The following is a 144,179-nucleotide window of genomic DNA, read 5'->3' as shown; positions in this document are numbered from 1 at the left end:
CAAAATCTAGAGAATTATATTCAATCAAATTACAAAGATCATTATATGGATTGAAACAATCAAGACGAATGTGGTACAATCGCTTAAGTGAATATTTATTGAAAGAAGGTTATCAAAATAACCAAATTTGTCCATGTGTTTTTATTAAGAAATCATAGTCAGGATTTACTATTATATCTGTATATGTTGATGATTTAAATATAATTGGAACTTCTGAAGAGCTTTCAAAGTCAATAAAATATCTCAAAAAGAAATTCGAGATGAAAGATCTTGGCAAAACAAAATTTTTCCTTGGCTTGCAAATCGAGCATTTAGCCGATGAAATTTTTATTCATCAATTCTACATGGACAAAGCACACCCATTGAATAGTCCATTGGTGGTTCGATCACTAGATGTGAAAAAAGGAAGGACATCTTTCGACCTCGAGAAGATAATGAAGAATTACTTGGTCCTGAAGTACCATACCTTAGTGCAATAGGTGCACTAATGTATCTTGCTAATAACACAAGACCAGATATAGCATTTTCAGTAAATTTATTAGCAAGATATAGTTCTTCTCCAACGAAAAGACATTGGAATGAAGTTAAGCATGTACTTCATTATCTTCGAGGGACGATTAATATGAGTTTGTTTTATTCAAACAAATCAAACATTGATTTAGTTGATTATGCAGATGCTGGATATTTATCTGACCCACATAAAACAAGATCTCAAACAGGTTATCTGTTTACATGTGGAGGAACTGCTATATCTTGGCGATCTGTAAAGCAAACTATTACGACCACTTCATCGAATCATGCAGAAATTCTTGCAATTCATGAAGCTAGTAGAGAATGTGTATGGTTGAGGTCAATGACTCATCATATTCAAGAAACATGTGGTTTGTTTTTCAATAAAAACCTACTAACATTGTTATTTGAGGACAATACTGCATGTATAGCACAAATTAAAGGAGGGTATATAAAAGAAGATAGAACAAAACATATATCACCAAAACTCTTCTATGCACATGACCTTGAAGAAAATGATGACATCAGTGTTCAACAAATTTCTTCAAAGAACAACTTGGCAGACTTATTCACAAAGACATTACCCACATCAACATTTAAAAAGTTAGTGCATAATATTGGAATGCGATAACTCAAAGAACTCAAGTGATTTATTCATAAGGGGAAGTAGAAATATTGACTTAAAAGAATAGAAAAATTGCACTCTTTTTCCCTTGACTATGGGTTTTCCTATTGGATTTTTCTAATAAGGTTTTTAATGAGGAAATTATTAATATATAAAATGACGTACTCTTTTTCCTTCATTAGGATTTTTTCTATTGGGTTTTTCCCTAGTAAGGTTTTAACCATTTATTTTATATAATATTGATATCTAAGGGGGAGTATTATGAATGAAATTACGTAGATATCCATAACCTACAAGATGTTACCAATATTCATATAACTCTCCCTTATTCCATGTTATAACTTTCCATTGAATTTCATGATGTAACTCATACCATGACATGTCCTCTAAATAGACGCATGTGGTGTATTGGTAAGACATACCACAATTGAGTTCAATTGTTCCCTACTTCCTCCATTCCCTATTTCTTCTCTTTGATGGTTTCATTTTCTTATATAGTTTCTTTATTCTTGTTTTATAACAAAAACAAAGTTTTAGCTATTTTTTCTAACTAGATGAACACATGCATGCACGTGAAAATAAAATGTATTTCACGATCTAAAGAATAAACTCAAAATGTAAATACATGGTATGACAAATATAAATGTTTTTTTTTTTTTATCTCAAACCATGCATGATAATTCAATGTACGAAATATAAATAATTAGTTTTTTTTATTAATATACATACATCTCACTTGTGAAACAAAACCACAGTTCAACATACAACCATCTCTAACTAAATAGTCCCCAACTGATTGATATCATTGTGTATGTTGACCTCAATAAAACATCCATTTGAATAATCATGTTCCAACGTGAAGATTTGTATTCCATTGATATCAATTGCATCTATTGAACTTAGCAACTACACCTATTAGAATCAAACAGTAAAATATAAATTTATTAAAAAAGTAGAGGCAAAATAGAAACATAAAAGATTCTTCCTAGACTGGTCTCACATTAGATTTATAGATTTATAGATTTATAGATTTATAGAAAAATTCTAAATAGAATGGGTGTGCGATGGAATTCCATCGGACTACACAACAGCGTAGCACGTCGTTTTACGCAAATGGCCATGTAAGGTCACCCAATATAGTAAAGAAAACAAAACAAAGTTGAATTTAGGAATATTTACCAATTCAGCGGCTTCACCATCTCCTAAAAATGTCATTAACCATCTTCCAAAAAAAGAACAACGTTATGTGAGTATAAAAAACCTTTGTATGACTTCTAAACCTTTGCCCATCCACACCAATTACAATCTCAAAATCTCTTCTTTCTCTTCTTCCAAATCTTTCTCTCCTTAACGGGAGGGAAAGAAAACTTAATCGGTTGTTTTTCATACATATAGATAATGGGTGCCTGCGCTACCAAGCCTAAAGTCAAGGCCGATGATTTGGCTGCAATCCCTGCACCCGAACCTATTGATCATGACATTGTGAAGAACAACGAGGAAGTCAAATTCGTGGAAGAGGAAAAGAAGAGTGATCAGACCGATGAAAAAAAGAAGGAAAACAACGAGAAAGTTGTCGTCAAGGAGAAGAAGCCCCCGTCTCTCGCCTCCTTGCTCGTTGAGGTATACTTTATCTAATTTAATAGATTGAATATTTGAAGGCTTTCAAACAAAGTAGGAGATCTTGTTTTGAAAATTGTTTATGTAATTTATTTATTATGATTAGAAACCCACAAACTATGGAAGATAACTTGGGAGTAAATAAAGAACAAAGGTAAGTGTAACTTAGTGATTAGATATTTAGGTAAACGATACAAATATAGTTTGAGATGCTATAATAAATAAACATAGAATAATCATCTATGAAAATATAATTCCACTTGATAGAATATCTGGGATGTAACATTGCATATTGCATATTTGAAAGTAATTTTCAAATTATCAAAATCTAAAACATGCATTTAGGGTTCTTTTTATGAGTTTTTGAGTTCTTGATAAGGAAATTATTAAGCATGTGAATAAAATAGAAAAAAAATTGCACCTTCTTTTATAGAAGGAAGCCGCTCCGGCGGTAGAAGTTTCCGGCATACCGAAGGCCGAGGAAAAGCCGAAGGCGAAAGAAGTGGCAGCGCCAACTATTGAAGCAGAACTGAAGAAAAGCGAAGAGAAACCAAAAGAAAAGGATGAGAAAAGCGTATGATGATTTGAAAGAAGAAAATAAGGCGAAGCGCTCTTTATTTGAAATATAATTTTCTCTTCTGAAAAGCTATTCATTATTCAGTATGTTGTGCAAAGATTGGTAATCATTTCTAAGGTGTGGAGGGGTCTATGTTTCCTTTATCTATTAATATTCACTTTAATGAAATATTTAAAACTTCTTTTAGTGTTTCATTTGTGGGTTTGGATTTTGGAACACTTTTTCATTACTCTCTAATTCTAAGTTAAAAATAATAATGAATTGAAAAATTGTTTTAAATGAAAATATTAGTTACAATTATATATGACAAAGTTTCATATAGTCTATTAGTGGTAGACCATAGACAATGATAGACGTTTATCAACGTATATTAGTATCTATTCGTGAGATTTTAATAGTCTTATCAACATTTATTAGTAATATTTGTTATATTTATAAATAATTTTTTTTGTTCGTTTACACTATATTTAAAAACAACCCTAGAAAATACACTTTGACATGAATGATGGAACTTGTATGATAGATGTGCATGACTCTACTCAGGACTTTTTTCAAGAACTTAATGCTATGATACCAACTTGTCATGCAAAAAGTATGAGACATTCTCGTCGCATAGGTACAAAAGATCATCAATCTCAATTCATCATTACAAGTTTATATAAATTAGGCATTTCTCAATTACACATCATCTTATTACATTATGTTAGTTCATGTGTAAGTCGAATTTATTTATAAATCATATGTATTTTAAGATTTGGAAAGTATAAGAGAAATCATGTATATTCATAGTTTCAATAGAATTATAGTAAGGATATTTAAATACACTTTATAAATATTTTTTGGTTTCAGAAAACATTTCGTAAGAAGAACCACTCACAATCACAATAGCTAGTTATTACCCACGAGCTCCCTTCCACTTTCGAGTTCAGGCTTGATTAGGATCTTCAGAAGACATTGGAAGTTCTCTCTAATTTCTCTTAAGTAAGCATAGGGTAAAAGCAGCTTTATAAGAATTGGAATTCACCTATTTATAGAATTTTTCATTGAAGTTTCCTATGTTAGAATGATTACATCTGTCGATGACGAGAATTGGTCTAGTGTTAGAACACCACGTTTTTCTACCATATCCTTACCTTGAATTTGGATTGGACAGCAAAGTCAAAACAAAAGTCGACTTCCTTACGTGAGAACGACATTACTAGTTCCTAGTGACATAGACTTAAAACACATCAATACTCTCCACGTTGTCACTTTTCACCGTGTAGTAGTTCTCATCGCATAAGTCACTTCGTCATATGAAGTCTTTTCACGTGGGATAGATTGTGAGCAGGGCCTCACATTTAAAATAAGTTGGTGCTCACCCTTATTTAATCAGATGAGAATGCTGCCTCTTCCATTTTACATATACCTTGGATTCTTTGCCAAATGCTAAGTTGCCACTTCCTGATTCGTCAACCTTTACAAGCATGCTTTTTACTCATACATATGGTTAGTTGAAAAGTGTCCAGGAACCATGTTTTATCTTTGCTCACATTCTATATTTGTGCAAGCCATCAACAAGGTGGCAAATTCTTGACTCTATCTTCAATGTAGTTTTCTTTCTCTTCAACTCTGTTGTTTCTAAGAGCTCTACCTTCGGACGCAAAATGACCAAAACTTATAACAAATATAACATTTAATGTTTGATTTATCATACCTTGATCTCTAGTTTCCTTGTCCATAACTTTTTGTTGAGTCTTTTGGTCCTCTTTTGTAGTTATGTTGTTATCTTCATTGGGCCTCCAACCACATCCTTGTCCTTGATGTCCACCACATTCTCGTCCTTGTTTACTTCTATTATTAGAACTATCACCTTCACTAGTAGAATCAACTGGTAACTTAAGCAATTGATCCTCAGTTCCTTCCTTTTTCTTTTTTTCTCTTCATATGCTTGTAACGAATCCATGAATTGCTCAATATTCATGACCTCTAAACCTTTTGTTTCTTCGTTTAGGGCAACAATATAATCAAACTTTGAATCTAACAATTCTTAGTATTTTCTCCATGGTTTGAACATCATCAATTTTTCACCATTTCTTTTAAGCTGATTGGTGAAGTTAAACTCTAAAAAAAATACTCTGAGATGGTTGTAGTATATAAAAAAAAAAACTTGCTCGATAATAATATGCAACTTGCTTGATAATCAAAATCGGCTTGAATTGGCAATACTAAAAGGGCTTCATAATTCACCCTAATAATCGAATCCAAGAAGCGAAATAACTCCCATTTGGAATAGAAAAGTCACGCTTCAATAAAGGAAAATATTGAACGAAAATATTCCAGCTGAATATTTCTAGATAAGGAAAATATTCTCTAGGAAAATCTTATGATCTCAGCAGTGGATGTTAATTAAGACTTTGTTTGAGACAATTGTAGAACCACTACCTTTTACTTAACAAAAGCCAACGCCTCAAATCTCTCCAATACCAAGAAATCAAATATCACCAACAAATTAAAGACACTTGTATATACTGAAGTTAATCTTCTCTATCTTCATTAGATCCTGTCTAGCCAACGTCTAACAAGCATTCAATATTAGCATGACCATAATGTTTAAATGATAATCCAAGCCGAAAAACAACCTTTAAATAACACATAATTTATTCTGATGCAATCCAATGATCAACTGTAGGACATGCATGTGTATTGATACACAACCTACTCTATCTTTTAAGATTCTTTAGCAGTTCTCCTTTTGTAACTTGTAAGTTGCATATCATTGTGGTATCACGTTACTTATCTCTTAAGTTTCCTATCTCAAGCAAGAAGTCCACATTTTCTTTGTGAAAGCAGTATTCCTTTTTTGCTTCTTATTAACTTAACTCTAAAGGAGGATTTATCCACATGCCCAAATCTTTCATATTGAATTGGCTATGGAAAAAGGTTTTTTTGGGATTGAATACTTAAAACGTCATCATCAATAATCACAAAATGATGTTGTTCTTAGATCTCTTGAAAAAGGTCGAGATATTTGGGTGCTCTTTTGCGTTCTAAAGTAATCAATCACTTGACTAAAGTTTCCAAAACAAAACTAGTGGACTCTACCTTAATCAATACAAATTTTTTTGAATGTCATACTAAACAAAAAATAAATACAGATTAAAATATAAATGAAATATGTATTAAAGAAAACCCTAATATTTCAAAAAGGCTTTGCTTTAACCAATCGCAATTATTGAGAGAATATACAACCAAACACAATCAAACCAATGGATGGAGGAGAGGATTTCGATCACCCCACAGAAGATGAATCTGTTAGGTTTTGTATCCTAAAACCTCACAATTGATTGATTTATTAATTAAATTATTGAATGTGCGATACTAAATTATATCCATTAACAGTGAAAAAACACAGTGAATTATTATCCACCGAATTTGAAATACAAAACTGGCAAGAAATTTAGAGCCAATAGAAATGGAAAGAATAACATAAAATCTACTACCAAAAACGAAAGATAATATGATCACCCAACCTCACCCAACCTCACAATATGCCATAAACCAAAATCATAACAAAGGGGTAAGAGGTTTTATCTAGACTAGCTAGACTGAGAAAGAGTCGTGTTCTTTCATTGAGTTTTTGAGAGTGTTTAAGCGTTATGTTTTACTTATTTATTTTTTTAATGTATTACTGTGTTAGAATGGCTACCTGTTTTAAAATTTGATTAATTAGATAGTGGAGAATGCAAAATATAATATTGAAATAGGTAATAAACGTTCTCCTCGATCGTTTCTCTCTATCTCAACTTGCTTACTTTTCTTTGAGTTATCTATCTGTTGGTACTTCCAATTATTCTTATTATTGTTGTGGTGTTTTCACGTAAACTTAGAATAACAACACTCTTAGACATGACTGAAGGTAGTTCCATTAAAACAACATTCGGCTAACAATAAATAGCAACGTCATGATATTCTACAAGGATATAATAACAATATTTCAAGTTTTCAACAACAAAATAAATCTGATCACACTAAGGAAGGATTAAAAATATAGAAAAGAAAAAAGGTTTCTAAGCTATAAAAGCCCATGTCAACTTTCAAACCCCTTGCTGACATACAGTTTCGTTTTATTCATTACACATAACATATAAAATCGATAAACTTTTTGGCAAATACGATGTTATATATCATTCATCACCATCAGCCCTAGTTCTCTTGAACCGCCTTGTAGGGTTTCAACATTCGATTGAGATCTCCACTAAGATGAAGAGACATCAGTTCATTGGTTGACCCGACGAGGTCTCCGGCAATGAAGACAGCGGGAACAGGTGGCGTGTTGCAGCCTTGAAGCCTTACAAGAGCCTTCTCCATGTCTCTTCCTTCAGGGTCTTGATCAAGCTCGTACACCATGGGACTAACTCCAAGATCCCTTAGAAGAACACTCACAGCATAACAAAGGCAGCAAGAACTCTTGCTTATTATTAGCACTTCATTTTCAGCTGCTAATCTATTCACCTTTTCCATTCACTAACTCTAAAATATTAAGAAAAAAAAAACTCCTTTTTCCCCCCTTTATTGCCCTTCAAAAGTGTGTACTGCACTTTGAAAGTCTCTCACACTATTTGGTGGTGGGTTGAGATGAATATATATCTCAAACCAACAATATTACTATCTACGGAAGGGTTTTATATGTTTAGATTTTCTTTTTTTTCAATAAAAGAGGTGCGTTTTGGTTTTTATATAGAGGGGATGATGTATAAAAGGGCTGCTATTTACTGAATTTGAAAATGACGGATCGTTGAAAAAGATGATGCTTTTTCTTTTTGTTTCTTTTTCAGAATCTAAACTTATAAAGTATCTTGCAAGTAGAAGAGGGGTTTTGTTGGGTTTCCAGAAATATTCAAAGTTTTATAATTTGTTGTTGAAAAATATTTAACCAAGGCCCCTCCAGTTGGTGTATTTTTAGGTTCATTCTTGATTGGACCCGAGTATCCGTTTCAGCATTATGAATTCTAATACCATATTTGATAGTATATATTTTTCTCAAAGTTATAATTGACAAGGAGAGAAGTAATTTTAAGGAGTGTTACGATGTAAATCTCTCCCTACATGGGTTGTATTATATAACTTTGTTTTTGTATTTATTTTTTGTCTTTCTAAATTGAATTCTCAGTTCCTATCGCGTTATGATGAGGGCTGCAAGCCAAATATTTAAAATCAAATAAATATATAAAAATTTAACTTTGAATATTCCTTTAACAATTGTTTTTATCCAAAGTTTTTAATTATATTTTGTCTTAGTTTCATCAAGATTGATAGAATAAGATCTATTTCAGGTACCCAATATAGATATGGGGGTAGGGTGTTCGCGGTTCGATTTTGAAGCTAAAACTGCACCGAACCGTAAAATGAAAAAAAAATCTTATTTGAAATCGAACCAAACCACTCATTTGTGCCTAACTGAATGGAAATTGAACCATATATGCATAAATAAAATCGAATCAAAACTGAACCACTTATGCAAAGTTACAAATATAGAAATTTCAAAATTACAGACATAGATGTTTCAAACATTGAAATTTGAAAGTTCATCAAAGTATAGAAGCTTCAAAATCCACCTAAGATAAATAAAAGTTCTACATTCATACAAACTTCGTCAAGGCAACTTGTTCTTTACTTTTTGATTATGTCATTCTTCTCCTTCTCGTTCCTCTCATTGATTTTTGTCTCTATACCCGCTTTGAAGTCTAAAAAAAATCTTATTATTAACATATTATTTATATATCTTATTATTAACATATTATTTATATATCTTATTCAAAAATCTTATTATTAACATATTATTTATATATTGCAATGGTTTTCCAAAATTTGTAAAATATAAAATTATATTTTCGTTTTTCATTATTCCAAGTTTACACTTATTGGTGTATCAACATGTATGTATATCAGTAGTATATTTGGTATACCAACATCGGAGGATGGATATATGCTTTATATTGGGTACATCGGTTGACTAATATATCGAGAACACAGAGTATATAAGTTGTTCTAGAGATATATTCAATTTATCGTTCATAAATCAAGTTTATCAGTCAAGATCGAGAGTATTGGCTCATTTACTACTATCATTCATGGACTTAATTTCAATTCTTATCAGTCTATTATAGAATAATATTACTTTTCTAGTAGATTATAATTAGGTTATAGATGTTTTTAATTTGCTATGTTAGCAACCATTTTGAAGGAGTAGTTTTGATAAACGGTTGGTACATAAATATTACACTTTCTATTGTCAAAGTCGTTTCACTTGTCTTGATATATAATTGACATATAGTTGAACAAATGTACCTCTAAGAAGTATATGTATTGATATATGGACGATTTGTACTTAAAATAAAATTTGAATTAATGTTGATATTGATAATAATACACCAATCAAATACTTAAAATATTATTTATAAAAAATGTTGATATAGTACTACCCCAATTGATAAGAAGGTTCTGAATGTTGAACTACCGGTTGAAGGAACCATTAGGCGAGAGAAGAAAGTCGAAAGCAGATGAGGAAAGAGTTGGGACAAGTATTTATTGTGAGCGTGATAGAAATATGATTTATAAGTAATATGTCGTGAGTGATAGAATCTATTTTATGAACATATGTTTGATTATAAGTTATGAAAAAACAGATGAGATGATAGACAATATTCTCCGACCATGAATAAAGTGATTAACTTCAGAAATAGCTAATATGATGACAATTAAATGTCCTTTAGCCATTTCACAAGCATTTAACTATAGAAATAGCTAGAGTACACGAAAGACAGAACATATATATATATAAAGGTTAAACACAGAGTTTTGCCTCACCCTCTACCAAATTTAGACACAAAGAAGGTGGAAGGGAGCTAAACCAAGAAATAAAAGTCCCGTGAAGCATGAGGTTGGCCTTGATCACATTGGAGGTATAGGCTCCCCTTGGCCTCTAAAGGCACACCGGGCATTGGTTGGCAAAATTATCATCTATTTTCTAGAGACTTTCTTGGGAACATGGTACGTACTTTAAGCCTCTCGTGTCCACATCCTACACGTTATTTGAGTTTGGGTAGGTTTTGATTATACTTTGTTCCAATTTTACCCAATGTGTTAGGAATTTAGGTAATAAACAAGAGAGGTTAAGAAAAACCAAGTCTGTTTTCTCAAAAAAGGAAGAAAGAACAAAAAGATTAGGAAACATATGGTGAAGAAGAAAAGGAGGGAAAGTAGATATAGAACAAGTTGGAAGAGTTTGAATACTTTTGTCCCATGAAGAAGAGAGAAGGAGAGATATAAAGGAGGAGTATCTTTTGAGAATTAATGAGATTGGTTTTACTTTAGAAGGGATCTTGTGGAATTACATGATAAAAAAAACATATGAAGATTCAACAAAAGCAATGGATTCTACAAAAACCTCTGTCAATTTATTCCACATATCCTTGAAATCCTAACCTTTTTGAATCTCTATGTTGGATTTCATGGCTGCGATTCTTTTCCTAGGACCACCTCTTGATCCATACCTAGTCCTTAGGCTTTTCTATGTATTTCTCTAAGATATTCTTCTTTGACATTCTACTTTCGTTTCATAACCGTTTAAGTTCTATTTAGTTATAACCATTTAAGTCATATTTGATAGGAAAATTTTCAAAAATAGCAAACTTTTACAAAATATTTACAACTTATAGTAAATTCTATTACTAATAGTCATTGATATGCTATAGCGATAGAAAACTATCATTGATAAAATAAAATTTTTTGTTATAACTTGCAAATATTTTAATTTATTTTGCTTTTTTTTAAAAGAGATAGTTGCAAATTTAGCCAATAGGTTCAAAATAATTAAGTATATAGCAACATTTAAAAAAAGTGTAAATATAGCAAAATTTGTCAAATTCTATCAGCGATACAAATCTATCAACGATACAAGTCTATCAACGATAGTTTTGCTATATTTGTAATTTTTTTTAAAATGTTACTACATTCTTAATTATTATTCCTAATATGACCATCAATAACAATTTAAAATTCCCCTGTTTGATAGCTCACTTTTATAAAAAATTATGTTTTCTTTCTAGGTTTTCACTTTTCTCAAAGAAACTTTAGATTTTAATTAGTTATATTCTAAAAACAAAAAATATTTTCAAAAACTAATTTTCCAAGGCTTTAGATTTTATTGTAATCATTTTATTTAAGAGTTAAATTATAATAGAAATATAAAAGAGAAAAAGAAGAAAAAATTAAACATTAGTTTGTTAACCTTTTATTTTTTAAAATTAAACATAATTTTCATAAATAAAGATTAAATGATTATTTACTATTTTTCTTGGGTAGAAAGAAGATTAGAAAAACAATAAAATATCATTGAATAATCCCCTTCCCCTTCTTTTTTGTAGAGTTCTTAGACTTAGAATAAGTTAGAAAGAATCAAAATAGATTCAACCTCAGTCAAACTCAAACCGGGCGTCGGGTTCAAATTGAATTAATAAAAGAGTGAGAACGAAAAATGAAAATGTGATGGCTAGGGCAACAATATCATACAAAATACTTAAATGAAAAACTGTACTGCGATTCTAAATTTAGAAATCATTGTATTACTATATTTTAATATTTGATTGTAACGAAATCTTTCATAATTTTATTTCGAGTTACCAATTTTTGAGTTATATTCTTAACCAAATTCCAAAAACAAAAAATGTTTTAAAACTAATAGTAATTTTATATTTTCAAATGTAACTTAGATTTAATCACATTTTGAAAACATTAGTAAAAATTATACAACGGTGAAAAATAATTTAAAACCAAAAGTTTTAAGAAGTGAAATAGGTACTTTAATTTTAATTTACTGAAGAATTATAAAAAATAATAAATTTGACAAAATATTTACAATATATAACAATTTTTTTAAATATTCTCAATAATAGATATTGATAGACACTGATATACGGTGAAAAAAGATATGCTAGAAACTGATAGAAACATATCAGTACCTATCATTAATAAAAATGGATAGAATCTAAAATTTTAGTATAACCTGTAAATATTTTAATTTATTTTACTAATTCAAAAGATGTATCCGCCTTATAAGATTATTTTTTAAAAAAATTTAAAAGAGAAAGAGAAAATGATTATGAGGGGAGTGCTCAATAATTTAATTATTGAATGAGATATGAGTAATTAGTTTACTATGTGTTGGTAGTTCTCAAAATATTGCATTTTGTAAGATTAATTTGGTAAGAGATTCTCTTCTTTATGTATTATTGGTTTGTTTTATGAATTCTTCATGGGGGGTATGAATAAATATTTTCATCGATTAAAAAATATCTCTTGTAACTCAGTGATTTCTTTTAGATTTTTTTTTTCTCTATAATATTTTCTGAGAATTAAAAAGTAATTCCCAACTTCTTGGAGTATATTGCCTTTATGCAACAAAGTTTGACATTTAACAACTAGTTTGAATTATAGGCAAATGTGTACAGATTTGAAAAGTTCTAATATGTTCTATTTCTTTACAAAATTTTGTAAAAGAAGTTCAAATATATATTTTTTACTTACAATAAAATGAAAATGTGGGATGCAGATATGTGAACGAGTAAAAATACAAACTCTATGTTAGTTGAGCTTATTCGAATAAACTAGATCGATATTGCTATTGACGAATAAGCATAAACATAACAACAAATTTAAAAGAGAAACAATAAAAATATAAACATAAGAATTCACGTGAAAAAACTCTAAACAAAAGAAAAAACAACAAACTAGAAAATTTAACTAACTATATAAAAAATTATTACAATTATATAGAAATCTTTCTTCGACATTTTCAGTTATAGCAAAACTCTCTCTCAAAGTTTTTGACTACTCACGTACATTTTTCCACTTTAAAACTTGAGAAAATATAATGTGAATTGTACTATAGTTAGTACAACTAAGTTTAAAGTATTTTTAACTGGAACTATTTGAAACAAAATACTTAGAATTTCTTTTATAAAGCTTGGAGTTCATGACTTCCCTCCATTCTTGTAACGTAGGATAACTATACTTCTTATATTTTCTCAATACTCTAGAAAGTTTTACTTGACAAGTTATTTTAATTTTAATAGTACTATACACAACTTCTACTATGATTTACTATCTTCATTAGTATTCATTATCCCTTTCAACCTATATTTTACAAACACATACTTGACTTGCACTTGCCTACAAGCTCCAAGTTGATTCTTTCATCAAATTTCTCCACTTCAAATTTATTGAACACATAAAACTTGACACATCTCTGCTTCACTCCTAGCAAATAAAAAAATATTGAACAATTCACACTATTTACAATAAGGCAACCCATTTCCAGAATTCATTTATGACAGTGGAAACTAAGTTTATACAATATGTTGCAAACACGTAGCATAGTCAAAAAAGTAAAGAATCTTTTAAAAGTTTTGATACCACTTGTTGGGAAAAGTCTCACTCCTACCATGTCAAGAATAAAAAGAAGAACAATAAAGAAATAAAAGAAAAGGTTATAAAACTCAATCTAGTGGAAAAACTCAAAATCAAAAAAAAAAAAAAAAAAAAAAAAAAAAAAACTAGAAATCTACTCTGTGAAAATTATTACCATCATACATGAATCTCTCATCGATCCAAATTACAAGAAAATTCTGACCGAAAGCATCTCAATATTAATACCATTTTTGTAGACTCCAGACTAGAGAATAGAAGAAAAAATTTAATTAAAATTAACACAACCAAACTAAATTTAGAGTGTTTGTGTATACGTTACAATTTAAGACAAAGATGACATAGGCTATTTTAATTACTGCTTTGAATTCATTCATTGTGAGTCGACTCATAAGAGTTCTTTAAACCATTTTTATATGAGACAATTATACTTCTAATATTTAGTCAATAGTTAACGATACAATGTTGATGTTGACATACTCATATATATATACGAAATAAACTGAAATTAATATTTGTATATATGTTATATAACTGATTAGGTTAGATTCTGAATTGAACTTAAGTTTTCCAGTTTAACTAGCTTAGGTCATGACAATTATTTATGAACAACCTAGAATTGATTTAAAAACAATGCGCCTTCACCAGGAGAATATCTACTTTATTTTGGGTAGCTTTATTTTGGAAAAAATGTATTCGAACAACTTTTAGTGGGAGCTCTTGTTCCGTAGAACATGTGTTTCTCCTTACAGCATGTGTTTGCTTGAGGATCGAATCGGTGCAACTAATGAATCAGTGACGTAAGAAGATTGTGAGCAATATTCCCAAGCCATAGAGATGTTTTGTTTTTCTTTTCTTTTTTATTATTCTAATTTGAAATTAATATATTATATTTGATAGTACTACATATATATATATATATATATATATTTGATAATTAGTATGTCAATGTATTTTACTTTTCTTTTCTTTTTTTAATCTCAGCATCCGTTACTTTACATAGAGTTTTCATATTTACGCAACTGATACATCATAATTTTAACAGTATCTTAGTTGGAAGCGTTTTTGTTTTTGTTTTTTTTCTTAGGTTTTCTATGAAGTTGTATTCACTCAATCACTTGGATATCAATGGTCTAGTTTAGGTTTTGACATTTGTAATCTAGTTTTCATATGAATTATTATTTGTTGAAATATATAGTAGTTTGTAATTTTAAAATTACAATAAAATTTAATATTACGATCTTGAACCCAATAAACTAAGGTTTTGAGACTATCTTGAATAAAATTGAATTTTATGTAAAAACATAACAATGGATCAAGTTTGAGTATATAGCTTAAACGGTTAATACTATATGAAAAAAGTTGAGTGTCTTATTCTGGAGACATAGGATATGGTCTGTTGTGTAGTTAGATGAAACGATTTGATCTTTGTTGGAGTTGATGCCTTAAATATCGTGGTTTTATAGTTTTGTAATTATATTATATACAAGCATTTTATTTATCTAATAAAATAAAATTGTTTATTTTATTAGACATTTAGTTGCATTAACTCACAAAAATAATAAACTAACATCTAAGGTTATCTTCTGTAACCTAAACATATATGTGGAGACATACAAGTGGATTATGTTTAGGTGATAGCCTAAATGGATAACCTTATTCTGGTAACACTACTAATACGACATGCGTGCTTTGTAGCTATTACAATTGTTCTAAAGTGCTACAAATGATTTGATCATAATCATTCACATGTCTAGACATTAGAGCAAAGGTATTGTATACAAAGAGTTTGTATAAGATCGGACCATGAATGACGTCTCTCTTATTAACACTATTACTAGTTGAGACTACATTACACCATAATTATTATAGTTCACTTGACTTGAATCTTGAGTGAGTTGTGAACTCCTACCTATGATGTCGATCGTTTGATCTACATAGTTAAGAGTGACATATGTTGTTGATTCAATATGTCTACCATTTTAAAGATTTGTATTGATTGGAGAGCTGAAAACACAGCTACACAAGAAGGAATTCACTCCTTCTCTATAGATAGAGTAAGTAGAGAAATTGTTCTCTTAAGGACTGACTCCAAAGCTTGAATAATGTGGCGCCACACCCTCTATTGACTCGGGAGGAGTTCAATTATAGTGAGACTATAACTTATATTTTTTATTAGAGGAATCAATGGTACTTAAAGAATTATATGTAACTACAAGGGAAAAATGATAATTCTTTATCTAACTATACTTAAGAGCAATTTGTGAAGGATCATTGTACTCTTGATTGATTATATCTAATGGACACAAAAATATATCTACAATCAGAATAAGAAGAGTAAGAGTGCGACTGTTAGTTTTTAGTGGAATGACTAATAGTTAATAAATGAAAATTAATTTATTATAGCTTTTAACTAGAATATCTTAAATAGGGATCTTTATTTACATGTTGGACACAATATTGTCATAATTTTCACAAAAGTCTTAATGGACTACAAATTTACACAAATATTAAGCTCAAATGACAAAACTACTCATATTTAATATTAATATTAATTAGAGAAAAAAAATACAGAAAGTGGAGAGATCCGTGTTTCAAAAATATATATAATCTATTACCATAAATAGTTTATTTCACATTTATTATTTATATTAAACCTTACCTATTTAGTCTATTAATTATTTAATATATTTATTTTTATTTAATTTTAAGATTTTTATTTATTAGATATCTTACGTAAATTTGATATATAATTAATTCTATTATGGTAAGATGCTAATAAAAATTTCCTCCAATTATTTTTCTTCTGGTTATTTTAGTCAAAATTTCTTTCAACATACTCCATCTGACTGATCTCTCTCTCATTTTCTGATCTCTCTTTGTTCATTCTTTCTTATTTCTTTCATCTCCTTCAAGTTTTTTGGTGAGTGCATATTTGTTTCATATTATTAATTTTGTTTATGAAATTTTGAATTATACTATTATAGTATGCTGGTGAAATTTTCTGGTGAAGTTTTTCGATTAAGAAAATTTACAGTGAATGAAGTATATAAGCCACATATTTTCTTTCCATTTTGCATTGTTTTTCATATATTCCATGTACTATAATTTCTTATTTATAATCATTATATTACATTCATTTTGCATTGTTTTTCATATATTGAAAGTTAATTTGACACATTTTTACAATGTCAGGATAACTTATTTCAATTTAAATATAACAGTATATACCCATATATTTTAATCAATATTGTACAGTGTAATACCATGTATCTTTTATCTCATTTGCTTGCTAAGTGTTGAAATTAAGCAAAGAGTTTTTCCAAGAGTCTTGCTTGTCATTATGTATGTGTTCTGTTATGCACATGCGTTATGGTCATGGATGTGGCATGTTGGGCACTAATTGAGCGACTGTTAGGCGACTAAATAGATTAGACGTTAAAAGGTGCACTCATATTCATGTGTTGGTAAATTGCTTAAGATAAACATTATCGTGCAATTTTTCCTCTTTATCACCCAAGTATAAGTGAAGAGAGGTTTCCTGATAAGTCTAGGGTCGAACACAGGAAATTTAAGATCTTACTTTATCCTATTATGTTTCTAAAGTATCTGGTATAATCTATACAACATGTCATATGAACAGTATATTTTCTATTCTACTATCTACACTATGGTGCTTTGGCGGTGTAAGATGACATGGCGAAATGAGGAAAAATGAACAATGAACTCATTATAGACATGGCGATGAATGAGTCTTCTAATTATCTAAATGCAATAAACTGTGATTAATTATTCACGGCGATACAAAGCATTCTTTAACTATGAATTAGGGAAAGCTGCCTCCCGACGCCTTCGTCATACTTGCTCGCCTTTAAGGATCCAAATACATAAAGTTCAAATATGATTTCTATCTAATCATTATATGAGCATTCTGAGTTTTTTCTTCTTAATTAAGGCTGAAAACCTCTTGGTGCTTTCGCCACACACATTGTCATGTTTGCAATTATGTAAAGGATAAACTTGGCGATAAGATTGCATTACTACGATCTTCTCGCAAATCGTGTAGTTAGTTGTGTGTTCTCACTTGTCAGATGATTATAATCAATACCATTGTTCTTCTTTCGAATATACAATGTTCTTGACATCCACACTTAACTCAACAAAACTTAAAATACAAACGTCATGATTCTCTAAGCATTAAAACATATTTTATTGCTAGCAAGATAATTAGACATACCAAAGAAGGTAAGAAACAAGAATATGGGAGAATAAAATCAAAAGTGTAATGTATTGAATAAAATAACTTTAGGCCTTTTGGCCATGGAGTACATATTACAACATAGTATAATGTAAACACAAAATGAAAGATAGAAGAATGAACTTGCCTCAGGGTATGATTTATCATCCTCTTTGGCTCTAATTTTTGCCTATTGATGAAGGGAAAGAACTCTCTCTATTTTTTGTGTTGGGCTCTCACTTAGAAACTCATGGAAAGGGAGGGTGGATGATGATAGAGCTTGCTTTTCGATAAAAAAAAAAATGCACATTGTGTTATGAAGTGAGAGATTTCATTTATAGGCAAGAGTTGATGTTGACAGGAGACCGCGCGCCCACCATTAATGCTTATGAAAAGTTGCATCGTCGCTGCTCAAACTGTCATTTTGTCTTTTTTCAGACTTTTGCGTCAACCAATTTTATTTGCTAGCACCCTAAACTCCTAGCTTGATTCTTTGTTGAATGCCTTGGTTGAACATGTCTTGTTGCATAGATGTTATTTCGTCAAGCTTTACTTTTTTTGCCTATAATCCTGCGATAACAACACTAAAACATAGTAAAACAGGGATAAAGCTCTTTCATGTTATGTTATTCGAAAGTTAACCAAATCGCCTATTTTTTCCTTTGTTTTCTTATATTTTTACGCGTTTAGACCTCATTATTTTACATAAAAGGCTACAATAACTTGTATTTCTACAAGTTCTCAAGTTTCAAATTAAGCCAAGTATCATGGGACAACATCACAAAGTAAGCGAAACAAGTGCTCAAAGGAGAAATCTAAAATCTTAGAGCTGAGGCAACAACATCTCAATGCTTGCCGAGGAAGTTGAAAGATTCCAAAAGGTTTGGATATGTGTTCTCGAGCCATCTCAGGGCCTTGTTTTGTCACACCTCATACCATCGTTCTCGGCCCGAGAGACTGTGTAAAGTCAATCAATATTGCTTCCTTCTCATCGACACCAGTTGACCTTTACCCTCTAACCTATACATAAAAAGCACACGGAAGCAAATACCAAAACTTATAAACAAAACTGCAATGCAACCCAACTAATTACAAAACTTCAACATAAGTCTTAGATAGACATATAACAGACATTTAACACAACTTGTAATTACACGGAAACTAACTCCACCCATAATCAACTCTAACTTAAGTCTAGCATAATTATAAGGTCAAATCTATATAAGTTCAATACAACTAGGCACGTATGAAAAGAAGACAGAACCCTTCGGCAGAAAGACAACAACGAATCAGGCTCCCAAAACACGATCTCTACCTTGAAAGTGGAAAACATTTTGGAAAATATAAGTTAAAAGAGCCCAATGAGTGACTAGGTTTTAAACAACTTTTCATAAACATTTAATCAACAACCATTACAAATATCTTTCAACACATTAACTTGGCAAATAACTTAGGAAAACAATTACTCAAATCATGGTTTTTCCTCATCAAGAACCTAAGTATCTACTCCTCAAGAGATGACAGAGCAAACTCAATACCAAGTCCAAGCCTCAAAGATGGGCATACTCAACCTTATTCTTTAATGATAGGCATCTCTAACTCTGTTCCTAGAGATAAGTGTCCTTACCTCAAATTTCTCGATGATAACTGATAACTTGTAGAAATACAAGTTATTATAGTCTTTTAGGTAGAATAATGAACCTTAATGCATAAGTTTGGAAGAAAACGTGTAGAAAGATAAAGAAATTAGTCAAGTTGTGCATTGTGAAATACAAAGGAGCTTTATCCCTATTTATCGTGTTTTGATTATATTCTTGCATGATAAATTGTGTTTTCCCCTTTTCTTGTTAGCATTGAGGGATGAGGCAAAAAGATAGAAAAACTCTCTAGAACATGGGAAAGTTACGACTTGGGAAGATCTAATTGAGAAATTTATGAAGAAATTCTTTACACTCCATAAGATTAATGCCAAAAGAAGAAGGGACATAATGCTCTTTGAACAAAAAGATAGTGAGAATTTTCAAGACGCGTGGAGCAAGTTCAAATGCATGGTGAAGTATCAAAATGGCATTCCCGAATGTGTTTTTATGGAGGTATTTTACTTTAGGCTCAACAAGGAAGCACAACAAATTGTTGATGTTGTGTTAGTAGGGAGAATGTCGAGGAGCTCCTACAACCATATCAAGGAAACACTGGACTTTATGGCTGAACTGTTTAAGAAACTTGGTTGTTTTTATTTTTGGTTTGGATTTAGTAACTTCTCATATATGTGGAGCAATTCTAATCTAGGCAATTCGTCACAAAGCATGATCTTCGCATGTAAGATGCTCACTATATCGTTCTGTATTACGTGATTAATTTTATATGTCCAGTCATGGGCCATGATCATAGCATGTGAGATGCTCATTATGTATCTCTTTATCGCGTAATAACTAAGTCCTCGTTATGTACAAGTTTTCCTACTGCTTGGCCAAGTGCAAATGAAACAGTAGATTTACCTGGATGATCTAGGATTGAACACAGAGAATTGATTCAAGACAGTAGTTCTAGGAATAACTTATCATCCAGGCGGTATAAAAGAATTAATTAAATAGAGTATAAAAGAATCAGAACTAAGAAGAAAACTACTTGTGTACGCTGAGAGAATCTGTAAAGAGGAATGAATGGATGTAAGATGGAATTGCAGACTAACTTGTATGCGAGAAAAATGTGAAGGAAGGTCTACGCATTATTAGGTGATTAAGAAATGTGAGAGCTTCGATGTGATATAACTTGCGTAATCAACTCATGATTAAGGCGAGCTTCTCTCAATGTGTTTAGTCGCCACACTTGCTCACCTTTCAAGATGCAAATGAATGTGCTTGATTAGACGAGATATATCTAGAAGAATTCACTTATAATACTTATAGAACTTCTCTATTAAGGACAACAACCTCCCATCGCCTAATGTCCATACTTGTTCGCCTTTTGGGATACAAATGTTGGAAGTTATCTCGGTAAGGTGGAGTTTGTTGCCAAATTTCTCCTTTCGTACATTAACCTTATCCTTGTTACTTGCCCTCTCGGGTAGTTGGCGATTGACATTGGTCAATCAATGAATATAGCTCAATTAATGTGATAGGAATTATAATTAGCTAGACTCCTTATCAAGAACTTATCACAAACCTAACCACTAATAACACATTGACAAGCGAGAAGTCAAGAAATGATGGATTGAAACGGTATAAACATGTAATATATATAAACAATGTAGGCCTTAGACCATTGTGCAATATGAACAACATATGTTACAAAGAAGTGCAAAAAATTGAGAGATATGAGAGTTGAAAAATATTATAAGTTAGGGGAAAAATAAAAGTATGAATTATTCACAACTCAGGAGTCAAGTTATCACTTTTATAACTGACAGGAGAAGAAGAAGAAAATGTTACAGACGACAGAAAGACTACTCCTTTCTACCACTCTTTTTCTCTCAGGATTGACCGATTTAGGCCTTTATCCCATAAAGGCGTCCAGTTGGCCCATGCAGGCCCCCTTGCTTTTGGTGGGGGTGAAGTCTTTTTATAGACAATTTTTTATTGGAAACTTCTATTCTTTTGAGATTGTCAGCATCGATTGCAGCCTTATGAAGTCACATCAACTCAAACTACCATTCTTGTCCTCCAGTGAGTCTTCCTCGCGTGATGACATGGTTCCTCACTTGGAAATGTTATTCGCTACGTGAGTTCCCATCACGTGGCCTTTGCGTGAGATGTCTCCTGCGATCCAGTAGCTTCTTCCTTCCTACTAATCTTGCGTCTAGACATTGTAATCTCGTAAAACATGCATGATGCTTATGTAAGATGTATTTCTAAATGCTTATGTTTGGTGTCTTGCTCAACCTTCATCGCATGCTCCCTTGGTCGGGCACCCATTGCGTGTAGATCGTGCATCTAACACCAGCCTAAACGTAATGCTAACTTTCTTTAACCTAAAATGCACGTCCATCTAGCCTAGCAACTCCTGACACTCGACTTAGAATCTCTATTGCCCAGAAACTCATAATTAGGCCAAAACCTTACTTCTACTTTAGAGCTTCATTTCTTAAAATCCATAACTCAAATGAAAATACTTTCTTCTAAAAACTTGTTCTAAATTATCTTAACGTTTTTATCTTAAATTTTCGAAGAAAATTCCATGAAACGAGTTTCGTAGCCCTCTGGAAGTGCACCTTACTCAGAATCACCAAATTTCTGACATCCCTCCCTTTCTTCAACTCAAACTCAACTCTACCTTACTGAAATAAAACTGGAAGCACTAGTATAGAAAATATACTCAAATTTTTTATCTTTTGAAACTAATTGCAGCCAAAACGCACGGGTAGTTTGTGAGAAATGTTTATCCAAAGTGACCTATTTATTCTGAAGCCTGCATGAAACTTTATTGACACCTCCTTCAGCCAAAATTTAAGTTAAGCATGCAAGGACACCAGGAATCCACTTGACCGAGTCCACCTCTTTGTCTTCTCGTCGAACCAAATGCTTAATATCCAAAGACATGCCAAAACGCCAAGTTAAAGCCAAACTAACCTCTCTTGTCATGTCGCTAGCCTCATCTCGTATACCTATGCTCTTCACGCTAGCTAACCTCTAAGGATTCTCTCTCGCCAAGCTTAACACATAGATGACCTCTCAAGGTATCCTTCTTGCCCAGTCTTCAATCGTACGCCCATGCTTAGAGGTTTTACTTGATCTTTTCGACCATACATCAAAACATAAGATAACCTCTATCTTATCCTCTCTTGCCACCTAGCAAGCATCTTCCATGCCCATATAAACCACTTTAGAGGTCTTCTTCTTCTCTTGATCGCTCAACAAAATCTCTAAACGCGCAAGCCAAAGCCAAGACGCCAAAATTTCTCTTCTTTTTCAAACTAACCTCTTTAACTTTTAAATCTTAACAACTTGGCCTTCCCTTTTTCTACCTACTATGACACACAAAACTAGCACTTCCTTGTATTAACATCACTTAAAATCAAACCCTATCAAGCTCTTAAAAAGATCTAAGTTCCTTAAGGTTCGAGGTTTACACTTTATATGTTTATTTTCTACATGTTCATAGTCTATATTTAATGTATTCTATTAATATATTGCAGTCACCATGCTCGCTGAAAGTTTGTTTGAAGGAAAGAAGATGACTGTTAATAATCTTTCACCGAACATTTGTTTAAAAGAAGAAGATGCTCTTCGAACATTTGTTTGTAGTCGGTGCTGATGCTCGCCAAATGTTTGAAAGATTTGAATGGTTTAAGGGTTTGAAGAAAGTTTCAAATGATTTGAAGCATGTTGTACAAACCTGAGGAAGACGATTGTTTCGCCGTATGTTTGAAGGGTTTCGTCGTACACTTGAAGAATGCTTGTCGTTCGTTTAAATTTTTTTTGATGTTCGTCGTACGCTTGAAGAATGCTCACCGATGTTGTTGATTCCCTGAAGGGTTTGAACCTATAGTTGATGCTCGTTGTTCGTTTAAAAATTTGTGATGCTATTTGTGTTTTGAAGCGCACATAAGAGACAACTGGTTGCCCCATTTTTTTGTCTTGAAATTGGATTTTGATAAGATGAAACTGTGCTTTTTGAGAAAATTGGGGTTTTGATTGATTTTATTGTTTTGGTAGAAAAAATTAGGGGATAGTTGTACTCATTGTCTTTGGGGAGATTGAGTCAATTACAAGGTATTTGTAGTTTTAGAATAATTATATTTGGAATGTTAGTTTTTTCACTAGAATAGGGACATTTACGACATTTTTGCAGTAGTTTTTTTTTTTTTCATTTTTTTATGATTTTACTATTTATCCAAAGTAAATCTTTTCATTTTTTATGATTTTAAGTAAATCTTCAATTTTACTATTTTTCTGGTCAATCCTTTAAAAAATGGAATGATAGCATCTTAGGTCTTGCTTGTCTTTTTTGAAATATAACCAACAATTTATTAGAGAATTTTTGTACCAACTTTTCAAGTGCATAAAATATTATTTTGCACCTAGAAACACTTGAATACTAAAAAAAACTCATCGTCTTATTTAAAATATCATGAACGGCTTATCAAAGCATGTTTGTACTTAGCTTTTTAAGCGTGAAGAAAAAAATTGCTCTTAAAAGATACTTTCTTAAATGTTTAAAAAGTCAATTCAAATGAGATATCAAATCCTTTTTTGTTATCTTCACTCTAAGATCTTCAATTATTGTTATCTTCACTCTAAGATCTTCCATTCGGCCATATCCAAAATCCTTAACATCCTAACTATCTACTCCTTAAACAATTTCCACTTTATTATTGTCTTATTAATGTCTGTCTACTGTCTACTGGTATCGATATCTACGTTTGTTGTGTTGAATTATCCTAACTATCTACTCCTTAAACAATTTCCACTTTATTATTGTCTCATTAATGTCTGTCTACTGGTATCGGTATCTACGTTTGTTGTGTTGAATTATCCTAACTATCTACTCCTTAAACAATTTCCACTTTATTATTGTCTCATTAATGTCTGTCTACTGGTATCGGTATCTACGTTTGTTGTGTTGGAACACTTTAATTATTTACTAATACTTGCTGCCACATTAATTAAATATGAGAGTACCTTAACATTTCTTGTGTGTTTAATTAAGTACCACAGTTAATCATTCAATCTTATCAAGTAGATTGCCTAAATGTGTTAAACAATTTTATAACTTTAATTCATAACTCATAATTTATCATCTTTTTAAACTTTTGTTGCAGATTCTCAACATTCATGCACTCGACCGTGCCTAGAAGACAACCATTAAAAAATTCTTAAACAGAAAGAAGAAAGATTAATGGAGAAGAGAAGTGATGTCCTTAAGATAAAAAAAAAAAAAAAAAAAAAAAAAAAAAAAAAAAAAAAAAAAAAAAAAAAAAAAACTTCATTTCATACGTTAACAATAAATTTGATCTTTGACAATCAAGAAACTAGATATTATTGGTGTACAATGCCAGGAAGAGTAAACAAAAAAACCAATCTTTAATGTTGGTTTTTGACTATCGATATGCATTTGATGAGGCGTCAAAGCTCAAACTCCCTTTCTGTCCGCTGTTGCTATTAGGCACTTGTCCATTTCCACATTTTCTCACATCTTTCCTGCAGTCTAACGCCCATGAGCTCCGCTGTTGCTATTAGGCACTTGTCCATTTCCACATTTTTTCTCACATCTTCCCTGCAGTCTCACGCCCATGAGCAATGTTGTCGACTGCTGTGCTCCGCCCCGCTGGTGGTTGGGCTTTTCTAGCTCAACCACCAGAAGATTTGTGCTCCCCCCTGCTAGCAAAAAACTTATGATTCCAATTTTCTTCTTTTCGATCCTCCCAGGTATAATTTCTCCATTGTCGGCCTATCTGTCTCTTTCTCCTATCTGTCCTGTCTCTTTCTCTCTCTCCTTCCATGAAATGAAATGATGTGTTGTTCCTTCTCAAAACTGATTAGAAATTTCCAAGACATAATAGCTTCTAATAAGTCTATCAATAGGTATCTTATTATCAAGATGGATGCTTTTGGACAGGAAACCTTTGAAGTATGTCTAGCCATTCTCGACATTTTTCATCTTTGGAAACCATGTCTTCAACTATAGTGTAAATGCTAGCAGCTAGTGACACATCCTTTTGAATCATCTTATGGAGGAGTTTAACCACCTCCTCTAATTTATTATTTTTGTAGAAACCATGCAACAAGGCGCTATAAGTAAGTAAGTTAGGAGTACAACCATTTTCTTCCATCATTTGAAATAAAATATTTGCATTATCTACTTGTCCGTTTTTACAAAATCCATTGATCATAATGCAATATGTCACAACATCTGGTTGAAGCCCTTCCTGAGATAGTTTTTCAAATAGCTCCCAAGCAGTTTCAAGTTTCCTTGCTTTGCATAGGCCGTCAATTAGACAGTTGAAGCTTTCAATGTCCAATTTCATGTTGTATGATTTGAGCTCATTGAAAAGTTCCATTGCTTCAAATAAACAGCCATTCTTACACAACCCATCTAAGAAAACACTACATATATATAAATTTTTGGGAACAGCATGAGGTTTAACGACACCAAATAGTTTCTTTGCATCACCAACCTTGCCCGCAAGAAAAAGCCCTTTTAACAGTACACAAAAAGTTTTCATATCTGGCCACTTTCCCACACGAAGCATTTCATTGTAAAGCTTCATTGCTTCTTCCACGTTAAAGGTTTTACAATACCCATAGATTAGCACAGTGTAACTAATCACATCAGGTTCATATCCCTTACTTGGCATACTAAGGAACAACTCCTTAGCACTATCCAGATCACCAACCAAACAAAACCCCTCAATAAGTGAAGTAAAAGTAAACAAATCAGGAACGATACCCCTTAGCATCATCGTCTCTAGAAACTTCTTAGCTTCGATAACCATTCCTTCCTTGCAAAGCGTATCAATCAATGCACTAAATGTAACCACGTCTGGTCTAACACCTTGATCCACCATCTCATTGAACAAACGTTTAGCCTCTTTCCACTTTCCAATCTTACAAAGTTCATCTATGATGATATTATATGAAAAAATATTAGGCTTACAATTAATCGCATATGGACTAGTGCCATTGAGCATTTCTTGGTGCAACTTAAGTGCAAGGTTAATATTCCCTGTTCGACATAGGCCCTTTATTAAAGTCCCATACGTAACAACATTAGGCCAACAACCTAACTTTTGCATTCTGATAAATAGCCTTGTGGCTTCACTAATCCTATGCTCCATACACAGGCCCTTAATCAAGGAAGTATATGTCACTACATCAGGAATGTAACCTCTCCTCATAATACCCGCCATGGCCGAAAGACCTTCCCTAACCCGATTCACATTACAAAGGCAATTAATCAATATATTCAGTGTGAAGAAATTAGGCGAAAGTCCAGCAAGGTGCATTTTTTTATAGAGAGAAAACACTTGAGAGTAATGCTTAATCTTAGCAAGTGCACCAAGTAAAAGATTGAAAGAAATAATTGAACGCATCATTAGATCAAAGAATTGGAGTGCTTGAGTTGAAGTAATGTTACCTTTCTTGCAATTGTGTATGAACATTGGAAGGCCGTGTTGAAGCGAAATCCGTTCCGACAATGCATGTAGGGATTTAGGATGATTTGCAGAGGAAATTTGGGGATTTGATGATGGAATAGTTGGAGAGTGAGTAAATAGAGAGGAAAATAGCTTAGCTTTGGAAGAAATTGCAACAATAGAAGAAGCGGAAGCAACGGAGTTGGCCTTGAAAGTCATGTGTTGATGAGAAAATTTTGGACAGTAATCCTAATCGGAATGGTTGAACGCTGAAGCTGCCATCTCCAATTGCGTGACGGACTTAAGTTAAAACCCTAAATTTATTTTCACCGCAGATTTTAAGTTCTTGCTTCTCACACATGTTAGCCCAAAATAAATAAGGCCCAAACTTCTTTTTTTTAGTTTACAAAAGAATACATCAAAATCGGTCATTATAATATTAATTTTCACATATTCAAAAAGTTTATAAAATTTATTATTTCCTATAAGAAAAAAAGTTCATGTTTGCCCCCCTCCTTCTCATTCTTTTTCTCTTTTCTTCTGCCATCCTTTTCTTTTATATGTTTTTTTTCTTATCATCTTTTTCTCCCGCAGTTTTTTTTTAATATTTCCATTTTTCTTTTATTTTCATACTCTTTCTTCTACAAATTTTCTTTTCATCCATCCTCGTTCTCTAATTATTTTTATATCTTTTTCAAATAGGTATTTAGTCCATGGTATAAAAGATTGTAGGGATATTGGATTGGTAAATGTATATGATTGTGTCTAAATCTAAATGGTAAATGTATATGATTGTGTCTAAATCTAAACGACTGTATACCAAAACAAATTTAATCTTAGAAAAAAAATTGTTAGAGATTTGGATGTCAAATCTAAACACACAAAAATCTTCAAAAAAAAAAAAAAATTGTTTACATTCACGTACCAAAAAATTCTTGAAAAAAATCGTTTCAAATCTAAACGATTATATATGAAAGAATATTCAAATTTAAACTATCGTTTTTCAAATATATTAAGCGATGGATACCAATTAACATTTTTGAAATTTTCTATTATGGGTGTGTAGGCTTTTTTCATTTTCGAAATTGTTTAGGTATAAATATTTTGTCACTTTATTCTATTTTTTAAAAGACCCCTGATTATAATGGAGAGCAATTTTAGAAAAATAATTAAGTATTTTTTTAAAAAAATATAAATATAGCAAAATCTAAGCATGATAAACTTTCATCACTGATAAACTATGTTGCAAATATTGGTCTATTGCTTATAAACTTTTATGATATTTAAAGATTTTGTTATAATTGCAATTTTTTAAAAACATTGGTGTGTACATATTTGAATCTAATTACTATGTTTGTAACTATCATTTTCTTTTACTCAAATTTTATCCTTTTGTTTAATTTTAGTTATGAGAAATTGTTATGGATGGCAGAGAAAAAAAACCTATTTATAATATATATATATATATATATATATATATAAATTTAAATGAGTTTGATGAATTTTGTTAAACCGGATGAATAGTTTCAATATTTTGCTATTTTTAAAAATGTTCATTTAATTATTGCACTTTTCGTTGTTTAATTTTAATCCTTGTATTTTAGTAAATTTAATGTATCAAGATTAAATTTTATTATAATTGATTAAATATTCATAATAACTATAAAATAATCTATTGAAATTGATTAAATAATCATATCAAGTCTAAAATACAGTATACGAATATATTTTAAATTTTTTAAAAGTTTACAAACTAAAATTGAACCTTGGAAAGTACAAAGACTAAAATTGAACAATCTCTTTGAAGCTTCAACTACTCACGCCCTTTTTACCACACTCAAGCTAGAGAACGCCAACAAAATAATTTAATTAGAGTCTATACACATACGTTTTATTGCATAGGAGTAATCCCTTCATAAAAGTTATCGATGTGGAAATTTATTCACATTTTGCCAACCCAACCAATACCACCTTCCCAAGATGTTAGAAAAATCCACATCTCTAGATCATCTAGTGTGTTCACTAACAATCATAATTCTCAACTTAAAAGAACTATAAAATACTATGACATAAGAGTAGACCACTTGGAATATCATCTTCCAATAATTTCCTTTTTGGTCAGATGTTAATAAACCTTACTAATATTTATGGTGCAACTTCCATCCACGTAACTTCCACCACACACCTTACATAACCGCCATGTCAATGTTTCGTATACAAATCTATGCAACCACTAATATTACATTCTCTATCATGGTAAAGCGAGCATACCACGAAGATGAATTTCGTCTTCTTCAAAGGTGGTCACTGCGCTCCCGACGAGAAAGGCAATGCTAGCATCTAACTCAAAGCATTTTAGCGTTCATACTCTGTTAGAACAATCTTTGATGTAGTAGGAATAAGATATCATGGTCAAATAATCATTACTCTATTTGAAATTAAGATTTGTTTTCATTTCAATTATAGATAGAGCACTTGTCTTCATATAATTACAACTTTTAAATATTAATAAAATTCTCTTAATTGGTATACATCAATTTTCATTTCAAATCAGCTCTCTGGGCCAATATTAAGTATCATTGGTTAGAAACTCTTCGGGACCATGATCACAAGAGGGGGCTTTGTGAGTTGTGCTCGTCGCTGGATAACACGCATCGAACAAGGAAAACACTTAAAATTGCAAAAGACAAATATATATATCAAGAATTTGCAAGAATGAAATTTTATAAAACTAGAAGTACAATTTGGGACATAAATTATTACTTTTGTTAGGGTAAACAACCAAGAAAGAGTAAAAAATATACACCACAACAATTATGATCAAGAAGCTTATTCAAGAACACTCAAATTGTACATCAATCGTGAAGTTTTTGAAGAAATGAGGAAGGATGTCAAGAAAATCCAACGTTTGTTGGGAGGGATAACTCAAAAGGTGGAGCAAGAAAATCCAAAGTTTGTTGGGAGAGAGAACTCCAAAAGTAAAGCAATTTTCACTACGAGGAAGAAAATGATGAAAAAGATCGAGGAGTTCACACAATTTCTAAAACAAAAGAAAATACCCATGGACAAACTAATTTGAAGAAACTTGAAAACCTAATTACAGTGAAGTACAAAACAATAGGGGAGATGACATGTCTCGATTCAAAATTTTTTTAGTATTTCGTTGGCAAGACAGGGTGACCAAACCAGAAGATGAAAGGCAAATCGTTTATGGAAAAGAAAGAAGAAAACCGTGTGGTTGATGAAGAAGAACCTCAAAAGTGTGTTGGCAACTCATTTGCATGTGTACACAAAGGAAAAGAAGGTGACACAACTTTTTGGTAACCCATTTGGTGTCCCAAAATGTTTACCCTTTGTTCAGACCCATGACCCATATTCTGCCTCTACCTAAAACACAAACCCTAATAGGGTTCAAATTTGGACCTCATTCCCTTTTATTGAAGTCTATTGATCGACCCATAAATTTAGTGAAGTGCAAGAACACATCCCCAATTGAATTTCCTTCCCTCTTACAAAATGGATTTTTCCTCATTTTCTGAAAATTCTACACATTCTTTTTACAATAGAGTATATTTTGAACAAATTAATTCTTGGGTTCATTGGGTTGATCATGAAGATTGGATATCTTTTATGTTGAATGTTTTAAGATGTTTCTGTTCGGATGACTTACTTTTTTATTTTTAACTTCATTTTTCGTTTTAAAACTCAATGGCAAGTTCTTTTAGGGGTAGAATGATGTAACAGAAATAGGGTATTATGGTCAACCATTTACCACTTTACAGAATAAGCCCAAGAGAATATAAAGAATTTGTGAAAGTTGCCAACAAAGTCGGAAAAACCTCTTATGGGGTGCATTTGACTTTGTGGATGTTCATCCTGTCATTCATGTGAGGAATTTCAAATTCTATCATCTCGACTATACTAGAAAACAATACAATGTTACGAAGTGCCCGTCTACAATGTTGAAGAGAGACATCAAGAACAAAGTCACCATAAGGCTCCCAACAATTGGCAACCATGTTAGAACACTGAGCCAACATATGCATGAGGCAACAGATGGGAGTTTCCCAAGAGAAGTGAAAGAGCCCCTAAGACAGAGAAGTCAAGTAGAAAATATGCAAAACTCCTCAAGGCAACTGCTCAAGAGTTTGAGCAGAGTCGATTGGTGAGGTCGTCAACCATTTGAGTAGAGGACAATGTTATAGTTATGCTTGTTCAAAGCCTATTGCTTGTAGTCGCATGCCCGCTCCCACTTCATTTTATCATGCTTTCATCCTATGTATTTCATTTTGTTAGTTAGTTTGCTTTACATGTAATTTTTAGATTGTATCACTTGCCACCCACCACTTTTGCATGTTCAAAGATGGCAAATTGTCTTGTCCAAAATGTACTATCCGAGGGTAACACTTATCATCATACCTTCAAATTTCATGAGATAAGAAATTAAGTTGTTGGGTCCCTTGTAACTTATAGCCTTATGACCCACTTTATTTTCTCAAACATGCTTTTAAACATTTACAAAAACCTTTTCCTTTAAAACTCTCTAAAACATTTATTCCATTCATTTTCTCGAATGGAACGAATGTTGCACAATCGCGTTGAGACATTTACGAAAGTGCAGTTGTAACCGCTAGCGTGTTTTGGTGTCAGACACGAACACTCCATCAAAAGTAATGTGTCAGTGCTTCCTTGAAAATCACTTTCAATAAATAAATTTTTTATAGAAATAACAATTTAGTCTCTAAACTTACATTTATAACAATTTAGTCCTTGAACTTTATTATGTAACAATTTAGTCTTTACAGTTTAAATTTTTTAACGATTTAGTTCCCATCATAAAATTTACTGTGAAAATCTAGTAAGGTTTCCTACCATGCATAACTAAACCGATAAACTAATTAAAGACTCAAGAATTTTATAAAATACAAGGTCTCTATCATAAAATAATAAAAATTTATATTAAATTTTGATGAATTTTTTTGACTTTAGGACTAAATTGGTACAAAATTGAAAATACATAGACTAAACTATTACATACCAAAGTTCATAGTCTAAATTAATATAAAATTGAAAGTATATAGACTAAATCGATACAAACCAAAGTTAAACTAAAACGTTACTTTTCTGAATTCTAACAACCAAAACTATTTCTTAACCAAAGGAACAAATACAAATTTGGATGGATAATATTTTATTCTAAACATTCAAAACTGAATACAACCACCGATTTATAAATGCTTTTAATTAATCTACCTATCAAACAAAAAGTCGAGGAAGATTTTACCTACTATCTATTTTAAATTTGGAACGGTAGCAAATATAAAAATTAGGCCCAAAATATTACCAACATAGTGCAAAAAATTTGCCAATGCAACAAATTTTAGATCCAACTATTAAAGTATGACTATATCACCAATAGGAGCCTATTAGCAATGTAACATACTACTGATAGGTTTTTCTTATACATGCAATTCATTAAAAATGTTATTGTCCAATTGATTCTAGGCCTAAAAATGTTACTCATGTCAATTACCCTTTATAAAAAAGTTATTTTAGAGTACTACTGAAATATCCAACTCCAATGAGCTTAATTTATGTATTAAAAAAACCAAAAACAAAATAGAGAGGACTTTATTAGTTAATTAAAATCCTAATTTTTGGTTTAGATTAAAGGTATAGCATTACCTGCTAGTGTGATCTCAATGTTAGGTCTCACTTCGCAACAAAGCCACCGTGATTTTGGCAAAAGTATATCAATAACCTACAACTTGAATCCAATGACATAATGAGAATATAATTAATTAATCCTTAAACTATAATAAAAATGTTTCAAGTATACCTCATGCTCTTGATTGTGGAAGCCTGTGACATTCACTTTTGAGCACTAAAATAAAAGAAATTAAAACGACTTTTAAGTATACAAATAAGTTTTTTCAGGCAATAATTAATGAAGTGGGGATGATAAAAGAAACTAACTTGTGTTCTCCGAAAAATGCATTTTGCAATGAAATTTTGTACTGCATTGATTACAATCCGACGAAAGGGTGAGCTGAGGATGATATAGAATTGTCGACACAAATAGAACAGGTTAGTATTAGAGTCTCATATTATAATACATTCACATATAAAAGAAGATGAGGAAGAAATCTTGAGATTCATAATTTTTTGGTACCTTGCTAAGTAATTTGGTTGGTAGCTCATCCAAACATCTCTTTTGATCTAGACAGTTGAATTCCTAGAATACTCGGAAGAATGTTTAAAAGTTTAGAGATCCAAATAGAATAAACATGAAAGTTAAAATATCAAAATATGATTTATATTTATTTGTGCAATTGCAATTCTATGGGACAAAATGAGACTCACCTTGGCGATAGGTGTTCCATCTTTACAATTCACAAAGACATCACATTCTTCATTATTTGAGAGTGTCTGTATGAAGGAGCTTAGAACTCAAAACAGGCAAATTATTCAGAAAATAACAGGTTCAAATACTATGAGTTTTACAACCTTATCAAGCGGTCGTGCTTTACATTTTTCGGCTTTTACACATTTCTCTTGCTTCATATCGTGAGGAGGACTTGGTCTGTTGGATGTGAGAATAGCTTTTGTAAGATAGCAACAATATTAGAATATATGATAAACATGAGTAACACCTGCTGGCAAATTAAAAAGATAAAAGATGAAAATAAAAATAATTGTATATTCACAAGTCTACAGGCAGTCAATTGCAGTTGCAACGGAGAATCACAAAACATTGTTAAATAATACAAACTCAAACGAGCAAACTATGTGGACAATAGACAGAAAACGGGTGCGGTAACTGTTACTATAAACACCATGAAACAAGAATCTTGGTGCCAAGAGAAATAGGGATCTTTGAGTGCTTTTATTCATCAATGGAAATGTGGCCAGTGGTGAAGTTAATTTAAAATTTTAAAACTTAACTAACCTTACTACTAAATACTACCGCTAGGGGTGTTCATGGTCCAATCTTGGATGGAACTGTAGACTGAACTGAGCATATTGATTTCTAGTCTTGTTGAACCAATAAAAACCGAGGTACCACGGTTTTAATTCGAAAATTGAGCCATTTTGCATCTGCTTAGATCAATTTTGCTCGGTTACAACTGATTTTTTTTTTTTTTTTTTTTTTTTGTTAGGAGAGCAAAATGAGGTATAAAAAAGATGGGGGTTGGGGATTAATATGGACTAATAGGTCTCCTCTGTTGTCCTCGTAAGGGCCAAAAATTTATGGGACAACTTCTTGCTTGTAAACCTGCTCCAGTATGTCTATCTATACAAAGACTCAATCCCCAACTTGGAACGAAATCAGCAAATTCCTTCAAACTATCCTTCAAAACTAATAAGGCAATATCTCATTCACGAAGTTGCTGATCTTAAGTCAAACTAGACATCCCTATAGTAGACTAATGGTGGGGCATATGACCATAAACAACTCGAAACGAGGGTAAGTCGGGTAGAAGCATGGTATGTTTTGTTATACCAATATTCACCCCAAGGAAGCCAAGTAGCCCACTCCTGCGGTCTTTCATCTCAAAAACATCTCAGATAAGCTTCCACACAGAGATTGACTACTTCGGCTTAGCCATCAGACTGTGACGATAAGCCATACTTCTACATAGTTGAGTCCCAAGCCCACCAAACAACTCTTGCCAAAAGTGGCTCAAGTAGACCTTTTCACTATTAGCAATGAACATGGGATATCCATATAGACGGACTATCTCCTTAACAAAGGCTTCAACTACTAATTGCGTAGTGAATGGATGTTTCAATTCGACAAAATGTGCATACTTATTCAGTTTCATACCCCTTGCCTTCGGTAATCCCTCTATGAAATCTACAGAGATGTGTTCCCAACTTGCATCTGGAATACTCGAGGGAAATAACAAACCAGCAGGACTCATAGCCAAGGACTTACTCTTTTGACAAGTCAAAAATTCCTTTACATACTTCTCCCTTCATGCCTTCCCAATAAAGTCTGCCAATCAACCTTTCACATGTTCATAAGAAACCCAAACGTCCTTCAAATACTGAGTCACGAATTGATAGGTATGTATAATTGTAAGAAGCAGTGAAGATGATTTAGACAATATTAACCTTCCCTTTTATTTGAGTACTCCTTGTTGCAATATATACTGGGACACACTACTGTTGTCATTCTTTAGTTGGCTAACAATACTTACCAATTTTGGGTCCTTTTTCCATCTCATTTCTTATCATTTGAACATCCGAAAGTGCTGTAACCAAGCGATGAGGGCGTTGCACATTGAAAGTACTCTAGACGAATTGTAGCCTACCTTATTCTGAGAACTATATTTATATTTCACCTCAAAGTCACAGTCTTATTATTACACCCCTCCCAATTTACCTACTTAAACCGAGAGGAGATGCGATGGGTGAGAGAAGTATCAACATCCCTTGGTGAGGTGACACTCGACACCTAGCACAATTCCCATGACTCGTTCCCTTGGCGCCTAATACACACTCAATTGCTCTTAACATCCTTAAAACCTAACTCAAATGGAAACCTAAAGCGAACAACGTGAAGAAGCTGGAGAGAATGATCACTCTTATTAAATTAAATGCTTATTACAGTTTACAACTTTTCCTCCACGTACAACTGAACACATTGTAATCAATGCACCTTTTACTGACCAGCTATGAAGAGGAAGACATACAAAATGAGGAACTATGGGATGAGGATGCAAGACTTCTACACAGCATAGACAACAACAGCTTTTGTAAGACACTTGAAACTTTTAGCTACCAAAGGGAAAAAAAGAATACACTTTTGAAAGAACATTTGGAAGAAAATAGAAGTTTTACAATAAAAAATCGCTTTTAAAATTCACTTTCTTCCCTGGCACTCATCTAGCCCTTTACTAAAGACACCGTGTGCCGAAAGCTCATCAAACCCGTACCTGTACACCACTGGGCCGAGCATACCGAGGTCCTGAATGTGGACAAAACCTCAACACTTCCAGCCACTAAGGTGGACAACACTCAACACACTCAAGCAGTAAGGTGAACAACTCGACACATTCAATTTGCCACGGCAGACGCATCTTAACGCCTAGCGGTTAGTCATACGTGCACGCAAAGCTCGACTGATCGTTCTGATTATCAAATCCAATGGTTTGAAACTCCTTTAAAAACATTATTTTCTGGAAAAACATTTCATCATTTAAAAACATTACGCTCGAATACGTTTCAACACATTTTGAGTTTAAACATCATTTTAAATTAATTTTGGTTCAAAGGGTCAACTCATCTCTTACTCATGTTCTCTTCCCAACTTTCTTCTTCTAATGCCAACGCCTTCTTTAGCACTTCAATGTTTCCTTGATCTCTACTTTCTGTTCCTTAAAATGATCCCTACCTTCTCTATATACTTTCTTCAAAAATCTTAGTGAACACTTAACTCTTATCTTACCGTCACCTCCTACTCAACCCCGACAAATGTCACCTCATTGGTTTATACTTAATTTAGCTCCTTAATCTCGCCACCTCATATCCAAGATTTTAGCTACACGACACCTGTCCCTTTTCCATTCTTCCCTCCAAGCAGCCACTTCTCTACTGCATATTCTCACTGCGTTCAGGACTTCAACGTCTGACTCCTCAACAACCCTTCTCGACACCAACCTGAACTCCCATTTCAAAACGTAGTTTCCTCTTTCTTTCAAAAGTGCCTTCCTCGCCTTACCCTTACTGCACCGCCTCATCCTCGGTGCCAACTATCACCACAAGATGGATGTTACACTAATAACTTGTAAATCCCTTTTTTATGATGTGACTGAACAACACTTTGGTCTAAGAGAAATGACAGGGTATGCTGATCGGTTTTCCCCACAAACTTTTCTCTAAGTAAATAAAATTATCACCTCTGTGCAGCTAGGAAAACTACCATAAACTCCCTCTCGTACACAGGCTTCACTTAATGGGAAAACCATACGCCCAAATTTTTGCATAAGCATTGATAACAACATGCTAAGCCAAGAAATTTCTCACGACCACGTGTCAATCCATGAACTTCTTTGAAGGATGTAGGTATAGGCCACCCAAGCATCGCTCACAATTTCTCAGGATTAGCTTCTACAACTATACCCAAAATTGAATGCCAAATGGGCTCTTATCTCGTTGGCATACAATTGGTTATCTTTAAAAACCAATGGTACCACGTTCAAGTGAGACAAATGTTCCTCCAATCCTTGAATCATATATTAGAATATCATAAAAAAAAAAAATACAAGAATAAACTTCTGCAAATAAGGATGGAAGATTCTGTTCATCAAGCTTGAAATGTAGATGGTGCATCGGTTAACCTAAATGGCATAACCAAAAACTCGTAATGCCCTTCATGTGTTCTAAAGGTCATCTTCTCAATGTTCTCTGGGTGCATATGTATTTGGTGATAGAAATTGAGATTGTGATTCTTATTCAAATTAAGAACTTGCACTTAAACGAGTACAAAGTTTTGTCCCACTCGTGAGAAGGAAACAACTTCCAAAGTGAAAATAAAATTGACTCCCCTCCCTTCCTAATTTCCAATAACATATATAACCTTCATCATATTCACAATCTAACTGTCCCTTAACTCACTAACATGTATATTCCCCTTTTTACTCTTACGTTGATACTGAAAGATAATAGGAGGCCTAACAAATGGTTTGTCAAGCAACACTAACAAAAACTAGAATGCATACATCAAATCCTTAAAATGTATAACAAGAGTCTAAACTGGAAAATACATTATATTCAAATATGACATTCAGATTTCAAGGTATCAATGAAAAACTATGAGTTACATGTATAATCTGATGGGATTCCAGCTATTCCCACTTATCGATATAAAAAGATTGAAGGATGCTTGATATTAAGATGAAAATAGCAAAAAATACAGACACTCTCTAACCGAAGTGCTCCGAGCCTCTCCGATGGATTCCTCTCCCTCTCCTGCTATCCTATCTTTCAAGAATAAAACAGTAGGATTTCGTACTCCAAAAACTAACTACCCCCTCCTCTCCTTCTCTCCCTTATTTATATTCGCTCCCCCACCCCCTACCGTGGTCCCCCTTGGATCGTGCGTTGCTCCACTTATCTGTGGTCCCCACCTGCAGTTGATTACATAACCAACTCCCCCTCCTTCTTCTCTTTCCTGTTCCTTCTCCTACTGTATTGGTGTATGATGGGTGGTCTAACATTGCATTCCTGGTCCAGTTTCACCTTGTCCTCAAGGTGGAAATCGGGGAAGGATTGCTGAAAGTCGTCATAGCTTTCCCATGTGGCTTCATGATGCGGTAGACCCTTCCAGCTCATTAAAACCTCCCATCCTCCTTTCTCGTTTTTTCTATAACCGTAAATCTCCTGTGGCACGGCCTTCCACTCGTGATTTGCAGTCAAAAATGGCAAAAGCTCTTCGCTATTCGCACTCTCCCCAAAAGCTTTTTTTAACTGTGAAACATGGAACATAGGATGGATTGTTGCTGCCGATGGTAACTCCAGCCGATATGCCACCTGACCAATTCTCTTCACTATCTTATAAGGTCCGAAATACTTCGGTGATAGCTTCTCATTTCTCTTTCTTCGTAGGGATACCTGTCTGTATGGCCTAATTTTTAAGAACACTTGATCTCCTTCTTCAAATTCGACATGTCTCCTCTTCATGTCAGCATAACTTTTCATCTTGTCCTGAGCTATGCGTAGATGTTCCTTCAAAGCCCCCAATGCTACATCTCTTTCCTTCAGTTGCTCATCCAAGGTTGAGTTGGAAGTTTCCCGATCTCCATAATATACCAGGGCTGGTGGGGTTCTCCCATAAACAGCTTGGAACGGTGACACGCCCAACGATCTTTGGAATGTGGTATTATACCAGTATTCAGCCCAGGATAACCATTTCATCCAATCTTTCGGTTTTTCCCCGCAAAAGCATCTTAGATAAATTTCGACCGACCTGTTGACCACCTCTGTCTGTCCGTCTGTCTGGGGGTGGTAGGCTGTACTTCGGTTTAACTTGGTACCAGCTAAATGAAAGAGTTCTTTCCAAAAATGACTCAGAAAGATCTTGTCCCGATCAGATACGATTGACTGTGGAAACTCGTGTAGTCTTACCACTTCTTTAACGAACAATTCCGCTACCATCTTTGCGTCAAAGGGATGTTTAAGGCTGAGGAAATGCGTATATTTGCTGAAGCGATCCACCACTACGAATATGACATCAAGCCCCATTGATTTAGGCAGTCCTTCAATAAAATCCATGGATATATCCTCCCATACTCTCTTTGGTACCTCGAGGGGAGTCAATAATCCTGCTGGAGATAATGCTAAGGTTTTATTTCGCTGGCACGTCATACATTCTTCGCAATATTTTCGCACTTCTGCCTTCATTCCCACCCAAAACAGCTCTCCTGTCATTCGTTTATATGTTCTTAAGAATCCTGAATGACCCCCTAGGACTGAATCATGATATGTGTGCAGAATGGCTGGTCTTAATGAGGAGTTCTTCGCGATTACTAACCTCCCTTTGTATCTCAGTATGCCTTGTTGCAGAGTGTAGTTCTTTACCTCTTCCTCCCTCTGAATTCTGTCGATGATATTCTTCAAATATTCATCTTTGTCAACTTCCTCTCTGATTACTTTGATGTCTACCAAAGTGTGAGCGGTTAGTTGGTTAAGATGGGCCGTTGGTGGTATTCGCGAGAGGGCATCTGCTGCCTTGTTTTCCAACCCTGGTTTGTACATCACCTCAAAAGAGTACCCCAGCAGCTTTGCAATCCACTTTTGATATTGCGGTTGGATGACTCTCTGTTCCAGTAGGAATTTTAGTGATCTCTGATCTGTTTTAACTATGAACGTCCTCCCAAGTAGATAGGGTCGCCAGCGTTGAACTGCCATTACCACTGCCATTAACTCCCTCTCATATACTGGTTTGGATCGGTCGCGCAGCGCTAGTGTGTGGCTATAAAACGCTATGGGTCTTTTGTTCTGCATTAGTACCGCCCCAATCCCATAGCCTGACGCGTCTGTCTCTACTTCGAAGGGCGCATTGAAATCGAGCAGAGCTAATATGGGTAGGGTCATCATTGCTCGTTGAAGCTTCTCAAACGCCTCCTGTGCTTCTTCATTCCATTTAAATGCTCCGAGCTTCAGCAGCTGAGTCAGGGTGCCGCTATGGATCCATAATGCTGTACAAAACAGCGGTAATAACCCGTCAGCCCCAGAAACCCTCTAACCTCCCGAACGTTTGTTGGTATTGGCCATTGCTCTAATTTTTTCAGGGTCGACTTCTACTCCTCTTCCCGACAATATATGACCCAGATACTCCACCCTTGAACCCGCAAAGCAGCATTTCTTTCGGTTAGCAAATAACTTATGCTCCCTTAATACTTCCAGCACTAGTTCAATATGTTGACAATGTTCCTCTAGGTTCCTGCTATAAACCAGTATATCATCAAAGAAAACTAAGACAAACTTCCTCAAATACGACCTAAAAATCGAGTTCATTAGTGATTGGAAGGTTGCTGGTGCGTTTGTGAGTCCAAACGGCATCACTAAGAACTCGTAATGTCCCTCATGAGTTCTAAAGGCCGTTTTCTCTATATCTTGACTACACATTCTCAGTTGATGATAACCGGCTTTCAGGTCTATTTTGGAGAATAAGTTGGCACCATTTAACTCATCAAACAGTTCTTCCACAACTGGGATAGGGAACTTATCTGGAATCGTTATGTTATTGAGCGCCCTATAATCCACGCAGAATCGCCAACTCCCATCCTTTTTCTTGACCAAGAGAACGGGACTTGAGTAGGGGCTTGTGCTGGGGCGGATGATTCCTGAAGCCATCATTTCGTCCACCAGTTTTTCCAGTTCTTCTTTCTGCTGGAATGCGTACCGATAGGGCCGGACGTTCACCGGGTCTGCTCCTTCCCTTATGTGTATATGATGTTCGATATCCCTGCTGGGAGGCAATTCCTTAGGCCCATCGAAAACATCCTTATACTGTGTCAGGACTGTCAAGACGCTCTCAGGTTCGTTCTCGTTCTCTTCAGTTTTTATCTTAGCTTGGCATGCTTCCAGTGTTCTGCACTCAATCAAATATCCCGTGTCCGTTTCAATCCATGATTTGGTGAGATTTTTTAGGCTCACTTGAGTTTTAGTTAAGCTTGGATCTCCTTTTAGCACCACTTTTTTGCTGTCATGGAAAAAGGACATGGTTAAATTCCTCCAGTCCATCTCCGTCACTCCCAAGGAATGTAACCATTGCATTCCCAGTATCAAGTCTACCCCTCCAAGTTCCAGTGGTAGGAAATTCTCCATGACTGTCCACCCCATGAGATTCAACTCTACTTTTTCACACACCCCTTTGCCTTTGATGGCTGTTCCTGACCCCAGTATTACTCCATAGTTGGCAGTGTCTTTTGTGGGTATTTTCAGTGTCCTTACTAGCCGGTCGGATATGAAGTTGTGGGTGGCTCCGCAGTCTACTAGCACGACAACTTCTTTGCTTTGGATTGTGCCTCTTATCTTCATGGTCCCCGGATTCGTCAATCCCACTACTGAGTTAATACATAACTCTACTACTTCTCCCGGGTCGTTCTGCAGCTCCATGGCTTTCAATTCTTTTAGATCATACTCATCTTCCTCAATGATTTCTTCCTCTACGTCGTCATCTCTGACCACAAACATCCGTAACTCACGTATTTCCTTCGCCTTGCATTTGTGCCCGGAGTAATACTTCTCATCGCATTTGAAACAGAGTCCCTTCTCTCTCTTGGCCTGGAATTCCGCATCTGAGAGCCGTTTAGAGGGTCCTTCTTTCTTAATCTCTTTCGGCGATCCTCTCAGTGTAATCGTTCGTATTGGAAATACTGTGTTCTCCTTATTCCCTTGTTCCTTTAGACCGGAATACGTTTTGGCTGTAGAATAGCTGCCATTTGGGACCTTCGCTCCAGAATATCCGGGTAAATTTGCTTCCCTCCTCAGGATCTCTCGCTGTTCCACCATTTGCGCATATCTCATCATCTCAGCTAATCCCACGGGATTGCAGAATTCCATCTCCACCTTAATCCACGGTAACAGCCCTCCCATGAATGTCTCTTCCACAATCTTTTCAGGAATATCTGATAATGAAGCCACCCACTTATCGAAGAGATTCCTATATTCCGCCACGCTTGTTTCCTGCTGAATTCGTAAGAACCGGCCATACAACGACCCTTCGCGGGATGATCGAAATCGGATCAGTAGTCGTTCCTTTAAATTTAACCAACAGGTAAATTTGTCTCTCTCCTCTTGCGATCGATACCAGTTGAGTGCGGGCCCTTCAAAGCTGATTGTGGCAACCGTAAGTTTTTCAGAATCCGTGAGTTTGTGTATTTGAAAGTATCTCTCTGCGCGGAACAGCCATGAATCTGGGTCATCTCCATCGAATACCGGCATTTCAACTTTTTTGAATTTGTTTCGATCTGGCTATCCCCGTCGCCCTCTTCCTTCTTTTCCGTCGTCCCATTTTTCGTTTCTTTACTTGCCGAACTCTCTCCCTCCGCCGTTTTTCCCGTCCATGTTTCTTGTACTGACGAATCGATTCCTTTTCCGCTAGCTAATACCTGTTCCTTGGCCATCGTCTCCATGAATATCATTACCATCTGGTGTGTTTTCTCCACTTGGGCCTGCAGGTTTTCCATGTTCTGCGACATTACCGTAAGTTTCTCCTCCATCACCGGAATCTTGTTGAGTTCTTGTTCGTGTGTGTCCCTTCTCTCTTCGCTTCTGGTTTGAACCATGGCTTCCCCCTTCTTTTCGAATCGACGAGCTCTGATACCAAGTTGATGGGATTCCAGCTATTCCCACTTATCGATATAAAAAGATTGAAGGATGCTTGATATTAAGATGAAAATAGCAAAAAATACATAGACACTCTCTAACCGAAGTGCTTCGAGCCTCTCCGATGGATTCCTCTCCCTCTCCTGCTATCCTATCTTTCAAGAATAAAACAGTAGGATTTCGTACTCCAAAAACTAACTACCCCCTCCTCTCCTTCTCTCCCTTATTTATATTCGCTCCCCCACCCCCTACCGTGGTCCCCCTTGGATCGTGCGTCGCTCCACTTATCTGTGGTCCCCACCTGCAGTTGGTTACATAACCAACTCCCCCTCCTTCTTCTCTTTCCTGTTCCTTCTCCTACTGTATTGGTGTATGATGGGTGGTCTAACATAATCTAATATTCATACAATCCCTAGTATGACACCAATACTTTATACGGACTCAAAGCAATATAAATATGCTTCGTAGTTACCACATCTATAATCATTAATGAGATCTTCTGAGTAAAGACCTTTTACATTATAAATTAACAATTGCTGAAAGATCTACCTCAATTACCTTCTTGTGCACTTGTTTTCACCTAGTGAATTAGATACGTAAGGACTATTTACCTGCAATAGTTGAAGTGTCAGTGCTACAAGAAATTTTTAGTAACATTTAAAAAAGAAACATACCATTTTCAAATTGTTTACAACAGACTCAATCAAGACTGTTTATTTACCACTAAACATACCAGCTTAATAATCATAGACTGAAATGTGTACAAACGTAAATGGTGATCATTAGTAAAACAGTCTGATAGCTTACAACATATGTGTGTTGTGCGGCCCTCTCTGATGTCTTAAGATGAAACACCTAAAACAACCAAATAAAAGTTGTCAATAAAATTAAGGTACAAAATACTTGCCTACTGAAATAGAATAAAAATTTCCATCAAGGTCAGGTACAAACATTATGATGTAATCTATAGCTAGTTAGTTAGTAAAAATCCCTAACTAATTAGAAGTACAGCTGTAACTAACTTCCTAAAACAGTCTTGTAACTAACTAAATAAAACAACCTTGTAACTAACTTGTAACTAACCTTGAGATATCAATATATAACAGTCTCCTAGCCTGAAATATAGCAGAGAATTCTTTTTGAGAAATCAATCCAACTTTGAATTACATCAAATTGGTATCAGAGCAGCGCCGATTCTTGGACGGAATGGCTGGCCGAAGAGTTAACAACCCTGCCACGGGGGAAAACCGTGTGCAAGAAGCGGCGGAGGAAATCACCGTCCTCTCTCCAAAGACATCAACAGTTCGCTTGCTGGCTGTTGAGGAATCTTTGGGAGATCTCCACAACAAATTTGATAGATTGATGGAAAGTGTCGAAATGTTAAACCGAAGAGAAGAATTCCCACAGCCACCACCACGGAATGAAATTAACTTCCAAAACGACCAACGTTTTGGTGAAGCAAGAGGCCGGCGAGCAAGGGGATACGTTAGAAACATGAACAATCCACGAGGACTTCAAAGAAGGAGACCCGGTTACGCTATACAACAACAGCTTGACGAAGACTTTCAAGAAGATCAAGGAGCTTGGCAAGAAACCCAAGAAGACGATTCTTCAAGCGGGGATGAACAAGGAAACATGTGGAACCTCAATGATGACGTACGAGCAGGAAGAAATAACCGAAGAATTGAGGTCAGAAGAGGAGAATACCACGATTATAAGAGGAAGATTGACCTTCCCATGTATGATGGCAAACGAAATATAGAAGCATTCTTGGACTGGATAAAGAGTACTGAGAACTTCTTCAACTACATGGATACGCCCGAACGCAAGAAAGTCCACCTAGTAGCCTTAAAATTAAGGGCTGGTGCATCAGCTTGGTGGGATCAGTTAGAAATTAACAGGCAAAGATGTGGGAAACAACCGATTCGCTCGTGGGAAAAGATGAAAAAGTTGCTGAAAGCAAGATTCCTACCCCCGAACTACGAACAAACATTATACAATCAGTACCAAAACTGCCGCCAAGGTGTCCGGTCAGTAGCTGAGTACATTGAAGAATTCCACCGCCTGAGTGCAAGAACAAACCTAAGCGAAAATGAACAACATCAGGTTGCAAGATTTGTGGGAGGCCTCCGATTCGACATCAAGGAAAAGGTCAAACTACAACCATTCCGTTTCCTGTCTGAAGCAATATCCTTTGCAGAAACGGTGGAGGAGATGATTGCAATTCGATCCAAGAACCTAAATAGAAGATCAGCATGGGAAACAACTTCAACAAAAAGCAAAACAAACGACCAACCTTCAAACTCAACAAAAGGAAAAGGGAAGGAAGTTGATAATCAAGAAATAGCTGTTGAAAGAAAGAAAGAACAAACGTTCAAACCTAGTGGTCAGAACAGCTACTCCTGCCCGTCATTAGGAAAATGCTTCCGATGTGGCCAAACTGGCCACCTATCCAACAACTGCCCGCAAAGAAAAACCATTGCAATAGCCGAAGAAGGAGGGCAAACGAGTGAAGACAGTTTAGAAGCAGAAGAAGAAACTGAACTAATAGAAGCAGATGATGGGGAAAGGGTCTCTTGTGTTATCCAACGGTTATTAATTACGCCCAAGGAAGAAAAGAACCTGCAACGCCACTGTCTTTTCAAAACAAGATGCACCATAAACGGAAGAGTATGTGATGTAATCATAGACAGCGGCAGCAGTGAAAACTTCGTAGCAAAGAAATTAGTAACAGTCTTGAATCTAAAGGCTGAAGCACATCCAAACCCTTACAAGATAGGTTGGGTAAGAAAAGGAGGAGAAGCCACGGTCAACGAAATCTGTACAGTCCCTCTCTCCATTGGAAACGCCTACAAAGACCAAATTGTTTGTGATGTCATTGAGATGGATGTATGCCATCTCCTACTAGGAAGACCTTGGCAGTATGATACTCAATCATTACACAAAGGGAGAGAAAATACATATGAGTTTCAATGGATGGGAAGAAAGGTAGTTTTACTCCCTATAACAAAAAAGATGAACGAAGGATTAAGAGGTGAGAAACAGCTATTCATCACTGTTAGTGGGAAAAATATGCTTAAAGAAAGGGAACAAGGCATCCTAGGACTGGTTGTTATTGAAAAAACCAAGGAAAAACAGGTCGAAGACATAGAACCCAAATTACAGCAGCTCCTTCATGAGTTCCTACATATAAAGGAAGAACCGAAGGGACTCCCACCCCTTCGAGATATACAGCATCACATAGACTTGATTCCGGGAGCATCACTACCAAATTTGGCTCACTACAGGATGAGCCCCCAGGAGTACAAAATACTTCATGATCATATTGAGGAATTACTAAAGAAAGGGCACATCAAACCGAGCCTCAGCCCGTGTGCAGTACCAGCACTTCTCACGCCAAAGAAAGATGGAAGCTGGAGAATGTGCGTTGACAGCAGAGCCATCAACCGTATCACAGTAAAGTATAGATTTCCCATTCCAAGGATTAGTGACCTGCTAGATCAACTCGGTAAAGCCAGTATTTTTTCGAAGATTGATTTAAAAAGTGGCTATCACCAAATACGGGTAAGACCTGGCGACGAATGGAAGACAGCCTTCAAGACAAACGAAGGTTTATTTGAATGGATGGTCATGCCATTCGGCCTTTCTAATGCACCCAGCACCTTCATGAGATTGATGAACCAGGTACTTCACCCATTTCTCAACAAATTCATAGTAGTTTACTTCGATGACATACTTGTTTACAGCACAAACAATGATGAGCATTTACTACACCTAAGGAAGCTGTTCCAAGTCTTAACAGAGGCAGAACTCTACATAAATACTAAGAAAAGCATGTTTATGAAAAAAGAAATTGCATTCCTCGGATTTATAATCAAACAAGGAAGCATAAGCATGGAACCAAAGAAAATCGAAGCCATCCATACATGGCCGACTCCTGCCTCCATTAAAGAAATACAAGCCTTCCTTGGCCTGGCTTCGATTTACAGGAAATTCATCAGGAACTTCAGCTCTTTAGCCGCACCCCTAACTGACTGTCTAAAGAAAGGAAACTTCAAATGGACCCCATTACAACAAGGAAGCTTTGAAGATATCAAAAAGAAACTAACATCCAGCCCTATCCTTAAATTACCAGACTTCTCTTCACCTTTTGAAGTAGCAGTTGATGCATGCTGCACAGGGATTGGAGCTGTCCTAGTTCAACAAGGACATCCTATCGAATACTTCAGTGAGAAACTCAGCACCTCAAGACAGACCTGGAGCACATACGAACAAGAGCTGTATGCCCTTGTCCAAGCACTAAAACAATGGGAACATTACCTACTCTCTAAAGAATTTGTGCTCCTAACTGACCATTTCTCACTAAAATACCTTCAAGCTCAAAAAAATATCAGTAGGATGCACGCACGCTGGATATCTTTCCTCCAAAGGTTTGACTTCGTGATCAAACACCAATCCGGCAAAGAGAACAAGGTGGCCGATGCTCTAAGCAGAAAAGGCTCCCTACTCACACTACTGTCTTCGGAAATCATAGCATTCAAACATTTACCCGACCTATACGAAGACGATATTGACTTCAAGGATATCTGGTACAAATGCTCCAACTTCTTAGACGCTGATGACTACCACATTGTTGAAGGATATCTGTTTAAAGGAGAACAGTTATGCATCCCGCACACCTCACTACGTGAAGCCTTAATAAAAGAGGCACATTCTGGAGGGCTAGCTGGACATTTCGGACAGAATAAGACATTGGAGATTGTTATGATATATATATATATACATATGTCCTTTATTGTAATTTTACATAGTCTCTAGGGTTTAGTTTATTCTCTTTATAAATATGTAACATTGCTTTGACTCAATGAGAATAAGACATACGTTTCTGAATTCTAGATTACAGAGATCACTTCCAAACGATACTACTGGTCGCAAATAAGAAAAGACTCCAATAATTTCGTAAAGAGATGCCCCATCTGCCAAAGAACCAAAGGCTCCAGCACGAATGCAGGATTATACTCGCCACTACCCATCCCGACCTCAATATGGGAAGATTTATCAATTGACTTTGTGGTTGGATTACCAAAAACACAAAGACAATTTGACTCAATAATGGTCATAGTAGACAGATTCAGCAAAATGACACATTTCGTAGCATGCAAAAAGACAAATGATGCAATCTACATAGCCAACCTCTTCTTTAAAGAAGTAGTACGACTACATGGAGTACCTAAAAGCATAGTATCAGACAGAGATGTCAAGTTCCTGAGTCACTTTTGGCGAACACTGTGGAAGAAGTTTGACACAACACTGAAATTCAGCACCACAGCCCACCCACAGACAGATGGACAAACTGAAGTAACAAACAGGACCCTCGGTAATCTGCTACGCTGCCTTAGCGGGTCAAAACCAAAACAATGGGATCTAGCATTGGCTCAAGCTGAATTCGCCTTCAATAATATGAAGAACAGATCAACAGGAAAATCCCCCTTCGAAGTAGTTTATACCAAACTACCACGATTAACCTTTGATCTCACTACACTCCCTACAACCGTGGATCTCAATAACGAAGCAGAATGCATGGCAGAAAACATCAAAAAACTACACAAGGAAGTCCATGATCATCTTATACAGACAACAGACTCCTACAAAAAGGCAGCAGATAAAAAAAGAAGACAAGCCCACTTCAACAAAGGAGACCTAGTGATGGTACACCTAAAAAAGAGCAGATTTCCTACTGGCACCTACAACAAGCTGAAAGACAGACAAATTGGACCATTCCCTATATTAGAGAAATACGGAGATAATGCCTTCAAGATCGATCTACCACAAGTCATACACATACACCCAGTCTTCAATGTTGCTGACCTAAAGCCATACCATGCACCAGATCGTTTCAGGCTTGCTGACTGATGGACCCTGGGACGAGTCCATCCTTAGGGGGGTGGAATGATGTAATCTATAGCTAGTTAGTTAGTAAAAATCCCTAACTAATTAGAAGTACAGCTGTAACTAACTTCCTAAAACAGTCTTGTAACTAACTAAATAAAACAACCTTGTAACTAACTTGTAACTAACCTTGAGATATCAATATATAACAGTCTCCTAGCCTGAAATATAGCAGAGAATTCTTTTGAGAAATCAATCCAACTTTGAATTACATCACATTAACTCAAAAAATGAAAACAATACATGCTCAAACAAATTACTTGAAATTCAGGCATCTGCGGTATACTCTTCTTTGGTGGGAGCAAAGTAGGAGCCTCAAGGATCTGTAAAGCCAAAAAAGTGCAATCATGTTTGTAACTCTTTTCTTTTTAGAAGAGTACACGAAAGTTTTCATTAAAAGAATGAAAGAGACCAACACTCCACGATACGAAAAACAAAAAATAAAACAACTGAAATCATAAGTTCATAACTAACAAAATCATAAGTCAAGCTGCAACAAAATAAGGGAAACAAGAGAAACTTAAAGAAACAAAACTATGAAGGTGTAATAAAAGCAGCCCAGTTGCAATAGATATCTTGGATTAAAAACCCCTTCGAACTTCTTAGAAAGGGAGCACCATGAGGAAGAGTTTAACTGATCGAGTCAAGAGAAGTGCTATAATATCATACAACCAATGGAGTAAATCTTATATGAATAAATAAAATTTAAGGTAAAAGAAATTGTGCAAGCACTACAATACTAACTTTTCGGTTCAGCGGCCGTGCTTTAAAATTAGAAGCATCCAATTTATTATGTTCAGTTGTTGTCATGTCGATTTTAGACCTGAAATTCAAAACTTGCAAGTTGATGCTATCAGCTCAGATCACAAATTATTAAATGCTGAATGAGTTAAAAAAAATGTTTTTTTTTCGTTCAAATAAAGCTACTACCTGTCTCTTTGTGCTCTATTTGCTGTCTCAAGATTGGGCTCTTTAGGTATGGTAGCTTTAAATTTTGTAAGAGGTGGGCAAACTTCTGAAATAATCTAAAGGGATTTGAGAAACTAATTAAGTTGAAAAGGTTTTAAAATATGGGGGGGGGGGGGGGAATATCTCATCAACATAAGTAATTCAAAAATACCTCGTTACCATAAGTAATTGGTCACATGCACGTGTTATGATATGCAATTGTGTAGAAAGTATGAGGTTGTTTTAAAATATAGCAAAAAAGATTCCAAATCTATATAGTAGTGTTGACCATACTAAACAATCGTGTTCACCGTATAAGATAATTAAATTATGTTAACTATATCAGATTTAAATTATATCTATCATATCAATATAAACGATGCTATATTCTAGGAGTTAGAAAAAAAAAACACAAAATAAAATTAAAAAGAATAAATATAAAATAAAGAAAAATGAATAAAAAGAGATGAAAGAATGATGCCATTTATGAAAATATTTTATCGAGTTCATACTGTTTTTGTTATTGTTAATGGAAGTAAATATTTTGTATGTTTAATTCTCCTCGTATTATGTGCAAGTAAAGAGAAAAAAATTAATTTCTTTCATCTTCTTCTTCCTCACATCTAAACGCTTAGCGTTGCCCCTCTCCATCTTTTATTCTTGTCGTCGCGCCGTCAACCGGAGCTCGTCTGTCGGTCATAGCGTCTAGCCGCCGCCATCGCTCTCGTCGTCCCTGCATCTTCAGATCTCAAGAGTAACCCGTAACCGTGCCATTTGACACTATATTGTTTGGATAGATAGTTTCAGGATATGAACATTTATTTTCTTTCGTTGATTTGTTTCTATATCTCTCAAATAAAATGTTCTTAAAGAATGCATTGTATTGATTTTAAATCTTGTTGCTCCTAGAATAATGACCTACATGGTATCAGTGCAAACACACATAATAAAACCCTAAGTATATAAATCCTAACCCAAGCCATCACTTCATCATCAGCCACCGTCGCCATACCTCTAACTCATACCCACCCGACGACGGGTATGTGCATCGGTGATCCCTTATAAACCCAAGTTACCCACCATTCCAATTGTTCGCAAACATCCTTCCCACCACTGACAGGGGTTTTGGCTGACATCTTCAATCGTCTCTGCTAGTGATCCTTTTATTATTACTTTGTTTGGTTTTAGCTGCTGAAATCTTCTTTTTGGAGCTTTTTTCCCCTTCATTTAGTGCATTTTCATGTTTTCAATGTGCCATATGTGAGACAAGTCATTGACAATCTGACTTATCTACCTAATGGAGATAACTTTCTTCGTTGGTCCCACGGTGTTCAACTGTATATTCATGGACAAGGAAAAATAGGATATCTTACAAGAGACAAAAAGACACCGGCCAAAGTTGATCCATTGTTTGCTACTTGGGATACTGAAAACTCCGTTGTTATGACTTGGAACTATGTGTGTTACTCTACGCGAAGGACTCACTGCAAGAAAATTTGGAACTCTTGACTCTTCTTTAATCCGTCGGGAGATGATGACTTGGGAGATAAGGCCTCCCCTTACACAATAATTTGCGAGTCGTGAGATTTAATATTTCCCCACGCCTACATGCACGACATTGAAGATAGAAATAAGGCCTCTCCTTACACAACAATTTGTGGGACGGGAGATTCAATATTTTCCCACGCCTACATAAACGGGGTTGAATTGGGTTGAGAACCCAATCCATATTTTCGGCTTATGTGGGTGTTGGCAATTCGAATAAGGGTTGGTTTAGGGTTGTATGTGTTTTTTTTTTTCTTTTCTCGTTTCACTTTCTAATAAAAACGGAGGTGGACAGCTAGATTGTGAGTAAGAAGACCTAAGACTGAGGTGAGATGGAAGAGAAGAATCGAACACATTAATGAAGGGTGAGCTAGGTGTGAGGGGATGAAAATTAAAGAGGGAGGAAGACCTAATTTTTAGGTTTTATTTTATTAAATAAATAATATAAATATATATATATATATATGTGTGTTATATTAGTTTAGGTTTGGGTTAAACCAAAATTTTCAACCTAACCCGGTTCCAGTCCAAAAAAATTTAATTTTTTTAACCCAATCCACATTTTAACTTAACCCAATCCAACTTTTATAATATGATTTGAATAGTCTGGATTATTTGAGTTCAACCTATATTCTTAGACCCCTACGACATCGGGAAATAAAAGCAAATTACCCAACCCACATTTTAACTTAACCCAATCCAACTTTTATAATGTGGATTGGATAGTCCGGACTATTAAACCCATATTCTTAGACCCCTACAACATCGGCAGATAAAAGCAAATTCGAACTCATATTCTTAGACCCCTACGACATCAGGAGATAAAAGCAAATTCGACATCATGAGATAAAAGCAAATTCGAACTCATATTCTTAGACCCCTATGATATTCTTGGACCCCTACGACATCAGGAGATAAAAGCAAATTCTCGATGCCATTACACGACATCTGAAGATAGAAGCAAATTCGACATCCGGAGAGTGAAGCGAATTCCCGATGCCATTACACAGACATGGGGAGATAGAAGTGAATTCCCAACGCATTAATTAAGCGTCGGCAGTTTTGGGCATAACTCCCATGGGCAGCATCGGGAGTTGGTCTTTAAAAACCGTCCCAGATTTGTACTTCACAGATCTGCGAAGAATGGAGAATGATATAGTTATAATTCTATGGAGAGAGGTGCTAGGTCTATAACCCACCTCCTCCCACCGTGATCAGGGTTGGCACGCGGTCAAGGTTGGCGTCGTCATTGCCGTCTTCATCTAGGCTCCTGAAGAAGAGGGTCACTGTTGTCCCGGTACAGTTTAAGCTTAGCTCATCTTGATTCCTCTTTTAGAATCCTTGGTACTTTTCTTCTCACTAAGAGATCCATCAACACCGTTTCTGCTTTGCTTGACATCTTCAAAGCCACCGGTGCTTCTCGCCTCTTCTTCAATCTCTTATACGTTTTGTTCTTCTTTTTGGGTTTCTTTGTTTTTCTTCTGCAATTGATTTGTTTGTTCTTGGATGTGCTTGGAATTCTTCCACATAAATCTTTGTGCTAGTCTTTGTCGTTACTTTCTATATTAATATTAATAAAAGAAACTCCTTTTCTTTAAGAAAATAAAAAACTTTCCAACCTTATCAGCCCTCTGCTACCGTAATGATAAGTTTGCATAAGTACAATGTTTGCTTAACAAGTATGATATATTGACAAAAGATGCATTGATTACCTTTTTAGGTACCTTGTGTAGCAAACTTGTTTGACGCATTGAACGTGGGACCTGCAGCAGAAGGTTAAAAATTCCTTAAAAACTTGTGACCGATAGACTCACTGTGCACGTTTGGTAGACTGGAACATGAATAACTGCCCGATTAACAAAAGCATATTAAAAATAAATAAATTCCACGAAATCCCTTTCCTTTTTGTCTCTCTGCTTTTAATATTTTTGGATTTGGAAAAATGTATTTCTTAAATTCCAAGATGAACCTAATCAAACCACTCAAATATGTATGCTGCATTTATGATGTTACAGAGTGCTGACTACAGTAGTCAGCACTGTAGAAACACATTAGTTTTAAGTCTTCCTACCCTTAACACCATCTTCAAATATTTTTTAAAATGGTGTCAGTTACAAACAAGAATGAAAGAGAAACAGATAGCAAAAAGATAGCAATATTTGCTAAAGAGGTAACTAAACCATCGAGATGAATGGATTCTAAAACTTCGGAGTTTAGAGATTGTCAACAAGAGCTTAGTTCAACTGGCATTTGAATATACTAATAAAGTCTATTCCTACCATAATTGTTGTACCAACTAGAATGCTCAAGCTAACAATGGAAAGATGGTCACACTATCACACTATTAGAAAGAATATTTGGTTTTGAAAAAATAAAGTTGAATATTGTCTTCTTCTGTCTGGTACAGAAACTAATGTTTCATTCCGTTTACCTCAATAAAGACAACTACATGCAGGAGATTTGTATAATACTGAAACAAAATAAAAATAAATGTAGAAATAGAAATTTCCACACACATTGGAAAAATAACCAGCCTCCAACTTCTGCCTTTTGGTAGCATGACTAATATTTAATGAAGACCGCTGAGAGCTGATCTCTATACTATCGCCCAAGCTGAACTGAAATCTAAGAAACATTACAGAATAATAAGTAAGAATAAAATTGAAAAGAACATAAAATAAACCCTAAATATAAATAATGATTATATTGAAGGTCATTAAAGGAGCACATAGAGCCCTTATTTCACAATAACATGTTTCACACTAACGAATGAGCCACAACTATCACTAACTATCCTGATATAACCTATCTTCACGAGTGGAATGAGAAATGAACCCATCATATATCAAGAGAAAGAGATACTGCAAACATCATTAATGGCAATGAAGTATTTAAGATATGAACATCACCTACGAAGAACCGTGTTGGAATGTATTCCCCGAGGTTGATTTTGCTTGGCCAAATAGCTTGCTGTTGGTTTCATAAAATTTGAACACCTTGGTGGATTTACCTTGATAGTAGACTTCGAATTAATTCCTAGAATATCTTGAGCAAGTTGATTGAAGGATGGGAGTTAGAGGTTTAAAAATACTAGGAGAAACTTCCAGACAGATGAATAATTCTAACTGAATAAATAAGAATAATTTATAACTCCTTTAGAAAGTAGAAAAACTGCAAAAAAATCCCCCACCCAAAAAAAAAAAAAGGGAAAGAAAAAGAAAATCCTAGCTACCTAGGCGAGAAAATATACAAAACCACACCATAGGTGAACCAAACAAAAAAAAAAAACAGAAAAAGGAACAAAGATCTAAACTGTCACAATGGTATTATGGATTGTAGGGGTTTCTAAACCGCACCGAATGATATAAGATCAACATTTTCCACCATCATATTAATCGTTAATACTTCCAGCACAAAATATTGACGAGGTTGGATCCAACTGAACGAATAAATAAAAAAATAAATGCACCTTGTACCTGAATCATTCTCACTAATCTCAGAATTTTTATGGTCGTCCCAGTGATTCTGCACATTCATGAGCTCCGTAGAGTTGCACTCTGCTCGAACCTCTTCTTCATTCAGTTTTAGGACGAATGCTAAAAGACGGAAAAACAAAAATCATACCATAAGAACGCTGCATGAAAGACCAATAAATTTTAATCTGCTCTGGAAAATAAGTTGATTCTATATTCACAATGCACTAAAAACTATTCCAAGAGAAAGCAGCGTCCTCAAAAATAAAATAATCAGATTCCGCATAGCAGGATAATTCCACAACATGAACATTTATTAACACATATAAAAATAAAATCGAAAGCCTGAAGAGACAAATTATGAATAGGAAAACGAAATACTGACGAGAGGGTGGATAGGTTCCAGCAAATTTGAACCAATCCTCGGCTTCCTTGATCTCTTTCTCTGTCTCGGGACGAGTGAAATCGTAATACATAGCGACATCAAACTCGTAATCCAAATCAATCTCCTCCCAAACAAATGGCTTATCGGTGACCTCTTTCATTTCTTCATCCGTTTCCATCTCTTTCTCCATACAAAGCGCCTTAGTATCAACGTTAACGCGACGAATGAAGCAGGAAAATTATTTTTCTTATTCACATAAACACGAAAGGAAAACAGTACAGAAAACAACAAATATTTCTACAACATTCTATCAACTCGAATCTCTGCAATGTCCACGAGAAAAATCTGCGGACATTGGATTGTAAAGTGGGACGAAACATAAATTTGCGGTGATCGGCCCGAGGAAATGAGAACGTTGGGTGATATTGGAAGGAATTTCGTGTGTGTGTGTGAAGTGGAAGTAGGTGGAGCTAGAGTTTGGAAGAGGAAGCGATAGCCATGGAAGGAAGGAAGGAAGGAAGGAAGGAACGGAGAAAGGAAAAAGGAAGAAGGAAGAATGGGAATGGTGGCGGCAATTTCATAAGCTGCCGCCCAATGGCATACGCCAGTTTTTTTTTTTTGTTTTTTTTTTTTTTGTTATTATAAATTCTTTTTTTAATTATAATTTTCTGAATTCGTGAATCCCACCTTCGAAAATTCCATTATAATTTTTTGTTATTATAAATTCTATTTTCATTTATTTGTTTATTATTAGTTATAATTAACATGGGCAAATGTTGGATTGAATTTCTAAGGTTAAAGTTGATTGTATATACCCTCATTTTCGTCCATTTCATTTCTTCTTTTATTTATAGTTAGAGAATAAATGAAATAGGAAATTGAAATTTTGATAAATTCATTGGCAAATATGTTCATTTTAGAAACTATTAGTTAAAAAGACTTTGTTTATAATTTAAATTTTTATGGTGAAATCTAAATATCATTAAATATATTTAAAAAGAAATTAAATGTCTAAGCTCATGTTGACATATTATATATATATATTTTTTTTTTTGTTTTTCTTTAGCTTATCACGAAAATAAAAAAGAAAAAGTTAGGATAAAATTGAGAATGTTTTGAATATATAGAAGGTGAAGCAACATATAGTTATAAAGATGTTTGTTATAAGTTAATTTTTCATGGGGAAATTTAAATATTCAACGAATATATATTTCATTTACTTTTGAATTACGTATTTGACATGAATAGTACCAAAAATAGTTGCTAAAACTTTAGTGCTTTTTTTTTTAAATATGACAAATAGTATTTGCACGATATAGAACAATTTTGAAAACAAAAAATTTCAAAGATCTATAAAGAAAAATACAAAAAATGCTTCAGTAAACACGCGATTAATCAACCACACGTGCGAGTCTAATTCTTCTTCTAAACGTTCATAATATGCGATCGTTTAGAAAATGATACACGATTGTGGGGTAGTATCAACACAATTATGTAGTTATTTTTAACAATGGGAACCATGCTTCAAATCTAAACAATCATGTTGATCACGTAAATGATCGTGTTGATTATGGTAATCAATCGTTTAGATCATATCCATATGATCATGTAGTTATTTTTAAACGATAGTAAAAAGGTTTCAAATCTAAACGATCGTGTTAACTATGCTAAACAATTGTGTTGACTTAGTAAGCGATCGTTTCAATCATATCCACCATTGTGTAATTCTCTTTTAAAGATTGATAAGGGACTTAAAATCTACACGATCATGTTGACTAGGTAAGTGATCGTTTAGATCATATTTACACGATCAATTTCTTTTTAAACAATGGAAAAATGACTTCAAATTTAAACGATTGTGTTGACAATATCAAACGATCTTCATATTCTGGAAGAGAAGTTGGAAGAAAGAAAGAGAAGATGAAAAAAGAAATAAAAATAAAAGAAAGTAAATCTGTAAGAGGGGTTGAAGAAATATGGAATAGAATGTGAATAAATTACAAAGAAGAAGAAGGAGAAGTGACGAACTGTTTATAATACCAAGAGCAAATATGTAATTTATGAAAATATTTTATGGATTTTATGTGTTTTTTGTTTTTGTCACAAGGACTGTAGATATTCTGATGTTTTGTTACATTTATAAAAATTAACGAAAACTTATTGTTTTAGTTTATTATGAAAATAAAATAAGTTGGATATGGTTGAAAATATTTGGAATATAACTAAAGGATGAATGAGTATTTAAAATCATAAAATATATTTGACTCACTCTTGAAATAACGAAAGAGACGCAAATGAAAAGAAAATTAAACGTTTGATGAACTATATATATAGTGTAATTAAAATAAAACTTAGTCAATTTTTTTTGTTATGATTCTTTGAATTGATTGATTTTTTTAAGGGAGAAAATGAGAATGGTACAATGTTTAATTAGAAAACTTTAAAATAAAAAAGTAACTTAAAAGGACATTAATATTTTTAATTAAACACAATTGTAAATATAGTAAAATGGACACTAAACATATATATTAATAGACACTTATGAACTTCAATCAAAATATGTCACATATGGGCCCGCAATATGTTTTTAACCTCGCAATACATCACTCGACGCTACCTGAGCAGCCCTGACGCCTCAAAATAAAATGCCATAATGCATAACTTAAGTCCTTGAATCTTATTTTTATTGTCCAATTGAATCTTAAGTCCTCTAACTACTGAGCGATAAAAGAAACAAAACACGTAAGCTAATTATAACAATTTCATTTTATTGCTCAATAATATGCGTTCTAAATACATTTTACATGCTTCCTTTAAACAAAGCTTAAAATAAGACTTTAAAACAAGACTTTAAAACACCTACCGTAACTTCTCAAACTTCACATAGAATACCTAGCTTGCTTGCCTTAATGTATTGCTTGCCTTAATGTATAGCAACTTACGTTAATTTTTTCACTTTGGCCTTGATGCCTGCTTACCTAGAGAAAGAGATATTTAAACGTAAGTCCAATACATGGTAACCTAAAACATCAAAATTGTATAAAAGCTAATATAAATTTTAGAAATAACAAACATCAAAATTATATGCTAAATGATTGCATATTACATTTGACATGGACATTCACTTATACTGTATGTTACCATGTATTTTATATTGTAATAATGATTATCAAATTTGTGTTTTATACGTTACCATGTTTAAGATTTACATTTATTAGATATCCTATGTAAATATGATAAATGATTAAATTATATTATAATAATATTAATAATAAAAGTGATCCCTTAATTAGTTTTCTTTTTATGATTTTGTTCAAAATTTATCTCCTTATTTTACACAATTGTAGTATATATTGAATAATACAGTGTATATTTTATTAATGAAATGTTCTTATATAAATTTTTATGTATTTTATTTAAATATTCATATTTTACATAGTAAATAATACGTTATGTTTGAAATAATATTGATTATGTATAAAAGTTACTTATGTTTACAGGAATACGAATAAGAAAAATATATATATATATATATGTAATATATGTCATTAAAACATTAGTTGTTCTCTGGTATATGTAATGTTGAGGAAAACTGAATATGTTTGCAATATAGAGACTTTGATGAGAGAATTGAATAGCAAGTGAATTGTATGGAAAAAAAATAATAATATATACACAGATTAATATATATTCAAATGTTATGCTATCAATTTGTTAAACTGGTTTATGTATTTTATTTCAAATGTTCATTATATATCTAATAAATAATAAGTTATCTTTGAAATAATAGTGATTATAGGTATATTGTAGTATATATTGTTCATTTAAGGTTATGAAGAATTTGTATATCTTGTATTCGAAATACACTATGGTAAATTGAGTATATCAAAGATAACATTATTTATGTATTAATCTGTGTATATATTGGTACATATACGTAATAAGAAAAATCGCAAAACATGAAAAAGAATGTGTATTTATTATTGAATATATACAGTAGTATATATGTTAACAAATCATACAACATAAATTTATTATTCAGTGATATACTATAGTATATACGAATTGAACGACAAGACATTTAATAAACAAAATAAAAAGATGATCTGAACAATAGAAAATTAAACAAAATAGAAAGAACAGATAGAAATATATGCTATGAAACTGAAAAATGAAAGAACAAATATTTTAAGAAAAAAAATATATGTACGAAGCAAAAAAAAAAAAATATATGTCATATTGTTATATGAAGTAGTATGTATGTGAAAGCAAAATATTGGTAAGGTACGAAATTTGGAAAAAAGAAAAATAAAAGTAAATGATTGAAATTTATAGAAAAATAAAGTAATTGAGAAAGACAACTAATGGAAAGTTGTGTATAAAACAAAATTTTGAAATAAACTAAAGAACGAAATTGAATAACAATATTGATAACAACAAAATTGATAGAAAATACAATCGAAAATGAATTAAGAAGATGACTAAATCTTCGCCATCGTCAGAACTTTTATCTCAAAATTTTAAAGGTGATGCAAACAATGATATAATGTTATTTTTAATTATTAAATAATTTCATTTTATATTGAATCAATACAATACTTCTAATTAATTTATACAATAAGAAAGAAAGTTGTCAATAGTATTACAAATAAAAAAAATCATTTGAATTTAATTTAAAAAAGTATATATAATTAATAGTTATTATAAGGTTATAAATGTCCTTTTAAAAATTTATGAAAACATAATCAAGAAAATAAATTAGATTTGTGAAATTTTCTAATAGATTTTCAGTCTAAATCTTTCTAAACAAAAATACTCTGATACTACTCTTTTCAAACTGCATGAACATAAACAAAATCCATAAGACAGAAAATTCAAAAAATTAGCAAAACCAAAGCCAACAATAACTTCTAATTACACATACTTTCCTCTATATTTTGGTTTTGGGTCTTTACTCACATTGCCATTGCCAGCAACACCAAGCTGAGGATTAACGGAGGGACTAAAAACTGCAGAATGAAGATTACCATCTTCTAACCACTTCAAATGGTTCTCCCGGAATTCTTCATGTTTTAATCTTGCTGCCTCTGCCATTTCTTCAGTATATGAACTTCTTTTCACCATAGTTAGCAAAACTCGGCTGTATCGAGAGCTCAATATCTGCTCGGACGAACTGATTGATGTAAAGCAAGGATGCTCTGGGAATTGGTTAAACACACAATCTTCTTCCCTCAACATAGGGTAGAAGAATACAAGTCTGCCACCCATCACAAGCATCTTGGCAGCAAGGTCAAGTAAATCATGTACACACTCAACAAGGCTATAGGATGCAGTTGATGGTATATGGTCTGTTCTCTTGTCGTCTGGAACAGTGTAAGGAGCAACGATTCCTTTTAATAATTTCCGACCACCGGATTTACGCCCTCCGGCACGCACTCCATAAGGAGGGTCACAAATGATTGCATCAAAAATCTGGGTAGAGAGGAAGTTGTAAAAATGCATAAGAATCAGGATTAGAAAATATCAATAGGAGAAAAACAAGGCCTATTAGATATAAGATAAGATAGTGTTAAAAGAAAGATTAGGTTTATGAATTATTAGTATTTTCCATCATTATTTTCCTTTTCGGTATTTTCTATTTACGATTTTTTCTTTATTGGTTTCTTTGGGGTCTATATATTTCCTATGTAAAAACATCATTATGTAGTCTGAATTATTATGATTTATTCAGTAATATAGAAATTTCACATGGCATCAAAGATCTAGGGTTTTTGGTCTCCTAGAATTCTACCCGCTAGATTCGGTGATGCCTAGCCTATTCGGCGTTGTTTCACCCTAGCACTTCTCTCTTGTTCATCCCAGATTCGTTGTGACCCTCGCCACCGTTTGTGTCGTGCTGCCAGTTTCTGCTCACTCCGCCGCTCCAACCTACCAGACCCAGCTGACCTTCGCCTCATGCCTCACCTCATGTTCGGCTAGTATCTGCAAATTCGATCGTGCATTTTAAGTGTTGTGCCCTGGTTTTGTGTTTTAAGTAAACCGGTTCGACCTATGCGTTTTAGACCGATTTGGTTCAGTCTAGCTTTAGTGTAGTTCAGTTGGCCCGGTTCAGATTTATTTAGATTAATCTAGTTCAATTTTGTGTGTGATCAGCAACATCTGTCATTTATTACATCTCTCTCCATGAGGATCTTTGTTATTGCCCATAAGTTCTTCCGTTCTTCCTAGATTTTGTTGTTATAGATCTCTATACAAGGATCTATGCTTCTATCTCAGAAGTTCTTCGTTTCGTTCTTTGTGGGTTTGTCTTTAGCCAAGAAGTTTCTTGTGTGTTTGGTTCATCATAAGTTTTTTGTTCTATCCTAGATCTACTGATTTGATTTAGATGTTTTCTTAGCAAACTCAAGTTCAAGATTCTAGAACCTTGAGTTTGAGGGAAGTTGTTAAAGGAAAATTAGGGTTTATGAATTATTAGTATTTTCCTTTTTGGTATTTTCCATATATGAATTTTCCTGTGGAGGTTACTTTGAGGTCTATTTATTTCCTATGTAAAACATCGTTATGTACTTTGAATTATTATGATTTACTCAGTAATATAGAAATTTCTCATATAGCAAATATAATGCTATAGCTTGTAACAAGCATCCCATCAATAAATAATTAAAACATTCTACTGCGGACAGATGTTGCTTTCGTCATATCTCCCCTTGTGTGCCTGGTGAGAACTTTCAGACAACTCATGAAAGTAAAATTCTATTAAATTGCAAACATTAAGATTTAGAAAAGTCGACCAAATAATACAAGTAAAACATTTTTAAGTGGTAGGGTGAGAAGGATTACTTATAGAAGTTGCAAAAAATGAACTCCAAATATATGTAGCCAAAAAGACGGTAGAATTAATTAGAAAAGGAATTTGAATGTTGCACACAAACAAATGGGTTTTTCTTTTTTTTGAAAAAGAACAAGCCATTTCATTAATGATAGAAATGAGGCTAATGTTCACAGTACAAAAGAACTATGTAAAGAGCATAGAACAAAAAGGCCCAAGGATCAGGAGACACACCCGAACATCTCAACTAGGTTGACAGTCCCATAGCGTCCTCATCATATCCAAGAATCTAATATAACCAAGTAAAACTTAGGCTTATGCACAGCCCAAATTAGACACCCAAATAGCGGGAGAGTACAAACAAGGAAGGAACAAAAAAAAAATACAACAATACAAGAGGACTATGATGTAAAAGTTAAGGCTCGCCAATTCAAATAAAACTCCTAGATGGAATAGTCTTCAAATGCCTTAAGACAAAATACACCATGATGAGGCATTCCTTAACTTTTGTTTATTTTCATGTTCCTTATACATTCCTCAAATTGAGTCGCTAATGCATTAACCTCGCATGAGTCTTGGCTTTTTCCTCAAAACTTTGGCTGTACTATAAAGCGGAATTTGAAGGCGCACAAAAGAATCATTGAAAAATGAAATGTAAACCGTCGCACTTTTAGGCTGAAGGGGAAAGGGATGAAAATATAATTGCAAGTCCCTGGACAAGTTCCATGTTTGAGAACTAGTCACAGCAATTACAAAAGTTTGAAAGATTATCAATCCACCCATCTGCCCAGAAGGAAATTCTTGAGCCATCACCAAGTTTGAAAGAGGGCAAGGACTCCACCTTCCTCCAAATTCTTGAGATACGAATCCAAGGGCATTTAAGGCTATAACCAGAATTACCAACCATGTGCCAGTTAAATGGTTCTTTTCCATGGATGCTTCGGATAACTTGCCTCCATAAAGAATCCTCTTCATTCGTAAATCTCCAGCCCCACTTGGCAAGGAAAGCCAAGTTTTTATTTTGTAGTGCTCCCAAACCTAAACCTCCATCAAGTTGAGGCCGAATAACTTTGGCCCATTTAACTAGGTGGTTGATTTTGCTTCCATGCCCCTCCCAGAAAAATTCCTCACTAGCCTCTCCAAAGAGGAGGCTCCAGTGTCCGGCATTGCAAACAAAGACATATAATAAGGGGGGAGATTGATCAATACGGATTGGCATAAAGTTGCTCTTCCTCTTCGACAGATTAAATCTTCTCCATTTGTCTATTATCAATCATGGACTGCCAAAAAGTAGCTTGTCATGGATAACTCCCCAATGGAAGCCCTAAATATAAAAATAGCATCTTCTCATCCCCTTCTTTTAGCCAATGAAGCTTGCTTTTTTTTTAATATGATTCCTTTCCTCTGTGAGGAACGAAGGGCTAATACGGTCACGATTTTCGATTTCTTTTATAAGAAACTTCACCGACGAAATCTAAAGAAGGAGAAGGTTCAACAAGCAAAGAAATCAAAAACGAAAATCAGGAGAAGAAAAGTGAAATAGAAGACGAAAATTCTGATCAGCAAAAATTTTTAAAAGTTGAGATGCCTGTCTTCAACGAAGATGATCCAGACTTGTGGCTGTTTCGCGTGGATCGGTATTTTCAGATACACAGATTAACTGATTCCGAGAAGCTTCTGGTAGCGACGGTTAGTTTTGAGGGCCCGACACTACACTGGTATCGGTTTCAGGAGGAGAGATAAGTTTACTGACTAGTTAAATATGAAAGAACAGTTGTTAATCCGATTTCGTTCGATACAAAAAGGGTCTCTTTCCGGCCAGTTTCTGCAAATACAACAAACTTCAAGTGCGGAGGAATATCGAAATCTTTTTGTTAATTGGTTGCCCCTTTATCGGATATTCAGGAGAAAATTTTGGAAGAAACTTTTATTGGAGGGTTGTTACCAAGAAGTAGAGTTTTGTCGACTAGTGAGGTTTTCACAAATGATGCAGTACGCTCAAATGGTAGAGAATAGGGAGATTTTAAGGAAGGAAGCAAATTTACCGAGATATAATAGAGGGAAATTCCCATATTACCCCTATGTTCATACTAAGTCGAATGCAACAAATAATTATCAGAAAAACAGAGGTAACGTTGTATTTTCGATAAGAACCATTACATTGAGAGGATCAACGACCAATGAGAATAAAAAGGAAAGGCCATCTAAGCGTTTATCAGATGTCGAATTTCAAGCCAAGAGAGAGAAGGGATTGTGTTTTAAATGTGATGAGAAATACTACTCGGGGCATAAATGTAAGGCAAAAGAAATAAGGGAGCTACGAATGTTTGTGATTCGGGCAGATAATGTAGAAGAAGAAATTATAGAGGAAGACGTATATGAGCAAAGGGAGTTGTGCACTATGGAGTTGAAAAGCGAAATAGAAGGGGTAGTCGAATTATGTATTAATTCGGTGGTGGGGCTGACGAATCCTGGTGCCATGAAAGTTAGAGGGAAAATTCAAGGAAGAGAAGTCATTGTGTTGATCGATTGCGGAGCCACGCATAATTTTATTTCAGACAAGCTGGTGTTGATGCTGAAGTTGAACACAAAGGATACCTCCAATTATGGAGTTATTTTTGGATCGGGAACTGCCATTAAAGGGAGGGGGATATGTGAGAAGGTGGAAGTTGACCTTGACGGTTAGGAAGTAATAGAGAATTTTTTGCCATTGGAGTTAGGAGGGGTGGATGTAATACTTGGGATGCAATGGCTATACTCCTTAGGGGTGACTGAAATGGATTGGAAAAACCTTATCATGACCTTCTTTCATGAAAACAGGAAGGTGATAATTAAGGGGATCCCAGTTTAACAAAGACTCAAGTTAGTTTGAAAAAGTCTTGGACCAACTTGGACCAAGGATATTTGGTGGAATGCAGAGCCTTGGAAGCAAGGATTATTGATATTGGCCGACAGGAAGAGGAAGCGGCAAACACAAGGCAGGAGAAAGTTCAATCTGTGTTAGCACGGTATAAGGATGTGTTCGAGTGGCTGGAAGAATTACCCCCAAGGAGGGATATCAAGCATCATATACACTTGAAGGGAGGAATAGATCCAGTAAACGTTAGACCGTATAGGTACATGTTTCAACAGAAGGAAGAGATGGAGAAACTAGTAGATGAAATATTATCGTCTGGAATTATTCGTCCCAGTACAAGTCCTTATTCGAGTCCGGTGCTTTTGGTGAGAAAAAAAAGATGGGAGTTGGAGGTTTTGTGTTGACTACCCGGTGCTCAATAACGTAACAATTCCAGATAAGTTCCCTATCCCTGTTATTGAGGAGCTGTTTGATGAATTAAATGGTGCAAATCTGTTTTCTAAAATTGATCTTAAAGTTGGTTATCACCAAATTAGGATGTGTAACCAAGATATAGAAAAAACAGCATTTAGAACGCACGAAGGGCACTATGAATTTCTAGTAATGCCTTTTGGGCTAACTAATGCACCAGCAACTTTTCAGTCCTTGATGAATAATATTTTCAGATGATATTTGAGGAAATTTGTCCTTGTCTTCTTTGATGATATCCTGATTTATAGTAGAGGGGTAGAAGAACATTGTCAACATGTGGAGTTGGTATTAAAAGTGTTGAGAACTCACAAGTTGTATGCTAACAAAAAGAAATGTAGTTTCGCATATATATTTAGACCACATTTTGTCTGGGGAAGGAGTAGAGGTAGATCCGGAGAAGATAAGATCTATCAAGCAATGGCCAATTCCAACAAATGTACGAGAAGTTAGGGGAGTTTTGGGACTGACCAGGTATTATCGACGATTTGTACAACATTATGGTTCCATTGCAGCACCTTTAACTTAGTTATTGAAGTTGGGGTCTTTTAAATGGAATGATGAGGCTCAGAAAGCTTTCCTAAGGTTACAGAATATTATGATGACTCTGCCAGTATTAGCTTTACGCAATTTCAATATACCGTTTGAATTAGAAACAAACACATCTGGGTATGGAGAGGGAGCGGTGCTGATGCAAAACAAGAGACCTATTGCTTTCTATAGCCACACATTGGCAATGAGGGACCGAGCCAAGCCGGTTTATGAGAGGGAGTTGATGGCAGTAGTGTTGGCGGTACAACGTTGGCGGCCATATTTGATCAGAAGGCAGTTCATAGTCAAGACTGACCAGCATTCCCTTAAATTTTTACTTGAACAGAGGGTCATACAGCCACAATATCATAAGTGGATTGCAAAATTGCTTGGCTATTCCTTCGAGGTAGTATATAAGCCCGGCTTGGAAAATAAGGCAGCAGATGCCCTGTCTCGAGTACCACCCACGGTATTCCTTAATCAGTTAACGGCCCCGACGTTGATTGATCTGAAAATTATTAAGGAGGAGGTAGATAGGGATGGGAAGTTGAAAGAAATAATCATGAAGCCACAGAATGAAGAAGTTAAAAATTATTCCTTACAGCAGGGTATACTTAGATATAAAGGAAGGTTGGTGATTGCAAAGACTTCTTCATTGATTCCTAACGTTATGCATACCTATCATGATTCTGTCCTTAGGGGCCATTTGGGATTCCTAAGAACATACAAGAGATTGACCGGAGAGCTGTTTTGGGAGGGCATGAAATGAGAAGTTACAAATACTGCAAAGAATGTGCCTTTGCCAAATAAATAAGACATCGGTCCTTACACCTGCGGGATTACTGGTTCCGTTGGAGATTCCAAGTAGAGTGTGAGGAAGATATTTCAATGGATTTCATTGAAGGGCTGCCAAAGTTGTGGGGGTATGGAGTTATCTTGGTGGTGGTGGATCGGTTTAGTAAATATGGTCATTTTCTAAGTCTAAAACACCCATTCGATGCTAAAGTGGTGGCTGAGTTGTTTATTAAGGAAGTAGTAAGACAGCATGGATTTCCCCAATCCATTGTTTCCGATCGTGACAAAATATTTCTGTTTTTGTGGAGAGAGACCAAAAGAGTGGGTGAAGTGGATTCCTTGGATAGAATATTGGTATAATACTACATACCAGCGATCCTTGGGTGTGACTCCTTTTCAAGCTATGGAAGAACGCCACCGGCCCTTATTTACTATGGAGACAGAGAGACTCCAAACTCCACGCTTGATGAGCAACTTAAAGAAAGGGATGTCTCTTTAGGGGCTTTGAAGGAGCATTTGCGAATAGCTCAAGAAAAGATGAAGAGTTATGCAGATATGAAGAGAAGACATGTAGAATTTGAAGGAGATATGGTTTTCTTAAAAATCAGACCCTACCGACAGGTTTCTATGCGAAAAAGAAGGAATGAGAAGTTGTCCCCTAAGTACTTCGGTCCTTATCGTATTCTGAAGAAGATTGGTTATGTAGCTTATAAACTTAAACTCCCTACTTCAGCAACAATACATCCAGTGTTCCACATTTCACAGTTGAAGAAAGCCTTTGGGGAATGCAAGGATAAGGTGGAGTGGGTACCCTTTTTGACTGAAAACCCTGAACCTGATGAGATTTATGGATATCAGAAGAATAGTAAAGGCGTTTGGGAGGTTTTAATAAGCTGGAAGGGGTTGCCAAAACATGAGGCCACTTGGGAGAATTATGACGATTTTCAGCAGTCTTTTCCTGATTTCCACCTTGAGGACAAGGTAAAATTGGACCGGGAATGCAATGTTAGACCACCAATAATCCACCAATATAGTAGGAGGAGAATTAGGTTCTTGTTATGGGAGAATTAGGTTCTTTTTTTTTTTTTGTTCTCTAAGCTCTTATGGTTTTTGAAGATACAAATTTGATTGGCGCCTCAAGTTCTTTGTAAGATTATTCTTTCAGTTTTTTTTTTTTGGAATACTTCTGACTTTTTTTTTCTCATTTATGTTCCTTATTCACTTCCATATGACTTTACATTTTTTCTTTAGGCATCAGTCACTTTTCATTTAATCATTGAAACATTTACTCAACGAAAAAATTAGGTTCTTGTTAAGAAAAATAAAAAGTAAATGAAAATCTGTAAAAAGATGTTAAGCAGTATCCACAGGAATTAGTGACCATCAGTATATAACAAGGGTAGTGAAACTTCAGCACCACGAAAAATAAATAAATAGTACTGGTGCAAATATTGCTGCTGTACCTCCTTCAATCCTGGACGCCAGGGAGGAAGATTATTATCTGCTCTTAACAGTGCAATTGGAGGTGGTAATCCATACTGCAAGCAGTAATAAACAGATTAGTACCATTACAGCATGAAACATCTATGATCATACATAGGAACATAAAGCATCAAAATTTGATATTATCATAATCAGTTGAATCACAGAAAATTGCACATGCAAAATACTAGCAGTACAGTCGGTTATCCTTTATCATGCTTGTCACCCTCACATGTATTTTACTGTTAGTCATAGAGTTTCAAACTTTCAACATAGAGCATTATAAACCAAGACTAGCACCATGAACAAAATTTCTAAACCTAGAATTGTAGAATTTTATTATAAAGCATGACCTTACTTGAACAGGATTTATTCTTTAGGTGGTACATTTGTGTCCTTGAGTTCTAAGAATTTATAAAACATATTTACCTGCTTGAAGTTGCTCCAAACATTACAATCAGGGCCACGACCATCACGTACCACCCTAATGTCAATGTCTGCCCCCTGATACATTTTGGTCAGTTTGAATTCAAATGGTATCTCTCTCACACGCATTCTATGGGAACTGAAAACTACCTTAAATTAAGTTCCCTGAATGCAATGAATGTTCGCTACAAGATTGAACCCGAACTTATAATATAATATCCAATGCATAGAAAAAGTAGCCCCATAAGTCATGTATGAGAAAGAAAGTAAAAGACTTCAGAGGAATGTGTTCAAAGCTATCAATTTAGAATATTAAGTCACCCACATGTTTTCTATCAGCCAAATGTTGTAAAATCAGACAATTTCTTTATGAGATAAATTGTGATGTCCTTAAAGTAGTTACCATTGTCATTGCTCCAAAATGAGCTGCGCCAACAAGAATGCTCCCAGTGCCAACAAAAGGATCAAAGACAAGTTTTCCAGATGTCGCTAATGCTTGGTTGGCCATTAAGAAAGCCATTTCAGCATCCATGGCAGTTGGCCCAAGATAAGTGCGACTTTTTAATTGATATGTTGGTATAAGCTTCCTATCGGCACCACCGACCTCCCGGCCAAAAAAAATTCTCCTTTGAGCAATTGGTGGAAGTCCATTATTGAGTCCGTAATCAGCAGTTTCCAAAAGACAAAATTTATGATCTGGACTTTTTAAATTAACTTGACCCTGAAACATTCCATCCACGTCCATTTATTAAAACAGGAAGACATTGACATGTTGAGCTTGTGTAGCAAATGAATATTAAAAACAGTGTCAAAATTCAGGTATTACCTGTAGAACCTAGAAGAGCTAACAGAAGAAATTGATATTGATAGGACTTCTACTACTTAATTTATTTTTTAAATGGAGACAAGCCTCTTTATTAATAATAAATGAAACTTAAGCTCAAAGTACAAGAATGTTATACTAAGAGCAAAAGATAGAGAAGAATTCAGTCAACAACAACAAATGCTAAAATTAGGCAAACAAAAGAGATGACAAGCTAATAAGAGAATGCCAACAGAAAAATTTAAGCTAAAAAAAACCAAAACGAAGAAATATGAATACAAAGCATAACGAAATATCTCTCTCATAACGAACCCATGTGAATCTAGAGACTTGCAAGAAGATGCAACCGGCAGCCTCGTAGCTATCGTGCCATAGTAGTCCAAACACCAGAAGAGGCTCGAAAAAATCTTTCAAAATATCAGCAAAGAGGCTTTACTTCCCCCCTCCCCCCATGAAGAACCCATAAAGACTAAAGTCGGACCAAAATCTAGAAAAATACATTTAACGGCTGAGACAAGTTTGGCTTCCACAACCCAACCAGTGGAACTACATACCATTCATTTGACTAATACATGGCCTTTTGGCTCTACCAGATCTCCAAAAGCTGTAACCCCTGGCTTTTGACATGCAAATGTAAATGCCATTGTAACATAAATGAAGCATGAAGAAAATGATATTGATAGGACTTCTACCACTTAATTGATACCATTTATGATGTGAAGCCATGATAATTGCATGAGACCATGTCTTAATGCCATTGTAACATAAATGAAGTATGAGGTCGCATAACTGCCCCAATTGATCAACATACCACCAAGTTTCTTCAAAAAGAATAAAATTCCCAGGTCAGGAAGTGAAACATGAAGAAAACAAATGTACAAAATTAAGAAAATTGATTGTATTTTCTCATTTGCATGAATGAAACAAGTAAGGGGCGTTTGGGGCAAGGACTATCTAAGACTAAAATAATCACCTCTTGCTACAATAAATACTATTTTTTCTTATAGGAGAAAAGCCTAAAAAATTTATTAATAAAATCAAGACTAAATCTCAAAGTACACGAGAACTATACAAGGAGCATCCAAAAGGAAAGAATTAAGAGTCAGGAGGAGCACCCGAATATCTCAACTAGGTTGACACCCCCATAGAGCCCTCATCGTATCCTTCTATCAAGGACCAAAGAGATAACATCTTAACAAAATACACTGTTTTGTAATCCCCAATTATCTACTTTCAACATTGTTTCAAAACCCCCATTTGCTATAGCATTGACTATTTGATACAGTTTATATTATTTTACATTCATCCTTTTTTATTCTTTATTACAGTGTTTGCTATTTCCTTTTCAAACTAAAATAGTTTACACCTCAAATACATACTATTATAACTACAACGAAAACAATCTACATTAAACACAAACTATTATAACTCAACTATAATAACCTAGGACTATAATGACCAACTACTTGCCCCAACGCCCCCTAAGAAGTTCAGTAGATGGATAGTACTTTCTATTTTCATCTTTTCTTTCTTTTCTTTTCGTCATAAATAAGGGGTTAGTTGGGTGTTTATATCCCTAAAGGTATTTTGTAATTTATTGTACCCTAGTTTTATTATCTTTTTTGTTAAGACTATGCTTCCCCATGAATTCTTTTGATTATTTAGAAAATAATAAGAAAGGCTACTATCATGGTTTTTTCTCCCAATACTAGGGTTTTTCACATATAACTTGTGTTTTCTCTTCTCAACATAGTATCAGAGCAATGAAACCCTAGCTACCATTGACGAAAATCAACCAATGGAAAACCTACTACGGAGCCCTTAACCACCAGCGATGACCTCACCATTGTTGCTACTGCTGACCTCACCACTGTCGCTGCCATTTTTCCTGTCAAAGCTACCACTGCCATACAGGTGCCGTCAACCAATACCGACCTACCTTCCACCACCAACTCTACTCGAAAACTCGTACAACGCTACCATTTGTCCACTGCTGCCATTGATCGATCAAGTTTCAATGGTCCCTTCCTTGATTGGCCTTTCTCTTTCACAGATCCTCAGTAGTAGTTCTTCAGTAGCCAATGTCGTCCTACGGCGCCACTACCTCCCAGTCACCAGCAATCCAACAGACTCTCTCATTCACAATATAAGACACCGCTACCTCCCAATTTCCAACCTTTTTGTTCGCAGTCGCCGCGCTACTCCATTTCAATCGAACTAGTGAACTTCCTCAATCCTACTACCGGTAATTATCCCAAGGTTGAAAGTGGTGAGTCTTCCGCCTTCCACAAAGGAAAATTTGCTTGTGGCTTGTCACTAAACATCCAAGGTTAGAGTGGTACTTCCCAGACGATGGTTCAACAACAACCGACAAATCTCAAAATGAATTTTCTGCAACAAATAGTTGCTCTTGAGGCAACTTTGGGTGCTTTCACAAACTTAGATTTCACCACCACAAATTCTGCCATACTTCCAACCTTATCAATGTATTCATAGAACCCATTAACCCCTTTCCCTACCTTAACTACTGAAAATTATTTATCTGACTCCATGAAAAATTCCACAAGTTTAATTGGAAGAGAGAAATTGAATGGCCATCTCTTGTCCCATCTTGTTCGTTATGCGATGGGAAAGGGAAGGAAGCATACTTTTGGGAAGATCAGAGGGTGGGAAATAGACCCTTCTGCTCTGCGTTTCCTCGTTTTGGAAACAATGCAAATTCTATCTTCGATAGGAGAGTTTGATTTTAGGCTAGGAAGAAGGGACATTCATGTTTGGGGTCTCAACCCTTTAACACCAAAGCCATTTCACAAACAAAACTTTGCTACAAGTTCTTAAATTCTCAATTTCTCAAGTTTGATTGTGAATTTTTGTACTCATTCGTAGCTTTTTAATAATCGTTTCTTGTTAAGAGATTTTTATCTATTACAAAATCTTTTTTAGATAAACTGTTCAAAATATTATTTTAAAAAATATTACTAACTAGAAGATATAACCAACAATGCTGTTCATTTTTGCCCCCTCCCCCTTTATTGACACGCCAAACGAATATGATTTGGCCATAATACTTCAATTCATTCTCAGTGCTTATACTTGTCAATAGTTCCAATTCACAAATTGCATTGCAATTTTGTTTTATCTATCAATTCTCTACCTACAAAATGAGAGGTACCAGAATTGATAATTTCTAGCCTGATTGTCTTTGATTCAGCACTTAAACAAAATCTTCAAGCTCAAATAGTCTGTCCACATTATAAGAGTTTTAACACACATCAATTTGATTCCATCCACTGAAGTGAGCATTCCAAACTATAACGATAGTGTCTCTAGTATCCATTATAAGCAAAACGATTGGATTTCAATAGCTCAAAAATAAACAAATAAATACAAGGGAGCTTAAACTAGATTACAAAAACTATCATACCTTGAAAGGGATGTACGCTAGCCCCTGAATACGTTCATTTTGTTCCTGGAAGCTGATAGCCTTCCCAAAGCTCTCTACAGAAATTTTGAAAGAGCTTCCAGGTTGTAAGTATGGCGACTTCCGTTCTTCCGGAAAATTTCTAATAGACTCCTCTAGCTCCTCGTAGTCACTTCCTTGACCCCAGAGTTCATACATCCCCTTCACTAGTATACCTACACAAAACCAAACCAAACGAAAGTAAATGAAAGAAATTGGAACCAATTAAGACAAAAACCAAAAACGAAACGAGATGGCTGACTTCGGTTAGCGATGTTCCGAGCGATATCGTCTGAAGAGAGGTCGACGAAATGGAAAGGAGAATCAGGGTGATGGTGAAGAGGAAGCTTCCATTCCAACTTCTTCCCTTTGTGGTCGCCATTTTCACCAAACAACTCGGCCAGAGACTCGACCTCGGCCTTCCGATAATCCAAAAGACGGTGATAGAACACACAGAGATACCACATTTACTCAACTCTGATATCTAATTGCTCCAATTACTTCTTCAAAAACGGACGAACTGACCCGGAGAAAGAAGAGGACAATGGCTATGACGAAGGAAGCTGTGGACTAGCAACAGTGAGATTTTGGTACTGTTGTTGCGCGCAAACCTAAACCCTTTCTCTTCCCCCTTAATTCGTCAATTAGACCATTTTATTAAAATTGCTTGTAAAAATAAATCATCACACAATACATACTCTCAACCAAAAAAAATCATAGATTAATGAAGTATAGATTAAAATTTTTGCATACACAACCTGACCCTAAACGTGCTATTGTGCAATGATCCATTTCTAGAAACCAGTGAAAAACTAAGGGCATGTTTGTAGAAAAATTGAAGATATTTTTTTTGTACGGGCCTCCGAGAAAATGGTCCACCTTTTTCAACTCAAAGAAAAATGGTCTTTTGATTACATCGGCACCGTGTGAAGTTACATGTTTGCCCCCAAATTCAATATGCTCATACAAGCTTGATATATTTTTAAGTTACTCGATACTTGATATATTTTTAAGTTACTTGATATACACTTCACTCGATGCATGATATCATCTTGCTCGTTACTCAATCCTCGATTCCCCCATTCAATAATTGAATACTTAAAACAAAACAAAAAAAATCTTTGTTGTTCTCTCATAACGCTTCCTATCCTCATTTCAAAATTTTTGGTGCTCTAATTCTATCCTCCTCAAATCATATTCATCATTTTCATGTGATTCATCATACTTATTTGATGTCTCTGATACTTGCAAAATGTATCATTCACCTCATTTTTCTATCTCATTTGTCCCATCGTGGAGTTCAAAAATAGAAGCATACTCACAATCTTTTGTTTCCCTCTTGTTCAATACAAAGAACTAAGGTTTAATGCTAACAAACACGGATTATGTTTATGAACAAGTAGTAAGCATCGGTGTTGATTATATGATGTCGTGTAACAAGTATACAGTGGTCGAATACCAAGTTTAGGTATCATGTTCAGTGGGATGTGAGGAGCATCGAGTTTCGAGTATGTTAAGCATCGAAGTAAAACAAGGAGCAAGGAGCAATGATTTATTAGTGGCTAATCATACTTCTTTTTTTCATTTTGTTTCCTATGCAGCATGACTAGTCAATTCAAAACTATTTGAAGGATCGGTTTCTTGGCCAAGCCACTATTTTAACATTACACTAGCCAATGAAGGAGAAGCTTACACCTACATAGCTTGATCTCTTCAAAAGGACGATGTTCGGTCGCTTCATCGATATGGACGTAAAATTCAATGGTCCACTTTTTCATTATATCCTACTAGGGGAAGTGAAAGACAACATGAGGGATGTTATTACTTTCAATTTGAATGGCATAATAGTGACATTTACCAAGAATGACTTCTTACTAGTGACAAGATCGTGGTCGACACCCAATTCATATGGGCTTTAAGAGTTGAATGTGAACCGGAAGAGACAATTCTCATGTATTACAAGAATTCTATGACAAAGGGTATTCACACTAAAGCCCTTGAAGAGGAAAACAGAAAATTGGCGTTTGAATACGATGTAGACGCTGTGAAGATGACAGTGGTCCATTACACTAAGCTGGCTATGAAGGGTAGGGAGAAAGCGAGAGCCTTTGTAGACATGAGGTTGTTCTTGGACATTGAATACATTGATTACTTTAGTAGTCTTGATTGGGAAAACATTCTATAGGAGAGGAAATTCTCGAAATTGCAACGAGATTTGGTTCGTAAGGCCGAAAACTACATAAAGAGGTCTAAGAATAGTAAGGACTACATTATTAAGTACAATATACCGGAATTTCTACATCCATTTTAGGTAAAATCATCAAATAAGTAAGTTTGTTTGTTATGTTCTAATACTTTGGTTTTGTTACTAAGTAATTCTAATTCTTTGTAGTCTGTGGGCCTACGAGATCATATCGACTATGGTTGGGAACTGGGAAGTGTGATTCGACTAAATAATTATGCGATTCCTCGTTTCTTATGAAGGTTACAAGATCGAATCCCAACAGCACCTATTATTTTCAACATTTTCGAGCCCAAGCTCACCGGTGCGAATAACCAAGGACACGGAATATTTTCTTATACATTTTCGGAAATAACTCAAAGTATGCGTGACACGCGTCAGCCTCAGAACCAAGCACACCACCTCCAGATCACAAGTTCAAACCTCAAATACTCCAAAATCATTTTTTTAACATAATTCTGAGTGGCAAAGTTGTAATTAAGTCACAACTTTCTGAAAATCATCAATTTTCCGTTAATCCACATGCGCTTGAGCCTAGAGGTTGTGGTTTCGAATTCTAGGGCAGTTTTTTCTTATGTTTTCCTTATAAAGACCCCCCCTAAGGGTTTTCTCCCCAATTCACAACAATTCAATCACTTCATTCCATAATAATTTTTTTTAAAAAAAAAAAAAAACTTGTGCCAATTTTCTCTCTCAATTTCTCTCAATTTGATTATCCAATACTTCAATTCCAGCAACATTTTTCATTATCCATGAGGGAAAAACCTTCCCAATGAGGTAAAGGGTTTATGGGGTTTGCTTCTTTTTGAAAAATTTCAAATTGTTATCAAGTCTAGTATGCTTTATTTCTTTAACTCTCTTCAAGAAAGTATGAGTTTGATTGTGTGAATTTTAGTTTACAAAATTAATAGTTGTTTCTTGAATGTATGAGTATGCAAGGTGTTCCAATGTTTTTGTTTGAAAATTAAAGTTAAGCATGTTAATCTTGAGTTGAATTTAATTAATCATTTCTACGTAACCATAACTTATAAAATTGAGTTCAATTTAATATTAATTCTATGTACGTAAGATATACTAGTTTCTTAATGAAAATAAAAGATGAATTCTAGACTGAATTTTCTTTGGTTCAATTGTCAATCTTGCCATTGTGAACTTCTCTTATGAATTGTAACGTCATCTATTGTAATGTCATCTATTGTAATGTCATCTATTGTAATGTCATCTCGTTGTTTGAATGATATGACTTTCAAATAGAGAGCAAGTCTTGGATCTTAGTCAAATCATAAAAAGAAAATTCAAGTTTGAATTACTCTCAATTCTTGGATCATAGTCAAATCACCCAAAGAAAAATCAAGCAAGTTGATTTCAAAAGGTGACTTGATTAAGAGTCGAATGGTAAGCATTCTTATTTTCTCTTGTACTACACCCATAAAAGTTGCAATAAATCCCCATACTCCATGCCACAATACTTCTGTTGAGAGTTAATTCATTGTCTTTGTAGATTTGAAATAAGAATCAAATGAAATTTGTCTTCTCTAATCTTCTTCTTGTCTGTTGCCACTAAAAGCTCTCGTTTACATTCTTGCACAATATTTTTAGTGATTTCTTTTGTCTTCTAACCACCTTCTTGAGATTCGTTTTTAGATTTCAATTTGAATTTCTACTTCCCCAGATTCTCTAGGGTTCAGCACTTTACTTCTACATTACTACGAAACAAAAAGTAAGGCAAATTCTATAAATTCTTTTAGTTGAAGCTAAAACGGTAAGCACCCTCCTTACTACAATTTCTTTGAATTTAACTTTAGAATTAATATGGTCTCCAAGGACTTAATTTTGTTGCATTAACATCATAAATTGATCTACTGGATTGTATCATTTAGCATATACATCTTTAGTTTCGTCAGCCATGCAAAGCTCAAATAATGCGACTAAACATGACGTCTAGGTTAGTGTTATGTGATAAAAGGTGTGCGCCTTACCTATGTGTTGCCACATGCATGATGATGAAACATTAGTACAAGTTTCCTCTTTCTCGCCCAATTACAAACATCGAAAGAGATTTTGTGAAAAGTCCATAGTTGAACACAGGAAATTAGTTTCCAAAAATGAATTTATCTCATGTCATAATCTTATGTAGTGAGTATATTGTATAAAATATGCACAGTGTAAATTTCTAGCTATTTACACTAATGGTGCTAGTAAGAGCATCAAGGTGAATATGGTGGTGAAGTGTGATAAAACATGACTCGGTGGTTTGGTGTGGTAGTGAAGGAAAATTAAGCTAATCATATGTAAAACATGAGAGTTTAACATTTCGAGGCGATATAAAACATCTATTAACTTCATAATTAAGGTGAGGAACTTCTCAGTGCTTTCTTCATACTTGCTCGTCTCTTAAGATCCAAATATTTGGAGTTAATCTATAATTTGTATCTTTTTTGTTTATTTGGATTATAAGTAATTTGCACTTATTAAGGTGAGCAACCTCTCAGTGCTATCGCTACACATATCATTCATCTCTGGGATATATGCAAGAAACAAATTTGAGGACAAGATTATATTGCTACAATCTCCACACGTATGGTTAGCAAAATACGAGTTATCATGCATCAATTGATGATAGTCACTAGTAGTGAAGCCCTCTGTCAATAAATTTTATGAATCCGCCACTACTCACCTACTATATCTTTTCTCTCAAAGAAGACAAGGTATTGATCGACGTATATAGAAGCATGACCTAAAATGCAATCAAGTAGTATCTCTAGTGTTAAAGCAACCTACATTGTCCAAATAATTAACTAAAAATGCAATGAATGGAGAGATAAAAAAATATGGGAGAGTGATAGAAAGAAAACATCAATATCATAAATGAAGCTTTAGGCCTCTCGATCATGGAGACAATATTACAAATCACTGTTATAAAATACACAAATAAAACACAAAAAAGTAAAGCAAGCCGCAAAGTATGAGTGTTCATATTCTTTGGCTCTAGGTTTTTGCCTTTACACAAAGAGGAAATCTCTTTTTTTTTTTTTTTTTTTTTTCAGACTCTCACCTAAAACAGAGACAAAAATGGAGGGAAAAGAGTTCTTGCTCTCTGCAACAAAGTTTGTCAAAATTCGTACACCTCCAATGAAGAAAAAACCTCTTTATTTATAGGCAAAAATTGATGTGACAGGACAGTATGGACAACAGGCAACATGGGCTCTAATTGATTCTGATAAGGCTGAGTTGACACCACAAAGGTCCTTTATCAGGTTTACAGATATCTACGGCCGTTGTAGGTTTTTGCGCCAACCACTTTTGTTTGCTTGTTCTTTATCTCGCCTAGTCTTACTATAGTGATTGTTAGGTTGGTTAGCGTACATCCTTCCCAACTAACATTATTTAGCCAGGTTGTTCTTCATTTTGTCTAAAAGCCTTGAAATCAAACATTAAAATGCGATAAACAGGCATATGACTCTTTTGTAATCCTCACTCCACAACTTAGTCAATTTCCTTACTTTCCCACATGTTTTGTTCCAATTTTATGTATTAAGGTTTTATTATTCTACTTAAAAGGCTATAATAACTTATATTTTTACCATTTATCAAGTGACGTAGGTATGTACCCAGGTCGTGAACCAGGTCATGTGTGCGAAGAAATGTAGGAGTGTGTGAGTCGAAAACCCTTGTGAAAAGTCACCCACGCGCAAAGAAATGTGTAGTGCAACTTCACACGAATAGTGTCACGACACTGCTGGTTGAATGGCATGTGTGTGTGTGAGGCAAGCATGTGATCAAGCATCTTGATGCCCTGTGCGCACACACTTAGTTTTCATAAATGATTCTAATCTATGAAATCTGAAAATGGTGGGTAACACTTACAAGAATTACTAAGTTGTTAGTATATTCTCAACTAAACTAGCGATAACTAAGTGCTATAAAGAATAAGCAGTTATTCTAGAGATAGCATCTAGTCAAGATTGTCTTGGTTCAAAGGAGGAATAATCAACTACCCTTCGGAGAAGGTTGTTCTAAATCTTTGAAATATTGTTGCAAAATACAAATAATGAAAGGGCACATTATTAGTAATTGCTAAATTAGATTGGATATTTTTATGATTATAGTTTTTTCCTAAAAAGAATATGTTTGTTTTTCAGCATGAATAGCTCAATAGTTCAACTTTTAGCTTCCGAAAAACTTAATGGCGATAATTATGCGGCTTGGAAATCAAATCTTAACACAATACTAGTGGTTGACGATTTAAGATTTATCTTAACTGAGGAATGTCCTCAAAACCCTGCCTCTAATGCTAGTCGAGATGCATATGATCGATGGATAAAAGCTAATGAAAAAGCCCGTGTCTACATTCTTGCCAGCATGTCTGATGTATTGGCAAAGAAACATGAATCCTTAACCACGGCTAAAGAGATTATGGATTCATTAAGGGGAATGTTTGGGCAACCAGAATGGTCCTTAAGACACGAGGCAGTCAAATACATTTACACTAAGCGTATGAAGGAAGGGACCTCTGTTAGAGAACATGTTATGGACATGATGATGCACTTCAACATCGCTGAAGTGAATGGTGGTCCCATCGAAGAGGTTAATCAAGTTAGTTTTATCTTAGAGTCTCTTCCGAAGAGCTTCATTCCATTCCAAACGAATGCGTCTTTGAACAAGATAGAATTTAACTTGACAACCCTTCTGAATGAACTCCAGCGATTCCAAAACCTTACTATGGGTAAAGGAAAACAAGTGGAAGCAAATGTTGCTACCACAAAAAGAAAATTTATAAGAGGATCGTCCTCTAAAACCAAAGCTGGACCCTCAAAACCTAATGCTCAAATAAAAAAGAAGGGAAAGGGAAAGACTCCCAAACAGAACAAGGGTAAGAAAGTTGCAGAAAAAGGTAAGTGTTACCATTGTGGCCAAAACGGGCACTGGTTAAGAAACTGCCCAAAATACCTTGCAGAAAAAAAGGCAGAGAAGGAAACACAAGGTAAATATGATTTACTAGTTGTAGAAACATGTTTAGTGGAATATGAAAATTCTACCTGGATACTAGATTCAGGAGCCACTAACCATATTTGCTTCTCATTTCAGGAAAATAGTTCTTGGAAAAAGCTTTCAGAAGGCGAGATCACTCTCAAGGTTGGAACAGGAGAGATGGTCTCAGCTTCAGCAGTGGGAGATTTAAAGTTGTTTTTTAGAGATAGATATGTCATACTTAAGAATGTCTTATATGTACCTCAAATGAAAAGAAATTTAATATCTATCTCTTGTATTTTGGAACAAATGTATAGAATATCTTTTGAAATTAATGAAGCGTTCGTTTTCTATAAAGGTATTCTAGTTTGTTCTGCTATACTTGAAGACAACTTATATAAGTTAAGACCAAACAGAGCAAATTTTGTCTTAAATACTGAAATATTCAGAACAGCTGAAACTCAGAATAAAAGACAAAAAGTTTCTTCTAATGCCTATTTATGGCACTTAAGACTTGGTCACATAAATCTCAATAGGATTGGGAGATTGGTTAAAAGTGGGCTTCTAAGTCAGTTAGAAAATAACTCTTTACCTCCTTGTGAATCTTGTCTTGAAGGAAAAATGACCAAGAGATCTTTTACTGGAAAAGGTCTAAGAGCCAAAGGACCCTTAGAGCTCGTACATTCGGACCTTTGTGGACCAATGAATGTCAAAGCTCGAGGTGGATATGAATATTTCATTAGCTTCATTGATGATTATTCAAGGTATGGTCATATTTACCTAATACATCATAAGTCTAATAGTCTTGAAAAGTTCAAAGAATATAAGGCTGAAGTAGAAAACGAATTAGGTAAAACAAAAAAAATACTTCGATCAGATCGAGGTGGAGAGTATATGGACTTACGATTCCGAGACTATTTAATAGAAAATGGAATCCAGTCACAACTCTCTGCACCTAGTACACCTCAACAGAACGGTGTATCAGAAAGAAGAAACCGGACCTTGTTAGACATGGTTCGCTCTATGATGAGTTTTTCTCAGATGTCAGATTCTTTTTGGAGATATGCTTTAGAAACAGCTGTTTATATTTTGAATAATGTTCCCTCTAAAAGTGTTTCAGAAACACCTTATGAGCTATATGGAAAGGGCGTAAAGGAAGTTTACGTCATTTTAGAATTTGGGGTTGTCCAGCACACGTGTTGGTACAAAATCCTAAGAAATTGGAACATCGTTCAAAATTATGCTTTTTCATAGGTTATCCAAAAGAATCAAGAGGTGGTTTGTTTTATGATCCTCAAGAAAATAAAATATTTGTGTCAACAAATGCCACATTCTTAGAGGAAGACCACATCAGGGATCATCAACCTCGTAGTAAACTAGTATTAAAAGAAATTTCCAAAAGTGCTATAGATAAACCTAGTTCATCCACTAAAGTAGTTGATAAGACTAGGAAATCTGGTCAATCACATCCTTCTCAACAGTTGAGAGAGCCTCGACGTAGTGGGAGGGTTGTTCATCAGCCTGATCGCTATTTGGGTTTAATTGAAACTCAAGTCGTCATACCTGACGATGGCATAGAGGATCCATTAACCTATAAACAGGCAATGAAAGATGTAGATCGTGACCAATGGATCAAAGCCATGGACCTCGAAATGGAGTCTATGTACTTTAATTCTGTCTGGACTCTAGTAGATCAACCAAATGACGTAAAACCTATTGGTTGTAAATGGATCTACAAGAGAAAACGAGACCATGCCGGTAAAGTACAGACTTTTAAGGCTCGACTTGTGGCAAAGGGTTATACCCAGAGAGAGGGAGTAGACTATGAGGAAACTTTCTCTCCTGTTGCCATGTTAAAGTCAATTAGAATACTCTTATCCATCGCCACTATGAAATTTGGCAGATGGATGTCAAGACAGCTTTTTTGAACGGTAATCTTGAAGAGAGTATCTATATGTCTCAACCAGAGGGGTTTATAGAACAAGATCAAGAACAAAAGGTTTGTAAGCTTAAAAAATCCATTTATGGATTAAAACAAGCTTCTAGATCCTGGAATATAAGATTTGATACTGCGATCAAATCTTATTGGCTTTGAACAAAATGTTGACGAGCCTTGTGTTTACAAAAAGGTCGTCAATTCCATTATAGCATTTTTAGTCTTATATGTAGATGATATTCTACTTATTGGAAATGACGTAGGATATCTTACTGATATCAAGAAATGGCTAGCTATGCAATTTCAAATGAAAGATCTGGGAGATGCACAATACGTTCTCGGAATCCAAATTGTTCGAAACCGTAAGAACAAAACACTAGCTATGTCTCAAGCATCTTACATAGACAAAATGTTGTCTAGATATAAAATAGTCGAGAGTTTCCGCACGCAGTTTTTGGTATCGAAGGAACTTGATACATTCTTGCCTGAATAGGCTTGGCTCCCTTAATTTTTACCGGATATTATACCATGGCTTTAGTCAAGAGTCGAGAGTTCCCACGCAGTTCTGATATCGAAAGAACCCAACGCATTTTAGTCCACATCGGCTTGGCTCTCTTACTTTCTGTGTGTGATTTTAATGTGGCATGGCCCAAGGGCCGAGAGTTCCTCACGCATTTTCTTAAACCGAAGGAGCTCGATGCATTCTGGCCCGAAGCGGCATGGCTCTCCTACTTAAGATGGACGATGATGGCTTCGGTGGGGAGTCGAGAGATTCCCATATAGGTTTTGATACCAAAGGAACCCAACGCATTCTAGCCTAAAGCAGCTTGGCTCTCGTACTTACTACGGGCGATTGTATTGTGGCTTCTGTCGAAAGTCAAGATTTTCCCACGCAGTTCCGATATAGAAGGACCTGATGCATTCTGGCACGAAGCGATTTGGCTCTCTTACTTTCTACGAGTGATTATATAGTGGGTTCAGTTGAGAGTCGAAAGTGCAAAAAACAAATTCATATAGCCAAGAAACTTTATGCATTCTGGCTCGAAGCGTCTTGGCTCTCCTAATTTCTACGGGTGATTGTAATATGGCTTGGGCCAAGAGTCGAGAGTTCCCAACGCAATTTATAATATCGAAGGAACCCAATCCATTCTAGCTCAAAGCGGCTTGACACTTCTACTTTCTACGAGCGATTTTTATGTGGCTTCGACCAAGAGTCGAGAGTTCCCCACGCAATTTCTAATACCAAAGAAATTCAAGCCCGTAGCGGCTTGGATCTCCTACTTTCTAAGGGCGATTATGGCTTCAGGCGAGAGTCAGAAGTTCCCGACGCAGGTTCTGCTATCGATGCAACTCGATGCATTCTAGTCCGAAGCGGCTTCGCTCTCCTCTTTTCTTAGGGCAGTTGTATTGTGGCTTCAGACGAGAGTCTAGAGTTCTCCACACAAGTTTTAATATAGAAGGAACCCGACACATTCTAGCATGGATCGGCTTTGCTCTACTTTTTTCTACGAGCGATTGTAATGTGGCTTCGGCCAAGAGCCCAGAGTTCCACACGTATTTTCTTATACCGAAAGAACCCGATGCATTCTTGCCCGAAGCAGCATGTCTCTCCTTTCTATGGACGATTATGGCTTCGATTGAGAGTCGAGAGTTTCCTATATAGGTTTTGATACCGAAGGAACCCGACGCATTATGGCCTAAAGCGGCTTGGCTCTCCTACTTTCTACGAGCGATTGTAATGTGGCTTTGACCAAGAGTCGAGAGTTCCCCATGCAGTTTTTGAACCGAAGGAACTTAATGAATTTTGGCCAAAAGCGGCTTGGCTCTACTATTTTCTATGGGGGATTGTACTGGGGCTTCTGTCGAGAGTCGAGAAATCCCCACGCAGTTCTGATAACAAAGGAACCTGACACATTCAGGCACAAAAATCAGTCCATTTTAGGGTGTTCTTTTTTATTTATGCATGTGATGTATGATTTAATTACTTTAAATTTGTATGTGCATTTTGAATGTCATATAGATTTAAAATCCCACCATAGGTTAACATGTTCATGCATTAAAATGTATGATATAAAGGTTATATTGTATTGTATGCATGTTAATTGATTAATATGGAAATTAATTAATATGATTAATTAATTATTTAATTAATTAAGTTATTCTTGATTAAATATGATTTAATCAAATTAATTAATTATTGTTTGATTTAATTTTAATTAAATTAAATCATTTAATTTAATTAAATATGATTTAATTTAATTAAAAATTAAATATGATTTAATTAAAGTTAAATAAATTAAAATCCATATTAATTGATTGTTTTTATAAGGTTATATATTGATAAAATGATTGATTATGTCTAAAAGTTTTTATAAGTGTTATAAAATAAATTAGGCTTTTAAAATCAATAACAAAGATTAAAAGCATGCTCACTTAGGTTAAACATATCTTCCATTTTTCATAGAAATATGTCGATATCTTGTAAAATTGGTTACAAGAGGCTCACCTGGTTCAATCTTGTTAACAAGTCAGATAAGATGACTAAGGCTGGAGGTTCTTAAGTTGACGGTTTACGGAACATCTCCTACCTGGAGATCGTAATCAGTTCTTGAGCCTAGTTAACCTAGTTTTATGAGCATTCGTGAGAGGTGTGAGGTAATAAAAATGGTTTATCACCTAGACATCATAGGTTAAAATCCTGTATAATGGTTATACTCGGATGTTTTATCTAGACTTAAGATTTGTTTAAGTTAGCCTAAATAAAAATCTTGAACCTTGGATTACCCTTTTTTTTCCTTTAAAATAGAACACTTCAGCGAGAGAAAAATAATGTATTTTAGCTCTAGCGTCCCTAAGAGTTCACACCGTGAGGTCCATGCAGGGCTTTGTGCCGTGCATAGGAGCGGACTCCCTTCGGAGAGTGTTTGCATGGATCAAAACCAAGGTGAATAGGGGAAGTAGTTCATAGTAAGTGGGTGAGGGATATGTGGCAGCACATCCCACGGTCTCTTCCATTAGGTCGCACCGTGAGATTTCTATAATATGCCTACTTGTCTGCCTTGGAGCGACGTTCCCTTCGGAGGGTTGTATTATAGGATTCGGAACACCGCGAACTCCAAATCTGGATAGGTTTTCTTAGATTACTGCCTGCGCCCATTCCATGCGGTCATCAATTTCATAACATTATTTGTTGGCTGTTTTGTTGTTTTTGAAATTTTTTTAGTAAAGTTTGGATAGTTTCTATGGCTAATGGATTGATTTAGGCTTAAATGTGGATTTTTCAAGACAAAAAGAGTTTGAAGGATTTTCAAGCCAAGGGTTTGACCAAAAGTTCGTTACTGACCAAATGAACTTCTAAAATAGTTTCCAAACAAGTTTTACTAGTGATATTGAAATAATGCTTTGAGATATATATTTAAGCTTACTGATTTCTATTCAGTTTTGCAAAGCATGTGTTAAAAAGTTGAAAGCATGACTTAGCAAAGTATTTGAGTTTACATAATGTTTTAGCAAAGCATGAATTTAAACTTGATTTTCAAAGATTATGTTAATAGTTCTTTTCGATTGTAAGATTGGGGTATTTTCTTGAAGATTTGAGGTTGTGGTATTTTCTCGTATCCAATTAATATCAATTCTTTGATTCACATTATTTCTATTGTACCATTGCATAATTTTTGTACCATTAATTCATTTTATGCAATTGAGCATACTCTTGCATCTTTAAAACAATAATGACCCTTGCCTCGAAAACCCCATTTAATTCCACTGTCACGCTTTTCACCATCTTATCTTTTTAAAAAAAAAAAAAAAATTCTTAGTCCCTATGTTGACAATTCTCAACTCCACAACATGAGCACATGTTGTCATTTCTTCAAAGGTGCAAAGTTTTATTTTCTGTAGAATATAGAGAAGTCCAAAGTACATATCTTGGGTGCACATCTCTACATCGAACATTATTATAATGAGTCGATCTTTGCAGTTAAGACTTAGAGCTCTCCAATAGTTGATGTAGTGGATGATTGACTCTCCCTTTGGTTGTTTTGTATTTGTAAACTTCATCATGCTTATGGTGTGCTTGGTGCAATAAAGTTGATTCATGGACTCTCTTTCTAATTGTTTCTAACTGTCAATCACTTCGAGCTCTAGGTTAGTGTACCACTCAAAAGCATTTTTTTTCATGCTTTGAACAAACTATCTAATCAGCTGGTCTACTCTTGATCCTACATTCTCGCATATCCAACAAAGTGGGTGATGTGTTGCTTTGGGTTGCCTTTCCATCAAACTACTAGAGCGTTGGAGGTTCGTATCTGACATGCATTCTCAAGTTGTCGATTCTTTTGGTGTAGAGTACATAAAAGATGTCTTAAACAAACCTCCATACTGAGCTCTAATGGAGCTTGCGATCATATCCTATAATTGGTGGACTAACGAGAAGACAACATAAGTTTATTTTTGTTATGATTGGTTTTCTTGCAGCACGTTCTTCTTTTTCTCATTGAAGTTTGACTTAACTCAGTAGTTTCACAAGTCTGTATTTGCTCTTTCAAACCTACATTTCATGGTCTAGTTCATCGAAAACTTTCATCAAGAGATTAATTTTCCTTTCCATCTTTCTCATGGCAGCCTCAACTGTTACATCAGTCATCCTGACATATATCATATAATGGTGTAATTCTCTCCTTGATCTACTAGAGGTAGAACCAGAGTTATTATACATGGGAATGCCCTTAATGACAATTCCAACTTTAGAAGATTCCATCAATTATTTCAGGATATTCTATGCGACAACAAAACATTAACCTTGTTCCTAGATTATCTTCTTTGAATGATTACATATGACAGATCCCGTGTAAGCGTTAGTTGCAACAATAAATTTGGATGCGATTTCTTTGATGTCATTGTGGTTTGTTGATTTGAATTTCAAAAGAGAGATGAAAGGTAGAGATGTCTCACCAGACGTGCCGATTTGTTCCCACGAGGTTTATGAAGAAACGTGTTTTGTGGAGTTGAACTTATGTTGATATTAATTTGATGCAAGTATGGTTAGATCTCTAGTATTTGATCTTCTAATTCTCTCTCGGTTGAATGTGTAAGTGGATGTAGCTCAACTTCATGAGCTAAGGAGTCTTTTGATCGTTGAGAGAATTCTCTCTAGCCTCTTGAGAGTTTAAAAATTATGAAGCTTTCAAATGAAGAGAGCTCCTTAGTTTATTCATGGAACTAACCCTTGAGTCCAACTAATAACATTTAAATATGGCTTGAGTCTTATTTAGCATTTGGTTAAAATAAGTATATTTTTCAGATTAAATTGGGTTTAGCTCAAAAAATAATATTTAATTGAACCAAAATAATTAATTTATTCAAACGATCATGATGAATAGATGGCAAGTACCGGTGCCAGTTGAGTTAAGCTCATGTTGGCTATATACTTATTTATTGGTTAATTTTCATAAATATAACAAACCGGTAAAATATTTACGTGTAACAAAATGGAAAAGCACATGAAACTGACAATTTTTTAAATATTTCAAGTTTGCCATTCCTTTCCACCGTCTTTCTTCTCAATTGCGATGTTTTCTTTCCATCGTCTTTTCTCCTCATCTGCAAATTTTCTTTTAGTTTCTTTTCAATCTGTTATTTGGTTCAAGATTGTATACCAAATATAAAAGATCTAATTTTTTATTTTTTTTCAAATTGTTATTTGGTTGTTCCAAATATAAAAGATCGTGAAAAAAATCGGAGAAATTGGATAGTCAAATCTAAACTATCATGTACCAAAATAGATAAATCTAAACGATCGTGTACAAAGAATCTTAAAAAATTTAAATATAAACGATCATGTTCCAAATATAAATGATCGTGTACTAAATCTGAACGATTATTTTCTAAATCTAAACGATAATGTACTAAAAAATTATGAAGAAAATCGTTTAGATTTGACTTCCTAAATCTCGATCTTCAAATCTAAATAATCGTGTAGAAAAAAATAGCCAAATATAAATGAAAAATTTTCAAATACTAGACGACCGTTTTTCAAATATATTATGCGCGCTAGATGCCAATTAATCAAGACATTTTTTGGAATTTTTCATTGTTGGCTTTTTTCGTTTTCGAAATTGTTCTATACGATGTAAATATTTTACCACTTTGTTATATTTTTTAAAAGACCTCTTATATATATATATAAATTTAATAAAAGAAAATTTAGGTCACACAACCTTACTTCTTAGCACTACTTCACACCGTGCCTCACATCTGTGTGCTACCCTCTTCCTCTCGTCTCGACTTCTCATCTTATGTCATTGCTGACGTTACCCTCTCCCTCTCGTCTCAACTTCTCATCTCACATCGCCCCTTCTCAATGTCCGTCGCTGTCGGCATCTCGTTTCACCATTTTCATCGATGTTCTCTTAGTCTACCTCTTGGACTTCATGTTAGTAATTATTTATTTTGGACATTTTTTTCTTCATTTAAAACTGACTAGATCTGCATTTCAGAGTAGTTTTGAGTTTAAAAATTTAGGAATGAAAAGAAAAACAATACAACTCGACAACCGAACCCATATTTTAAGGTTGAAAATATTATTCGAGTTATTGGAGTTGCTAACCTAACCAATCCGAAAATATGGATTGAGTTGGGAATGTTATCTAACCCATTTACACCCACAATGATGAAACACTTAGACATTGTTGACAATCAATTTGTATGCCCTCCATTTTTTACGTGGTAGCACATGCCAATTTTGTATTGCTCCAAAATTAAATTATTTTTCTATCGTAAATGACGTAAAAAGTTGTGATTGATCAAAATTTTTTATAATGTCAGTCAAAATTGATTTCTCATACACAACCAAAGAGTGATATTTAATTTCCTACCTCTAGGTATACATTTTTTATTTCTAGCATCTATAAAATCTTAAATCAAATGCGTGTGAGAAATTTGGAATGCAATTTTAATTCTCTTTATTATTGGTAGATAAAAGCAAAAGAAGTAAAGAAGGCTTTGGATAGGGAGAAAAAGTAGTATAAGTACTAGTGGTGCGATTCTTTTAAATCGAGAAATCTTCTCCCTCGGAGACCTCAGTTGCCATCTTCGCTGGGTTTATTCTTTTATTTCATATATATATATAGTATTAGTTTTTAGATTTAATTTTTATATATATTTTAATATTTACTTTGTTCTTCTTCTTGTTGGTTGTCAGAGGCAGAGGACAGTCTCTGTTCCTCTCGTAGTCGATCTCAAACTCCATAGCCATCCCTTTGCTTCGACCAGATGGCACAACATTCTTCCTCTTCCCAATCCGATCTATCTCTTTCTCGCAACTCTTCTCTCAGTCGTCTCAACGCTCAGGCTCCTGAGTTCGTCCCCACTCGTCCCTCCACTCGTTCCGATCTACAACCACTGCCTCCTCCACCCAAGCAATCTCCACGTATTCTCATCCCTTCTCCTCCTCCTCCTCCTCCTCCGGCTATGATGCATGGTTATCCTCCCCCTCCTCCTGGATCTCCCTTCCATGTTCCCATTCAGACCACCCCTGTCCCTGTCCCCACTCATGTCGTTTCCATTCAGAATCATCCCTATCACCCTCATCATCGTCACCACCATCATTCTCATCACGTTCCTGTGCTCTATCACCCTCATAATCCTCAGTATTATGCGGACAATGGCGGTTTTCATGACCCCGACACGCCGGTTGTGCAGCCAGCTCAGAAGCCTCTGGTTGAGTCCGACTACGCTGCTCCATCTAGGAGTAAACTCACCGATGAAGTCTCCCAAAAGCTTTTGAATCAGGTTGCCTTTTTCTTTGGACTACTAGATCTTTTATGTTTATGCTCTTCTTTCTTTGCCAATATTTTGTTATCTGCTATAATTACTCTGCTAATGGAGCTATTGTGTTTTGGGCCTGCGAATTCTGTTGCTTCTATAGGCACACATTGAGTTAGCTGCTAGTCGTGGTTACTTGAAAAAGGCTTCAGAACTTGCTGGGAATTTTGTTCTGGTTTCTCTTTTCCTGTTGTACTAATATTGTCGTTATCTGCGAATTTTATGTTTGCTTGAGACTGTAGATTAGCTACCAACTTGCCTTCTCTGATGTTGGATTTTTGGATAGAAAAAGAGTGGCTGCTATGCGTAATTGATTGCTACCTTTTATGGTCGAGAGAATATGAAACTACAAAGTAACTGTAGCAAGTAAGACCTATCTTTCCAAGAGTTTGTAGTAGATGAAAATGCCGCCAAATTGCTTTCTATTGCTTAGTTGTCCAGTTGTCCAGTTGTCCATTATCGATGAAACTGCTCAACTAAATCATATTATGTTGCAGAGAAGAAAGTCTATTCTTTAAGTTAGACAATTACATACGTGGTCTGATCCATCTCCTAAAGCGAAGCAAACACCTAGTTCACAGTAAAGAAAGCTTCTACCTCAAGTGTAGGGAGGTGATAAATGTTAATTTCTTCCTAGCTTTGGTCACATAGGCTTAAATAGCGGTTTGAGGCCTTTTGTTCTAAGTAAGTTATGGTTTTCTTGTGGATCTTTTCTTTTGAAAGACTAAACACCTGCGATCGGAGCATCCTTTGAAATTATGGTCTTTTTCCTTATTGCCAGAAAGCTTCAGATGCCCTTCTACAGTTAGTTGAAGGCTCTCAATTTAAGGCTTAGGTGAAAATCCTTTGGTTCGATGGGATTTTCACTCTTCTTTGGAGGCTATAGATTGAAAGAAACTCTAGAATTTTTCATGATCAAGAAACTAACAGCAACTTCTTTTGGAGTTTGGTTACTCTTTTTGCTTCTACTTGATCATTTACTTCTAAATTCTCTTTTAGTTATAGCCTAACCCAAATACTAGTTGGGCTTCTTTTTCGTAAGCTGTTGTTATGTGAGTTTTTTATTTTCATTTTAATTTGTCCCAATTTCGGACACTTATTGTGAAACTTGTGTCTGAAATAGAAGGGTCATTCTTGAAATAAGAGTTTGAGTAAAGGATTTTGCAGAAGGCGTTTTGAGGAAATGTTTTTAGAAGTTAAATGTTTTGATGAATCACGTTGGAGCTAGGCAACGCGAAGAAAGGAGGTGGCATTGAGAGATAGGAATTTTCTGGGAAATTTCCTAATTGAACTTAATTAATGGGCCACGTTTAAGAGTTTAAGTTAAGCATGGTTTGAAAGGTTATTAGGCTTACATGTGTAGCACTTTAAGTAGGAGTTGGCGAGGTTATGTGAACTTAAGGATGACTAATCCAATTTGGGATTAGTATAAATAGGGGAGAAAGGTCGATAGAAAGGAGGATTAAGCTGAAATTATTAAGAGTTACTCTGCTGAAAAGAAGAAGTAGTAGGCGAGAAGAAGAGACCTGAAGCTAGGCGTTCTGAAGGAAGAGACCTGTAGTGAGTGATTTTCCAAAATGTTTAAAGATTTAAAGTTTTCTTCTAAATTCATTGTTGATTTTTAATGATGTTCATATGTTAATGTTTATAAAGGAATAATTTCGAAAGAAAGCTTGTATTATGTTTAACGATTGTATTGTATGCTATGTTTGTTTGTAAACCATTAGTCTTATTCCTATCAATGAAGCTAACTATTATGTGCACATAAGGAGTAAAGGTAGTGATGTAGAAAAGGACTGCATGGTAGATTGAAGCTGGCCAATGCGTAAAAGGAGCGTATTGAGTTTAGCGGCCTGAGCAACGGGAAGTGAACCAGAAAATTCTCCAAGGGATGCTGTTGATGAAAAGGACATCACAATAGCTTGTGCGTGGGAACTGTTCAAGTTCTTGGAAGAAAGGAATATGAAAGACTAATGTGTGATTTATGTTTTATGAAATGAGGCGTAGGAAGCCATGCTTATGAAAATGATTTTGTATGATGTATGCCCAAAAAGGTTTTCAAAACTATCACTCACTAAGTTTTGACTTATGCTTTAAGTTTTTTCCCCCACAGGTCACTAGACGTTAAGGCCAAGTTAGGATAAGAAAGGCGAGCTACCAAACGTTGAAGTTGTGCAAGGTGTTAAAAGCTTATTGTTTTAGTTCATGTATTTAAGAAAGCATGTAAAATGTATTTGGATCGCATATTGCTAAGTTAACAAAGAGATTGTCGTTAATATTTCCTATGAGTTATTCAAGGACTTAAGTTGAACGTTCTGGCATTTCATCTGAGACGTCAGGGTCTATTCAGGTTGTGTCACGTGTCGTAATGTGAGGTTAGGACGCATGCGAGGCGGGTCGTGACACTTATGGGACTCACCGGACGAATTGGTTGACACTTTGAGGCATACTCTAGGGATGTGGATGGCATTTCGAGAAGAGAAAATTAAGTAATCTATGTTTGAGGTGTAGATGAAAACCTAGGTTTAGGAAGACTGGTTGAAGAACAAGAGATGGAGTGCCAACTTAGTTGAGATGCTAGTGTGCTTCTATTGATCCTAGCATGTTCTTGTACTATAACACGATGGGAAATATTCGAATATGTTTGGGGCACCATTGAACCTCATAAGTTTATCTAATAAACCCAAGTTTGGTAAACTAATGTGGTAAACATGCCGCCCAATTCTAAACTCTCTCCCAAACAAATCCTTTTCCCTTTTAGTTCCTTGATTGACTAGAGCATCTAGGATCCCACATTGCATAATTACTGATCTGCTTCAATATGCTGATGTTTTGCAAAGCTCAAAGCTTTAGTATATCAATATCTTTTGCTTATTGAAGGGACTGAATAACATACTAACCACCATAACACTTTGAGTATTTGACATTCAGTCCCTGGGTTTTACTTCTGCGATTATTGAAGTAAATTTATGTTGAAAGTTTCTAATTGCCAGTTTTAGTAAGTTGGATTATTCCTTAAAGCTTTTGGTGCTCACTGTTTTTTCAAATAGTTTAACTTTGGCGTTTTCTTTGATGATGAAATGATAAATTTAAATGTTTGTGACTGTCAGTCGAGGATGTTGTTTAACAAATGTACTTTGAAAATTGAAGTTAGTAGAAGGTAATTAAGTTCTCCAAGACTCTTCCAACGTTTTTCATTTAGGAGGCATTTGGAACAAGTACTACATAAGACCATAGTAACCGCATCTTGGTACAGTAAATATTGTTTAAAAGTATCCAATTTGTTAAAATAAACACTATTTTGAAATCCTCATTGGCTACAGGGTTCTCTATTTGCTACATTTTTTACTATTTTATATTCATCATTTTTTTTATTATTTGCTAAAAAAGTGTTTACTATTTCCTTCTCAAACTAGAGTAGTTTACATCTCAAACACATACTATTGTAACTCAAATTAAAATAATCTATATCCCAAACACAAATTATTATAGTCCAACTATAATTACCAATTTCTTGCCTCAAACGGCCCCTTAGAAGTTTAATGGTTGATGTAGTAGGTTTGATGTCTGTACTATGTTTTTAAACATCCAATATTAATTGGATATTTTTGTTTAATTGGAATGCTTTTATCTTTTCTAATAGTTAAACCTTTGTTTTATTCTTGTATTACTCTTTTTATTGGCAAGTATGAGTATTATGCTTTGTATCCTCCTTTGTACTTTTCAATGAAAATTCTTATTTCCGTTTGAAAAAAAAAATACAAAAGATATTGCTTTCTATACTTACTTTTCATATAACCTTATTCACTTCATTGATTTCTTTGCAAAATCATGGTTCTTAGGTGGAGTATTATTTCAGTGATTTAAACTTGGCGACTACTGATCATTTGATGAGGTTCGTCAATAAAGATCCCGATGGATATGGTAAGATCCTCTCATGGCATCTTTGTTTGAATTTCACAAGTTGATGTGTCGAACTTCTGCTTTTACCATTCCACCACAGGAGGATTGTTTGGTGTTAAATTCACAACTTAATGGTAATTTAGAATGACCTCTTAGAATAGTCAACTGGACTGCCTTCGCCATCTCTGATCTCTCTCTTATGAACCCTTCACCTGAGTAAGGTCCATTTTAATTCAGTTCCTATATCGGTTGTTGCATCATTCAAGAAGATTAAGGCTCTCATTAATAGTCACTTTCAGCTAGCCAATATTTTGAGGAACTCTTCTAAGCTTGTGAGTATTTCATCTGTTCGTGCTTTACCATTGTTGTTCTCGAGTTATTCTTAATTGTCTTTCTAGTTTTGTCCACCTCATGTTTTTTGGTTTAATATGCTGTAGTTGGTAAGTGAAGACGGAAAGAAAGTCAAACGTAAGCAACCATTTTCTGAGTCAGATATGGAGGAGCTGCAAGTAGGTTTTTCTTTTTGTGTTTTTGTTAAAATTTAAAATTTAATGTTTCGATAAATTTTGTAAAAATTAGTTTAATTTTAAACCTTGTGGATTGGTTCTGTTTTGCATCACACATTTTTTATGGTTCCATCCCATTATCCAGAATAATATATTATTGATTTTCAATACAATTAAATCTTTGCATATTGTCTCTTGTTTTACTTGCCCCCTGTAGTCTCGTATAGTAATTGCGGAGAACTTACCTGAGGATCATTGCCACCAAAACCTCATGAAGATATTTTCTGCTGTTGGGAGGTACAACTATTGCATGATTTTCTTGCATGTTCTTCAGCAACTTGCTAAAGTTATATTGAATTGCCATGCTGCTTTACTCTTTGCCAGTGTTAAGAATATTCGAACTTGTCAACCTCAAATCTCAGATAGTGGAGCTTCTTCAACATCTAAATCTGCCAAAGCTGATGGAATGCATTACAGTAACAAGGTATACTTATTTGCTGCAGCTTGGGTTATCCGGGATTTCTGCTGCAATCCTTTTTCTCCTTTAACCTCTAGCATTGCAGGGACAATGCATGATTTCCTTAAAGTCTCTGCTGTAAGGATTTTCCACAATTTCCATAATGATTGGTTCCAAATCAAATGGGGAACACCGGTTCAAACCCATAACTCATAATAACTTGTTCCAAATCAGGTGGAAAACAACGTTTGGCAATGAGTTTGAAGGGAAAGGGGAACATTTTTCCCTTATTTGATTTTTTGGGGATGTGTCCCCCCATTTTTGTTTGAGCAATTTGATATGCATTTTTTTTAATATCAGCTCTAGTTGGATGGTTACGGTGGTTAGGTCACACACGATACATAAATGAGAAAAACAAACCTTTGTCTAACTATTGGTAGCATGTGTGTCTGCCCTGCGCTAGCTAACTCTTAGGGTGATATATCCATTGTTACACTTTCTTAAATTCACTTTTATAATAGGTAGCCAACCATTGGATTCATTATGTTTGTTGGAGAATTGGAACTGTGAATAGAAACTTCCTCTCCCCTCCCTTCCTTTCTTTCGTCCCTAACCACACTCAGGCTCCCTTTTTCTCCTCCGGCGTTTCTCATCCTTCTTTTTTGGTAAGTCCCCTAGAGCCTATTCTTCTTGTCCATCCCTGATTAAGTGGCAGCCTGGTTTTGGTGATAATGGAAGTAAAAAGATGCAAATTAGTGAACACCCTTTACTGTATTTGGTTCGACAAAGAATACTTCCATATAAAAGACGTGGAAGATCAGAAGATCTTGACATTATCAGATACTCAATTAGATGATTCTTGAAGGAGATTTCAGAATTGTTGCGTGGCCTTGAGAATGGTTTTCTTCTTTGGAACAAATTTGATGATTTTGGAAGTACAAGGCTCTTAAAATTTATGTCAAAAGTAGGTTGGGTTATGAGTTGTGTAGCTTGGAAGACGAACAAAAAACTATCCTTCATCCATATTTGTTCTAGTGTCTCTCGACAAGGTTTGAAATCCTTTCACAAAATGTTGGAAAGTTTCTTGATGAAGCACGGTTAATAGATTTGATACTGAAAACATCTCCAGACCTACTTGCAGCTTCCTTTTGAGTCACTAGGGGCAAGTTGTGTTGAAAAGGTGATGCTTAATGGATCATCTGTTCAGGAATTGGTAAAACAGAACACTCCTCCTATTCTGACCTCAGACAACTTAGTATTTGGTGATTAGAAATCCGGAAATTTAGAATACTTAGATAATCAATGGATTATTTCAAGATTATTTGTGTTTGATGATTGGAAGGAAATTAGAAAAACCTTGGAGGTTCTTTTTCAATAAAATAATAATCATTAATCTATTGTTTGCAGAGAATGCTTTGATTAAATTGGCTTAAGGTTCTCTAGAAGAGTTTGTTGGAACAGAAGAGTTATGACAAGTGATGAATACTTTTCATTTAAAGTTTGAGAAATGGAACAAAAGTAAACATAGCAAACCATCAGTTATTGAAGGCTATGGAGGATGGATTAAAATAAAAAAACCTTCCTCTTGATTATTATTGGAGCAATTAGACATTCAAAGTTATAGGAGATCATTTTGCAGGTGGAAAATGTCGCTTCTGAAATGCTTCACCTACTAAATGTTTCTAAACCTAAGATTTAAGTAAAAAGAAACCAATGTGGTTTTGTACTAGCTACATTAAAAATAACAGACTTCAACCGAGGGAATTTTTTCTTACACTTCGGTGATTTTGAACAGATCGAGCCGCCTCCATTAACCAAGGGCTGTTTATCATTTGAGGATTTTTCAAATCCATTGGACTTGCAGCGATCAAACCAGGTTTTGAAAGATGGAGTTGATGATTCATTCTTTTCGGAGGGGGTGGAATATCTAAGATCAATCCAAAAAATTCTTTCATGTACAAGAAATCCTTTTGAAGGTTTGGGATAGGGAGCTTGTCAGAATTTAGCCTTGCCGGTGTTGGCTCCGGTGTCGAATATCTCCCTTGAAATGACAATGAATTTAAATTTTTACTTCAGGGAAGAGCCACACTTAGGGAGGAGAGAGAATACAAATTTTAGTTTTGAAAGGAACAAAACAGAGGAAGTTGAAGAGGAAATTTTAATGAAGAGAGAAAATACCGGCTGTGCCTTCTTTTACAACTGAAAAGTCACCTTAACCAGTTAGCAACCCATCTTTTGGTGATCCTCTCTCCTCCAATCCTTTGAGCAAGAAGTTAAACTCTTAAATTAATTTGACTGATATTTTCGTAAAGAAAGACAATGTAGTTCCCGTTTCATTGGATGTTCCTCCTTTCAACCCTTCATCTCCACTTTCCCTTCCCTCTTTTTCTCTTTATTCCTAAACAAATTCATGCTTCAGAGCAAATTTGAAAGAAAGAAATATGCTAGGATCTTCCCACATTACCTCAAGTCCTTTTCGAAGTACTCGAAAGAAAAAATCAAAGAAGATTTTGGCAAAATGTTCCTTAAAAACACAGATTTTTTTGAAGAGCAAGCACCTGATTTGCTTGAGGAAAATCGTGCCCATTCTCTTTTATCAGCTTATTCCAGCAGCTTCAAGCTGATTTTAAAGGCTAATCCAAATTTATTTGAAGTTAGTTGCACCCAAATTCAAGTCCCAACCTGTTCTTCTAAGTCAATTTCTCATCATCCTCACTCTATCCAGTTTAAGTACTATGAGTTCTCTTTGCCCAACTCCAAGGTAAAATTTTTGATGGGCTCTTTGAGCAAAACACCTCTCAATCAATCCAACAAGAAGGGTGAGCCTTTTTTTTACTCCCCTTTCAACGTTAGTAGTGAGAAATTGGAGCATTAGCTTGAAAGTCAAAAACATTTTGGCTTCTAGAAACGAATCTCAATGTCCTGTTTCAATGCGAGGAAGAGCCAAGATCCGCAAATTTTCCTTATTCAACTCGTCCTTGTCCCTAGTCTTGCGAAATACCAAATCATTTAAAATCAATAGTTTCTGATGGTGGAATTTTTTGAATTTGATTCTTTAGCCGTTTAACATATTCCTCCTCGATGTCGGTCCAATTTCAGTCTTTGTTGGATTTCCCTTCATGTGGGTGGCAAGTAAAGCCTTCACGCCCATGTTGAAATGGTGGAAGACTTTTTCAAGCTTCCTCTGAATTCTGGAATAATATGGCAAGGTAGCTTCGCGGCAGTTGGTTGCCTCTTTTTGCAAGTTTTTAGTTTCAAATTGGTTCTTTATGAGAGAAGTTTTTCATTATGCTTTATATTTAGATTTCTACGGTTATGGTTATGTTTACTTTGATCTCTTTTGTTTGGAATTTGTTTCTTAGCTGCTGTTGTAGCTATAGACTGAATTTTTTTCTTGTCTTGCTCATAGTATAATACTCTTGTACTTTGAACTTAAAGCTTTATTAATAATTAATAATGAATTAAAAGGCTTGTCTCTGTTTAAAAAAAATAATAGGTAGCCAACCAGCTTAACATTAGTTTGGGAGCAAAAAGACACCACATGTTTTCTTTTTTTACTTTTTTACAAATTCCATTGAGAAAGAAAATGAGAGATCTCACTAAATAGAATTTATGAAAGAGCATACAAAGAGAAGCCCACAAAAGGACACCTCACTAAGGGAAAAGGTTTCAACTATACAAAATTGAGTCTAAAAGAGTAATTAAAAAGATCTCATCCCACTCACTTGAAAGATTCCACTAAATAGAACACACCCCAATAAGCCATAAGAACTGACCGTTTTCTCGAAAGGGTGGATGGAGGAGGAATTTCTCCATCAAATCACTGATGTCCATTTGCTTAAGCAAATGAAAAGCCAAAAGTCCGAAAGAAAAGATTCCAGATGGAATTAGCAAAATCACATCTTCAAAAAATGTGATCGAAGTTGTTGTATGCTTTTCGATGGACACTACAACAAATTGAGTCATCTAATGAATAACTTTCTTGCAAGTCGGTCTATAGTATTAGCTTTAAAGAGTTTCGGGGGATTCTTACAAGGTGGGGATGAAGGTTTTTTCAAAAACTCACATTGCTAAAGCAGATTTCTCTTTGACAATCGGAGTAATGCGTTGAAGGCCGTGCTGGCAAGATTTTATGGATTGATAGACTGCTTCGAGTTCCTCTAAGCATTGGATTGCATTGGCAAGATAGTTTTGAGGCAGTTAGTTGCATCTTCTTGGCTCTCTCTTTCTCCTTTCATCTTGAAGATCTGGGTGTGCAAGATTTTAAATTCGAGTGGGCTAATTTTGAGAGAGTTTAAGTTTTGCTTTAAATTTAGCTTTCTATTGACGTATTGTCTTTGAGTGGCTTTGATTAGTTCGTTATTTTCTGTTCGAGTTTGTTTTTAGGTTTCCATCATATTTATGTTGCCCGAGTAGTCTTTGTTTAAGTTTTAGTTTGTTTTTTCCTTAGTTCGTTTTGCTCTTAGTATAATATTCTTGTACTTCGAGCTTTAGTCTCGTTATCATTCATAAAGAGGCTTGTTTCTGTTTCAAAAGGAAAAAAAGAGCAAGTGCCGAACCCGTAGATATACAAAAGGCCCCTGAAAAACGTTCACCATTAAAGGTTCAAAGGGGCTAAAACAAACAAGCATTACAAAAGACTGGTTAACAAAGCAAAATAAAAACAATAATATGGTTGACTAGACCGCTACTGAAAACTAGCTATTAGGGAAAATAAAAGCCCTCCAATTTAAACAAAGCTCTTGAATGCTATATACTTCAAAATCTTTGCTGAGGGAGCACCAAGCAAAGGTGTTACGAGCTGCTGAGTCAAAATGGCCTAACCAACCCAACTCCTTATCTTGAAATGTCCTTTGATTTTCTTCTAGCCACAATTCTGCAAGCAAAGCTTTAACCATATTTTTTCATAACAGCCTCGGTTTCTTCTTCAAAAAGTGGCTCGATAACAGCTGCTGGAACATTAAGGATGAAATTATCCCCAAACACCCAGACTGCTTAAAAAATTAAGAACGATTTCCTCCAACAGCTAGCTGAATACCAACAGTCAGAAAATCGATGCTGCAGATCTTCCCCATCTTGTTTACACAGAGGACAGATTGTTGGAGGAAGACAGCTGTTCATAAGTTTCCTTTGCAATACTGAAGAGCAATTTAAAATTCCAAAGATCATTATCCAAATGAGAATATTAACTCTCCTTGGACTTTTAGTCTTCCATAAAGCTTTCTAGATACTACCATTCAAAGGAGAAGAGGGGGATAAATGAGTGGTAAGGGACTTAATTGAAAAGTAGCCAGTTGTATCTGAGGACCAGTCTTCTATCAAAGCCCTCCAAGACTGCCCTATCCAAAATCAATCCCAGCAGGTCTTGTCTTTGAATTCCATAATTTCATCATCTTTAAGCAAGCAATGGAAAATGATAGGCCATGAATAAATTGAATGGTCCCATTGAGCTTCTATTGAGCCATTTGGCATAGGTGCAACCTTGAACAGTTTTGGATATTGAGCCATTTAAACACAATGCACGAGCCATTTCCAAGTTTGAATGCAGACAAAGCTTCCACCTTTCTTCTCCAAGTCCTAGAAATGCTAATCCAAGGACTTCTCAGGCTATTTTTGGATTTTTCAGCCGTATGTCAATCAAAGGATTCTTGCTCATGAATGCTTCTTATAACTTGTCTCCACAAGGAAGCTTCCTCCTTTGTAAAACAGCAGCCCCATCTGGCAAGGAGGCCATATTTATACGTTTGAGCCCACCCACGCCTAAGCCTCCATCCATCTATGAGCAAGTGACTTGCTCACACTTCACGAGATGATTATTTTACTTCTAGCATGTGTTACCCAATGAAAAATTCTCACCGTCTTTCTTGAGAAGAAATCATCTTGTCCGGCATTGCAAATAGAGACATGTAGTAAGTGGGAAGATTGGCTAAAAGGAGTTGCAAAGCGTTGCTCTTCTTCCTCTAGACAAATTAAATCTCCTCCATTTATCGAGTTTCTTGTGAACCTTGTCAATCACCGCTATCAGAACACTTCTTCCCTCAGGTATCCACCTAACATAAGGCCTAAATAAACCCTAAACCCTATAGTATGAGTATAACTGTTGCCAGTGTAATATGTCCGTATATCACTGGGTTTCTTAATATTGAACTCAAACTACTGCTGAATGTCCGTAAGATTTTAAATTCCCTTACAATAATTCTTATTCTTTTTTGATGGAATGTAAAGTCACCAATTAACTCAAAAAGGTTAAACTTCTGGTTTGATTGGTGATCTTACATGGTATCTATTCAGTTCCTCAAATAATATTGATGATTTCCACTTGTGGGCCTTCTACAAATTTATAGTTGACTAGACCCACAATGTGAGGAAGAGTGTTAAAGTATTGATAAAATTAAATTTACCATAACTAGTAGCTTATAACTTAACATTTTCTGTTTCAGTTGCATGCATTTGTAGAATATGAATCAGTGGAGCTGGCGGAGAAGGCTGTGAGTGCTTTATCTTTTCCTTCACACGACAGTTTATTAATTCTTGTAAAGGAAATTCAGATGTAAACGAAATTTCATAATTTTTCAGGTTGCAGAACTAAATGATGAAGGGAATTGGAGAAATGCACTTAGGCTTCGTTTGATGCTTTCTTGCTCGGTACTTAATCTAAGGCTAATATACTTTTTCCATGTACTTTTTTCTTAAAAACATAACAAGACATTTTATCGATAAAATGAAAATACCTAAGTACAACGAAACCTTTTTTTTGAAACAGAAATGAAGAAATGAAAAGAGAGAATCCTCAAAATACAAGGAAACTAGGAAGCACGGACACTGACACACGACACGACACAATGATATGCCCAATTTCTAGAATTGTAGGACACAACACGTTAAAGACACATTCTAATTGTTTTTTATTTTTTAAAAATAATGTGATAATTCTTGTAGATAATTAGTCCTATGTGTTAGAACATAACAATACTTCTTTAAAACATAAATAAAGGGACCCTTAGTTGTGTCGGTTCATTAAAAAGTTCTAAACTAAATACAAATAGAAATCACACTTTCATCCTAAACAAAATGTAAAAACTAAACTAGAAGGCTAAAACAAACTTCCATGACATCTTCATCCCCACAATTCTTATCCTCATTTCCACTAGGACCACTACCATCACCAGTGAAAATTCCTGCCTCTAAATCTGTCTCATCTAATGACATATTGGCGACTTCAAGCATCCCAACATCTTTAAAAGAATCAAAAGAATCTCCAGCAATATCCCATAATTTTGTCTCCCCTGTGAATATTCTGGATTTCTTCTTGACAAAAGATGCAAATTACTAAGAACATATACCAGATTCTGCACGTTGAGCTAGCAACTTGTTTCGCCTAACTGAATTAATAAAAGATTACGTGCTCCAATTCCTTTCACAACATGAAGATGAAGAAGGTTGACCCAATAGCTTAAAAGCCATTGATTGAAGCATTGGTGCATAAACACCATGTATATCCCACCAATCATATGCATCCTTATCACACTTGGCTGTTGTAGAATCAATATCATTAAAATCTTTTCCTATGGTTGAAAATCTGGCAAACTCCAAGTTCACTTTGGCCTAATCTTTTGCGTTAGGAAAATATCTTTTGAGGCATTTCATTCTTGCACGAGTTACTTCGATCAATGTCCATGTGTGGAGGTACTCGATTAGGATCTTCCTGAAGCCATTGTTCACTATAGTACCTAATTACAAGTTAACAAATTTTGATTTATCAATTTTAGAAATTATAAGACAAGTAAAATACGATTATAATAGGAAGATGTAAATATTATGAAGTACCTTGGGTTCAAAGAATGAGCCAAACAATGAAGTGGAGTATTTTTTTTGTTCCAATGATCAATGAGGATATTGTCGAGAACATCATGAAAGGGAGAGTCTTCATTTCCACATTTTCCTTCATGCATATAGATTGCAGTCTTCACTCTTTCAATCGTACTGTCCCATATGTCATAAACCAGATGAAGGATAAGTGCATCCGTATCACAAATCCGAACCATGTCGTATATAGGTTCAGTGAAGTAAAAGAATGTAATCAATTTTATCCCACCAAATATTGTCCAAGATCAGTCCTTTCACATATCTTGCTTTTTCCATGTCATCCTCTCGATACCCCATCCATTTTTCACTAATAAGCATAGCTTGCAACCCACCTTTAATAAGCTTGAATCTTTTAAGCATTATAATGTTGAACGAAAATCATGTTTCCACCATGGAAAGTAAATTCAAAGGTACGAACTCATTAAAAATAGCAAGCCTCATTGAATGATTCATTATGAAATTCTTCACCACCATCACATCAATAGTGATATCGAAATCCAACCACATTCCTCATAAACAAGCGCATTATTTTCCACATTTTTCACTGCACACATTCTTCAAGGCAAGATTAAGAGTATGTACTACACATGATGTCCATACAATTGTGGGTAATTGTGGTTCAATAAGTCCTGCACCTTTGTAGTTAGGAGCATTATTCGTAATTACTTGAATCATATTATGGGGGCAACTTCATCAATCACATCCTTCAGCAAATTTGAAATAATATACTTATCTTTGACCTCACTTGAAAATCAATTGCTTTGGAAAACATTGGTTTGCTATCTGAAATCGCCATAAAATTTATCAGAGGTCTCCTTTGTGAGTCACTCCAACCATCACTCATAATACCTGACGCCCTTTTTTTTTCCATGTATCTTTAATGGGTTGTAAGAATCTTTTGCTATTTGCCTTCTCCGTCTGAATAAGAGTTCTCAACAAATTATACCCAGGAGGCAAACATCCAGGCAATAAATTATTTGCAGAATAAGGGTATGAGGTTACGTTGTATGGATTTCTAGCTAAATGAAAAGGCAATCCTAAAGAATAAAACATTCGTGCAATAAGTGAATGCAATTGGTCTCACGAAGCCATATTAAAGGATCTTTTTATTGCACTTGGAGCTGCTTTTCTTTTCTTTTCCTCAAAGGTAGAATGAGATGAATGTTTGCTCCCATCAAACCCATTGCAAGCTGTAAACGGAGGTGGTAAAGGAATGTTTTTAGAAGACTTTCTAGCCAATTGATCTTTCTCCTCATCTTCTCATTTTTGCATCTCGGCCAAAGCTAGGAACTTTATTACATGCTCCAATTCTATACCCCCTTAAACCTAGCAAATGTGCTTTGACTCTTGTGTAAGAACTTTTCTTTATGCAATGACAAAAGTTACATTGCCAAGAAATGTTTCCACTTCCCTCGTTCCATCTTTGATTCTTGGTCACATATTGCCAGAGTGGTTTCGACTCATCTTCAACAATAGAGGATGTCAATGTACTCTCTATGGAAAGGAAATGTGGATTATCGACTACAATTGGTAGATGTAGATGAGGAGGAAGATGCCATCTAGTATAAGAATAGAATAAATTCATTAAACAAATGTGACCAACCTCACACCATATACTAGATGGCATCTTCCTCCTCGTCTACATCTACCAACAATAGTCACACTTCGAGGCTTTCTCTAAGTAAGCTCGAGCAATGTTTGTAGTTTGCTTCCAGTCTTTCATGAAGTAGTGATTGTGAATTTTTTCCTACATAAGGATGATCAACAATATTGGGCAATAAGGATGGTCTTCCGCTTACAGTTTCAAAGGAACTCTTCCCAGTTGACGAACTAATTTGAGTCTTGAAATAGAATTGAGCCACATTTAGCAATTGGACCCAATTCTTGTCTTGCATCAACAAAATGACATAGATAATCTTCAAGCATACAATTGAATCGCTCGGTTTGGCCATCGGTATGAGGGTGGTAGCTTAAGGATATATTCAAGCTCGTCCCCGAAGGTAAATAACTCGGTCTAGAAGGTACTAATGAACCTACCATCCCTGTCGCTCATGATGCTCTTCGGGACTCCCCACACCTTCACAACATGCTTAAAGAACAATTGTGCTGTCAAATCAGCATAACATTGTTTGGTATGTGTAATGAAATCCATGAAGACATTCTCCCATGGTCTCGTTAGAACATGCAAGGGTTTTGAGAAGCCCAACAACTTTTTCTTTCTCGACCTTATGTTGGTGACAGATGAGGCACATCCTCGTATACTGCATGACATCGTGTCACACCCCCTCCTAGACCACCTTGACGACGTGAAGTCAATCGATATCGTTCCCTTCTCAACGACACCAGTTGATCCTTAACCTTTAACTTCTATATGAAAAACATACTGAAGCAAATAACACAACTTATATATAAATGAAAACTTTAGTGCAGACCATCTGTTAACAAACTCTGGAAAGTGTAAGCTAAAAGAGCCTAGTACTGACTAGGTTTTTTTAGAACATTTCAAAAAACATCTAGTCAGTAATCTTATCAAATGTCTTCAATAAATTACTTGGCAAAAATTTAGAAAACAGTTCCTCAAATCCTGGATTTTCCTCGTCTAAAACCCAAGAATCCATTCCCAGGAGATTGCAGAGCTAACTCAATACCAAATTCTAACCTTAGAGATAACTTGAATTAGACTAAAACATGTGTAAAATCATAAACTTTGAAAACAATGTCTCAATATGTTAAAAAACCTTTTGCATAAAGCAAATCTCAAACCGTAAACCATAAACCATAAACCATGCCTTGCTAAACTTTTACAAACTCACTTCCTCTTGTTAGCAGAAATATACCTCAACAATTCACGCTTTATCAAATACTTCAACCACTTCCTCTTGTTAGCAGAAATATACCTCAACAATTCATGCTTTATCAAATACTTCAAATAAGTCACATACTTTAGAAATAATTCGTAAATCATATAACTTAAAGCATGTTAAAACGTAAGGCTAGCAAATGCATGTGTAAATCTCTATTTGAAATTCATTTTGATACTCACAGATACAAACTCGATCCTTGACCTATAGATTTGTCCAATTTCTTCTTGATTTGAAATAATGGTAATTAAGTCCAATTTAAGCCCTTTGATCAAGGAAATATCAAAACTTTACTTAGAAATGACAAAAATATCCAAAACAGCTAAAAAATGCATTTTGGCATAGGCTGGCATGCAGGCATGGGCGACAGGAAGGTTGGCACACACGCAGGGCTCTGTAAAGCTTGGCCGCATGCTAACCTTACACACAGGGCATGTTGCGCGCTTTGTTGGCCATACATTGGGCCTTGTCGCATGCTAACTTCTTTTGCTCAACTTATCTATCCAAGCTTCTAAAAGGCTTAAGGGTTCTTAGGTCTAGGGTTTACACATCGTCTCGCATATTAGGCTAGATGTAGCCTTTCTTCGGTAGCACATAGGTCCTTTGCCATCCAAGATGGCCGGCCCACAAGGTATCATGATACTCATGCAAAAACTTTTACCTCAGATCACCTGCTCTCAAAACATACAGCCGGTTCTTGTCAATAACAAGTCTTTTTCGACCCAAAACTATCTTGTTTTACTAGCTTTGGCTAGAGCAATAACAACTTGAGCATCAATGCATCAACTTTACTTGTATGAATGGGGGCTAGGCTAGCATACACAGAGCTGCATGCTGGCCATTACGACTAAGAGTGTTGATAGCTTGATTGCTGGTTCCTTTCTTGTGCTCGAACTTGAAGTTGAATTTAGCAAAAAAGTTCTATCACCTCACCTGCTTAGAGGCCAACTTTGGCTGTCGGGAAAGGTGACAAATAACGTTGTTGTTAGATTTCACAACGAAGGGCGATCTCAATAAATATTGCCTCTAGGCCATTAGACAATGGACCATTGCAAGCATTTCTTTCTCGGAGACAGTATATCTCTTTTTAGCACTATTGAGCTTTCAACTCTTGTAAGTTATGAGTAAGGGTGAGCATTGACATTTGAATGATCGAAATCGAACGAACCGACACTGACGGTCGGTTTAAGGAAGAGGTTTTCGAAAAATTGAATCAAACTGATTGAATTTATATCCTCGCCAGCCAAACCCGACCAAAATTTTAAAATATTAAAAATATATATTATATACATATATATATATTATTATATTTGATCTCAGGCATACATTGCCCCGAGATGAAAGAATTTTGCCTTCATTTCATTCGATTTTGGGCATACATTGTCCTAAGATACCCTAAGATGAAAAAATTCTTCCTTTAGTTATTGGATCCTGGGCCTTAATTGCATCAAGATGGTCTGTGGTGAAAGAATTCTGCCTTTATTTCATTCATTCTTGGGCATACATTGCCTCGAGATGAAAGACTTCTGCCTTTAGTTATTTGGTCTCGAGCCTTAATTGCATCGAGATAGCTCGAGATAAAAGAATTCTGCCTCTATTTTATTTGATCTCGAGCATACATTGCCCTGAGATTTTTTCGGGATGAAAGACTTCTGCCTTTATTTATTGGATCTCGGGTCTTAATTGTACCAAGATGACTTGAGATTAATAACTTCTCTGTCTTCCAATCCGATTGAACAAGCACTAGGATTAGCCCAAGAACTCAATCTCTAAGGCTTTTTGTCCTTCATTTTGGTCGAGAAACATCAAGAATAGCCCTGCGATTTCACTTCTCTTCATCTCGGCTGGGCAAAATCGAACCGACCAAAACCAACCAACGGTTTGGCCGATCGGTTCTAATTGTTGCAGCCGGTGGTCGGTTTCTCTCCTTCTAAACCAACCGAATCGATTTTCAATGGCAGTTTTTTTGTACAAAACGGCCCCCATCTGACTAATGATCACCCCTAGTTATGGGGTGACCTTGGGTAAGGACGCCTTCGAGAGCAAAATTTGGTGCGTCGATTTCAACTACGAACGACTTAGACACGTTAACCAATTCGAGGATAGTAGTTTGCCAACACATGGGCCCCATACGACACTTTTCTTCTACAACTCTGTCAATGATACCATCCTTCTTGAAAATCCTTTAAGGAACCGTGATAGTAATTTGCCAATCCTAAGGAGCGTAACTCTGTCATAGAAGTGGGGGTGTCTCTACTTCTGGATAGCTCGTAACTTATCCTTATCCATTTAAATTTTTCCACAATTGATAACGTGACCGACAAAAATTGATCCATTGTTGGGCAAAACGCACTTCTCTCTTTACATATAACTGATTCTGTTGGAGATTGTAAAAAAAAATCTAAGATGAACCTGATGTTCTTCCAAATTGGAACTGAAAATCACAATGTCATCAAGATAGACCACCACAAACTGATCTAGATACTCGTGGAATACCTAGTTCATCAGGGTGCAGAAGGTTACAGGGGCGTTTGCCAAGCCGAAGGGCATTACGAGGAACTTGAAAGCCCCATACCTTGTTATGCAAGTAGTCTTCGGTTTGTCCCCCTGTGCTATTCAAACTTGCTAATAGTCTGTTCGGAGGTTGAGCTTCGTAAAATACCATGCTCCATTTAATTGGTCAAACAAATCGGTTATAATCGAGAGGGGGCACTTGTTTTGAAGTGTAACCTTGTTCAAAGCTCTATAGTCTATACATGGTTGGAGTGTCTTGTCTTCCTTCTTCTAAAACAACACATGGGCCCCATACAACACTTTTGCTAGTCTTTTGAATTCGACAGTTAACAACTCATTCAATTGTTTCCTGGTTCAACTAACTCAGCCATTCGATAGACATTCTTTGCTGATGTTTGGCTCCTGGGACAAGCTTAATCTCGTGATCAATCCCCATCGAGAAGGCAATGTCTTCGACAGTTCAGGCGACATTATATCAACATATTTGTTCCAAACCTTTTGGTGTCGATACACTATTCTTTTGAGACCCTTGGTTGCTACTATAGTCTAACAATCTCTCTGCGGCGGCAATGGCAAAGGCAAGATCTTGAACTTTCTGTTCATATAATTTAGTCCTAGCCCACGACTTGAGCCTTTCTGCAGAATGCTTTATCTTTTTCTGACATGTCTCGAATGTCCAACATAACGACCGAGAACTGTTTAATGTAATCTCTGATGGTTCTCACGTGTCTAAGTTCCCGCAGTTTCCTTGCAATAAATCAACATTCTTGAGGAAGAACTGAGCCCTTAGTTCTTTCTTAAGATCTTTCCATGTTTTTTTTTGATAAGAGACAAGTATATTCATATAGCAAAACAGAACAACCTAAGGGCGAGGGATGAGAGGGCCCTCCCCGGAAGAAGCTAAGGAACTAAGACATAATGGCCTTCCAATTGTTGAAAATCATAGAAAGGCTATAATTACAAAAGTGTTTGGTGTAATTCGTACTCCACCAAGAGGCTGTGTGTTGAACCACAGTCCAAAAAGAATCAAAAGAATTAAATCTATCTTCAAAAATTCTGCTATTCCTTTCTTTCCAAATGCTCCACAAAAGGGAACGCGTCGCGCATTTCCATAAGATGTTTCCTTTAGGGCTGTAACCTCTAAAGTTAAGACCTTCAATCATCCATCTATCAATCTTGCTAGGAAGGCAAAGCTCCAAATCGAAAATACCAAACAGAGTGTACCAAGCTTTTCTTGTGAAGGGACAATGTAGAAATAAATGATCCAACGTTTCCTCATCTTTAGCGCATAGGCAACACATCGAGGGGCTAAGCAAAGTGTTCTGAATTTTTTTTTGTAGTTTCTCATGGGTGTTGAGGCTTCTGTAAGCAAGCGACCATAAGAAAAACTTCACCTTCTTCGGGATTTTATTCTTCCAAATCTGACGAATCAAGGGAACGGCAATGTTGGGAGATCTCTTAGTTAAGTTAAGAAAAGTAGATTTTGTAGTGAAGTTGCCATTTATGTTAGGAATCCATTTAAGACTATCATTCCTTTCAGTGGGGGCCCACAAGAGTGAAGAATTTCTAAAGCTGAGGCTGCATTGGCAATCTCGTTGTCGAGCATATTTCTTCTAAGGCCCAAATTCCAAGAATGAGTAGCAGTACACCAGCAATCAGCCACATAAGCTTCCTTATTCAGCGCCAAAGAGAATAAGTTAGGGAATTTTTCTGCAAGTGTTTCCGCGACACACCATTTATCCTTCCAAAATTTGATCTTTGTTCCTTCTCCCAAAACAAAAGCAGAAAAATTGAAGAATATCTCCTTATGCTTTAAAATACCAGCCCATAATCTATGAGATTTTCCCCTGTTTGGATTTTTGGTAGACCACCCATTCTCATCTAAACCATAGATGGCCACAATTAATCGCCTCCATAAAGAGGTTTCTTCCTTGCTAAACCTCCATAACCATTTAGTGAGAAGAGCAATATTCTTTTGCCTAAAAGAGCCAATCCCAAGACCACCGTAACAAGTTGGGGTGGAAGTGCATTCCCAGTTGACGAGATGAGCAATTGGATTCGTAGATCCACCTGTCCAAACAAACTTCCTGATCATCTGTTCCAATCTATTAATAATGCCAACTGGAGCTTGAGCAAGGGAGAAGAGATAACAAGGGAGGCTGTTGAGAACTGATTGCACCAGAGTTAGTCTACCCCCTTTGGAGAGGGATACATTCCTCCACCTATCAAGTTTGTGTCTGAATCTCTCTTCAAGATTGTTCCACATCTCTTTTCTATTATGACCCCTTCCAATAGAGAAGCCCAAATATTTAAAGGGAAGATTATCAACCAAGCATCCCGTAGATTCACTAAAAGGAGCTAAGTCATCATTGCTAAGGTTAATGCCAATCAGGGAGGTTTTAGCTTTGTTAAGGGAAAGACCGGCTCCCATAAGGAAGATATTAACCACCTTCCACCAATTCTCTAGATTTCCATCCTCCCAGGAAGAGAAAAGAAGCGTGTCGTCTGCGTACTGAAGATGGGTTAAATCTTCTGTCAGGTTCTCAAAATGAAAGCCTCTTAAACTCCTTTTCTCATTACAGTAGTGGATAAGGCAACTAAGAGCATCTCCCACAATCGTAAAAAGAAAAGGAGCAAGAGGATCACCTTGACGAATGCCCCTTTTAGCAATAATTTTTCCTCTAGGCCTCCCATTGACAATTATGGAGAAATTAGTTGTCGACAAGCATCCCCAAATCCATTTCCTCCATCTCTTACCAAAGCCTTTAAGTTTCATGATCATATCAAGAAAAGACCAATCCACCTTATCATAAGCTTTCTCCAGGTCGAGCTTCAAAAGCACGCCTTTTCTGCCTCTTAAAGACCATTCGTCAACAGCCTCGGAAGCAGTTAAGATAGCATCAAGGATTTGCCTTCCCTCCACAAAAGCCATTTGAGAGTCATTAATTATCGATGGAAGAACTTTTTTAAGCCTTGAAGCAAGCACCTTGGAGATAATTTTATACAAGGAGGTAATCAAGCTAATTGGTCTGAAGAGATCTTTCCATGTTGATCAAGTACATTGACCATTTTGGATTCACTTTCAACCTCCACTAGAGCTTTGCATCATAAGACAGATGCATGGAGGTTACTGTCACCTTAGTTTCCTTAGAGATGGTTCCACCGGCCCTAAAGTATTGTTCCATGTCAAAGATGAAATTTTTAAGCTCTTTAGCATCGCAGTTTCTATTGAAGACTTTGGGTTTTGCCGGCCTTAAGGTATTGCTCAAAATAATACATGCTTGATTTGGGTTTTGGTTCCCCACTGCTTGCATCCTTAAATTCACTTGTACTCTCATCTCGGCCATCTTGGCCTTGATCATCTCTATTGTGGCTCTAAAGTCGCATGACAGATGGTTGAACAACTTCAGCATGGTCTTCTGGTGGCTGCCAGCAAGTGGGTGTCGCCGTTAGTGATCGGTCGGAGTAGTATGATCGGCGGCAACAGCCCTTGAGGCGGCGGCGGCTGTAAGAGTTTCAGGGTTTTTTAGGTTTTCAAGAACCTACTCTGATATCATGCCAAATAATGTAATTTTTTGGCAAAAATGATACAACCTATACAATAAAATATAATACAAAATAATCAACGGTAGACATAAAAATTAACTTTTAATCTAGTGACACTTGTGCGTGAGTACAACCTTCATCAATGAGATAAAAATTAACTTCTACTGCGGAATACATGAATTGAGGCACCTTTTTAACAATAGTACTTAAGGAAAGCTGGAATAATTTTTTGTCGTTCATTTACATATTTCAGCCTCTTTAAATTCCAACAGGATAAAGTGAATTGACTCTTACCATTTCAAAAAGTACGTACAAATACTTCTTCCATGTGGTTGATTTGCTTATGGCTACATAGCTTAATATACTACTGCATTTCCTGTGTCTCGATTCCATTGGTTTATTTACTCTCATATTAAAAGCCAAGACCAAATAAACACATTGGCTATGATAAGGTGCTTTCTTTACATTTTTAACCATTTTTTTTTATTTATGTATGCAAAAATGTGTAATAGTTCCAAATTATATTTTTGAAGCATCGTTCTTTATTTATTTATTTTCTTTATTTTGGTTGTGTGTATTGTAATTAAAATTTATCGTTGTTCACAGTCAAAATCTGCTCCAGTTCGTGGGAAGAAGGGACATAATGGGGAGATGAACTACAAAGATGTGGATACCTCTGAACAACCGGCTATTGAGAAGCATGTAGATGATCTTTCTGATCAAGTCGATGTTCATCCACCTGAACAAGTATAATTGAACTCCCTCTAAGCTTCTTTAAGTTCCCAGATGCTTTAAAATTAATGCACGTTCTCTTTATATTTTTCTTAAATTATTTTTTGATGGAACGAGTGAAGAGGACCAACTATTACTATTCAATTGAGGATATTAGGAATGAGAAAAGATAAAATTTGTATGCCAACAAGATGGAAAGGGAAGAAAAGGAAGCGAAACTGTTCAGAGGGCATTGGGATTTAAAATTTGTCGTATCCATATTTTTCTTGGAAGACAATGAGTCATAAGCAGAAAATCTTCATTTCCTCATCCTTATGTTGATTCGAACTTCAAAGAAGGATTGGTTTAGTTATTGCATCCTTTGGTTATGTCATTCTCTCAAATGAAAGAATTCTTTTCTGCAATACTTGAGTTATTGCAATGCTCCAATATGCTGATGACACAATTCTCATATGCAACATGGAGTCAACGTAGAGGAAGTCTTGTTTCAAACAGCAAGTCGGTTAGGGTGCAAGGTAGAAAAGTTACCTTTATTGTATTTAGGAATGAGAAAAGTTAACCACGGCAAAAGGAGTTTTGGCAACTAGTTATTTATTGACCAAGTTCACAAGAAATTAGATAGATGGAAAAAATTTAACATTTCTAGAGGGGGTAGGCATACCTTGTGCAAATCAGTATTGGCTAGTCTCCGCACCTACTATTTATCTTTATTTACTATCCCGGATAAAGTGGCTGCCTCTCTGGAGAAAATTCTGGCGAATTTCTTTTGGGAAGGTTATGGTGGCAGTAAAATCAATCATCTTGTGAATTGGTGTAAGTTTACAGGCTTAGATGGCAGAAAAGTACATCACACCGCTCTGCTTGCTAAGTGGTGCTGGAGATTCTCAAAGGAAGAGACAACTTTATGGAGGCAAATAGTAAGAAGTATCCATGGCAAAAGAGGTATTCAATTAGTTTACACTGGGAAAGTCTGGAATAGCCTAAGGAGCCCATGGGTAAGCATCTCAAGAGTGTGAAGGTCAATGAAATCACTGACTTTATTTAAGCTTGGTAATGGTTGTAGAATCGGGTTTTGGACAGACTCTTTGGTTGTTGTCATCCCTCTTAAGGATCAATTTTCCAAGCTTTATGAAATTGCTCTGCTGCTCAACAGTTCGGCTGCAGCACATTGGGACAATGAAACTTTTTCATGGTCTTTATCTTTTAGAAGATGTTTAAAAGAAGAAATTGCAGAATTTCGATCTCTATTATACCTCCTCTCGTCTGAAAAGGTGATAGATTCAGATGATTATGGATATTGGTCCATTGACCACCGAGGCCATTACACAGTTTAGTCCCTCGCGGTTCACTTTTATATAGCTTTCCCAATGGATAAAGGCATCTTTAAAGCCCTTTGGAAATCAAGCATCCCCCAGAGAATCAATATTCTGATTTTGATAATGGCTTTTGGGCTCCTTAATTGTTCCGAAATCTTACAAAAAAAAATCGCCTAAAAAGTGTCTTCTTCCTTTGGTTGTCCTCTCTGTATGAAGGCTAGCGGGGATCTGCTTCATCTTTTTATGACCTGTCCTTTTTCATCCTACTGGTTGGATAGTATGGTCTCTATCTTTAAAATTGATTGGGTTTTTGATGGGTTTTTTCGTTTTTACGTTTCCATCATATTTATTAGTCTTTAATTTGTTTATGTTTTAGCTTGTTTTTTGTCCTAGTTCTTTAAATTCCTGTAATTTGAGCTTTAGTCTCATTATCATTTAGTCTTGTTATGATTTACAAAGAGGCTTGTTTCTATTAAAAAGAAATATTATTAATACGAGGCTGATTTCCTTTTTTAAAACTAGAAATAATAATTGTTAAATATTTTCCTTTATTGTGTTTATTATTTTCCATAATTGTAAGAGGTCTTTCTCCTAGATCTAAAATTCTGAATAAAGAATAAAAAAATTTATTTTGTTCCCTCAAATTTAAGTTGGTATCAAAGAAAACCTACCCATTATTTTGCTGAAACCCTAGCCGCCGTCTTCAAACGATGCAACCTACTTCCAATTAAACATTTGTGTTGGCACATTCGAACCTTAGCCACCCATCACCCAACATGCTTGCCTTCCTTACCTTCCTTGCCATCATCAATGTCAGATCCCGCCCTGCAAACGACCTTGCTTGCCATGCGAGGCACGACGTGACTTGAGCATCCTTGACGTGTTTAGACGTCAAAGCCACTCAGTCTTGAGGTTCTTAAGCTTTGCTTAATCAATTGACTTCTTTTCCTTAACTTAAACTACAGTCATACCTTAGACGATATAACAACTTAACGTAGGAGAAGTAAGTTAAACTTGAAATTTTATTGAGTAAAATATGAGTTCTACGACCAATTACAACACTTAACCAAAATATAAAACACTACACTTGAACAATTAACTAAAACGCCTAACAGCTCTTCTTTGTAGCTCGTTTAGGGTTCACATTTTTCATATTCTGGTTGGTCCGCCTTTGGTAGCTAAATCTCCACTTTTATGGTCATTTAGTGTATGTTTGGAGTGACTTTTTAAGTATTTGAAGAAGTGTTTATAAGTGCAAAAACAAGTGTTCATAAACACTTAGAAAGTCAATTAAAATGCACTATTAATTTCTTGATAAAGGAATCTGGGAATATTTCATGATAAACCTCTTCTTTGGATGGATCGCTGGTGTTCTGCTCTTCTTCCATTTTCATCTTGGTGTTTTATATACATTTTGTAGATTTTTCTATTCAATATCGTTGTTTGAATTGAACCATCTATTTTTCATTCTTAATTTCCTATCGGTTGTCTATTGTTTTTGTTGCTATGTTTTTGGTGTGTCTGTATTTTGGGAATTCTTTTTCATTTTTTCAATGAAAAGAATCTTTCCCTTGAAAAGAAAAAGAAAACTTATAAAATCAAAGCCCACGAAAGGAAGCCCCATAAAAGAAAGGGGGATACAAAATAGTTTCAGGGAATGCGAAGACATTAAATTTTCCAATGTCTATATTGAGCAGATTCTTATAGGGAGGCAGATAGTTGTTGGAAAAAAGAAAAAGAAACCTTACTAGAACAGGAACGGTTGTGCGAATTGTAAAACATTTACGTCCTTAACTTATAAAAGTAGTTACGAATGGAAAACAAATACTAGTTATATGAACTATCTTACTATCCATAATTGTTGTAATTTTCCAAACTTTGAAAAAAAAGGATTGCGAATCTTTTGATTCCCCACCCCACCTACCAAATAAAAGGTATTTCTTTCTATTGACTACTATGTTTATTGCAGCGAGAGGAGCACGGAAATGAGAAGGATGGTGGTGGGCAGAGAAGAGTTCGAAATAGGGTACGCGGTAAAGGGCGTGGTCGATCACAATATCATCATAATCACAATAATAACCATAGCCATGGGAACCATTTGGGAACTCCACCTCCAAGTAGTTCAACCACCATCGAGCAGGCAGGTACAATGAAACAGCAACCTCCAGGGCCGCGAATGCCAGATGGGACAAGAGGCTTTTCGATGGGGCGGGGGAAGCCGGTGACTGTGAATATGACATGAAGGGAATGGAAAATACATGGAGAGGAGTGTGTGTGTGTGTCTGTATGGGTAGAAGAAAGAGTATGGTGCGGATGGAAGCTGTCTAATTGATAGGGCGAAAAGCAAAGCAAAACAATGGTGTGTTGATAGCAGGGTTTTTAGTAGGGCTGTCAAAAACCATTGAATTATTGCTTTGGTTGAAGATGTAAGAGTTTTAGTTTTTAATGTATTTCGAAAAAGAAAAAGGAAAAGGTGTCGTCCCCATCCCCCGCTTTCTCATCTCCACCTTCCTTTAGGGATTCATTAATTAATGTGAAGAAGCAACGATTATTATTTTCAAGCAATATGTAAAAAACCAATGGGGATGTTGGCAACACTTCGCTAATACGCAGTTGGTGACTCAATTTGCCTTGTATAATGCACATCTGCTCATTGTCTTTCTAATTCTCTATCCCCTTCTCTTCCTCCTACTTGTTCATTACTTCTTTTACTTGGGTTATATTTTATGACGATTTTATTTTTCCTCAATTCTCGAATATTGTTTTCGTATGTTTCAAAGACATGCTTGAATTTTCAGTCAATTTTTAAATACATTAAAATTTGAGTGTGATCTTGTAATAGAACTCTCCCTTGTGTAATTGTGACCATTTTTTTACACAATGGACTTTCTTAAGTTGGATTGTGATTTTTTGCCAGTTTTCTTTTTTTTTTTTTTACATTCTTTGTTTCTTAGCTTTGCTACTTACATTTAATTTTTCAATTATTTTTCTACTTATTCGTTTAGTAGTTGTAGGAAATTTTCTCCTAATGATCACCTATTTTAATGGAAAACGTGAATTCTCATGAACATCTAAACAAAAGATTTTATACCTATATTTTTTTAGTTTCCAGAACTTTTTTTTTTTTTGAAAACTTGAGTACAAAGTAGAAAAAATAATTTATGGTGAAAAGTATTTCTTGTTTCATGTATATTTACCACCTATTTGGTAACTATTTTATTTTTTACTTTTACTTTTAAAATTACGCTTATTCTTTCATTTCTACGAAAGATGTGCATCCTTCTAAGAATATGAGTTGAGTTTTTAGTCAAATTTTTAAAACAAAAGAAAGTTTTAAAAAATTACTTGCTATCAATTTTGAAATTTGACTTAGTTAAAATATTCAATGGGTTTAACTTTTGTTGAAGTGTATTAATTAGGGTTATATTTTTAATATAGTTAGTTTTCTTTCTTTGCTTTATTATATCTTTTATATTTTCCTAATTAGGACACTCTTTGGTCGTTTCTATATATATCTCGTCAGTGAGTGGAATAAGCATATTGATTTCATCAAATCCAGTTTTGGTATAAGAGCACTCTGTGGTTTTTTTTTTTTATAATTTTTTGTGAACTTTAGGGTTTGGTGTTTAGAACTCTTGATTCATCTAGAGTTTTATAAAATTTTGTATTTTTGTCTGTTGTTATCGTCAACCTATTTCACAGTCGTTTGCCATTGTTAGCTGCTAATTTTTTACACCTTCCATACCAAAAGGAAGCCCAATCGTCGATTTACAAAACCATAAATTTAGATCTCCATCTAAGTAGCGTGTGAAGCTCATGCGTTGCCACACCTCGTCGTTCGATTCATTCGTTGACGTGTGTGGGCGAATGTTGCTCTTTTTGGCTCTGTCTTTTGTGGGTTTGATTAAAATCTTGTCTTTCTTCTAGTGGTTTGTTTGTTTGGACTGTATATTCACTTGTTTATGGGAGATAAAGTCTCTTCGATACCTTGGAGTTTGGTTTAATACGAATATTTTTTGTATGGAATGATTCTGATAGTGTTAAAAGTTAGTTGAATGGATCTAACTATTATTCAGGACAATCAAATGTTAGCCATTTGTTAGGAGCATTGAGTTGGATGCTCATATATTTAAGGAGCCACCGACTCATGCTACTCGAAAGATTTGGTTGAGGAATGATTGAATAATGTTTATCCAATAAATCTTTAGTGCGAAATTGTTGGATTAGTTAATCATTCGAATTTGCTAAAAAACTATTGGCATATTTGGATTTTCTCTATTCAAGAAAAAGACACTAATCGAGTGTTTGAATTATGTGGAATTAGACTCTGTACAACCTGAGCAAGGTGAGAAATAAGTTATTCTACGGAGGTGAAAAATGCATGCATAATTCAGTGCCTTAATGTCAATTAACACTTATCCTAAAGTTGTGTTGGATCAACATGAAAATTGTTTATCATGAGTTTTTTAGTTGACATTGCACCTAATATGAGATGGTGGTTGGTTTCTTTTGGTTTGGACTTAGTAGTTTCACATTCATATGGTGCAATTCTAATCTAGACAACACGACACGAAGCATGTTAATCACACGTAAGATGCTCACTATAACTTTATGTATTGCATGATTAATTTTATGCTAGTCATGGGTCATTATCATAGCATACGAGATATTCACTATGTACCTTTTTATCGCATAATAGCTAAGTCCTCGTTGAGTACAAGTTTTCCTACTACTTGTCCAAGTGCAAGTGAAACAATAGGTTTATTTGGATTATCTAGGATCGAACACAGGAAATTGATTCAAGACATTAGTTCTAGAAATTACTTGTCATTTTGGTTGTATAAAAGAAAAAAGGAATAGCAAATGTGAAGAATTATGAACATAAAGAAAGGGAATATAGTCCAAACTACTGAACTAAGCCTAGAAAATCTATAAAGGGAGAATATGGATTAAGCGTTGAGACGATGCAGACTAACTTATATGCGAGGGGAATAAAGAAATGCCATGCATTATCGGACAATCAAACTATGTGAGAGTCTTGATGCGATATATCTTGCTTAATGAATTTGTGATTACTCGAAAACCTTAAATGTCACTTGCTCACCTTTTGGGATCAAAGAGACTTATATAATAAGTTGTGACTTGTATTGTAATGGTCATAAGTAAAAAAAAAAAAAAAAAATTACATAATGCATAATTAAAATACCAAATAATTGATGACAATTAGCATATCCTTTTAATATTTCGACAGTAAAGGAGGTTTCTATGAAGATGGTTCTGGTGGATTTATTCTCACTTTTGCTATCGAGTCACAACACGTCGTCGAATTTGCTAAGATCCGGAGTAGACGATTAAAGTTTTCCTGAAAAAGTTGTTGGTGGGGAGTGTTGACGATTTGGAATTGCGAGGAGTTTGAGTGGTTTGTCCTTGAAGGGCTACAGTTGTAACGTAGAGGTCAAAGCGGTGGACTTGCAACAAGATGTCCTTGGATTCCTAAGTCTGAAAGGATTGTCCTTTCTTCGGTCCTAAGACTTCCTCCTCTTCTTGTTTGTACGATCATCACTCCCTTTCTTCAACCCCTTCACGTTCTTAATTGATCTCGGGGTATTTTGATTTATCCTTTGTCGTATGGATGTTGATGAGGTCTTTTTTTCCTTCTCCCCTTTACCTCTACCAGTGCCCGCAAGAGCTTTTTAATTGTATCTGTCTTCTTTCCTTCTTGCGATTAGGCCCTTCCTCTTATGACAGGTAACTTCTTTTAATCCCTTTCTCAAACCCCTTGGAGATTTCTTCCTCCACCTCCGACTTTCTTCTACTTCTTTCTTCAAGGACCCACATTTCATTTTTTGATCTTTCTTGAGTCCCTTTTCCTAAACCTTTAAAATTAACATAAGGCAGGAAAGTGTTCTTCATTGGAAGTTCAATATCTCCTTTCCTCGCCTAGTTGATTCGCCTCTTCTCCCTTCTTCTTCTATTCTTCTTATTACATTTTCAAATTCCTATTTATATTATCACTTTCTTTTGCTTCTTCCCTTACATTTCCTTTTATTCCTATATATTTTCTCCCTTAGTCCTCCTTAGCCTATCTCGTCGTCCTTCATCTCTTGTGAACTTATTGCATAATGAGGCAAAATGGTGGGTCACTTGGTTCTCAGAACTTTGTATTCTTATAAGGGTTTTTGTAAGGGAAACATTTCTTGGTGAAAGATAGAAGGGATAACTTGAAGATATAGGAGAAGAACTCTTAGGATTATGGTGATTTGAAGAAGATGGTAACTTATGCTTTCGTGACATTTTGTATTTGGCTAATTGCTGAGATTCAAGGTTTTGGTAGGTTTAAATAGGTGCTCTTAACTAGGGTTAAAGGTTTGGTTACCACAAGGTTAGAATCTTATATATTAATGTGGCGTGTCAAACCTGACAAACAACTCGTGGCTCGAGGTACAACGTACTTCTTGCGTCTTGAAAGTTTAAGAACTTTAACGAGTGACAAGACGTTCCTTATTTCCTAAAAACCCTAAAGCTTCCCAATGAAGGCATAAACTCAGCCTTGTTGTACAAGAAGGTTAGAATACCTAATGCTTTATTACTCAGTCCTTCTCATAAACTGACTTCATCGACTGACTTCATTGCGTGCATCTTATCTTATGAATTCATTATTTTGCAACTTAACATGCTATCCCCAATGTGAGAATAAAGGATATACAAAAATTAAATACAAAAATAATTTACAAGTATACAAGCACTTACAGAGGTATAAAAGTATAAGTATGTACACAAAAATAGGGGTCCAATCCTTAATAAAGAAAAATGGAAGAGTGATACATTACAGATGCAACCATGTGTTCAAGTTCTTCGGCGACAAAGAGTTGTGGTATCATTGCTTCTACTCTCCATAGCTTTTCTAACTGTATCATTTCCTAAACTCCATAGATCACTTGCAACATGACTTTCTGCATCTTGATTGTTCATTACAGCAAGTCTCTGCTTCTAATCATTCATCGCAATGTTCATATGATCTTTCTTGGTCCTTACCTTCGTAGCTAGGTGAAACATGCTTCTCATTAGCTCTGCGCGAGGACACTTTCTTTGACGACTTCATAGAGGTTCTCATCTTCATTTACGACTAACCGCGTCTATTGAGATTCTTCTTGGCCATCCGCCGAAAGATACACTGATCCTGGGGTTGGTTCAAGCAATCATAGATTATTCTATTACCTTGAACCTCTTCACGTGATTTTTGGCTAATCGTATGATTCACTAGGATCAAATGCATGTTTGAAAAATCAATTCCCTGGCAAGGACTTCAAGAACATGGTTGGTTTCTTTTGGTTTGGACTTAGTAGTTTCACATTCATATGGTGCAATTCTAATATAGGCAATACATCACGAAGCATGTTCATCGCACGTAAGATTCTCACTATAGCTTTTTGTATTATGCGATTAATTTTATGCGATATGTAATGGGTCATGACCATAGCATGCGAGATGCTCATTATGTACCTCTTTATCGTGTAATAGCTAAGTTCTCGTTGAGTACAAGTTTTTCTACTGCTTGCCCAAGTGCAAGCGAAACAATATGTTTACTTGGATGATCTATGGTCAAACACAGAAAATTGATTCAATACATTAGTTCTAGAAATTACTTGTCATTTTTGCTGTATAAAAGAATAAAAGAATAAGAAATATGAAGAACTACGAATGTAAAGAAAGGGAATATAATCTAAACTACTTAACTAAGCCTAGAAAGTCTACAAAGGAAGAATATGGATTAAGCGTTAAGACGATGTGAACTAACTTATATGCAAGGGGAATAAAGAAATGTCATGCATTATCGAGCAATCAAGCTATGTGAGAGTCTTGACACGATATATCTTGCTTAACGGGTTTGTGATTAAGGCAAGCTTCTCTTGAAACCCTTAAACGTCACACTTGCTCGCCTTTTGGGATCCAAGTGATCAAATATGATTAGGCGAGATATCTCTAAAAGGGTTCACTCATATTACGTGTAGATCTTTGCAATTAAGGATAGAAACTTTGGTGCATAATACCCACACTTGCTCACTTTTTGGGATGCAAATGATGAAAGTATCTTGCGAAGGAAGAGTACTCTTCCTGGCGCGCTTAGCCATGCCCTTGCTACTTACCATCTCAGGTAGTTGCAATTTACACTGACCAAGCGATGAGAATTGCTCAACTAACGCGATAAGCATTTTAAGCGATACTTCTTATCAAGAACCTATCACTAACATAAACCACCAATAACACATTAACTAATAGAAAGCAAAGAAATGATGGAATGAAAAGTTATAGACATATAACATATACAAAGAATGTAGGGCTTTGGCTATTATACAATATAAACAATATATATTACAAAGAATACGAAAATGAAACGAAAAGATAATGGAAAGTATTTGGGGGCATGGGGAATGGATTCTTCTCCACTCAAACTCTAAGCTTTCTCGTTACAATCTGGTCAGAGAAGAAGAAAGATATATTTACAGATGACGGAAAGACTACTCCCTTTCGTCTTTCTCTATAGGTTTTAGCCTTCGCCATATATTATTGTGTTCTAGTTAGACCTCCAGCTGGCCCATACATGCCTCCTGCTCTTGGTGGGGATGAGGTCTTTTTTATAGGCAGCTTTTGGCGAAAAACTTTTGTTCTTCTGAAATTGTCAGCACCGACTTCGGTCCTATGAAGTCACATCATTTCAACTACCATTCTTATCCTCTATTAAGTCTTCCTTACGTGAAGATGTGGTTCCTCATCTTGAGATGTTATCCATCATGAGAGTTTCCATCGCGTGGTTTTTACGTGAGATGTTCTCTACGACTTACTCATTTCTTCATGTCCACTTATCTTGTGTTTAAACATGACAATTGCATAAAACAGACCTGATACTTATGTATTTACAACGTAAGTTATGCTGTTTGATCATCTTCTTATGCGTTTTGGCCTCATTACTTTAATAAAAGAGGTTATAATAACGAGTGTTTATACACGTTATCAGATGATTGTAGATCAAGTTTTGTCAAGCTCAAATATTTCATCATTGGAAGAGGCCTATACATGAATTGTTTGTACAGAGAAGCCACAATCTGTTGGGATTGATGCCCTAAATCTTGTGGTTTTGTAGTTTGTAATTGTATATATTATACAAACATTTTATTTATCTAATAAAATAAAGTGTGTTATTTTATTTGACATTTAGTTGCACTAACCCACAAAACCAATAAACTAACATCCAAGGTTATCTTATGTAACCTAAACATATATGTGGAGACATACAAGTGGATCATGTTTAAATGATAACCTAAATGGTCTGTAGTAGATGGATAAGACTAAATACCTTATTCTGGTGACACTATGAATACGACCTGCTTTGTAGTTGTTATAATTGTTGTAAAGTGCTACAAATGATTTGATCCTAATCATTCATGTCGAGACATTAGAGCAATGATATTCTAGACAAAGAGTTTGTATAAGATCGGACCACGAAATGAATAGTCTCTCTTATTAACACCTATGAAGGCAGTTCTTTGATTTGCATGGGTGAGAGTGACCTATATCGCCGACTCAATAAGCCTACCATTTTGGGGATTCGTTTGATTAGGGAGCTGGGAACACAACTACACAAGAAAGAATTCACTCCTTCTCTATAAATAGAGTAAGTAGAGAAATTGCTCTCTTGAGGGCTGATTCCAGGGCTTGAACAATGTGGCGCCACACCCTCTCTTGGCCCGAGAGGAGTTTCGTTATAGTGGGACTATAACTATTGTTCATTAGAGGAATTGGTGGTATTTAAGGAGTTAGATGTAACTACAGGGGCAAAATGGTAATTTTTGATCTAGTTGTACTTATGAACGATTTGTGAAGGGTCATTGCACTGTTGATTGGTTATATCTAATGGACACAAAAATATATCTACAGTAAGAATAGTGCAGCTATTGGTCTTTAGTGGAATGACTGATAGTTAATGAATAGTGATTAATTTAATTAAAGAGTTTAATTAATTAATCTCACATCATTGGAGCTTTAATCTGTAGGTCCATAATGTCCTCTTGTTAGCTCAATAAAGATAAATGAGAACCAAATTTATTTTGGTTCAATTTGAATCGTTCAAATTGATTAAATGGAATAAATTGTATATGATACAATTAATATAATGTATTTGATACATTATAATATTATGAGAGAAGTTAATATTTGAATATGATTCAATTCAAATAATAACAATATAGATTCAATTCATATTAGAACTGTAGATCATACGAGAAGATCTAAACCATTGGTTATATTATATATGATATAATATAAAATTAATATTATATGAGATATAATATAAAATTAATATTATATGAGATATAATATAAAATTAATATTATATGAGATACAATATAAATTTAATATTATATGAGATATAATATAATTTGAATTTATATTAATATTAATTCAAATAAAAGAATAACTCCCAATGGGAGAGGGAGGAAGTTATCCTCTCCATCTCTCTTCATATCTTTTGGTTAAGATATAGAAAGGAGGTGAAATTTACAAAAGAATTCTCTCTGCAAAAATAGACAAAGGCTCTGCAAATAATTTTTCCTTTAAATCTGTGTTTTTTTTATCTTGAGGATAACAAGGAAGATTCTGTGGTGTTGGTGGTGTTTATTAGAAAGTTCGAGACTTATTGGGAGGTTCTACAAAGGTTAGTTTTCTTTCTTCTTATCCTCCATAGGAGCATGTTTAGGTTTTCTCTATGTTTCAAACCGAAATTCTTTTGCACGGCGTTCACACGCTTTCGCTACGGGAATTCCATTCCTTCACAATCAATATCCAACGACCAAATTCAAGAAAGGTTATTTGTTATTATTATCGTAAACTTGTCATACTAGATGCTATAATATTGTTGATTGTATAAAGTTTACTATTGATAGATAAAAAAACATGACCAGAGAAGAGAATCATAACAGAACACTCTAATTTCATCTAATTTAACATGAAATTGAAAATTGAGCAAAATTGTAAATTAAAAAACACTTACATGAAATTTGAAATTCTCCTTCAATTCTTGTTTGTTTTCGTTGATTCCAAGTCATAGATAACCACAAGAGTCTTTTCTACTCTTCTCTGGCTTTAGAATGCAATTGTTGTTCGTTTTCGTTGATTCCAAGTCATAGATTACCAACTCTTCTCTGGCTTTAGAATGCAATTGTGGAATCGAATTGGTGATCAAATTAGTGATTTTTGAGAGAAAATGAGAATATCAATATTTTCCTAAGCACTTCAAAATTGTCACCAAATTTCCAACGAAAATCATCATTCAATTGAGCAATATGATGGGTATTTATAAGCAAATCAAATTATCAATAACATGGCATCTAATTGCTTGAAATTCGGTGAAAGAGGTGGAAAATATCTATTGCCTCTTGAAGAAAGAAATTCAATTTGTAATTAAATTTCAAGTTTTTAAAATATTTGATTTTCAAAATTGAAATTCTAAAATTGAAATTTCTAATTTTTTTATTATTTAATATTAATTAATCTTATTAATCAATAATAATAACAATAGTAAATCAAATCCCGACCAATCCAAATGAATTTAATTTGAATCTTTATTCGAGTTTTTCGATATTAAAATTTTATTTAAATATCACTTGTTTCTAAAAAGCTCATATATATTAATATCAATAACGAAAATAAATTTGTACTACTTGAATTTTTTATCACCTTGTTCTAAATTTTTATACCATAATGAGCTAGTAGAGGGAGCTAGTGGACCTATAGATCATGGGCTCCAACAATCCGAGATTAACTAATTAAACTCTTTTAGACCAAGCCTAATCAACATTCGTTAACTAATGGATCATTTCAGTAAAGTCCCGTAGTTGCACTCCCCTTGTAAATATATTTATGTCTGCCTGATATAACCGTGATTAGTAAGCTAACTCTTCAAAAGTTATTCGTAACCTCAACAGAGCAATTTATTATGTTACTCTTGATATTACTTCTTGTTCCTTAAGCACCATTGATCCTCTAATGAACAACTTGTTTAATGTCCAACCTATCAATCGAATCCCTTGCAGATCAAATGAGAGGGTGGGGTCCCTTGTTTAAGATCTGCATTCAGTACATAAGGGAACAATATATCTACTGACCGTAAATAGGTCAGAAGTAAATCTCATCTTGCAACCTATCTCCCCAACTATACACTTGGTTTTACCTATGAAATGAAAGGCATATTGGGCCAACACTAAGAGAAATCCTCACCTATGAATATTTAAGGATAATCTTGTGTGAACAAAAGTTTAAAGTTAGCTTAGAATTAAGGTTAAGTTACCTATGTCATCAAATTAAAAGAAATACTCAGCGTTAAAACGTCAACGGTGTTATAACGTAAAAGTGAATAATTAATGGTTCGGTCTTATGCAAACTTTTTACATAGGATGCCTCTACTATTATGTAGCTATATGAACGATTCAAGATCACATCGTTTGTACTACTTACAAAGCAGGTGACATCCATAATGTTACCAGAATAAGGCGTCCAACTTTATCCATAAATTATAGATCCTTTAAGCTATGAACTCAAACTTGATCCACATTTATGTCTGTACATAAAGTTCAAGTCTACGAGATAGCCTTAGGGACTTAGTTTATTTGATTCAAGATTATAGTATTCTCTTTCACTAGTAATTCATAAATAACTACTTTATTGAATATGATATAATTTACAAATTACGAGTTTTAAGACATAAATTCCAACAATCACACTTCAATATGTGATTTTTGGAATTTATGTCACAAAACTCGTAATTTGTAAATTATATCATATTCAATAAAATGGGTTTTCAAGAATTATAAGTGAAAATTGTATATTCTTGAATCAAATAATCAAGGGTTTCAAACTATCTTGTGTAAACTTGAACTTTAGGTATATACATAAACATGAGTCAAGTTCGAGTATATACCCCAAATGATCTATAATATATGAATAAGACTGGACACCTTATTTTGGAAACACTATGGATTCATTTCGCTTTGTATCTAGTATAAACGATGTGATCCTTAATTCGTTCATGTAGAGACATGCAAATGAAGGCATCCTATGTAAAGAGTTTACAAAAGATTGAACCATGAAATAGTCACTTTTACAAACTCTTGTTCACATGGGATTATTGCTTGGTTATGGTTGGGACTTAGTCTTAGTAGTTTCACATTTGTGTAATGCAATTGCAATATGTCACTATGTAGGTTCATTGCGCGTAATGTGCTCACCATATCTTTCTGTATTGCGTGCTTAATCTAGGCGATAAGTCACGAGGCATGATCATAGCATGTGAAATGCTCACTATGTACCTCTTCATCGCGTAATACATAAGTCCTCATTGAGTACAAGTTTTCCTATTACTTGCCCAAGTACAAGCAAAATGGTAGGTTTACCTAGGTGATTCAGGGTCAAGCATAGAGAGTTGTTTCAAGACATTAGTTCTATGAAATTACTCATCAATTAGGCGATATGAAAGAATTAAAGAATAACAAATGTAAGAAAAGCTAAACTAAGCAGCGAGAGTCTGTAAATAGGGGACAATAAAATGGTATGGTAATGCGAACTTACTTGTGTCTGTAAAATGAAAGAAGAAATGTCTATCTATTATCAGGTGAATATGTAATGGGACAACCTTGATGCAATGTAACTCACTAAACCATACTTATGATTAAGGCATGCTTCTCTTAAATCATTATATTTCACACATGGTTGCTTTTGGAGATCCATATGACTAAATATGAATTGGCGAGTTATATCTAGAAGGGACTACTTATGAACCGTATAGGATTTCACGATTGAGGACGGCAACCTCTCGATGCCCATTGTCGACAATTGTTCTCCTTTCGGGATACAAATGTTGGAAATGATCTTGTGAGGAAAGATGAAACTCCTCTTCACGCTTGTGAGTTAGGTCCTAGCTACTTTTCCTTTTGGGTAGTTGGCGACTTACCCTAGTCAGATGATGAGAATAGTTCAACTAATGCGATAAGACTTATGAGCAACTCTTTTTTTTTTTATCAAGAACTTATCATTTACCTAAGCTATGAATAACACGTTGACTGGTGGAAAGTAAATGAATGTTGGATTGAAAAGGCATAAATGCATCATATATACAAAGAATGTAGGTCATAGGCCAATGTACAATATGCACAGTACAAATTTCAAAGAATACAAAAATGAAAGACAGGACAATGAAACAATATTACAAGTTAGGGGACAGAGGGGGTAGTCTTCATAGACCCAAGATTCAAGCATCGCTAACAGCAAAGTCGTAGTAGAATAAGAAGAATGAACTCTTGCAAAATTCAATTCCTAGGTTAATTATTTCTGGGAGTCAAAAGCCTTATTTGACTCAAGAATTAGTCACACCAATTTAAGTTATGAATTCTAATTCATAATACTTATGCTTCCAACATTGCATCTTCCCCAAAATTGTATAAATTGCATTAACCTCTAAGATTTTCAACCAAGACTCAAAATAATGTGATTGTTACTTAAGCTATTTCAAGATTCATGATGCTAACGATTTTAATATCAAATATTTGCTAGTAATCAATTCAAAAGAAGGAATCTAACAACAATTGATAACTTTAATTTCGGAAGAATGTGTATTGCATAACTAAGAATTAAAGAAGAATTCATGCAATTAATTTGATCAAGATTAATATCATCTTTATCCAAGAAATTCAAGAATCATGCATCAAAATCTAATCGGAAGAACTAAAATTCTCATGTAAGTTGAAAAATTAAACCCAATACCCTTTTTCTTACCTTAGCCTAAAAGATCCGTGAAAAATTCAGTAAGAATTAAGTAAGAAATATGACAGAACCTTGAGAAGAAATTGAGGTTGAGAGAGAATTTGTACAAAATTGAAGTGAAGATGAAGAGAAATGGATGAATTTGATATTAATTTTTGGAAGAAAAATGAATATTCAAAGAAAATAATTGAAGTAACCGTTTATAAGATTCGAACCAGCAACATCAAGGACGAGCATGTGTTTTCTTCGACGGAACGACTCAAGATTTCGTAAACTTTCAATTAGTTACGATTTTGTTGAATTGTTCTCGTATCGGAGTCTATTTTCTTAATTGTAAGACTCGTGTCCTAAGTAAAAAGTACTTTTAAGAAGAAGCCATTATGGTGATAGGCGTTTCGAATGACAAAGTGCGTTGAGGAAAATTTTTGTTGAACCTCATTAATGCAAAGAGTTGGGCATTTTGGGTGTTACTTTGTAAAAACACAAGCGAAAGAGTTAGAAAAATTCAGAAAAATTTCCTAATCATGATTCGATAGTGGACTATGTGGTGTTTAAGCTAAGCATGACTAGGAAGGATATTAAGCTCACATGTGAAAAGCACCAAGTAGGAGCTAGCAAGTTAAGGAGAGCTCAAGGATGACAACTAATTGTAAGTATAAATAGAAGTGAAAGGTCTAAAGAAAAGAATGTTACTATGAAATTTACTAAGAAAAATTACTCAACTGTTGTCTTGTCGAGGAAGTTATTAAGCTCGAAGAAGAAGACTTGGAGTTGAGCGTTTAGAGGAAGGAACTTAGCTGTAGTGATTGATTTTTCTAAAAGGAAGAACGAAGTTTTGAAAGTTTTCTTTCTACCTAAGTCTTATATTGTTATATTATATAATGCATGTTCAATGTTTATGAGGAAGCACATTTGTTGAAAGAAAGAGTTACTAAGTTAAAGTTTTCATGTTTTTTTTTACGAATGTATAAGTTTTATGTATGCAAGTAAACTATTAGTTTTATTTCTCAAATAAGCTAGTTTTTATATACCCATAATGTCACGGAAACCATGGGATGAAACAACTACAGGGTAGTAAGAAGTTGGCCAATGCATTGAAAGGAGCGTATTGAGTTAACAACTTGAGCAACGAAAAATGAACTAGAAAATTCTTCAAGGTATGTTGTTGATAATGTGGTCATCATAGTAGTTTGTTGGGATTTATGTCCTAAAATTCATAGATTATAAATATAATCCATTGACCGTTATTAATAAAGTGTTATTGTGATAATTTCATATGTTATTGATTATATTATTAGTTTTGTCTTAATAACCCAAATCCAATAAAATAACAACAAAAGATGTTTGAGGACTCTTGAACAGTATGTAGAGGCATATAGAGATCAATGTTCGAGATCAACTTAAAGGGTCTATAGTATAGGGATAAGGTTGGGTACCTTATCCTAGTAACACTATGGATACAATTCACTTTGTATTTGATACAAATACAATGATCCAACTAGCTCGTTCGTGTAGGTCACATGCGAGTAAAGGTATCCTATGCAATGAGTTTGTATAAGACAAGATCATGAAATAATAACCACTAGATGTAACTCTGTTAACTAGTCAGGTTTCTATTTCATTAGAATAACTTAGGTAACTTAGTCTTAATCCTGAGTGTATTATGAACTTCTGTTCGCGAGGAATTGTTCTTTGATTTGTACGGGTGAGACTGGCCAGATTGTTGACTCAATATGCTTATAATTTTTGGGACAAGACCAAATGGGGAGCTGAGAACATAGCTACACACGATGAAATTTACTCATTTCCTACTTTAGGGTAAGTAGATGGGTATTCCCTTAAATAGTGTCTCTGAGATGTGAACAAAGAGCACTACTCTTTCTATGGCACGATAGGGGTTTCTACTTATTGGTTGAACCATAAACAGGTTGTTCATTAAAGGAACACTAGTATTTAAGGACTAGATGTAACTTAGAGGTAAAATGGTAATTTGACCTAGTTGGCGTTATGAACACTCGTGAAGGACTAACTTACTGTTATTGGTCTATATCCGTGGATACATAAATATATCTACAATGAGAAGAGTTTAACTGTGAGTCTTTAGTGAAGTGTACACACAACTAACAAATATTGATTAATATGGTTAATGAGTTTAGATAATTAATCTCATATCATTGTAGCTTCTCATCTATAGATTCATTAGGTCCATTTCTAGCTCGTAAAAGGTAATAAGATTTATTTATATTGGTTGTAATTTGAAATGGTCAAATTTACTTTGGGAATTAGTATAATGTCTATACATTATAATATAAAGTTTATATTTTAATTAAATTTTATTTTATAAATTTAATTTTGGATATGATTCAAAATTAATTTATGAGAGAGAAAATATTTGAATGAATTCAAATATTAATTTAATGTGAATTGGATTCATATTAAAATTATTGGTTATGAGAAATTTATATTTGAATATTATTCAAATATTAAGATAAATATCAAATATTTAATTTAGTTATTAATTAATTGGAGAATTAATTAATATTTTAGTTTAATTTTATTTAATTGAATTTGATTTAATTAATTAATATAAAAGTGTAAGATATTAGAGTGATATTAATTAAATATGATTTAAATAAAATATTAATTAACTATGATTTAATTAATTGTTAATTGTTAATTAATTAGTTGATTTTAAAACTCTATTTATTTAATATTTTTAAATTAATAAAATTTTATGATTCTCTCTTACTCTATTTCCTACTCCATGAAGAAAAGAGAGTTATAAATATGTGGAAGAAACATAATTTTTCTTAATAAAAAATAGAACTAATGATTTTACTTTTTTGAAAAATAGTTTCTCTCTAAATTTTTTTTCATCCCAACTGGATGATTTTCATAAACCAATCTCATCCTAAAAGATAGGAAGGTCTCCGACTGGTGGTGTTCCCAAATTTGGAGGTTTAATAGATTCAGAGATGTCAAACTACATAAGTTTTTTTTTTGTCTAATATATAATTAGAAGAAGTTTAGCCTTTAAGTTATAATAATAAAATTAGTTTTATATTATTTTGCCAATGTATTGGTATTTGGGATTTCCAAATTAATTTGAAGAATGATTATGTAAAATCTCTTGCTGTCTAGGACTTTTATCCCTTCAGTCTATGCGTGAGAATGCTCATATTTTTTGCAAAAGGAATAAGAAAGACTAATGTGTGTTTTATGTTTTGAATGGGGCATTTTATGCCTATTTATGAAAATAAATTTACGTGATTGAGTGCCCAAAAAGGATTTCTAAAATTCCACTCACTAAGTATTTGACTTATGATTTTAAGTTTCCATTCCCCAAGTAACAAGGCGTGGAGGTCAAGTTAAGAAAGGTAAGACTTTTAGCTAGGCGTTAAAGGCGTTTAGCTAGGTGTTCTGAATGTGCATCAGAAGGATACTCCACTAGATGTTGGAAGCCTTTTATTTTAGTTTTTAGTACTCAACAAAGCATTTACTAAGTATTGGAACACATGTTGTTAAATAAATAAGAGAAAGTTGCTTTTATTATCATGGGTTGTGGATTTTGTTATAACTATTTATGTTAAGTCTCAAGTTAAGCATTAAGTTTGAGGTTAAGGGTTAAGCTTGAGCGTTCTGGCATTTCATTTTGAGCTATAAAGGCTACTCAACTCGCGTTTGCGTCTTGGAACGCAAAAGTCAAAACGCGTTGTGGGGTGGAGTGTGACAATAATCTCTATAAAATATGAAATTAATGAATATATGCCTGCATAAGGATAAAATTAAGTATGAATTGTACTATCTATTCTAGTCCTAACAAAAACAAAGAAGGTAATCGAGTGATAATCAAACAACAATCACATAGCAATTACATTACACATGCAAAAGTCAATGAATCATGAGGACATTTTTTATTTTTCAATTTCAATGTTCATTTAAACTGGATTGGATTGATCGATTTTTCCATTTTTGCAAAATTTCATATTGCTCGACTATGGATTTAGTTTTTCTTTTAACTTTTTTGTCATTCTTGCCCATGCCCCCTGTTAATTTTGCACTGGGACTTATGGTTTGATAATATCAATGTCTTATAATTATTTCTAATGATTTTTTTATTTTTTACATAATTAAATTATATTTAAACTTTAGATATAAGCGAAAATGTTAAAAAAATGATTATTAAACAAGTTATGTTTATGGTTTTTTTTTTCAAGAAACAATAAATAAAAATAGTTACCAAATATATTCAAGTTTCTAGTTGTTAAAATTTAATAAACATGAAACAGGAAATTAGAAATAAAGAATCACAAACGAGAACGTTATCAAATAGGCCTTTAGGATTCCATCATATGTCCTAAGGTGGGATGATAGTTGGGATGACTCTCGTGGTGGTCTACATCTCGTTCGTGATCAACTTCAACATCAATCAAAAGATAGTTCGAGCTTGAAAGGTGAGTTTATCAAAATCTCTATTTCTTCCCTTTTCTAAAGCATGTAATCCATAAAATTAAGAGCAATTAGAGAATTTTAATTCAATCCGCTTGTGCTAGCATGTCTTTTTATCCTTTAGAGTATGTTTGGGGTAGGAATTTAGGGGGAAAAGGAAAAGGAAATTGGGCCAAACCGTGTTGGCCCAAGGCCCAAGGGTTATGATCCTAATCCCCATTTAATCCTACTTCTCCTATTGTTTTTCCCCCATTTTCTTCTGATTTTTGTTTGATTTTCGTTTGATTTTCTTCCCTTTTCCTCTAATTATCTTTCTAATTTTCCATTGTCTTCTTCCTTTTCCTCCTCACTGTAAACTGAAAATGAAAGGAAATGTATTTCCTTCCCTCCCATTTTCGACGATATACAAGTTCTGTTCGTCTTCAATTTTTGCCTTACTTTTTTCGATTTTATGTTCCTACCGATGAAACCTATTTTTTTTGTGACGGTTGCATTTTGATGCTACCTTCGAAACGGTTCTCATCCTCTCTTCGATGCATTTCGTTGATTGATTGCCACACAAACGTGTGTTACCTCCGAAACGTTTCTCATCCTCTCTCCATCTTTCCATATGTTTGATTTGCCAATGAAACCTACCTTGCCGCTCCTCAACCCTTGTCGGTTTGAGAACGAGTTCACTGCTCTTTTGTTTCGACCAAACGTCCATTAATGTCACAGATGCTACACTAATATGTTGAACGAAAGTCAAGTAGGGGCACGATGGAGCATGGTAGGGGTCGTCGGTCAACACTGAAGGTATGTGTGGCAAATGATGAGTAAATTGGTGGTCACTCCCTGATGCTTTTTTCATGTTTGTACATTTTTTTGGGTCTACAATACATTTGTTTTTCCATTGCCAGTGATGAGTTTAATGTTGGACACTCTCTGAAGTATGAAAACTTTGGTTCAATTTTTTTTTTTTTTCCAATGGTTCGTTCATCAATTTGTTTTGGTGTTCCTGACTCTATGTTCCTCACATGTATGATTTTGGTTTGCCTCCCTATGTGATCCATTTTGTCTTGCACCCCCATTCCATGTTATGTTTACTGCATCTAAATGAATTTTGTGATTCATTCCATTTGTTTATTGCCTTATTATTATTTAAACAAACCTGTTTCACTTGTTTTTTTTTGTTTCACTCCGTGTTCCTCATGTTCCTCACATATATGGATTTGTTTCACTTGTTTTTTTTTTTGTTTCCATGGTTGCATTAAATTATGGTTACTGCCTCTTGGTTTATGATAACACTACACTGTCTATTCTTCTAGCATCCTATTTTTATGTCAACAATGTGATGCCATTTTAGCCACTGTATCAAATTCTTTATAACCCATTGTTTTGTCACCATGTCTCCCTTGCTCTTTTGAATGATATCGGTTTTCTGACTCTCTTTGCTTGCTTTGCTTTTACATATGATGTAATCGAGTCCACCACACGAATTTCTATGGCAAATGCATTCTTCTTGAATGCCTTTGCAGGAATTTCTTAACTCTGAGGCTACTTTCTTTCCCTTTCTTTATGTATTAATGCTTATGTTATTTATTGTACAGTTACATGAATTTGTAAGGTTCTTTTTGCGGTTAAGGTATGTTTAGTACACATATTTAGTTCCTTTTACATTACGTAATGCAATTTTTTTGTGTGTGTATTTTCAGGTTGTCGCACTTATACCATTCGTAAAGGAGGTACTACGGCTATAAACCTCATTCATTTATCAAGCCGATCTATTTGTGGTCTAGTTAATTGAATTTTGTAATAAATTCATTTGTTTCCTTCGTCTTAATGTTTGTTTATTAAACGCTTGCTATACGTCATTATGTAAACCGTAATTTCCTTACTATATTGAATAATAGTTTTGTTTATTGATTAATTTGCATATTACACAAACCATGTCTCTACTATTGCACTATCATTTTCATTCATCAGCTACTGTTCTAATAAAAAAAATCGAGGTCACGTGTAGTTGTTTTGACATTTCGAACAACCTATACATAAAACAATTTTTTAGGATTCTTACTAAGTTGCGATGGTTGCAAAAAAAAAAAAAAAAAAAAAAAAAAATCCCTTAAACTTCATAAACTAATTGTGTTTTCATAACCGATATAGAAATTAAACACAATAGGGAGACAAAAATCAAGGTTAGGTGAACGGTTAGAACCTCAATAGAGTTTTTTACAAGTTATTAAAATGTTATAAATTATAGGTTTTTCATTCTTTTTTACGTAAAACAATAATCACTTTTTAGGATTCTTAGTAAGTTACCTAAAATCAATGAACACAAAAGTCATTTGAAAAACTATTTTTAATCAAGAGACTATTATTTTCCAATTGCATATACGTCAAGGAAAAATGAAATGAAATGGGTCTGAACGTAACAATTTTGGGTACATAAGAAGAATATTTGAAAATGTATGGAAATAAAAAATTGGTTTATTATAATTACATAAATTAATATTGTTTATTTTTTTTTAAAATCTATGATATTTTTTAATTCATATATTAATATTCCTTATTTAAATAAAAAAATTTATCCTAAATCCATTAACATAATCTTTGCCCCAAATGCGTATTATCATAATACTACACTCGTATCACTTTCACCAAACATATGTTATAATAATAATACAACAATAATCCTTCCTCAAACACATTGTAATAATACTATAGTAATAATCATTTCTCCAAACACATATTATTATAACACTACTATCATGATCATTTCCAAACATATGCTATCATAATACTACATTTCATATTCCTTTCCCAACACACGTTACCATAACACTATAAAAATAATATTCTATTATCATAACACTAGAATTATCGTAATCCTATTTCCATAACTCTTTACCTGTCCAGACACATTGTTAGTGTTTTTGTTGTGCATTTGTGTGCACTTCAATTTCACATTAGAAGTAAGCAAGTTTGATGGAAGTTTTAGGTCATTTTCTTTAATTTAGCCCATCAAAATAATAATGGCAAAAAGAAGATGCAGGAGAGAGAGAGAGAAAGCGATGGGAAAAAAGAGGGTAATGCGAGTGGGAGCCTAGAAATGAGGCAGCGAAGAGGAAGGCACTCGGTGGGGGAGCGCTGCTACTGCCAACTGCTACACAACAACACAATCTCTGTCTCACACTCACACTCACACTCCCAACAGGCAAGCAGCAGCACCACCAACAATCCCATCCCTTCTAAAATTTCAAAATCAAAGAGCGATGTCTTCATCATCAAGAACTGTCCCAAACGGGGTCCACCCTCGCTACAATCCCAGATCCTCCTCCTCCTCCGCCACTTTCAAAGGCTGCTGCTGCTGCCTCTTCCTCCTTTTCTCCTTCCTCGCCCTCTTAGTCCTCGCCATCGTCCTCGTTGTCGTCCTCGCCCTCAAACCCAAGAAACCCCAATTCGATCTCCAGCAAGTGAAGGTCCAGTACGTGGGCATAACCAATCCCAATCCCACCACCGCCTCTCTTTCCCTCAACATTCGGATGATTTTCACAGCTGTTAACCCTAATAAAGTTGGAATCAAGTACGAGGAATCCCGGTTCACGGTCATGTACAGAGGAATTCCACTTGGGAGAGCCTCCGTTCCGGGATTCTTTCAAGACCCTCACAGCCAGCGCCAGGTGGATGCCACCATCGCTGTGGATCGCGTTAATCTCCTTCAAGCTGACGCTGCCGATTTGATCCGTGACGCCTCCTTGAACGACCGTGTTGAGCTGAGAATACTCGGTGATGTTGCTGCTAAGATCCGCCTCTTGTCCTTCAATTCCCCCGGCGTTCAGGTACTTCTCATCTCTACTTTCTCTCTGCTTTTTTAGGAACTTCCATGTAATTTCCTCATTTCACGCATATCCTTCTCTTGGTTCCTTTTCTTTCTTTTTTAATCAACTCTTCGAAATTAATTTTAATGCTCTTTTCCTTAATTCTAAATGCACAATTATGAGTAAAAACTAGAAAACCCTTAGGTGGTCATCCTACATTGAAAATTTTCCCCTATGGAAACTCGTTTTATTTAATATGGTACTAGAGCACTGTAATTCCAAAATGCAACAACAGAAACAATTCAAGAAGATTGAACTCGAAACTCACTGACCTTGAGGGATCTTTGCTAATTAGTTTTCCCAAGTTCAAAAAAGAAACAAAAAGTGTTGTCAAAAACCTCCTTGGGAGATAACCTTTGAATTTTATGGTTGTATTCGTTGTTTTTTTTTTAGCAAAAACTCTTTTTCTATTTTGTCCTTCTTAAGTGGGTATACTTGGGAGTTAAGGATTTGGATGGATCTGATATGGACCGTCTGATTGGTGTATTTCATTGTTTTTGTTGTTTTAAAATTTCAGAGAACTTTTGTGTATATATTCATATATACATATTTCAGAACTTTTTTTATTTTGGTTAGGGACAGAAATTGAGTTGCAAAAGGATTTTTGTTTATAATTGGATGAGTATATAAATGAAGAAAGTCGAAAAATAGAGGGAAAGCGACAACAGTAGTTTGCATCCTTTTCTTTCGTTTTTGCTTTACTTTCACGCCCATTTTTCCGAACGCACTATCACTTATTTATTTTTCCTAATTGTTTCAAGTTAAAGATATCCGATTAGCTTCCACTGAATATCGCTTCTATTGGATCCAGACATTGGGTTCAAATTGTTTTGTGAATAATATAAAACTGAAGACTGATGTATGTTTTAGGTGCATTTTTTAGTTCCAGTTTTTGGTTTTTAAAAAATAGAACAAAAAAAACACCCAAAAGTATAAATAACAACAATCTCGTCTAAACCTACAACGATAAATAACAAAAGTACCCCGTAATTAAGAATTTACACACATACAAAAACAATCTCGTATCCTTGTATCCAGTCTAATGACCTTGTACTCCGTCTAAACGATCTTGGTACATTATATTTCCTTTTATCCAATTTAAATGATCTTATAGTCTTGTACCCAATCTAATCAATCTTTTAGCGGTAGTGGTCTATTTGTAGTAAAAAAAAAAAATAATAACGGTCATTGATAATAAAAAAAGAATAAGAAAATAATATTGTGTTTATGAGAAAAATGACTTTAAAGGTGAGAGAGAAAACGAATAATGAATAAATTATGAAACACGTTTTTTATTTTATTATATGGGTCATAAATATTTTTAATTTTATTCGATACTTAAATTAACTTTTATAATATTGTAATTTTATCTTGAAGATTTGATTTTTATTTTTAGATTTTAAATTTCACTTCTAACTTTAATTTTTAACTGAATACTCAGATTTTAATCTTTAAGAACTGTGAATTGAATTTTTAATTTAATTTTAATTACCAATGAAAAAGAGTAAAATAATTTTTTTATATATATAGATATTGACATTCAAAACAAGAACTAGGAGTTTAGTGAAAATTCGAGTTTAAAATTGTAAATAGAAAATTGAAAGAAACTAAATTTTCCAAGGATAAAATTATAACAGTTTGAAAACTCCCTTAAACTGAAACAAAAGTGGATTTTTAAACTAACATTTAGAAACTTATGAATCAAATGGTAATTAAAGTTAAAACCCAAGGATAAAATAGATAATGTTTATCTTTTGCTTTTTGGACATAGGAGCTTAATTTTTTACATTGTAATTGGATGAAAGGTTAAAGTATTATCTCAATCGTAACACCCAAGGGATTGTGTCGAATAATTTTAGAAAAAGAAAATGTTTTTCATGTATTTTTATTTAAATATTCTTTTAAAAATTCCTTATTTTGGAACATTTTTTTTAAAGTGTTTTTATGTGAAAGTGTGTTTGATTTATTTTATGTTTAAAGTGTTTTTATATTTTCAAATTATAAAAAAAGATTTTTTTTTTTTTTTTTTTTTTGTGGAGGTGGTCGTCAACAGTATTGTAAAGTGGTAACAAGAAGTTGGTGACAATAGTCGGTCTAAAGTTAGTCGACAGTAGTCATCGAAAAACAGTTGATGGCAATTGGTTAGTAATGGTCATTGAAAAATGGTCGACAAAAGTTGATTGACAATACTCACCAAAAAACAAGTCGATAGGCAATGGTCACCGAGCACGATCAACAAATGTAAGCCGATAATGGTTACCAAACAACAGTCGAAAAAAGTTGGTCGACAAAGGTCACTGAAAAATGGTCGCCAATAGTTAGTTAGCAATTGTTATTGAAAAATGATCGATGAAAGTTGGCTGACAATGGTCATAAAAAATGGTCGATGAAAGTTGACCCATGATGTTCATAATGCTCGTCGAAAAGCGGTTGGCTAAAGTTAGCTGACAACAGTCATCGAACAACAGTGGACGAATGTTGGGTGACAATGTTATTGAAAATCTGTCTACAAAAATTGGTTGATAACAATCACCGATATATGCAAATGAATGTTCACCTACAACAGCCGTCGAAAATTGGTCGTCAATAATAAAGGGTTGATGAAAGTTGGCCGACAACGATCATTGAAAAATGGTTGACGAAAGTTGACCCGCAAGATCATCAAAGAACGGTCGAAAAATGTTGGTTAACAACAATCATTGAAAAACTATCAACAAAAATTTATCGACAACAGTCACCAATTAACAATGGATAAATGTTCACTAGCAACAGTCACCAAGAAATAGTTGATAAAGGTTGGTCGACAACAATTACCAAAAATTGGTCAACAAAGTTGACCAACAATTGTAACTAATTTTTTTTTAATGAAACTTAGCTGGTAACAATTACTAAAAAATAGTCGACAAAAGTTGGTTAGCAATGGTCACTAAAAAGTGGTCAACAAAAGTTGTTAGGCAACAGATACCAAAAAACAGTCAATGAAAGTTGGCTGACAATGGTACCCAAAACGATCAACAAAAGTTTGATGAAAGTTAGCCGACAACGCTCATCGTAAAATAGTCGACGGAAGTTGGCTAGCAATAATCACTAAAAAATGGTCCACGAAAGTTGTCGACAATGAATTGACGAAAGTTGGTTGACAACTGTTACCAAAAAATGTTTGACAAAAGTTGGTCTACCATGATTGTCTAAACATAGTCGACAAAGGATGACTGATGGCAATGTCAGAAAACGAAGATCGATGGTTGACGGAAGTAGCTGTCAGAGGTTGACCAACAACTATCATCGGGAAACAATTGTCGAATATTAGCAAAGACGATCATAAAAAAATGGTAGCCAAAAAATTGACGGACAACGACCACTTAAAAGTAGTTATCGAAGGTTGACCCACAGTGACAACGAAAAATAATAGTACACGAAAGTTGATTGTTAGCGGTTGGCGATGGTCGATGATGATTGATTGTATTCCAACAAAAATAATCAGATTACGGTCATAAAAAGATGCCGTCAAAAGTTTGTTGACAACGGTTGTTGAAAAACAAGGACAAAAGAATGAGTGGAGGTCGTTGTAAAACAATCACTGGAAGTTGACAGGTGGTGGACATAAAAAATTGTTCTTTAGAAGTTGGTCGACAATGATTGAAAGAAATTGTTGGTGGTTGACGAAAAAACAGTAGACGAAACTTGACCATCATAGTTGATGAAGAACTGTACCCAGAAAACAATGACTAGAGGTTCGTCCATGACGGTCAACCGTGGTCGATAGTTGTTTTGCTATGGTTGCTAAAAAACAGTCACCCGAAGCTTGGCCGGTGACAATTATTGGAAAGCAGTAGTCGAATGTTGGGTAGAAGTGGTTGTGGGAAAAACGTTAGACGAATGTTGACGATCACGTGAAAAACGATGCTTGAAGGTTTACTGACGACAGTTGTTAGATACAGTGATTGAACGTTGTCCAACAATAGTCAACGAAGATGGTTGTCAAAGGTTGGCTGGCAAGGATAGCTAAAGATGACGATTAGGGTGTTTTGTACAATTAGAGAAATTAACTTTTCTAAAAATTGATTTGGAGTGTTTATTCTAAACCACGCTAACTCATTCTTTTTAAAATTTATTTTAGATAGATTCCATTATTTAAAAAAGAAAACTTATATTTTAATTTAATCTCTATAAAATGTAATTGGAACGCACCTTAAATTTCTTTATAGATTAATTTAGGTGTTACAGTCAGTTTGAGACGATTTTTAGAGCAACATTATAATTCAGTTTGAGATGATTTTTAGAGCAACATTATAATTATAATTCTAGAGGTCATTTCAAATGATCTAATTTAAGTGCTTCAAGATTTACACAGAGAATCATCTTTACATTGCTGATCCCACCAAAATAAATTGTAAGAATCACAGTTTAGAAATTTTAGATTAATGTATGTATTTGTTGATGTTGCATCTAGTGTGTGTGTATATATATATAATACTTAAAAGGAAAAACAAGAAGTGAGAGAAGCAATGCTGACAGCTAGTTTTGAAAGTCTAAAGTTGCATTATGTATGATGAAAGGAACTTTCGGATCGTTCCTACCCCCCCCATGTGACTTTTGAATCAAATCTCTCTTCCCACCTCATTTCCTATTCCTTTAACCATAATATTACTATATTATATTGTTTATAATATCACATTCAATTATTTACATTGCTCTTTTCTTTTTGGGAAACTGTATAGGTTTCAGTTGATTGTGCAATTGTGATTAGTCCAAGAAAGCAGTCTCTCACATACAAGCAATGTGGTTTTGATGGCTTAAATGTATGACACGCCCCTTCTCTCTCTCATTTTAGATTCAAAATCATTAGTCTCATTCATTAGTTTCGTCTTTGGATTATTTCAATTTGATTCCTAAATACTTGATCAATTACCTGGAAATTGGGGACTAAATTGAATTCATCGATTTTTTTTGGAAAGACGAAACTAATAAATGGATAACATTGAGAAACGATTTATACAGAATGTAATTTCTTGAGAGAGACTGGAAGAAAATGTAAAAACAATTTATTTTTTCTATTGAGAATATTAACATCCGAAGATGTGAAAAATCAAATTTATAAATGGATTAGGATCGTCTATGCTAAATCTACCTCTTAATGAAATGTATTGAAAACGTGAGAATAGGAAATGTATGATGTGGTTTTTAAACTTCGAACTCTTTAAGAAATTGATATTAAAACGAATAAGATACTTTTTATTTAGTAACGTTGATGTTTTATTTACTTCAACCCTACAAAACTTTCCTTTTTTTTTTTTTGCCATGTGGTGCATTGACGGAGTAACGTGATGCATATCAGTCCATGCATCAAGTGGGGGAAATGACAAACTTTACTAGAAAAAGAAATGTTTATAAGCGATTTACTGAAATTGATTTACACCATAATGATTTGGCATGTTGGGGATTGATTTTAACGAAACTCACTTCTAAGTAAGTTCTTAATCATTCAACATCAATTTTGATAACATCAATATTGCATTTAAAGTGTTAAATTAACATTAAATTTATTTTGTCTAATTGAAGACGTTTCAAGTAAATTTAAGAATAACAAAAGTGGTTTAAAGATAATCTATTATCGTTATTGTAAGATTACTACTATCTATCTAGAACGAAAAGTCCATATCGTTAGTATATGAATAACAATCGATCTATCATTTCCTTCCATCTATCGTCTAGATTTTACACTTTTACATATCCCATAATTTGTTCCCACTATTCTTTAATGTTTTCTTAATCTCCATTCTTTTATTTGTCAATCTAGAAAGGAAAGTTATCCCTAGATAAATTAGGGGTGGTGGAGTGAATAGAGATATAAAAGTGCAATGTGTAAAATAAACTGCAACCCGAGAATGTAACATATGATGGAATGTTTTATGTTTTTTGGCATAAGAGGGATAAGAGGATTCCTCTGTAGTTCCAATCATTGGTTTCCGTTAATTGGACATGCAATTGATTTATGCGTGCATTGAGTGTTTAACTAGCTAAGAATGAATAGAACGAATGCCTTAACTATTAGTTAAAAATTAAGCAAATCCTAACTAAACTACACATCTTAAGTTCTATCAGGTCCGAAAAGCAATCACATGAGACTCTAATATGTGCATTCAGCCTAATTTCAATTAATCAGATTATCTTTGAACCTCAAATTAAAACAGGCATTCTAGTTAAGCTACAAAACAAAAGCTTAACTAATTGCTACATATAATCAGATATAGCTAGACATCCTAGAATGAATGTGACAAGTCATAAATCGATTAGCAAGAGCGATACATGCTAATTAGAGATAGCCTACAACAAATCATAAATCGATTAGCAAGAGCAATACATGCTAATCAGAGATAGCCTACAACGTAATTGTGCATTTAGAAGTTGACATGGATATGAAACAAAAATCTCGAGAACATAAAAGGTTGTTACTGCCAAAAACTAAATTCAAACTTACATCAACTTCTCATAAACAAAAGGAAAACAAAAGGAAGAAAAGTCCAATTCTTAAGCTACAACCCAAAATAAAACTAAAATCTACTCTTAACATGCTAGAAAGAGGGAGGATAAAGAGAAAATTCGAAGAACTTGTCGGCCTTATGCTTCCCAACAATTATTCCGTTTTAACCTAAAAAAGAAGAAGAAAATATATAGAAAGCAGGTAAAGCATAGCTGCACTACAAAGGCACAATTGCACTCTGGTCATGAGGCACATACGCTTTGTTCGCTAAAATCTGGAGCAATGTTACTATCACACCCCGCCCCAAAATCACTCAATGCGATCATGTGGAGGCATGACCGCCTGGACACTCAACGCATATCTCCTCACAAGATAACACATTGAATGCCTAGCAAACAAATTTAACACAACAATCAATCATAATGCAACTTGAATCTTTAAACTACTAATAGACGACAAACTTCACAACACAAGATAGATTAACAAACTTCTTTTTATTAACTAACAATATGCATTTCAATACATAATACTTAATACAAGCTTTCTAAGTACAAGAACTATAGCATAAGGCTTTCAATGCTTAGCGCAACTTCACACTTAAAACGCTTACCCTGCTCACCTTACCCTTTTTAACCTGGTCTCAACGCCTTGATACCCGTGGAAGGAAAACTTAATACATAAGTCAAATACTTAGTGATTGAGGTTTTAGAAATCATTTTTTATGCATACAATTCAATTAAGTAACTTCATTTTCATAAATAGGCTCACAATACCTCTTTAGAAAACATAAACACACATTAGTTTCCTCTTATTCTTTTCGCCAAGAATATGAACCATCCTCACGTATAGACTACTGTAATGATCGTATCATCATCAACGTCCACTGGCGAATTTCCTAGTTTATTTCCTGTTGGTCAGATTGTTAATTTAATATGCTCCTTTCAATGCGTTGGTCAACTTCTTACCACCATGTGATCTTTTCAC

The 144,179-nt window shown here is 34.8% G+C and overlaps 7 protein-coding genes and 2 long non-coding RNA genes across 17 annotated transcripts; 5 read left to right on the top strand and 4 right to left on the bottom strand.

The window, feature by feature from the left end:
• The first annotated feature begins 2,425 nt into the window (after positions 1-2,425).
• LOC101207974 (microtubule-associated protein 1B) lies at positions 2,426-3,523 on the top strand. 2 transcript variants are annotated; one of them, XM_031889151.1, is made up of 2 exons: positions 2,426-2,755; positions 3,189-3,523. In XM_031889151.1, exons 1-2 carry the CDS (start codon positions 2,534-2,536, stop codon positions 3,330-3,332), a joined length of 366 nt encoding a protein of 121 aa, XP_031745011.1. In that variant the 5' UTR covers positions 2,426-2,533; the 3' UTR covers positions 3,333-3,523. The 2 variants fall into 2 exon arrangements, with proteins under 2 accessions (XP_031745011.1, XP_004139808.1); XM_004139760.3 differs by having other exon boundaries at positions 3,186-3,523.
• Positions 3,524-7,218: 3,695 nt separating this feature from the next.
• Positions 7,219-8,022, bottom strand: LOC101209034 (glutaredoxin-C13). The gene has a single exon (XM_004139830.3). The coding sequence runs from the start codon at positions 7,830-7,832 to the stop codon at positions 7,515-7,517; it is 318 nt and encodes a 105-aa protein (XP_004139878.1). The 5' UTR covers positions 7,833-8,022; the 3' UTR covers positions 7,219-7,514.
• Positions 8,023-24,938: 16,916 nt separating this feature from the next.
• Positions 24,939-27,437, bottom strand: LOC101208790 (pentatricopeptide repeat-containing protein At3g22470, mitochondrial). 3 transcript variants are annotated; one of them, XM_031889093.1, is made up of 2 exons: positions 27,109-27,437; positions 24,939-26,892 (listed from the first exon to the last, which is right to left on the bottom strand). In XM_031889093.1, exons 1-2 carry the CDS (start codon positions 27,323-27,325, stop codon positions 25,568-25,570), a joined length of 1,542 nt encoding a protein of 513 aa, XP_031744953.1. In that variant the 5' UTR covers positions 27,326-27,437; the 3' UTR covers positions 24,939-25,567. The 3 variants fall into 3 exon arrangements, with proteins under 3 accessions (XP_031744953.1, XP_031744955.1, XP_031744954.1); XM_031889095.1 differs by having other exon boundaries at positions 24,939-26,592; positions 27,109-27,436; XM_031889094.1 differs by having other exon boundaries at positions 24,939-26,897; positions 27,109-27,408.
• A 2,068-nt stretch (positions 27,438-29,505) lies between these two features.
• On the bottom strand, positions 29,506-55,831 carry LOC101207726 (protein TPX2). 5 transcript variants are annotated; one of them, XM_011660700.2, is made up of 17 exons: positions 55,247-55,831; positions 54,865-54,984; positions 54,298-54,433; positions 53,905-54,013; positions 53,101-53,151; positions 49,826-49,920; positions 49,640-49,718; positions 49,156-49,218; positions 43,754-43,801; positions 43,505-43,557; positions 33,614-33,689; positions 33,470-33,535; positions 33,279-33,341; positions 33,083-33,155; positions 32,946-32,990; positions 32,792-32,873; positions 29,506-29,746 (listed from the first exon to the last, which is right to left on the bottom strand). In XM_011660700.2, the coding sequence occupies exons 1-15, from the start codon at positions 55,434-55,436 to the stop codon at positions 32,947-32,949; spliced, it is 1,266 nt and encodes a 421-aa protein (XP_011659002.1). In that variant the 5' UTR covers positions 55,437-55,831; the 3' UTR covers positions 29,506-29,746; positions 32,792-32,873; position 32,946. The 5 variants fall into 5 exon arrangements, with proteins under 5 accessions (XP_011659002.1, XP_011659003.1, XP_011659005.1 ...); XM_011660701.2 differs by having other exon boundaries at positions 32,792-32,867; XM_011660703.2 differs by having other exon boundaries at positions 54,298-54,424.
• Positions 52,182-53,281, top strand: LOC116405188. The gene is made up of 2 exons (XR_004218341.1): positions 52,182-52,685; positions 53,109-53,281. It is a non-coding gene; the product is annotated as an uncharacterized LOC116405188 (long non-coding RNA).
• A 4,160-nt stretch (positions 55,832-59,991) lies between the features above and the next one.
• LOC101207825 (tRNA (guanine(10)-N2)-methyltransferase homolog) lies at positions 59,992-73,561 on the bottom strand. The gene is made up of 6 exons (XM_031888714.1): positions 73,180-73,561; positions 72,882-73,093; positions 69,038-69,355; positions 68,638-68,712; positions 68,190-68,264; positions 59,992-60,718 (listed from the first exon to the last, which is right to left on the bottom strand). Exons 1-6 carry the CDS (start codon positions 73,382-73,384, stop codon positions 60,161-60,163), a joined length of 1,443 nt encoding a protein of 480 aa, XP_031744574.1. The 5' UTR covers positions 73,385-73,561; the 3' UTR covers positions 59,992-60,160.
• Positions 73,562-89,135: 15,574 nt separating this feature from the next.
• LOC101207485 (la-related protein 6B) lies at positions 89,136-116,256 on the top strand. 2 transcript variants are annotated; one of them, XM_031888387.1, is made up of 11 exons: positions 89,136-89,857; positions 89,994-90,065; positions 93,733-93,814; positions 94,031-94,125; positions 94,231-94,302; positions 94,517-94,596; positions 94,684-94,783; positions 101,197-101,244; positions 101,333-101,401; positions 112,150-112,290; positions 115,561-116,256. In XM_031888387.1, the coding sequence occupies exons 1-11, from the start codon at positions 89,339-89,341 to the stop codon at positions 115,831-115,833; spliced, it is 1,551 nt and encodes a 516-aa protein (XP_031744247.1). In that variant the 5' UTR covers positions 89,136-89,338; the 3' UTR covers positions 115,834-116,256. The 2 variants fall into 2 exon arrangements, with proteins under 2 accessions (XP_031744247.1, XP_031744248.1); XM_031888388.1 differs by lacking the exon at positions 89,994-90,065 and having other exon boundaries at positions 89,138-89,857.
• A 16,880-nt stretch (positions 116,257-133,136) lies between these two features.
• On the top strand, positions 133,137-134,760 carry LOC116405042. Its single transcript, XR_004218104.1, has 2 exons — positions 133,137-133,646; positions 134,546-134,760. It is a non-coding gene; the product is annotated as an uncharacterized LOC116405042 (long non-coding RNA).
• Positions 134,761-135,748: 988 nt separating this feature from the next.
• On the top strand, positions 135,749-141,809 carry LOC101207234. The gene is made up of 2 exons (XM_004139757.3): positions 135,749-136,672; positions 141,433-141,809. Exons 1-2 carry the CDS (start codon positions 136,106-136,108, stop codon positions 141,517-141,519), a joined length of 654 nt encoding a protein of 217 aa, XP_004139805.1. The 5' UTR covers positions 135,749-136,105; the 3' UTR covers positions 141,520-141,809.
• The last annotated feature ends 2,370 nt before the right edge of the window (positions 141,810-144,179 follow it).

The sequence above is a fragment of the Cucumis sativus genome, chromosome 7 (genome assembly GCF_000004075.3).
Source record: "Cucumis sativus cultivar 9930 chromosome 7, Cucumber_9930_V3, whole genome shotgun sequence".
Lineage (NCBI taxonomy): Eukaryota > Viridiplantae > Streptophyta > Magnoliopsida > Cucurbitales > Cucurbitaceae > Cucumis > Cucumis sativus.
Note: the sequence above shows the minus strand (reverse complement) of the source record. Positions and strands in the feature narration are given on the sequence as shown.

Bases quoted from the DNA above. Each gene is read 5' to 3' on its own strand.
- LOC101207726 (XM_011660700.2), bottom strand. From the start codon at position 55,436: ATGGAGAAAGAGATGGAAACGGATGAAGAAATGAAAGAGGTCACCGAT. The intron at 53,152-53,904 runs GTGTGTGGAAAT...CTTCTGCTGCAG, and splicing joins AGGCTGGTTATTTTTCCAAT to GTCCCACGTTCAATGCGTCA. The intron at 49,921-53,100 runs GTAATCAATGCA...AAATCCCTTTAG, and splicing joins TACACAAGGTACCTAAAAAG to ATTATTTCAGAAGTTTGCCC.
- LOC101207234 (XM_004139757.3), top strand. From the start codon at position 136,106: ATGTCTTCATCATCAAGAACTGTCCCAAACGGGGTCCACCCTCGCTAC. The intron at 136,673-141,432 runs GTACTTCTCATC...GAAACTGTATAG, and splicing joins TCAATTCCCCCGGCGTTCAG to GTTTCAGTTGATTGTGCAAT.
- LOC101209034 (XM_004139830.3), bottom strand. From the start codon at position 7,832: ATGGAAAAGGTGAATAGATTAGCAGCTGAAAATGAAGTGCTAATAATA.
- LOC101207825 (XM_031888714.1), bottom strand. From the start codon at position 73,384: ATGTGGTATCTCTGTGTGTTCTATCACCGTCTTTTGGATTATCGGAAG. The intron at 73,094-73,179 runs GTCAGCCATCTC...GGTTTTGTGTAG, and splicing joins TCGGAACATCGCTAACCGAA to GTATACTAGTGAAGGGGATG. The intron at 60,719-68,189 runs GTACAGCAGCAA...CTCTCTACCCAG, and splicing joins GGCGTCCAGGATTGAAGGAG to ATTTTTGATGCAATCATTTG.
- LOC101207974 (XM_004139760.3), top strand. From the start codon at position 2,534: ATGGGTGCCTGCGCTACCAAGCCTAAAGTCAAGGCCGATGATTTGGCT. The intron at 2,756-3,185 runs GTATACTTTATC...CTTCTTTTATAG, and splicing joins TCGCCTCCTTGCTCGTTGAG to AAGGAAGCCGCTCCGGCGGT.
- LOC101208790 (XM_031889093.1), bottom strand. From the start codon at position 27,325: ATGACTTTCAAGGCCAACTCCGTTGCTTCCGCTTCTTCTATTGTTGCA. The intron at 26,893-27,108 runs GTAACATTACTT...GGGTTAGGGAAG, and splicing joins CATACACAATTGCAAGAAAG to GTCTTTCGGCCATGGCGGGT.
- LOC101207485 (XM_031888387.1), top strand. From the start codon at position 89,339: ATGGCACAACATTCTTCCTCTTCCCAATCCGATCTATCTCTTTCTCGC. The intron at 94,303-94,516 runs GTAGGTTTTTCT...TGCCCCCTGTAG, and splicing joins CAGATATGGAGGAGCTGCAA to TCTCGTATAGTAATTGCGGA. The intron at 94,784-101,196 runs GTATACTTATTT...TTTCTGTTTCAG, and splicing joins GAATGCATTACAGTAACAAG to TTGCATGCATTTGTAGAATA.